The sequence below is a fragment of the Bombina bombina genome, chromosome 2 (genome assembly GCF_027579735.1).
Source record: "Bombina bombina isolate aBomBom1 chromosome 2, aBomBom1.pri, whole genome shotgun sequence".
Classification (NCBI taxonomy): Eukaryota; Metazoa; Chordata; class Amphibia; order Anura; family Bombinatoridae; genus Bombina; species Bombina bombina.
In genome coordinates, this window is record NC_069500.1 from 494,069,418 (window position 1) to 494,213,596 (window position 144,179).

The window sequence follows — 144,179 nt, forward strand, 5'->3', positions numbered from 1 at the left end:
AACTGATAATGATCTGGATGAATCGGAATATGCAGATATGCATCCTGTAAATCTATTGTGGACATATAATTCCCTTGCTGAACAAAAGGCAAGATAGTCCTTACAGTTACCATCTTGAACGTTGGTATCCTTACATAACGATTCAATATTTTTAGATCCAGAACTGGTCTGAAGGAATTCTCCTTCTTTGGTACAATGAAGAGATTTGAATAAAACACCATCCCCTGTTCCGGAACTGGAACTGGCATAATTACTCCAGCCAACTCTAGATCTGAAACACAATTCAGAAATGCTTGAGCTTTTACTGGGACACGGGAAAGAAAAAATCTCTTTGCAGGAGGTCTCATCTTGAAACCAATTCTGTACCCTTCTGAAACAATGTTCTGAATCCAAAGATTGTGAACAGAATTGATCCAAATTTCTTTGAAAAAACGTAACCTGCCCCCTACCAGCTGAGCTGGAATGAGGGCCGCACCTTCATGTGGACTTAGAAGCTGGCTTTGCTTTTCTAGAAGGCTTGGATTTATTCCAGACTGGAGATGGTTTCCAAACTGAAACTGCTCCTGAGGATGAAGGATCAGGCTTTTGTTCTTTGTTGAAACGAAAGGAACGAAAACGATTATTAGCCCTGTTTTTACCTTTAGATTTTTTATCCTGTGGTAAAAAAGTTCCTTTCCCACCAGTAACAGTTGAGATAATAGAATCCAACTGAGAACCAAATAATTTGTTACCCTGGAAAGAAATGGAAAGTAGAGTTGATTTAGAAGCCATATCAGCATTCCAAGTCTTAAGCCATAAAGCTCTTCTAGCTAAAATAGCTAGAGACATAAACCTGACATCAACTCTGATAATATCAAAAATGGCATCACAAATAAAATTATTAGCATGCTGAAGAAGAATAATAATATCATGAGAATCATGATTTGTTACTTGTTGCGCTAAAGTTTCCAACCAAAAAGTTGAAGCTGCAGCAACATCAGCCAATGATATAGCAGGTCTAAGAAGATTACCTGAACACAGATAAGCTTTTCTTAGAAAGGATTCAATTTTCCTATCTAAAGGATCTTTAAACGAAGTACCATCTGACGTAGGAATAGTAGTACGTTTAGCAAGGGTAGAAATAGCCCCATCAACTTTAGGGATTTTGTCCCAAAATTCTAACCTGTCAGACGGTACAGGATATAATTGCTTAAAACGTTTAGAAGGAGTAAATTAATTACCCAATTTATCCCATTCTTTGGAAATTACTGCAGAAATAGCATTAGGAACAGGAAAAACTTCTGGAATAACCACAGGAGATTTAAATACCTTATCTAAACGTTTAGAATTAGTATCAAGAGGACCAGAATCCTCTATTTCTAAAGCAATTAGTACTTCTTTAAGTAAAGAACGAATAAATTCCATTTTAAATAAATATGAAGATTTATCAGCATCAATCTCTGAGACAGAATCCTCTGAACCAGAAAAATCATCAGAATCAGAATGATGATGTTCATTTAAAAATTCATCTGTAGGGAGAGAAGTTTTAAAATATTTTTTACGTTTACTAGAAGGAGAAATAACAGACATAGCCTTCTTGATGGATTCAGAAACAAAATCTCTTATGTTATCGGGAACATTCTGCACCTTAGATGTTGAAGGAACTGCAACAGACAATGGTACTTTACTAAAGGAAATATCTGCATTAACAAGTTTGTCATGACAATTAATACAAACAACAGCCGGAGGAATAGCTACCAAAAGTTTACAGCAGATACACTTAGCTTTGGTAGATCCAGCACTAGACAGCGATTTTCCTGTAGTATCTTCTGACTCAGATGCAACGTGAGACATCTTGCAATATGTAAGAGAAAAAACAACATGTAAAGCAAAATTGATCAAATTCCTTAAATGACAGTTTCAGGAATGGGAAAAAATGCCAAAGAACAAGCTTCTAGCAACCAGAAGCAATGAAAAATGAGACTAAAATAATGTGAAGACAAAAGCGACGCCCATATTTTTTAGCGCCAAATCAGACGCCCACATTATTTGGCGCCTAAATGCTTTTGGCGCCAAAAATGACGCCACATCCGGAACGCCAACATTTTTGGCGCAAAATAACGTCAAAAAATGACGCAACTTCCGGCGACACGTATGACGCCGGAAACGGAAAAGAATTTTTGCGCCAAAAAAGTCGGCGCCAAGAATGACGCAATAAAATGAAGCATTTTCAGCCCCCGCGAGCCTAACAGCCCACAGGGAAAAAAGAGTCAAATTTTTGAAGGTAAGAAAAAATGATTAATTCAAATGCATTATCCCAAATATGAAACTGACTGTCTGAAAAATAAGGAAAGTTGAACATTCTGAGTCAAGGCAAATAAATGTTTGAATACATATATTTAGAACTTTATAAACAAAGTGCCCAACCATAGCTTAGAGTGTCACAGAAAATAAGATTTACTTACCCCAGGACACTCATCTACATGTTTGTAGAAAGCCAAACCAGTACTGAAACGAGAATCAGCAGAGGTAATGGTATATATAAGAGTATATCGTCGATCTGAAAAGGGAGGTAAGAGATGAATCTCTACGACCGATAACAGAGAACCTATGAAATAGACCCCGTAGAAGGAGATCACTGCATTCAAATAGGCAATACTCTCCTCACATCCCTCTGACATTCACTGCACACTGAGAGGAAAACCGGGCTCCAACTTGCTGCGGAGCGCATATCAACATAGAATCTAGCACAAACTTACTTCACCACCTCCATCGGAGGCAAAGTTTGTAAAACTGAATTGTGGGTGTGGTGAGGGGTGTATTTATAGGCATTTTGAGGTTTGGGAAACTTTGCCCCTCCTGGTAGGAATGTATATCCCATACGTCACTAGCTCATGGACTCTTGCTAATTACATGAAAGAAAGGAAATTTATGCTTACCTGATAAATTGATTTCTTCTACGATACAACGAGTCCACGGCCCTCCTTGTCAATTTAAGACAGATTATATTTTTTATTTCAACTTCAGTCACCTCTGCACCTTTTAGCTTTTCCTTTCTCTTCCTAAAACCTTTGGTCGAATGACTGGGGGTGGAGGGAAGGGAGGAGCTATATATACAGCTCTGCTGTGGTGCTCTTTGCCATTTCCTGTTAGCAGGAGGTTAATATCCCACAAGTAAAGATGAAATCCGTGGACTTGTCGTATCGTAAAAGAAATCAATTTATCAGGTAAGCATACATTTCCTTTTTTATCCTGGTTATTAATGGCATATTATTATTATTATTACCATTCCCCCAAAAGCAACATCTGGCGACTCAGATAATCTGCTTCACAGCTGTAAATTCCAGGAATGTGCTTGCTGAAATTAAACACTGATTAGCTTCTGCCCAATTCAGTATATGTGAAAACTTTTGTCGATAGATAACACTGGAAACTAATCTGAAGATTGAGATAGGCTACCGCCAAGAAGAAGACAGACGCAGAATGATAAAAACTCCTTACACAGAATTGGTAAATATCCAGCCTGCAAAACTATCTTCTGGCTACCTGATCCAACAGAATAAATTGAGACAGGTTCTCTGTTTCACTGCCTAAGCCTACAAAGCTGTAGTGGACGTAGATGAAGTTGGGCAAACTGTATCTAAAGTAGCCATTATCTGATTAATTACTTCCATATACTGGGCTACAGAAGCCCGAGATAGGGACTGTAAATTTCGGTAGGTTGAACTTGTGTGCTCCAACAACACAACCTTTATGGAGAGCGAATCAATGAGTACCTCCACAAAGGGAAACACTTGTACAAGTGGTTAAAGAACCCTGACCACCCTTATCTTTCAGCCAAGCCTGCAAAACATTTGAAGATCGTCCAAGAATGGCGCCACGGCTATTCCCTGTGAAGAGAAGACTAACAGCAAAGCGCACAAAACCTTTGTAAGAAACCTGGGAGCTGTAGTAAGGTCAAAGGAGAAAAATGCAAAATGACAATGACGCTTTTTTTGGCCTCATGAGAGGTCTCAAACTAAAACCAATCCTGTACTCCATAGCAATTACTACCCCAACCTGGAGATTCTGGATGGACTGAGCCAGTATCCTCTCCAAAATCCCTCTCTTCCAGGAACTATTCTTTAAAGGGACAGTCTAGTATAAATTAAACTTTCATTATACAGATAGGACTTTTAATTTTAATCAACTTTCCAATTTACTTTTATCATCAAATTTGCTTTTTTCTCTTGGTATTCTTAGTTTTAACTAAACATAGGTAGGGTCATATGCTAATATCTAAGCCTTTGATGGCTGCCTCTTATCACATGCTTTTTAAATCTCTTTTCAACACAAAGACAGAAAGTACACATGGGCCATATAGATAACACTGTTCAGGCACAGGGGGTTATTTAAGATTTAGCACAAAACAATGCTAAATTTAAGACAATAGATATTAAACAGTCACAGTCATGTGATCAGGGGGCTGGAAGAAGGTTCCTAGGTACAAGGTAATCACAGAGGTTAAAAGTATATTAATATAACTGTGTTGGTTATGCAAAACTGGGGAATGGGTAATAAAGGGATTATCTATCTTTTAAAACAATAACAATTCAATGGTAGACTGTCGCTTTAAGGGACAATTTGGGATTAATACCCCTGTAGAAATTTAAATAAAAACACCTATCTTCGCCTACCTCCTAGTGCAGGCAAAGAAATACTGGGAGGGAAAGGGAATTAGGAGGGACACTTAAAGCTCAGCTTTAGTGCGTCTTTGCCTCCTCCTGGTGGCCTGGTGATTCATTCTCCAGTCACCCGTCAGAGTCCCTAGCAGGCAAGGTGCATATAGATCAATTATCAAGGTCAATGGGATCTCCTAACCTCTGTTCTGAAAGGATCACTCCACTTATCTTGCTCAAATGATGGCGCCTCTGAGCGGGACAGCTTTAGGGGCTCACAGTCACTATTCCATGACGAAGATGATTTAGTAGAAGAAGCAGCTGAGCATGAAAGTCCTCTAATAGAAGTGTCAGTTTTGTAATTAGTGTTGAGGGCATCTCCATGTTGAAATACCAGTGAAAGGCAGACCACTGTTGAGGGAGATACTTGCAGTGCTAAAGGACTGCTTTAACTGGAGTTACCCATTTCCATTTCTAAAAAACAGTGCATTTATCAGCAGATTGCACCCATCATATTGGCCACAGCACAGAAGTGTCCCCCCCCCCCCCCCCTCTGTACTATCTTTCTGATAGAACTAAGTATACAACACTATTAAAATGATATAAAACTATATTTAGGTTGCATGTATAAGCTGTATTATGTACAATGTAAATATTTCATAAATGACAATGTGTTTTTACAGTTGGTCCCATTTTACAGATGCGAAGATCCAAATATTCTAAAATCCAAACATTTTCTGGGCCCAATCAGTATGGATAAAAGGGTTTTGTACCTGTATAAAACTTAAGACAGTACACACTGGTTTATTTAATTAAAATATTTTTATTAAAATAAACAGCACACACTGGTGTATTATATAAAAAGTTACACACAAAAAAGCTGTGTTCTGAGGAGTGAATAATGTTTTCTGGTCACAACAGTTACAACTCTCTTCTGTCCCTTACTTCTAAAAAAACGTTACTTTCCGAAAACTAAAGTGCAGAAGTCTGCTTTGCTGACATTTCACAGGTATCAGGTGTATATAACAAACAGTGTTGGAACCTTGTATGAAGTAAATTATTAAGTGGAGTTCTATATTTAATTGTACGTGCAAGCATCCTCTCCAGCTACTAACACTTTAATCATAAAATAAATTTACAATAATTGGTCTTTGAGGAATCAGACTAGATTCACACAGTAAATATCTAGTCATTGCCCAAACCAACTAACTGCAGCAGAAATTCCCAGCATTCAGTGCACCTTTGTATATAATAATGTGAGTATTTGGTATGGTTGTACATGTGTAATTGGTGTAACTGAATGTGATAACCCTGGCTGTGATGTAGTAACATTCCATATTGAACCTCGGTGATGCAGTAACACGACCAATTTAGATACATACAGAAATATGTAACTAGACGACGACATGAAACAAGTACACGTATGCAGAGAGATAAATGTGCGCACACATTGTCATGTAATGTAATTTTAAAAGGCAGATTTCATAAATACAGAATTAAAGTCTGTAGATTGCAAGGTTGTAATAAATTAGGTGCGTCACACACTGCACAAAGCAGGTTATTCTACATTAAGCATCTGCAAATGGCTCAGTAAAGAAGGATTCTGGGAGCAGGCACGGAAGCTTTTAGAAATGAATGCAGGGTCATTTCTGATGTGTACTTTTGAATAATTTATTTAGAAAGTTTTCAGAAGCCAAATGGCAGTGAAATTAAGCTTTTTAGCAGATGACAGGGGTGGGAGCATAGCTAAAAAATTAAAATGAAGATTTCTAGCTAGAACACATGGGTTATTTGTTATGACGTGTTTAAGAGTGGTATACATTGTTATATTTGTCACATATGGGGGATTTTTACAAGGCAGTTAGGCATCAATATCTAATTTAAAAACCTCACTGCATTGTAAAATATAAAATTAAGGACAAAAGCAATAATTGCCTGTTACACTCTGCATTTGATATTATTGTACATCCTACAAACACAGAACTTTTGGACAGGAGTGCGCCACTGAAACAAATATTTACCAAGCACAGCCAATGGTCAGGCCAGTGACTGTTGGGTGTACGTGAGTTTGTGCACGGTTCTGTTAATAATGGCCACAGCAAAGGAAACCACAAGAATTCCACCAGACTCTTCAAGGTGTGTTTCCCTGAACTGCTCTTGATCCGCAAAAACATGAAAATCCTGTAACTATCATTTTGTAAGGGCAATTTAGAATAATTTTTTTATGCAGACGCACTGCTTAAAGATCTATGCTATATGTACAAACACTTCAATGTCTAAGTTTTACATAAACGCTACTGCATTATATTTTGCGTAAAGGGGCACAAACCCTACCATTTCTGCAGGGCATGCACAGAGTAAAAATGAAACATTCTGATTCTTAAATATCAAGAACGGTATTTAAAGAGAAAGTAAAAAATAAACGTATATAATTCAGATGGAGCATGCAATTTTAACAACTTTCAAATTGACTTATTTGTTTAGAAGCAGCAATGCATTGCTAGGATCTAGCAGCTGACTGGTGGCTGAACATAAATGCCTCGTTATTGGCTCATCCAATGTGTTCAGCTAGCTCCCAGTAGTGCGTTGCTGCTACTTCAGCAAAGGATACCAAGAGAATGAAGCAAATGAGATAATAGGGCATATCGTTTTAAACATTTAATTCTGTGTGTGAATCATGATAAACAGAAATGTATTTCTGTTATGCTACATAATTACACTAAGCCTTTTTCCTAGTCGCAAATCCTACATCAAACCCCCACAGTTCACTATAGACAGATTGGGTGCGCTAGAAAAAACATTTAGATCCTGGGTTTCTAAAACTGGCTCACAGAAATAAAAAAAATCCATCTTCACATTAAAGGATTCATTACATGTGACTTAGCAAATCCTGACCGGCCTGAAGGTAGAAACGTCTTAAAATAAAAAAAACGTCCCCCTTTCTTCTGCGTATATATAGCTCTTATTTCCACTCATGCACTACCACTACTGCACAAATGAACATGCGCAATAAATCATCATGCATGCTCCTCCCATAGTACTTGCAGGTAAGTTACGCTAACACATCTGTTTGTTCGGGCAAGCGCTCAGACATTACTTGTAGCAAGCATGTGCCCACCTTAGCATTTTTCCCTTTAAATATTACATTGGCACACAGCACCGTTTGCTAGGTATAATTTATACAGGTTTGAATGTTCAAGCGATACTAAACTCAAAATTTTCTTCGTTCTCTTGCTATCTTTATTTAAAAAGTAGGAATGTAAAACTTAGGAGCCGGCCCATTTTAGGTTCAGCTCCCTGGATAGCGCTCGTTTATTGGTGGCTACATTAAGACACCAATAATCAACCATAACCCAGGACTGAACCAATAATGGGCCGACTCCTAAGCTTTACATGCCTGCTTTTAAAATAAAGATAGCCAGAGAAAAAGAAATGGGTTTAGTATCCCTTTAAGTCTTTTTACAACCTCTCTTCACTAAAGATTCTGTACTATGACTTGGGCCTAGTCATAAGTGAAACATACCCTCTGCAATGTCCTAAAATAAGTTAAAGGGACATAAAACTGCTAAAAAAAATAAATGTTTATAACGTCATTCAATAACAGTTGCTCCAAGCTGGCCAGTAAAACGACATTAATACCTCTGTGCTTTGATTCACAGAAAAAGCAAGTTCTTAAAGTAACGCTTAAGGAAACTGCAGCAACCCAAAAAGGCATTAGAACCCATATTAATGGAAACATCTCAGAACATACAGATAATGATTTAGAACTACAACAGTGAGGCCCTGGTTCTAAATTGTGGTTTATCTTCTTGGAGGTCCAATACTGACTGATATTAGTCCTTTTTTTTGGTACAGGTGCCCGTTGTACTGTATACACTATGTATATACAAAGCACAGTTGTAGACTTAAAGTGATGGTAAACCTTAACGAATCAAATGCCATATATTTAATCTTTCTCATTAAAAAAGTATGTGTGTCCTTTTTGTTTTAATTTTAATAAATCTATGAAAGGGTCAAACGTTATGCCGGCCCACTTGGATGAACTCTTTTTTTATATGACAATTCCAGTGAACATCCAATCAACATGTGTGTCATTTGACAATCTTGAAATCCAGCCCCATTAAAGCCTTTAGAAAATCTATGTGGAGAGTGGATGTAACTGCTCTATACATCACAGTCCAGACAAAAGAGGAAATCAAGGGTGGGGGTGGGTGGAGGAACAGACAATATCAATTAGGATTATATAATATATTTATACATTTTTCATTGCAACATTCTTCTAGTCTGAAATGTATCATCACTGTAAGAAATAGGGCAATGTAGCTATTGCCTCTCTTGGATTCACTTACCAGATAGCCTTTTTGAACAATCATGAACTACCCAAAAGTTCTAAAAGAACTGTATGTAGGTACCTGGGAAGTGAAATTAAATTCCTCATCAAAATTTAACCTGTAATCCACTATAATCTTTAAAAGATAAAAACAAATTCTCTTTTAGGCGGCCTAATAAAGGGATATAAAAAGGTCAAAAATTTAAATGTGCATGGGTGCTTTTAAATAGAAGCATTTTAACAATACACTTTGATCTGTATATATGCCTTTAGCAAAAATTACTGTTTTTTTAGCAGCATACACACATATGCTGTGAGTGCCCCATGCACCAGAATTTAAACACCACAATTTATGAGTCAGCTGTGGCTTGTATGACACAAATGAAAGCGATACTAAAACAAAACAAACATTTCTACATGATTTGGATGGAGAATGCAATTTTATAGTAACTTTCTAATTTAGTCCTGTTATTTTTTCTTCAATCTCTTGGTATCTTTATTTGAAAAAGCAGGAATTAAAACTTAGGAGCCAGCCCATTTTAGGTTCAGCACCTGGGTACTGCTTGCTGATTGGTGGCTAAATGTAGCCACCAACCATGCAAGCGCTATCCAAGGTGCTGAACCAATAATGGGCCTAAGCTTTCATACCTGCTTTTTTAAATAAAGATACCAAAAGAACAAAGAAAAATTAATAGGAGTAAATTAGAAAGTTGCTTAAAATTGCATTCTCTATACAAATCATAAAAGAAAACAATTTGAGTTTAGTATCTCTTAAAATCTTTACTAACGCAATACACACCACTGTCAGTTCTGAGCAGAAATTAGATTTGAATCCTGATCCTCTAGTGACACAGCATATGTAAGTATGCTGCTGAATCAATAATAACTTACTAGATCTAATACAAAGCAATTTCAATTCATAGAGCTCCAGAAAAAAACAAATATATATATTTTTAATATTACAAAGTAGTTACTAGGCATGTGCATTCATGGATTTGCTGTTGAAATGTTCAATATGGCCGTGGACAGCGGCATTAGGCTATTTTCAGATTTATTCATGTGAAAGTGTAACACAAAGATCTGGATTTGCGTACTATGAGAGGCAAAATACTTAAGGTGGAGACAAGCTACAACCTAAGCTACTAAACTCAAATAAAAGGTAGAAATAGAACTAGCTAACAGAAGAAAAGGGTATCTAAAGCTGAAAATGCCCCAAGACTTCTGGGAAGTTTCTTCCAACTCCAAGTATCATGACCAGAAAAAGACAAAATAGTATTAACTTACTAGGTTACTTTTCACTTCCAATATTGCACTACCGTAACACAGCAAGCCACATTTATAGCATTATGTGCCTTTGTATTTAATTTGTCTGATGAATTAATTTCTTTCATTGTGGCAACTGATCTAGTAGAAGTAATCTGCTGCGGTGGAGACTGACCTGCCTCCAAGTAAGCTTTGTGAATCAAAAGTTTTAACAAAGAGGCTAAAGAAACAGCAGAAGCCTTCTGACCCTTCCAATGGGCCAGAAAAAGGAATGAACAAACTGGAAGTCCTTAGTAGCATCAATGTAATATTTCAATGCCCTAACATCCAAAGATCTCTTTGAAGCATTCTTAGAATTAGGACATAAAATAGGAACAGCAATCTCGCTAAATTTGTCTGAGGAAACAACCTCAAGCAAAAAAATCTAAATGATATCCGTAAAGCAGCCTTATCCTGACGAAAAATCAGAGCAGGCGGACAAGTTATGGAGCAGCGGCCTTTAGACCACTGCTTCATAACTGCTGTTTCGGGCAAGGCTGAGGGCTCGCGCGGAAACAGGAACTTGATAATTTGGCCCCATAGACTTGATTATAGGTTTAATACAAACCAGAGCCTGAACAAAACTATGAATATCAGGACGATTAGCAATCTTTCTGTGGAACAAGACTGAAAGAGCTCTTATTTAGACCATCCTGCAAAAGCCTAGGAATTTTGAAAGTATGCTAAGAAAATCATAATCTATACATCAAGAAATAAAGGCCTTCCAGACCTTGTGATAGATCTTCCTATTTACAGGCTTATGAGCCTGAATCAACGTTTCAATCACAAAACCAGAGAAACTCCTAGGTTTAAGGACTTAGGGTTCAATTTTCATGCCATCATCAAGTTCAGAGACTGGAGATCCGGATGGAAAAATGGACCTTGGGACAGAAGGTCTGATTACAGAGGAAGAGGACAAGGAGGGCAATTTCTCTAGCTTCATCTTGGAAATTACTCTGGGAAGAAGAACCAGAGGCGGAAACAGATAAGCAGACTGAAAAAGCCAAGGAACTACTAAATCGTCCACTAAATGTGCCTGAGGATCCATGGATGTGGGAAGTTTGTTGTTCAAACGAGAGGCTATCAGATCTCTGGGAGACCCCAAATAGCCACAATCTGATTGAACACATCCTTGTGAAGAGACCATTCCCCTGGATGTAGAGATAGATGACAGAAAGTCTGCCTCTCAGTTCACCCCTGGAATATGAATTGCAGAGACTAGACAAGAATTGGTTTCTATGCATGAGAGAATCTGAGACACCTCCATCATTGTCAGGGAACTGCGAGTTCACCCTGAAGGTTGACATAAGCTACTGCTGGGACATTGCCTGGAACTAGAGATGAGACTCCCTTTTCAACAGAGACCAGGCTTGAAGGATCCTGAAAACTGCACCGCATTCTAGAAGATTGGGATCCTCAGGAGGCGAGGTTACCAATCAAACTCCCGGTGCCATCAGAGAGCCCAAAATGCTCCCAAACTGAGAGACTTGCAACTGTAGTGATCATAGTCCAGGTAGGAAAAACAAAAGAAGCCCCCTGAATAATAAAATGATGATTCTGCCACCAAGTTAGAGACTGACTAGGGGAGGTTGGGAGATAATGGGCTCCTTATAGTTTATATGTTGATTTAATTATCAGGAATCAACTTTAACTTAAATTAACTTGTGATCATTTAAACTTGGTCTGATGCAAAGTAATAGAGTCACTGAAGTGGCGTGTATATAACTGAATAGTTTCATCACCCTAGACGGTATAGATCACTGCGACACAGGAGTAATTATAGGAGATAGATGTAACTGGATACAATCAGTATTCTAGGCATCAGGACAGGTTAGAATTGTACTACCTCCAGCTAATGGTAACATATCGTTACGCTCTCTTAAAGGCACTTAAAGGGCACTTATTCCATAATAAATTTTATATAACTATAAACTCAAGATTAACATTTTCAAGATATAAAGTAACTAGTACGATCAATACAGTTCTAGTATAAGCCAGAAACTTTTGGATATTGTCAATGTCAATAGTATCAAGCTAATAATGTATATCAAAAGCAGCACTGCACTGGTAAAACTGTAGTTAAGCAAGAAATACCTGTTATTTAAAATTATGCTTTACATAGTCACTTTCTTAACCAATGTGGATGCTAGAATAATACACAACTAAAACTCCAAGTCTAAATTGTAGCTTCCAGAGATACACTATACTTTATACTAAGTAACATGGTACTTTATTGTGAATAATGCAACTTGTATGAACCAGTATACTAAAGTTTGATATTATACACACACAACTACTTAGTAGTATAACACCGTTACTGGTCAGATAATTTATACATACTATAGGGAACCTATTTGTTTGCAATATCTTTGAATATTTATATGCTGCAAATAGATCATAACATTATCCCTAGTTAATTCCTGTCTATGTAAAGTGGGAATTACTTAAACTACTATACCAGTAATATTCAAAGTACAGGGAAAATTTACAACATTCATTAATTATTCTTGGTGAATTTAGTTTTTGAATTTTATGAATTCAAATTTAAAGTGAAATAACATATTGCACAAGTACATGGTATATCACAATATACCATAATCATTGACAATACTGTCAGCCATACTACTAGCACTTTCATCTATACCAGGGCCTGGTCTCCTCCACTTGAATTATGATACCAATATAATATAATGAATCCTAGGATTTGGGATCAATAATTAATATTAGTAATTCTTAGTGGTTGTTCTATTCACATCCAGTCATTTCTGGTCCTTGTTAAACTCCCTATGAAGTTGATAAATTCCTGGGTTTTTAATTGTATTGTCATTTCCATTATTTTAAATAGTCCAATAAAAGTTATCTTTTAATTTATCCCACTCATCCGCTATCCTGTAACTCAGTTGATAATTCCACCATTTGGGAATAAGAGTGCTATCCATGTGTACAGCCCTTAGGAGATTTCAATCCCCTTTCTGTTTCTCGTTATCCACAAGTACACAGCACCATATAGTGATGCTTTCGTTATTCAAGAGGAATCTAGGAGTCAATCTCCTTCCCTCAATTATTAGTACTTATTAGTATCAATAATTATATTCCCTATTTACACTCAGTGGTGCCATTGGGCCCTTTGCTTTTCACTACAGAGACTGACTTGTACCTGGATCCAAAAATATCCTTTGAGATAGCTGAGTATAATCAATGCACCAACGAAGCAGCATACAGAGCTAATGAAGCCGCATGTGAAATTGAGCAAATGGACGTGCATCTGAGGCAGCAATCATGAGACCTAGGACTTCCATACACACAGCCACTGAAAGAAACTAGAGAGACTGAAGTTTCAGCTGACACCAATGTTACCTTATCTGTTCTGTTAGTGAAAGACTCATGGATACTGATTCTATTTGAAAACCCCCCAAAAAGTTACCATTGTCTGAGGTTCCAAAAAAACTTTCGAAAAAATTGATCCTCCAACCATGCTGTTGAAGAAACAAGAGTCGGTTGGTGAGATTCTGCTAAAGGATAAAACGGAGCTTGAATCAAGATGTCACATCATCGATATAGCGAATCCATATCCTACAATTTTCCTGATACAAATGATGAGTATACACACATTTCTTCTCAAATTGACTTACAAATAAGTTGGCATATGAGGGGGCACATTGGAGTGCTTACAAGAATACGTAGAGAACCTGAATAATGCCACTAATAGTTTAAAATTCACTCGAGTATTCTATAGCAAAGGTTAATTTTTTGGACACTACTGTATATAAACAAAATAATAAACTTATTACGGATATTTATAGTAAACCAACAGATTGTAACACTTCATTTTGAAAGTTTTCATCCACAGAGGGTATTTAAAGCTATCCCCAAGAGTCAGTTTTGTAGAACAATACGTAATGTAAAAGACAAGCGACTCCAGGACATAAGTTTGGAACAGATGGCTAACAAATTTTTAGATAGGGGATACCCAAGGGAGATAGTCACACAATGTAAATATGAATCTCTAAATAGTAGTGGGCCATCAAATGAAAAGGATACCAATAAGAATAGGTTGATATTTTGTACAGAATTTAATGAATATAGTGATAGAATCACTTCGGTCCTTAAAAAACACTGGTACCTACTTAGTAAATCTCTCCCTGATGTTGTTGAGTTCCAAAGGCCACCTTTACAATCATTTAAAAGGGTAAAAAATATTAAAGATTTATTAGTACGTGCAGATGTAGGGAGCAATAAACTTAGAGGTATTAATTATCTAACCACCCCAAAGAAAGGCACTTATCCATGTCTGAGTTGTGCTCAATGTAATTCAATGATTAAAGGAAACTGTATTGCCTAGATTATTAATAATAAAAAAGGGAGATTTTTTGTATACCTCCTTAAATGCCCATGTAGGAGTGGCTATAAAGGGGAAACTATTCGCCCGGTCAAAGATAGGATTAGCGCTCACAAATCCAGTATTAGAAATAGAGATATGACACAGCCAGTGTCTGCTCATTTTACCATGGCAGCACATACTGTCAGTCAATTAAGGTTTCGTTTCAGATAATTGATCATATCCCTAAACTGAGGAGAGGGGGTAATAGGGAAACCCTCCTAAAAAAAAAAAAAGATAGAGGTTTGGTGGATACATCAGTTAGGCACCCTTAATCCAATAGGTTTAAACAGAGATTATGATTTACATTTGTTTTTGTAAAATCTATTTATGTATATTTTTATGCTTTTTTCTTTTCAAGTTTAGACTAAAAATTGTATAGTTAGTAATGCATTAGGGAAATTGTTTTTAAACAAATTTTATTATAATCTACATGTGGAGTTCCTATTGTTTAATGTCCACTAGATGGCAGTATGCCGTAGAGAAGATTATATGAATAGGACATTAAGGAGTTAATCTGTTAATCACAGGTGGTATAAATTGAGGTGCTTTACTTGTAATATACAGCATGAATAAGGGCTATGTAGGCCTGAAACGTAGGTGTTGTTTTACTCTCTGATACTTTAATAAAGGATGTTTTCCTAAAAAGAAACAGTGCAGGGAGTATTCTATTACTCTATCTATACTTTTGGGGACTGCAGGACCCTTTTATTCTCCCGTGCACTTCACACAGTTGGATTAGATTTGGCGATACTGTGCTGTACCTATACTCATTTGTGGTTATATATATATATATATATATATATATCTGAACCATAGCTATATGAGTGTCTAGATGTTAATAAAAGATACCAATAGACACTCATTCATAAGCAAACAAGCAGCAGACAGCCAAACCAGTGCTGAAACATATCAGCAGAGGTTATGGAACAGGAGTATATTGTAGATCCATAAGGGAGGCAAGAGACAAGTCCCTGCGACCAATTAGAGGGTTTATAAAAAATTTCCCATGTGATGAAAAAGAATCACAAACCATACCCTATACACATCCCTCTGACAAGCACTGTACTCTGAGGGGAAACCCAGCCTCAATATAGACTGAAAACCCCCTCTTTCTGAAGAATCAAACGTACATCTTCAACTACCTCCAACGGAGACAAAGTAAAGACTTAGGTATATAAGGATTTTTATAGAGCTCTTGAGGTTTGGGAATCTTTTCCTTCTCCTAGTGGTAGAGAAGAGTAATTCCGAAGAGTAATGGATCATGGACTCTCACTATCCGTATACAGAAAACTTAATTTCTAATGTAAAACTTTTTATGTACTACAACTGTACCAAATCAACATCTGTATAAAGGCTTGAATGTAAGCCCTGCCGAAATGATGGGGACACTGTCCCTTTAAGAACCTCAATTGAAGGAGGCTTTTTCTAAAATGCTAGAATTACACATTCTTGAATTCTTAGATAAAAATAAATTACTTTAATTATTCTTAATTAGGGTTTAAAATATTTACTTTAAGTGATCAGCTAATATAATTAAAATGTTCGTGTTCTATCCATGAAACACTGGGTATTTTGCATCTAAAAGAAATGGCCGTCAGTTAATACATCATAAGGATTAAGAAATATATATTTAAATAAAACAAAACAGGTTAAATGCAGTGTGTAAAAATAATTATACTGTCACTATATTATTTATATATATATATATATTAAATATATTTAAATATATATATATTTATTTGAGGGAAAGGTTGAGTTGGGTCAAACTCATTTTACTTAAATAAAAAAGTAGAAAAAATGAACAAATAGAATTAAAAAAAAAACATTTCTAAGTCTTCCTTTATGCTTAACAACTATTTGCTTTTTACCCCCCCCCCCCCCCCCCCAGACTCTGATGAGCCACATATGATGGATATACACTTCACTCCTGCTGTAGGAGGAACTGGTCCCCTTAACTGGGTTAGAGTCTTTAGAACACACGTCCAAGGAGTCAGTGCACCTAAATTTGCTGCAGTGAAAAAGCTTTAAAAAAGTTCAATAAGGTTAAAGACCCCATAATGAGACCACTGGAGAGGAAGCACACTTGTCAATCTTGACAATATCTTATCTAAAGCTTCTGCTTAAATGGCCTAGCACTTTCCTGGTGCCGTTTAATAATTATATTATCTATTATATCCATTATATATATATATATATATATATATATATATATATATATATATATATATATATATATATATATATATATATATATATATATATATATATATATTTATTTATTAATTCTGTGGGTATATTTTTATACGGCAGTGACAAGATCCTGTTGGCACAGCACTGGATTATACCATAAGTGCTGCAATAAGTTAGACCACCTGGGCAGCACACTGGTTGTGGAAGTCTATACCGGATACTGCATCAATAAAATCAGAACCATACAAAGTCAGTAAAAGTGACCATTTCAGGTGGTCTGCAGGTGAGGGAGTGCAAAACTATGGCAGGTGCCAACCAGACTGTGCAGTGTCAGGAGAAGGCAGCGAAGAAAACTATTAATATTCCTTCTTGCGTAGGCGCATCTCATGCCGCCGCAGGTGGTTATACAAGGACTGGACATAGGTGAAAACGCATTTGGAGTCTGGTCGTTTTCCCATGATCATCATGTCCTCTACTTCCACAAGGGGGACACAGTCCACCAGCATCCTGTAAAAAAAAAACAAAAGGTACAGTTTTAGGAACAAATCCCTTCTAGTTATGAGTACAGGACTATAGCAGGTCCTTCAAAATATAAAGGATTCATTTTGGCATATTTTAAATATAATTCACCCTATTTTAATGTGGCCCCTCAATGCTGCAGTGTTTTTTTTTTCTTTTAAAGTAGTTTGTGGACAATACAGTCATATAACTTGAGTCGTCATCTAATAATAAAGTGTCTCTCGCGCTCTTAGGGAATGTAATGAAGTGCTGCGAACATATGATGCTATTTAAATTTTGCCTTAAAGAAAACTAGCACAAGTGAGCAACTTTCATATTTACTTCTATTATGAAATTTGCGTCTGTATCCTTTGTTGAAGGCACATAATTGTACTACTGGGAGCTGGCTGAACAAAGGTGAACCAATGAGAAGAGGCATATATGTGCAGCCACCAATCAGATTACTAGCTCCTTGTAGTGTACTGCTAGTCCTGAGCCTACCTAGGTATTATTTTCAATAAAGGATACCAAGAGTACAAAGCAAATTAGATAAGAGAAATAAATTAGAAAGTCCTATGCTCTATCAATCATGAAACCACGGCTTGAGTAATTACTGTTTGGAATATTACTCCTGGCCAGCAGGAGGAGGCAAAGAGCACCACAGTTAAGTTTTACTCCCTTACCCACAACCCCCAGTCATTCAACCGAAGGAAAATTGAGAAAAAGGAGTAAAAGGAGAAAAAGGAGAAACACAAGGTGTAGATGGGCCTGAGGTTATGGTTAATAGAACAACTGTCTTAAAATAAAGGGTGGGGCCGTGGACTCACCATATCCGGAAAGAAATACATTTATCATGTAACCATAAATTGTGTTTTTCTTTACTAAGATATGGCGAGTCCACAGCTTGAGTACTTACTGTTGGGAACCAATAACCAAACTAGAGGACACGGATAAATAGGGAGGGACAAGACAGGCAGTTCTAAACAGAAGGCACCATCGCTTGAAGAACCGTTCTCCCAAAAGAAGCCTCAGCTGAGGCAAAAGTATCAAATTTATAAAACGTATGTAGAGAAGACCAAGTTGCAGCCTTGCAAATTTGTTCCACAGAAGATTCATTTTTGAAAGCCCAAGAAGAGGAAACAGCTCTTGTGGAATGAGCCGTAATTCTCTCAGGAGGCTGCTGACCAGCAGTCTCATAAGCCAAATGAATTATACTTCGTAACCAAAAAGAAAGTAGTAGCAGTAGCTTTCTGACCTTTTACGTTTCCCAGAAAGAGGGAAGAGGACTGGCGAAAATTCTTAGTCGCCTGTAAGTAGAATTTAAGAGCACATACAACATCCAAATTGTGTAACAAACGAACTTTGGAAGAAAAAGGATTAAGACACAGAGAGGGAACAACAATTTCCTGATTTATATTTCTATTAGAAACAACCTTAGGAAGGAATCCTAACTTAGTACAAAGAACCGCCTTATCAGCATAAAAAATAAGATAACGGGAATCACACTGCAGAGCTGAGAGTTCCGAGACACTTCAAGTAGCAACAAGAAACAAAACCTTCTAAAATAACTTAATGTCTATGGAATTCAACGGCTCAATCGGAGCCAGCTGTAAAACTTTACAAACAAGATTAAGGTTACGAGGAGGAGCAACGGACTTAAAGACAGGCCTGATTTTGACCAAACCCTGACAAAAAGATTGCACATCTGGCACATCCCTCAAAAGTTTATGTAGTAAAACAGATAAAGCAGAAATCTGACCCTTCAGGGTACTGACTGACAATCGCTTCTCCAGGCCTTTGTGAAGAAAAAAAAAACATAATTTATGTAAGAATTTACCTGATAAATTCATTTCTTTCATATTGGCAAGAGTCCATGAGCTAGTGACATATGGGATATACAATCCTACCAGGAGGGGCAAAGTTTCCCAAACCTCATAAATAAACCCCTAAGCACACCCACAATTCAGTTTAACGAATAGCCAAGCAGTGGGGTGATAAAGAAAGGAGTAGAAAGCATCAACAAAGGAAATTTGGAAATAATTGTGCTTTATACAAAAAATCATAACCACCATAAAAAGGGTGGGCCTCATGGACTCTTGCCAATATGAAAGAAATGAATTTATTAAGTAAATTCTTACATAAATTATGTTTTCTTTCATGTAATTGGCAAGAGTCCATGAGCTAGTGACATATGGGATATCAATACCCAAGATGTGGAGTCTTCCACTCAAGAGTCACTAGAGAGCCATATTCCGCTGAGAAAATAATCCACAACCCAAAAATAAGTTTATTTTCACTTTTGAAAGAAAAAAACAAATCAAAAAGCAGAAGAATCAAACTGAAACAGCTGCCTGAAGAACTTTTCTACCAAAAACTGCTTCCGAAGAAGCAAATACATCAAAATGGTAGAATTTAGTAAATGTATGCAAAGAGGACCAAGTGGCCGCTTTGCAAATCTGATCAACTGAAGCTTCATTCTTAAAAGCCCATGAAGTGGAGACTGATCTAGTAGAATGAGCTGTAATTCTCTGAGGCGGGTTTTGACCCGACTCCAAATAATCTTGATGAATCAAAAGTTTCAACCAAGAAGCCAAGGAAATAGCAGAAGCTTTCTGACCTTTCCTAGGACCAGAAAATAAAACAAATAGACTAGAAGTCTTTCTGAAATTTTTAGTAGCTTCCACATATTATTTCAAAGCTCTTACCACATCCAAAGAATGTAAGGATCTCTCCAAAGAATTCTTAGGATTAGGACATAAAGAAGGGACAACAATTTCTCTACTAATGTTGTTAGGATTCACAACCTTAGGTAAAAATTGAAAAGAAGTCCGCAAAACTGCCTTATCCTGATGAAAAATCAGAAAAGGAGACTCACAAGAAAGCGCAGATAGCTCAGAAACTCTTCTAGTAGAAGAGATAGCCAAAAGGAACAACACTTTCTAAGAAAGTAGTTTAATGTCCAAAGAATGCATAGGTTCAAATGGAGGAGCCTGTAAAGCCCTCAGAACCAAATTAAGACTCCAAGGAGCAGAAATTGACTTAATGACAGGCTTAATACGAACTAAAGCCTGTACAAAACAGTGTATATCAGGAAGTATAGCAATCTTTCTGTGAAATAAAACAGAAAGAGCGGAGATTTGTCCTTTCAAGGAACTTGCAGACAAAACCCTTATCCAAACCATCCTGAAGAAACTGCAAAATTCTAGGAATTCTAAAAGAATGCCAGGAGAATTTATGAGAAGAACACCATGAAATGTAAGTCTTCCAAACTCTATAATAAATCTTTCTAGAGACAGATTTACGAGCTTGTAACATAGTATTAATCACTGAATCAGAGAAACCTCTATGACTTAGAACTAAGCGTTCAATTTCCATACCTTCAAATTTAATGATTTGAGATCCTGATGGAAAAACGGACCTTGAGATAGTAGGTCCGGCCGTAACGGATGTGGCCAAGGCGGGCAACTGGACATCCGAACCAGATCCGCATACCAAAACCTGTGTGGCCATGCTGGAGCCACCAGCAACACAAAAGACTGTTCCATGATGATTTTGTAAATCACTCTTGGAAGGAGAACTAGAGGCGGGAAGATGTAAGCAGGTTGAAAACACCAAGGAAGTGTCAGTGCATCCACTGCTTCCGCCTGAACATCCCTGGACCTGGACAGGTATCTGGGAAGTTTCTTGTTTAGATGAGAGGCCATGAGATCTATCTCTGGAAGCCCCCACATCTGAACAATCTGAGAAAACACATCTGGATGGAGAGACCACTCCCCTGGATGTAAAGTCTGGCGGCTGAGATAATCCGCCTCCCAATTGTCTACATCTGGGATATGCACCGCAGAGATTAGACAGGAGCTGGATTCCGCCCAAGCAAGTATCCGAGATACTTCTTTCATAGCTTGGGGACTGTGAGTCCCACCCTGATGATTGACATAAGCCACAGTTGTGATATTGTCTGTCTGAAAACAAATGAATGGTTCTCTCTTTAGTAGAGGCCAGAACTGAAGAGCTCTGAGAATTGCACGGAGTTCTAAAATATTTATTGGTAATCTTGCCTCTTGAGATTTCCAAACCCCTTGTGCTGTCAGAGACCCCCAAACAGCTCCCCAACCTGAAATCACAGTCCAGGTTGGGCGAACAAAAGAAGCCCCTTGAACCAAACGATGGTGATCTATCCACCATGTCAGAGAGTGTCGTACATTGGGATTCAAGGATATTAATTGTGATATCTTTGTATAATCCCTGCACCATTGATTCAGCATACAAAGCTGTAGAGGTCTCATGTGAAAACGAGCAAAGGGGATCGCGTCCGATGCTGCAGTCATGAGACCTAAAACTTCCATGCACATAGCCACTGAAGGGAATGACTGAGACTGAAGGTGCCGACATGCTGCAACCAATTTTAAACGTCTCTTGTCTGTTAGAGAATCTGAATCTATCTGGAAGCCTAAAAAGGTGACCCTTGTCTGAGGAATCAAGAAACTTTTTGGTAAATTGATCCTCCAACCATGTTTCCGAAGAAACAACACTAGTTGATTTGTGTGAGAGTAGTATGTAAAGACTGAGCTAGTATCAAGATATCGTCCAAATAAGGAAACACCGCAATACCCTGTTCTCTGATTACAGATAGTAGGGCACCCAGAACCTTTGAAAAGATTCTTGGAGCTGTTGCTAGGCCAAATGGAAGAGCAACAAATTGGTAATGCTTGTCTAGAAAAGAGAATCTCAGAAACTGATAGTGTTCTGGATGAATCGGAATATGAAGGTATGCATCCTGCAAGTCTATTGTGGACATATAATGTCCTTGTTGAACAAAAGGCAGAATAGTCCTCATAGTCACCATCTTGAAAGTTGGTACTCTTACATAACGATTCAAAATTTTCAGATCCAGAACTGGTCTGAACAAATTTTCTTTCTTTGGTACAATGAATAGGTTTGAATAAAACCCCAAACCTTGTTCCTGAGGAGGAACTGGCATGATTACCCCTGAAGACTCCAGGTCTGAAACACACTTCAGAAAAGCCTGAGCTTTTACTGGATTTACAGGGATGCGTGAGAGAAAAAATCTTCTCACAGGAGGTCTTACTCTGAATCCTATTCGATACCCTTGAGAGACAATGCTCTGAATCCAATGATTTTGCACAGATTTTATCCAAAAATCCTTGAAAAACCTTAATCTGCCCAATACCAGCTGAGCTGGAATGAGGGCCGCACCTTCATGCGGACTTAGGGGCAGACTTTGGTTTCCTAAATGGCTTGGATTTATTCCAATTTGAGGAAGGCTTCCAACTGGAAGCAGATTCCTTGGGAGGAGGATTGAGTTTTTGTTCCTTATTTTGACGAAAAGAACGAAAACAGTTAGAAGCCCTAGATTTACCCTTAGGTTTTTTATCCTGTGGCAAAAAAACTCCTTTTCCTCCAGTGATAGTTGAAATAATAGAATCCAACTGAGAACCAAATAAATTATTACCTTGGAAAGAGATAGTAATCTAGATTTAGATGTCATATCAGCATTCCAAGAATTAAGCCACAAAGCTCTTCTAGCTAATACAGCTAAAGACATGGATCTAACATCAATTTTGAGAATATCAAAAATGGCATCACAAATAAAATGATTAGCATGTTGCAGTAAGCGAACAATGCTAGATATGTCAGAATCCAATTCATGTTGCGCTAAATTTTCCAACCAAAAAGTTGATGCAGCCGCAACATCACCCAAAGAAATAGCAGGTCTGAGAAGATGACCTGAATATAAATAGGGCCTTCCTTAGATAAGATTCAAGCTTCCTATCTAAAGGATCCTTAAAGGAAGTGCTATCTTCCATAGGAATAGTGGTACGTTTAGCAAGAGTAGAAATAGCCCCATCAACTTTGGGGATCTTTTCCCAAAACTCTATAGATTTTGCTGGTAAAGGATACAATCTCTTAAACCTTGAAGAAGGAATAAAGGAAGTACCTGGCTTATTCCATTCCCTAGATTCCATATCAGAAATAGCTTCAGGAATGGGAAAAACACCTGGGGAAACCACAGGAGGTTTAAAAACAGCATTTAAACGTTTATTAGACTGAACGTCAATAGGACTGGTTACCTCAATATCCAAAGTAATTAACACTTCTTTTAATAAAGAACGCATATACTCTATTTTAAATAAATAAGTAGATTTGTCAGCGTCAATATCTGAGGAAGGATCTTCTGTTTCAGATAGATCCTCATCAGAAGAGGATGAATTATTATGTTGTTGGTCATTTGAAATTTCATCAGCTAAATGAGAAGTTTTAAAAGACCTTTTACGTTTATTAGAAGGTGGAAATGCAGACAAAGCCTTCATAATAGATTCAGAAACAAATTCTTTAAAATTTACAGGTATATCATGCACATTAGAAGTTGAAGGAACTGCAACTGGCAATGTACTATTACTGATAGAAACACTATCTGCATGTAAAAGTTTATCATGACAACTATTAAAAATGACATTTGGTGGAATAATTTCTACAATTTTACAACAAATGCAATTAGCTTTTGTCGAACCCATGTCAGGCAGCAATGTTCCAGCAGAAACTTCAGAGACAGGATCAGATTGGGACATCTTGCTCAATGTAAAAGAAAAAAACAACATATAAAGCAAAATTATCTATTTCCTTAAATGACAATTTCAGGAATGGGAAAAAATGCAAAAGCATAGGCCTCTTGATAGAAAGGAAAGCAGGAGGCAAACAACAATGGGGTATTGAAATAATGAAGAAAAAATTGGCGCCAAGTATGACGCACAACGTAACGTAAACTTTTTTGGCGCCAAAAATGACCGGAAATGACACACTTGCGTCACTAATGACGCTGCTGTGTGAAAGGTCTCGACGTCACGTATGACGCCGGAAATTACGAAGTTGCGTCAAAAAACGTAATTTCCCGTGCCAAAAAAGTTCGCGCCAAAAATGACGTAATAAAGTCCAACATTTGACGCACCCGCAGGCCTAATACCTGCAAATGCAAAAAGTAGTCAAATTGAAAAAGACTAAACCCCAGGTAAGAAATAAATTTCTTAAAGTGTTTATATTCCCAAATATGAAACTGACAGTCTGCAGAAGGAAATACATGAACCTGACTCGTGGCAAATATAAGTACAATACATATATTTAGAACTTTATATAATTTGCATAAAGTGCCAAACCATAGCTGAGAGTGTCTTAAGTAAATGAAAACATACTTACCAAAAGACACCCATCCACATATAGCAGATAGCCAAACCAGTACTAAAACAGTTCTTAGTAGAGGTAATGGTAAATTTGAGAGTATATCGCCAATCTGAAAAGGGAGGTAGGAGATGAATCTCTACGACCGATAACAGAGAACCCATGAAAAAGACCCCCGTTAGAGAAATCATCGTATTCAATAGGTGATACTCCCTTCACGTCCCTCTGACATTCGCTGTACTCTGAGAGGAATCGGGCTTCAACAATGCTGAGAAGCGCATATCAACGTAGAAATCTTAGCACAAACCTACTTCACCACCTCCATAGGAGGCAAAGTTTGTAAAACTGAATTGTGGGTATGGTGAGGGGTGTATTTATAGGCATTTTAAGGTTTGGGAAACTTTGCCCCTCCTGGTAGGATTGTATATCCCATATGTCACTAGCTCATGGACTCTTGCCAATTACATGAAAGAAATAATAATCTAGGAATTCTAATTCTACTCCAAGAGTAGCCCTTGGATTCACACGAATAAAGATATTTATGCCATATCTTATGGTAAATCTTCCTAGTAACAGGCTTGCGAGCCTGAATCATGGTCTCAATGATCGAAAAACCACGCTTAGACAGAATTAAGCGTTCAAACTCCAAGCAATCAGCTTCAGAGAAACGAGATTTGGATGAAGGAAGGGACCCTGAATCAGGAGGTCAATCCTCAGCGGTAGTCTCCAAGGTGGGAGAGATGACATCTCCACTAGGTCTGCAAAACGGATCCTGCAAGGCCACACAGAGGCTATTAAAATCACCGACGCCCTCTCCTGTTTGTTTTAAGCAATGACTCGTGGAAGGAGAGCAAACTGAGGAAACAGGTATGCCAACCTGAAAACCCAAGGAACTGCCAGAGCATCTATCAAAACCACCTGCTGATCTCTTGACCTTGAACCATACCTTGGAAGCTTGGCGTTCTGACGAGATGCCATCAGATCAAATTCCGGCACCCCCCATTTGAGGACTAAGCTGGAAATTACCTCCGGATGGCGTTCCCACTCCCCGGGATGAAAAGTCTGTCTGCTCACAAAATCCGCTTCCAAGTTGTCTGCTCCTGGAATGTGGATGGAAAGATAGATAGCAATTGTGGGTCTCTGCCCACTGAAGAATCCAAGTAACCTCTTTAATGGCTAAGGAACTCAGAGTTCCTCCCTTGTGATTGATGTATGCCACAGAGGTTATGTTGTCTGACTGGAACCTGAAATTGGGCTGAGGACAACTGAGGCCACGACAATAGAGCATTGTAAATCGCCATCAACTCCAAGATGTTGATGGGAAGAGCAGACTCTCCTGAGTCCAAAGGCCCTGATCTTTTAACGAGATCCAGTCTGCTCCCCAGCCCAGAAGGCTGGCGTCAGTGGTCATGATCACCCAGGAAGGTCTCAGAAAGCATGTGTCCTGAGACAAATGTTCCTAAGAAATCCACCATGGGGGAGAGTCCCTTGATGACTGATCTAACTCTATTCTCTGAGATAGATCCGCATGGTCACCATTGCATTGTCTGAGCATGCACAACTGGAGAGCTCTCAAATGGAATTGAGCAAAAGGAATGATGTCCATGGAAGCTACCATCAGACCAATTACCTCCACTGAGCCACTGAAGGATGAGCAGTAGCCTGAAGAGAGGAAAGTGAAAATGATTTAGTTTTTTCTGACCTCTGCCAGAAAAATCTTCATCAATAGAGAATCTATTATGGTCCCTAAGAACACTACTCTTGTAGCAGGGGAAAGGGAGCTTTTTTCCAGATTCACATTACATCCGTGGGAACAAAGACAAGACAATATCTCTGCGTGATATTTTGCTTGTTGAAAAGATAGCGCCTGAACCAATATGTCATCCAGGTAGGGGTGCCACAGCAATTCCACGAGAACGGATCACTGCCAAAAGTGCCCCCAGAACCTTTGAAAAAATTCTGGGAGCTGTGGCTAGACCAAATGGAAGGGCCACGAACTGGAAATCCAGAAAGGCAAATCTCACGAATCTGTGATGGTACCTGTGAATAGGAACATGAAAATACGCATCCTGTAGGTTTATGGTTGTCATGAACTGACCCTCTTGTACTAAAGGAAAAATAGTAAACTTTATATATCTCCATCTTGGAGGATGGAACTTTGAGAAACTTGTTTAGACACTTCAAGTCTAGAATGGGACGGAAAGTTCCCTCTTTTTTTGGGAACCACAAATAGTCTGGAGTAGAACCAAAGACCCTGTTCCTGCACTGCAACTATCACTCCCAGGGAGGAAAGATGCTGTATACATTTCAAGAACACCTCTCTTTATCTGGTCTGCAGATAATCTTGAGAGATGGAATCTGCCTTTGGGAGGAAAAGTCTTGAATTCCAATTTGTAACCATGGGATACTATGTCCACAGTTCAGGGATCTGGGACATCTTGTATCCAGGCTTGTGAGAACTGAGAAAGTCTGCCCCCACCTGATCCAATCCTGGATCAGGGGAAAACCCTTCATGCTAAATTTTGGAATCAGCTGCGGGTTTCTTTGATTGTTTCCCCGTGTTCCAAGACTGATTGGGTTTCCAAAAAGACTTGGATTGTTCCTGCTTGGAAGAAGCGAAAGGCTTTCTCTGAAGTTACAAAAGGAACGAAAATTACTCTGACCTCCTTTAGGCCTATTCATATCTTGAGGTAGAAAAGACTCTTTTCCACCCGTAATATATGAGATAATTTCTGCCAAACCGGGTCCAAACAAGGTTTTGCCCTTGTAAGGAATATACAGAAGCTTGACTTTAGAGGAAATGTCCACAGACAAGGATTTCAACCATAATGCCCTGCGGGCTAGGACAGCAAAACTAGAATGTTTTAGCTCCTAGTCAAACAACCTGTTAAATGGCATCTGCAATAAAGGAATTGGCCAACTTAAGAGCTTTAATCCTATCCTGAATTTCATCCAAGGAAGTCTCTACTTGAAGAGAATCAGACAAGGCGTCAAACCAATAAGATGCCACACTAGTCACGGTGGATATACACAACGCAGGTTGCCATTGCAGACCTTGATGAACATAAATCTTTTTCAAATAAGCCTCCAGCTTCTTGTCTATCAGATCCTTAAAAGAGCAGCTATCCTCAATAGGAATAGTGGTTCTCTTAGCCAGAGTGGAAATAGCCCCTTCAACTTTGGGTACAGCATACCAAGGGTCTTTAATGGAGTCCTCGACAGGAAACATTTTCTTAAAAATGGGAGACGGGGAAAAAGACGCCCCTGGTTTCTTTCATTCTCGTGAGATAATCTCCCTAGCATAGTTCGGCACAGGAAAAACCTCTGAAGTGGAAGGTTCATCAAAGAAACTATTAAGTTTACTAGATTTCTTAGGAGCGACAACGATAGGGGTATTGGAGTCATCTAAAGTAACTAAAACCTCTAACAATACATAAAGGTGTTCAAGCTTAAATCTGAAGGATACCACCTCAGTCTCAGGAGGAGGAATTATACTGTCCGAATCTGAGATTTAACCCTCAGAAAGTCCCAATGCATCTTCCTCATCAGACTTATGAGAAAGGGCAACTTGGGAAGCAGAACTGAGGACAGGCCAGTTACTTTCTGAACTTCTAGATTTCCTCTTGCATTTTCCCTGTAATCTGGGAATGGCAGTAACGCCGAAGATACTGCTGAAGATATCTGGGCAACAATTTCTGCTTTTAAATAAACTCTACTAGGAGTTATAGAGGAACCACAGGGCACTGCATGTGATGCCATTGAGGCTTGGGACGCAGCAGGAGAAAGCCGAGGTATTATTTTAACAGCATCATCCTGAGACACATTAGGCTAAAAAATTTACCTTTATTTTACAAGGTTTTCTTGACACATGAAGAACAAAATTGTGAAGGAGCTGCAATTTGTGCATCTAAACAAAATAAGCATGAATTCATGAGAGCAAGCTTTTGCTCCATATCAGACATGTTGTGAAACCGTAAATAAACTTGTACAGATAAGTTTCAAAGATTTTAATATTCAATTAAAATAAGTCAAGGAAAAAATACACTTTAAATTTTATCCCAAATTAGGATCGATCCCCAGCTAAAATAATGTGAGAAAAGTTAAGAAAAAACATTTAATAAACATCAAATAAACTTCTAAAAATCCCTCAGGCTACCCCACACCTCAATTAATGAGATGCCTTACCGCTACCAATTAAGACCGGATCACCCAGAAATGGAGAAAAACAGCTTTTTCCTCAAACGTTATGAAGTAAAGCCGGTCATGTGACCGCAACTGCCAAGCTCAAATTACTGCTGCAACACAGAGGCACCACTTCCTGGTACACGGAGTACCAGAAATATCTGTTTTTCAAATGTTTCATCGTTTTATTTTAATAAACTCCTTAAAATTGAAAATTCAGCCTTACTTTCAGAATAAGGTTGTATTGTTTTATCAAGTAAATATAAGCCTAATAAAAACAATTTTACCCTTTCTTTAAAAAAAAAAAAAAGTTTAAATGTTAGTATCACACATGCTACAGTGACTGCTTCATGCCCCAGTGTAACCCATACAACAGGATTATCTATGTCCCAATAAAAAAGCAGTGTCTTAATTTGTTAAGTGCATGGTCTCCTCAAATGGAAGAAAAAGCACATACCTGCTCCGCTGTCCGGCATATATACAGTTACAAGTTATGAGAAGACAGTTCTTCACAGAGACCTTTGAAAAAGAAAGAACAGAGTAGCCAACTCTGGCTTTCTAAACTAGGGCAGCAATTGTTAGGAACTTGTATAGAGGTATTTACTGCCTTTTTCCTAACTGCTTTAAAGCCACCACTACCCGACTGCAAGGAATGACGTGGTATACGGCTTTACCCCAAAACTTAATTGTAGAAAAAAATCAAAATTTTTCTTCAGACACCTAAACTTCACCTCCTCCATGCACCGAAGGCAAAGTGAATAACTGGGGGTTTTGGGTAAGGGATGGATTCTTAGCAGTTTAACTGTGGTGCTCTTTGCCTCCTCCTGTTGGCCAGGAGTGATATTCCCAACAGTAATTACTCAATCCGTGTACTCACCGTATCTTAGGAAAGAAACGGACATCAAAAGTAACATGTTTTATTAAGCATCTCTAGAAAAAATTCACTAGGAGTGATTTGAGACTTTAAAAATCCTGTTTGGCTATGTAATTCATTTTATAGACAAGTACTGGAGGCTTTTAAGTCAAGGTGCAAATGATAGGGGCGCTCTGGCTCTGCACTAATTAACATGTCCGGCAAAGCTGGCATCATTGGTACTCTGTCCAATCTGCTCTTCACTTAACCTGCTGTATACCAGGACTCAAGACCTGTGACTCATAATTTCCATAATTTGTTTTATATCTAAAAAGTTTCCAGTCTTTCTGCACACCATATTTGTACAAGGTCAGTCTCTGTGCTACGTGAGCCAGCAAAACTCAAACTAAAGTACATTTGCATGTTTCTAGATGCAGTGTCCAATCCCCTGTCATACTAGAAGGTTATTGTGCAATTAAAGAGAGGGTAACACCCTCTTACAGACACTAAACTGCAATCTTATCTGCATGTTCATAAATACCATACAAGTTCTTAACAGTTTTTAATTTGCCCCAGAAACCTTAATTAAAAAAAGAATGGAGGCTTTAATATAAACATTAAAAGGACCTTAGGATTTATTTATTTATAAAATATTTTACCATGAAGGATACATTGAGATTTCTCTCGTTTTCAAGTATGTCCTGGGATTAGTGGGAACAGTTCTCATTCATAAGAGCATGTCATTTCATCACTATCAACCCTGCAAATTTAGAGGTTAAACACATAGTACTGCTCAGAGTGACTAGTGCTGCTTATTGGGTTATAACTAGAACTTTATCGCCCAGAGGGGTTACACACACAGGTAAACAGATTTGCAGGTTGATATTAATAAAGTCACATGCTCTAAATGAAAGAGAACATGTCATTTGTATCACAATAATGACCCTTTAAGCTAGTAAAGGAAAAATATGATCCAAGCATAAGGTCTACATTTGCTAACAGCCACAGTGTCTACAAGTTCATAAAGCAGAAGCCGCAGCATTAGCTAATCACTCCTTATGAGTTTAACAGAGCTCAGTACTTATGTTCCACTGTTGGCAGAAAATCACAGCATACAATTTTAAACAACTGTCCAGATGACTTCTAACATCAATTTGCTTCATTCTCTAAGTATACTTTGTTAAAGGATCAGTTATGCATTTCTGGGAGCTAGCTGAGCAGATTAGGTGAGCCAATGCCAAGAGGCATATATGTGCAGCCACCAATCAGCAGCTGCATTCCAGTGTGAATGGGTGCTCTAGAGCCTACCTAGCTATATTAAAGGATAGCAAGAGAACAATGTAAATTATATAACAGAAGTAAATTGGAAAGATGGTTAAAACTGCATGCTCTTGAGTCATGAAAGTTTCATTTTGACTTTACTGTCCCTTTAAAAGGGACATTCCAGCAAAATTGGAATCCACATGGGTGCATTTCATTTTTTAATAGAAACATTTTATGTAATACATGTATTAGCAAAAGTGCTTCTAATAAAAGCTATAGCTGTTTCAAAAGTGCATTTAAAGGGACAGTCTAGTCCAAACAAACTTTCATAATTCAGATAGGGCATGTCATTTTAAACTATTTTCCAATTTACTTCTATCACCAATTTTGCTTTGTTCCCTTGGTATTCTTCGTTCGAAAGCTAAATCTAGGATGTTCATATGCTAATTTCTAAGCCCTTGAAGGCCGCCTCTTAGCTCAGGAAATTTTGACAGTTTTTCACCACTAGAGGGTGTTTGCACAGTGTTTTCTATATAAAACACACAAACTCACGCATGTGGAGCTGCTAGGAGCCTGCAGTGATTGGCTAAAATGCAAGGAGCCCACACTGATTGGATAAAATGCAAGTCTGTCAAAAGAACTGAAATAAGGGGCAGTTTGCAGAGGCTTAGATACAAGATAATCACAGAGGTAAAAAGTGTTTTAATATAACTGTGTTGGTTATGAAAACTAGGGAATGTGTAATAAGGGGATTATCTATCTTTTAAAATTAAAAATATTCTGGTGTAGACTGTCCCTTTAAGTATGCACCATGCACCAGCATTTTAAAAACATCACTTGTTCAGAGAGTGCTTGTATTATCTACTTATGACTCAATTTGTTAATTGCTGACATGGCGCTTTGAGCTGATGTGGTATTTAAATTGCAGGTGCACTGAGAATATCTAGCTATGCTTCACCCTCAAATTACTTTTTGTAGGGGGGAGAAAAGTTGATTTATTTTTTCCACCTTTTAATATAAGGGTATATTATATTTCAGTTAAACAATTAAAGTATGTACTTAACATAGTCACATCTTGCCACAAGTCTTGACTGTCTACACTTACAAGAACAGACATTGGCACTTGACCAATCCATTTACCATTAACCTAAAACAGTTGATTCTGTCTATCTCTTGCTCATAATTATACACAATGTACAATGGTAAATAAAGCATAGAGCATCTGTACCATATTACATTACAGCTTCAACATCTCATTTATCTCAGTAACCACAGTCTTTACTATGCAAATCCCTGGCTTCTCTAACTAAATAGGTTTCATGCCGCGGTGTCATTTTTTCAGCTATATTTTTTTATACATTAAGGTTACGGGCATTAATATAAATCAGTTTTGTTTCCTCTGATATAAATGGACTTCAAATCCTTACATGTTTGTCACTGAATTGAACTACCCTCTTGGAATGAGTAATTGATTTTTCAGTATACACAATAAATCTCATCATTTGTAGGCACTACCTAATCAGAGAGGAGATGAAATTCTCACCATGAATTCTACGTGTTAGGACTTTTTGGTTTTTACCATCCCCTTTTGTACCAGGCAGCGGTAGAACTCTTGGATGTACGTGTAAACACACTTCCAGTCTGGCTCTCTCATACGGACCATGTCTTCTGCATCAAGCAACTGCGGGCAGTCTGCGTGCTTCCTATGGGTGGATGGACAGGTAGAGAAGAAGGTGGAAAGATAGAGAGGAGCCAGTGAACACAGCCCAGTGTGGGGAGAAAGAAGAAAGAAGACAACCATGAGTGGTTTAAACATTCATGTGCCATAACCATAAACATACCCATGCTGGTGCGTTTAAAGTACATGGATGTGGATAACACAAGTTTAAAGTGTAACAAACAAACTTTCAACAAGAACACAGGGTGTAGTAGTGACTGGGGGGTGGGGGTGACAAGGAAGGAACAGTCTGTGCGTTGTGACAAAGCCAATAACAAAAGGTTGATACAGATTTGTGGTGTAATCTGCAGCACAAACAGATGTGCATAGCTTGGTGTGGGACCATGTGCCGTTTCATCTACACATCAGCAACCACAAACAGACCTTTCAAGACAGAATAGCTGCTGGTGTCCTGGGAAAGGCACATTCATTCTTGCTCAAAGACTACAAGGGCCAACACATAAATTTCCATCTGCCTTGCCGCTTCCCATGGACTGATCTGTGTTAAAAGCGGTTGGTTCTAACTAGGTCTGGTAGAACATATGGAGCTTTAAAATGACCATAGGTAATGAAAGCCCTAAATGCTGTAAAAGATCAAACTGCTTCATATATTGTAACACATTTAACTCATTTGCTATTACATTGTAGGTGGAGCTTCAGACACAAATTATAGTCATCAATATATTTAAATAAAAAAAAAAAAAACCTTTTAAAAAGTCCATTGACAATCTATAGAGCATTTTTATAAGCAAATTAAATAGATCTTTGCTACCCAAGGATAACAAACCATAATATTTACATAACATTTTTTCACAGCCACACAATAAAAAAGGACATTTTACACACAGACAAGATTAGTTTAACGTTATGTCTCACAATCCCTAGAGACACCAAAAAGTAAACTCAACTGAAAAACTAGCAGATTTAGACAATTTGCAGCATTTTGACAACTTAGGTTACAAATTTTGCTTATTTTGTCTTTCTAGTGAGCATGGGACAAAGCACAATTTTGACACAAAAAGAGTTAAAGTGATGGTAAAGTTTTCAATTTGTACAATCAGATCTGGAATAGAAAAACAAATTATGCTTACTAGATAATTTCCTTTCCTTCTGTATGCGGAGAGTCCACAGCTTCATTCCTTACTTGTGGGAAATACTGAACCTAGCCACCAGGTGGCGGCAAAGACACTCCAGCCAAAAGCTTAAATAATTCCCCCACTTCCCTCATCCCCCAGTCATTCTGCCGAGGGAACAAGGAACAGTAGGATAAATAGGGTATAAATGGTGCCAGAAGAACAAAACAAAAAAAAAAAAAAAACTGAGAATACGGACGGGCGCCGTGGACTCTCCTCATACAGAAGGAAAGGAAATGATCTGGTAAGCAAAATGTTTTCCTTCTTAATATGAGGAGAGTCCACGGCTTAATTCCTTACTTGGGAAACATATACCCAAGCTCTAGGGGACACTGAATGAAATGGGAGGGTAAAAAGAAAGGCAGACCCTATTCTGAAGGCACCACAGCCTGCAAAACCTTTCTCCCAAAAGCTGATTCAAACTTGTAAAATTTTGAAAAGGTATGTAAGGAAGACCAGGTAGCTGCCCTACAAAACTGATCCATAGAGGCCTCATTCTTGTAGGCCCAAGAGGAAGCCACATCTCTAGTTGAGGCTTATGTCCCACTGTCTCATAAGCTAAGCGAATAATGCTCCTCAACCAAAATGACAAGGAAGTGGACAAGGATTTCTGCCCCCTACGCTTCCCAGAATAGACAACAAACAAGGAAGAAGTTTGTCTAAACTCCTTCGTAGCCTGAAGATAGAACTTCAAGGCCCGATCCACATCCAAATTATGAAGTAAACGCTACTTTGAAGGAGGATTAGGACACAGGGAAGGAACCACAATTTCCTGATTGATGTTGCGATCTGAAACAACCTTAGGAAGAAAACCTAACCCAGTACGAAGAACAGCCTTATCAGCATGGAATACTAGGTAAGGGGTCTCATATCGCAAGGCAGCCATCTCAGATACTCTGCGCGCCGAGGCAATAGCCAGTAGAAAAAGAACCTTCCAAGACAGTAATTTAACTCTATGCATAGGCTCAAACAGAGCCTTCTGAAAAAATTTAAGAACAAGATTTAAACTCGTAGGAGCACTAGATCTAAACACAGGCCTGATTCTAGTCAGAGCCCGAACAAGAGACTGGACATCCGGAAGCTCAGCGAGCCTCTTGTGCATTAAAACAGAGAGGGCCGAAATCTGTCCCTTAAGGGAGATAGCAGAAAGACCCTTCTCCAGACCATCCTGGAGAAAGGAAAGAATCCTGGAAACCCTGACCTTATGCCAGGGGAATATCCGCTCTTCACGCCAGAATAAGAAGGTCCTCCACACCTTATGATAGATGCAACAAGTAATCGGCTTACAAGCTTGAATGAGAGTATCAATAACTCTTTCAGAGAAACCTCTTGTCTAGGACTAAGCGTTCAATCTCCACGCAGTCAGCTTCAGATAATCTAGATTTTGATGAACAAAGGGACCTTGCTCCAGCAGATCCCTGCAACAAGGTAACCTCCATGGAGGAGATACATCCCCACTAGGTCCGCGAACCACATCCTCCGCGGCCACAATGAAGCTATTAGAATGACTGATGCTTGCTCCTGCTTGATGCGGGACACTACACAAGGGAGAAGTGGTAACGGGGGAAAAATGTAGATTACACTGAACTTCCAAGTCACTGCTAATGCATCTATTAGCTCCGCCTGAGGAACCCTGGACCGCCACCCATATCTGGGTAGCTTGGAATTGAGTTGGGATGCCATGAGATCTATCTCCGGCGTCCCCCATCTGTTGCAAATTTCCACAAACACCTCGGGATGGAGAGACCATTTCTCCGGGTGAAAGGATTGTCTGCTGAAGAAATCCGCTTCCCAGTTGTCCACACCCGGAAGGTGGATCGCTGACAGTGAGTAGTTATGGGCCTCCGCCCATTCCAGAACCCGAAATACTTCCCTCATTGCTAGGGAGCTCCTCAATTCCCCCCCCCCCTGATGGTTGATGTAAGCCACTGAGGATATGTTGTCTGATTGGAATCTGATAAAATGGTACAAACCCCGAAGAAGCCAAGCCTTCAGAAGTTCCAAAATGTTGATCGGTAGGAGAGATTTCTCCCAGGATGGTCTCAAGAAGGATGTACCTTGGGACAGGTGATCTGGACAGAGCCACCAAGAGAGTAATTCTCTCGACCAGTTGTCCAGAGAAATCTGTTGATAGATCTGAATGATCACCGTTCCACTGTTTCAGCATGCACAGCTGAAGAGGTCTGATATGGAATCTGGCAAAAAGAATAATGTCCATGCTGGCACCATGAGACCAAACACCTCCATACACCGAGCCACAGAGGACCTTAAAGGGACAGTAAACACCAGATTTTTGTTGTTTAAAAAGGTAGATAATACCTTTATTACCCATTCCCCAGTTTTGCATAACCAACAGTTATATTAATATACTTTTTACCTCTGTGATTACCTTGTATCTAAGCCTCTGCAAACTGCCCCCTTATTTCAGTTCTTTTGACAGACTTGCATTTTTAGCCAATCAGCGTTGACTCCTAGGAGCTTCACATGCCGGAACTCAATGTTATCTATGTGAAACACATGAATGCCCTCTAGTGCTGAAAAACTGTCAAAATACTTTCAGATTAGAGGCGGCATTCAAGGTCTAAGAAATTAGCATATGAACCTCCTAGATTTAGCTTTCAAATAAGAATACCAAGAAAACCAAGCAAAATTGGTAATAAAAGAAAATTGGAAAGTTGTTTAAAATTACATGCCCTATTTAAATCATGAAAGTTTTTTTTTTACTTGACTGTCCCTTTAAGGAGGTCTGGAGGGCGAGACAAGCGGAAGTTAGCTTGTAACGTGTCTGGTCTGTAAGGAATATCCTCATGGATATGGAGTCTATTATAGTACCCAGGAACTCCACTCTGGTACTGGGAAGAGGAGAACTATTTTCTAAGTTTATCTTCTATCCATGAGATCGAAGAAGAAATAGAAGAGCTTTCAAATGGTCTTCTGCCAGACGACAGGATGGTGCGTGAACCAGAATATTATCCAAGTATGGCGCTACTGCTATCCCTCTGATTATGGACACTGCAAGCAGAGCCCCTAGAACCTTCGTAAAAAACTGTTGGAGCAGTAGCTAGACCAAAACGGAAGTGCAATAAACTGGAAGTGCTGGTCCAGGAACGCAAACCTTAGGAACCTGAAGTGTTCCTTGTGTATTGGAACGTGAAGGTAAGCATTCTTCAGATCTATTGTTATCATAAACTGTCCTTCCTGAACTAAGGGAAGGATGGACCTTATTGTCTCCATCTTGAACGAAGGAACAGCTAGGAATTTGTTTAAGCCCTTCCTTCCCTCCTTCTTTGGGACCACAAAAAGGTTTGAGTAGTATCCCAGACCTCTTTCTGCAAGAAGTACCGTTACAATGACTCCCAGGGAGGAGAGATCCCTCACGCACCCCAGAAAGGCTTCTTGTCTTTCTGGCCTTAAAGACAGGTTTGACAAGAGGAATCTGCCCCTGGGTGGATGAGACTTGACACCTATTCTGTATCCCTGAGCGATGACCTCCAGGACCCACGGGTCTTGCACTTCACCAAACCAAGCATCTGAAAAGAGCGATAGTCTGCCCCCTACTAGATCCATAGCTGGATCGGGGGCCGGCCCTTCATGCCGACTTCTTGTTTTGCATGGACATTCCAGGACTGAGTCAGCTTCCAAGTATTCTTGGATTGTTCTCGCTTTGCAGAGGACTGCTGACGAAAGGAATGAAAATTAGGACCTTAGCATTCAGACGAATAATCTGCGTATTTGCATCACAAATAAAAGAAATAGCCACCCTTAAGGCCTTAATTCTTTCCTGGATTAAGTTGAGGGGACCCTCCACCTCGATCAACTGAGATAAGGAGTTGCACCAGTAGGTAGCAGCTCCAGCAACAGCCGCTGCCGGTTGAAACAAATATCCTGTATGTTGAAACATCTTTCTTAACAGAGTTTCTATCTTCTTATCCATAAGCTCTTTAAAAGACGAACTATCCTCAAGCAGGATACTAGTACGCTTAGCAAGTGTGGAGATAGTGCCATCCACCTTGGGGATGGAACCCCACAACTCCAATTGAGAGTCCGGAATCGGGAATAATTTTTTTAAAGGAAGGGGAAAATGAAGAACCAATTCTTTCCCATTCATTCTTAATAATGTTCACCATCTTTACGGGAACCGGGAAAGTCTGTGGTACAACCCTGTCCTTGTAGACCCTAATTTAGGAATCAAAGTGTCTTCAGGCAATTTAGGCTCTGGGACCTCTAAAGTAGCCAAAACTTCCTTCAGCAGAAAGCGCAAATGTTTAATCCTAAATCTAAAGTCTGGTTCCTCCGCAGCTGGAGGCTTAGAGGCAGCAGATTCCGACCCAGAAAGAGAATCCTCTGAAGTATCAGAGACGTCTTCATCAGCAAATAATCTTGTATGAGATAAATCCGATAAGCTACTAGGTGACCCCTGGGAAGGATAGCAACATTTGACCTTGTGCTTGCGCTTACAGTGTGACCAAACCGGTCATGTGGTGCGCAATGCAGGACCGCCCCTGCTATAGGAAAAAGCCCTTTCAGCCTGCACAGCTTACAAAAACTAAAGTAAAACCTGTACGTTCCAAAATCTGCCTGAGCCTCATCTCACACATGTCGCAGCATAATCATAATAAAATAAAATTATGTGATTAATCCCCCCTGTTCAATAATCCCCCTCCGGAGATATTAACCCTTGATCCCATACAGATAAAAGGAGTCACACTGTGACCCTGTCTTCTTGCATTATCATATGTGTATAAAAAAAATTAAACTATCTTACCGGAATCTATGCTGTGGAACAGAAACACAGCCTCTCAAGTTTGACAGTCTGGTAGCATCACTCCTGACATGGACTTGAGTGATAGAACTCATCAACACTGATTGCTTAGGAGCTGTTAATACGAGTCTGGATGGGTTTGCAGAAAGACTCTCCCTGCATCTCCAGACCACAACATTCGTCAATGTTCTCACTGAGAAGCTGACAAGACTACTTAAAACTCCAGTCCCATTTGGAAGGGCAGATACCCCTCATAAGGAACAACTCTGTATATTCTGAAAGTTCTCTGCACACCTCCTGTGACGAAAGGCAAAGAATAACTGGGATATGAGGGAAGGGGAGGGGGGGGAGTATTTGAGCCTTTGGCTGGGGTGTCTTTGCCTACTCCTGGTGGCCAAGTTCAGTATTCCCAACAGTAAGGAATGTTGCCGTGGGCTCTCCTCAAATTAAGGAAATATTAATTTTTCACTGTTCTCCAAGTAGTGGTCTCACTATGTAAATAGAGATAAGGTAAGGATGATTTTGAGTAAAAACATAATTTATGCTTACCTGATAAATTTATTTCTCTTGTAGTGTATCCAGTCCACGGATCATCCATTACTTATGGAATATATTCTCCTTCCCAACAGGAAGTTGCAAGAGTCCACTCACAGCAAAGCTGCTATATAGCTCCTCCCCTAACTGCCATATTCAGTCATTCGACCGAAAACATGCAGAGAAAGGAAAAACCATAGGGTGCAGTGGTGACTGTAGTTCAAATGAAAAAATTACCTGCCTTAAAGTGACAGGGCGGGCCGTGGACTGGATACACTACAAGAGAAATAAATTTATCAGGTAAGCATAAATTATGTTTTCTCTTGTTAAGTGTATCCAGTCCACGGTTCATCCATTACTTATGGAATACCAATACCAAAGCTAAAGTACACAGATGATGGGAGGGACAAGGCAGGTACTTAAACGGAAGTTACCACTGCCTGTAAAAAAAACCCTTTCTCCCAAAAATAGCCTCCGAAGAAGCAAGGTATCAAATTTGTTAAATTTGAAAAAGTATGAAGCGCAGACCAAGAATCCGTCTTGTAAATCTGTTCAACAGAAGCCACATTTAAAAAAGGCTCAAGTGAAAACCACAGCTCTAGTAGAATGAGCTGCAATCCCTTCAGGAGGCTGCTGTCCAGCAGTCTCATAAGCTAAATGAATTATGCTTTTTAACCAAAAAGACAGAGAGGCTGCTGAAGTCTTTTGACCTCTCCTCTGTCCAGAATAGACAACAAACAAAAATCTGTCCCTTTTAAGGAATTAGCTGACAACCCTTTTCTCAAAAACATCTTGGAGAAAAGATAATATCCTGGGAATCCAGGCTTTACTCCATGAGTAACCCTTGGATTCATAACAATCAGATATTTACACCATATCTATGTTCAATTTTCCTAGAGACAGGCTTTCATGTCTGTATTAAGGTATCAATGACTGACTCGGAGAAGCCATGCTTTGATAACATCAAGCGTTCAGTCTCCAGGCAGTCCATCTCAGATTGATTCTATTTATATGGTTGAAAGGACCCTGAGGTAGAGGGACCTGTCTCAGAAGCAGAGACCGTGATGGAAAGGATGACATGTCCACCAGATCTGCATACCAGGTCCTGCGTGGCTACGCAGGCGCTGTCAAAAACACCAAAGACCTCTCCTGCTTGGTCTTGACCTCCGAAGGAAATCCCACTCCCCCGGAAGAAAAGTCTGACGACTTAGAAAATCCACCTCCCAGTTCTCAACACCTGGGATATGGATAGCTGATAGACAAGAGTGAGTCTCTGTCCAGTGAATTATTGTAAGACTTCTAACATCACTAGGGAACTTCTGTTCCCCCTTGATGGCTGATGTAAGCCACAGTCGTGTATATTGTCCGACTGAGTATGATGTACCTCAGAGTTGCTAACTGAGGCCAAGTCTGAAGAGCATGGAATATCACTCCCAGAATATTTATTAGAAGGAGGGTCTCCTCCTAAATCCACTATCCCTGAGTCTTCAGGGAGTTCCAGACTGCATCCCAACCTAAAAAGGCTGGCATCCATTGTAATAATTGTCCCATCTGACCTGCGGAAGGTCATACCCTTGGACAGATGGACCCGACATAGTCACCAGAGAAGAGAATCTCTGGTCTCTTGGTCCAGGTTCAACAGGGGGACAAATCTGTATAATCCCCGTTCCTCTGACTGAGCATGCATAGTTGCAGCGGTCTGAAATGTAGACGTGCAAATGGTACTATGTCCTTGCCGCTACCTATTAAGCCGATTTCATTCATGTACTGAGCCACCGAAGGGCGCGGATGGGATGAAAAACACGGCAGAAATTTAGAAACTTTGACAACCTGGACTCCGTCAGGTAAATTTTCATTTCTACAGAATCTATCAGAGTCCCTAGGAGGGAAACCCTTGAGATTGGGGATAGAGAACTCTTTCCTTGTTCACTTTCCACCCATGTGATCTCAGAAATGCCAGTACTACGTCCGTATGAGACTTGGCAATTTGGATGTTTGACGCCTGTATCAGGATGTCGTCTAACAAAGGGGCCACTTCTATGCCCCGCAGCCTAAGGACCGCCAAAGCGACCCCAGAACCTCCATAAAGATTCTTGGGGCTGTAGATATCCCAAAGGAAAGAGCTACAAACTGGTAATGCCTGTCTAGAAAGGCAAACCTGAAAAACGAAGGTGATCTTTATGCATCACAATGTGAGGATAAGCATCCTTCAAATCCATTGTAGTCCTCTATTGACTCTCCTGGATCATAGCTAAGATGGTACGAATAGTTTCCATCTTAAATGACGGAATTCTGAGGAATTTGTTTAAGATCTTTAGATCCAAAATAGGTCTGAAGGTTCCCTCACCTTGGGAACCACAAACAGATTTGAGTAAAAACTCTGTCCCTGTTCCTCTCTTGGAACTGGATGGATCTCGTACACAATGTAAGAATGCCTCCTTCTTTATCTGGTTTGCAGATAATTGTGAAGGGCGAAATCTCCCCTTTTTTTGGGGGGGAATCTTTGAAATCCAGAAGATATCTCTGGTATATAAATCCCAATGCCTAGGGATCCAGGGCATCTCTTGCCCACGCCCGGGCGAAGAATGAAAGTCTGCCCCCTATAGGATCCGTTACCGGATAGGGGTCCGTTCCTTCATGCTGCCTTAGAGGCAGGAGCAGGCTCCTTGGCCTGCTTATCTTTGTTCCAGGTCCAATTGTCTCCAGACCGCCTTGGACTGAGCAAAAATTCCCTCTTGTTTTGCCTTAGAGGAAGTGGATGCCACACCTGCCCTGAAGTTTTAAAAGGCACGAAAATTAGACCTTTTTTGGCCCTTGATTCCTATCCTGAGGAAGGGCATGACCGTTTCCTCCAGTGATATAAGCAATAATCTCCTTCACACCAGGCCTGAATAGGGTCTGCCCCTTGAAGGGAAGTTAAGTAGCTTATTTATTAAAGTCACGACAGCTGACCATGATATAAGCCATAGCGCTCTGCGCGCCAGTATAGTAAAAACAGAATTCTAAGCCGTTAGTCTAGTCAAATGAACAAAGGCATCAGAAAACAAAGGAATTGGCTAGCATAAGCTTGTCAAATATATTCATCCAATGGAGTCGCTAACTGTAAAGCCTCATCAAGAGACTCAACCCAGAACGCCGCAGCAGCAGTGACAGAAGCAATGTATGCAAGGGGCTGAAGGATAAAACCCTGTTGAATAAACATTTTTTATCCATTGGATCTAAAAAGCACAACTGTCCTCGCCAGAGGTAGTGGTACGCTTAGCTAGAGTAGAAACTCTTCTCTCCACCTTAGGAACTGTCTGCCAGAAGTCCCGTGTGGTGGTAACTATTAGAAAACATTCTTCTAAAAAATAGGAGGGGAAGAGAACGGCACACCTGGTCTATCCCATTCCTTATTAAAAAAAATTTTTTTTTTAGTAAACCTCTTTAGGTATTGGAAAAACATCAGTACACATCGGCACTGCATATTATTTATCCAGTCTACACAATTTCTCTGGCCCTGCGATTGTACACATTCATTCAGAGCAGCCAAAGCCTCCCTGAGCAACAAGTGGAGGTTCTCAAGCATAAATTTTAAATGTAGAAATATCAGAATCAGGTTAAATCATCTTCCCTGAGTCAAAAAAATCACCCACAGACTAAGCATATTGTGAGGTAGTATCATACATGGTTCTTAAAGCGTCTGTATGCTCTGTATCTACCCCCAGAGCTATCTGCTTTCCTTTAATTTCAGGTAGTCTGACTAATACTGCTGCCAGAGTATTATTCACCACCTTTGCCATGTCTTGTAAAATAAACGCTATGGACACCCTTGATGTACTTGGCACCATTTGAGCGTGAGTCCCTGAAGCGGGAGTCGAAGGGTCTGACACGTGGGGAGAGTTAATCGGCATAACTTTCCCCTCGACAGAATCCCCTGGTAAAATAAACGCTATGGGTGCCCTTGATGTACTTGGCGCCATTTGAGCGTGAGTCCCTAAAGCGTGAGTCAAAAGGTCTGACACGTGGGGAGAGTTAGTCGGCATAACTACCCCCACGACAGAATCCTCTGGTGATAATGTTTTTAAAGACAAAAAATGATCTTTATTGTTTAACATGAAATCAGTACATCTGGTACACATTTTAAGATGGGGTTCCACCACGGCTTTAAAACATAATGAACACAGAGCTTCCTCTATGTCAGATATGTTAGAACAGACTAATAATGAGACTAATAAGCTTGGGAAACACTTTAAATCAAGTTAACAAGCAAATATATAAAACGTTACTGTGCCTTTAAGAGAAACAAATTTTGTCAAAATTTCAAAAACAGTGAAAAAAGGCAGTAAAACAAACAAAATTTTTACAGTACATGTAATAAGGTAACAGAGCATTGCACCCACTTGCAAATGGATGATTAACCCCTTAATGCAAAAAACAGATAAAAAAAACGACAGACGTTTTTTTAAAAACAGACACAACAAAACTGCCACAGCAGAGCTGTGGATTACCTTCCCTATAAACGATTTTGGAAGTCTTTTAAGCCCTGTAGAAATGTCCTGTAGTATTCATGGGACTGCTGAGGGAATCTGGATAATTCATTTTGTAATTTTAACTGCGCAAAAAAGCGCTAAATTAGGTCCCTCCCACTCATATTACAACAGTGGGAAGCTTCAGTTAACTGTTTCTATGCAAAATTTAAGCCAGCCATGTGGAAAAAACTTAGGCCCCAAAAAGTTTTATCACCAAACATATGTTAAAAACGATTAAACATGCCAGCAAACGTTTTAAAACACACTTTTACAAGAGTATGTATCTCTATTAATAAGCCTGATACCAGTTACTTTTCCTGCATTTAAGGCTATACCAACATTACAGTGTTATCACCAATGTACGTTAAAAAATGATTAAACATGCCAGCAAACGTTTTAAAACACATTTTTATAAGAGTATGTATCTCTATTAATAAGCCTGATACCAGTCGCTATCGCTGCATTTAAGGCTTTACTTACATTACTTCGGTATCAGCAGTATTTTCTTAGTCAATTCCATTCCTAGAAAAATATTTTACTGCACATACCTTATCTGCAGGAAAACCTGCACGCCATTCCCCCTCTGAAGTACCTCACTCCTCAGAATGTGTGAGAACAGCAAATGGATCTCAGTTACGTCTGCTAAGATCATAGAAAAACGCAGGCAGATTCTTCTTCCAAATACTGCCTGAGAAAAAACATAATTTATGTAAGAACTTACCTGATAAATTCATTTCTTTCATATTAACAAGAGTCCATGAGCTAGTGACGTATGGGATATACATTCCTACCAGGAGGGGCAAAGTTTCCCAAACCTTAAAATGCCTATAAATACACCCCTCACCACACCCACAAATCAGTTTAACGAATAGCCAAGAAGTGGGGTGATAAGAAAAAGTGCGAAGCATATAAAATAAGGAATTGGAATAATTGTGCTTTATACAAAAAAATCATAACCACCACAAAAAAGGGTGGGCCTCATGGACTCTTGTTAATATGAAAGAAATGAATTTATCAGGTAAGTTCTTACATAAATTATGTTTTCTTTCATGTAATTAACAAGAGTCCATGAGCTAGTGACGTATGGGATAATGACTACCCAAGATGTGGATCTTTCCACACAAGAGTCACTAGAGAGGGAGGGATAAAATAAAGACAGCCAATTCCTGCTGAAAATAATCCACACCCAAAATAAAGTTTAACAAAAAACATAAGCAGAAGATTCAAACTGAAACCGCTGCCTGAAGAACTTTTCTACCAAAAACTGCTTCAGAAGAAGAAAATACATCAAAATGGTAGAATTTAGTAAAAGTATGCAAAGAAGACCAAGTTGCTGCTTTGCAGATCTGGTCAACCGAAGCTTCATTCCTAAACGCCCAGGAAGTAGATACTGACCTAGTAGAATGAGCTGTAATTCTTTGAGGCGGAGTTTTACCCGACTCAACATAGGCAAGATGAATTAAAGATTTCAACCAAGATGCCAAAGAAATGGCAGAAGCTTTCTGGCCTTTCCTAGAACCGGAAAAGATAACAAATAGACTAGAAGTCTTACGGAAAGATTTCGTAGCTTCAACATAATATTTCAAAGCTCTAACAACATCCAAAGAATGCAATGATTTCTCCTTAGAATTCTTAGGATTAGGACATAATGAAGGAACCACAATTTCTCTACTAATGTTGTTGGAATTCACAACTTTAGGTAAAAATTCAAAAGAAGTTCGCAACACCGCCTTATCCTGATGAAAAATCAGAAAAGGAGACTCACATGAAAGAGCAGATAATTCAGAAACTCTTCTAGCAGAAGAGATAGCCAAAAGGAACAAAACTTTCCAAGAAAGTAATTTAATGTCCAATGAATGCATAGGTTCAAACGGAGGAGCTTGAAGAGCTCCCAGAACCAAATTCAAACTCCAAGGAGGAGAAATTGACTTAATGACAGGTTTTATACGAACCAAAGCTTGTACAAAACAATGAATATCAGGAAGAATAGCAATCTTTCTGTGAAAAAGAACAGAAAGAGCAGAGATTTGTCCTTTCAAAGAACTTGCGGACAAACCCTTATCCAAACCATCCTGAAGAAATTGTAAAATTCTCGGTATTCTAAAAGAATGCCAAGAAAAATGATGAGAAAGACACCAAGAAATATAAGTCTTCCAGACTCTATAATATATCTCTCGAGATACAGATTTACGAGCCTGTAACATAGTATTAATCACGGAATCAGAGAAACCTCTATGACCAAGAATCAAGCGTTCAATCTCCATACCTTTAAATTTAAGGATTTCAGATCCGGATGGAAAAAAGGACCTTGTGACAGAAGGTCTGGTCTTAACGGAAGAGTCCATGGCTGGCAAGATGCCATCCGGACAAGATCCGCATACCAAAACCTGTGAGGCCATGCCGGAGCTATTAGCAGAACAAACGAGCATTCCCTCAGAATCTTGGAGATTACTCTTGGAAGAAGAACTAGAGGCGGAAAGATATAGGCAGGATGATACTTCCAAGGAAGTGATAATGCATCCACTGCCTCCGCCTGAGGATCCCGGGATCTGGACAGATACCTGGGAAGTTTCTTGTTTAGATGAGAGGCCATCAGATCTATCTCTGGGAGCCCCCACAATTGAACAATCTGAAGAAATACCTCTGGGTGAAGAGACCATTCGCCCGGATGCAACGTTTGGCGACTGAGATAATCCGCTTCCCAATTGTCTACACCTGGGATATGAACCGCAGAGATTAGACAGGAGCTGGATTCCGCCCAAACCAAAATTCGAGATACTTCTTTCATAGCCAGAGGACTGTGAGTCCCTCCTTGATGATTGATGTATGCCACAGTTGTGACATTGTCTGTCTGAAAACAAATGAACGATTCTCTCTTCAGAAGAGGCCAAAACTGAAGAGCTCTGAAAATTGCACGGAGTTCCAAAATATTGATCGGTAATCTCACCTCCTGAGATTCCCAAACTCCTTGTGCCGTCAGAGATCCCCACACAGCTCCCCAACCTGTGAGACTTGCATCTGTTGAAATTACAGTCCAGGTCGGAAGAACAAAAGAAGCCCCCTGAATTAAACGATGGTGATCTGTCCACCACGTTAGAGATATCTTCGTGTAATCCCTGCACCATTGGTTCAGCATACAGAGCTGAAGAGGTCGCATGTGAAAACGAGCAAAGGGGATCGCGTCCGATGCAGCAGTCATAAGACCTAGAATTTCCATGCATAAGGCTACCGAAGGGAATGATTGTGACTGAAGGTTTCGACAAGCTGTAATCAATTTTAGACGTCTCTTGTCTGTTAAAGACAGAGTCATGGACACTGAATCTATCTGGAAACCCAGAAAGGTTACCCTTGTTTGAGGAATCAAAGAACTTTTTAGTAAATTGATCCTCCAACCATGATCTTGAAGAAACAACACAAGTCGATTCGTATGAGACTCTGCTAAATGTAAAGACGGAGCAAGTACCAAGATATCGTCCAAATAAGGAAATACCACAATACCCTGTTCTCTGATTACAGACAGAAGGGCACCGAGAATCTTTGTGAAAATTCTTGGAGCTGTAGCAAGGCCAAACGGTAGAGCCACAAATTGGTAATGCTTGTCTAGAAAAGAGAATCTCAGGAACTGATAATGATCTGGATGAATCGGAATATGCAGATATGCATCCTGTAAATCTATTGTGGACATATAATTCCCTTGCTGAACAAAAGGCAATATAGTCCTTACAGTTACCATCTTGAACGTTGGTATCCTTACATAGCGATTCAATAATTTTAGATCCAGAACTGGTCTGAAGGAATTCTCCTTCTTTGGTACAATGAAGAGATTTGAATAAAACCCCATCCCCTGTTCCGGAACTGGAACTGGCATAATTACTCCAGCCAACTCTAGATCTGAAACACAATTCAGAAATGCTTGAGCTTTCACTGGATTTACTGGGACATGGGAAAGAAAAAATCTCTTTGCAGGAGGTCTCATCTTGAAACCAATTCTGTACCCTTCTGAAACAATGTTCTGAATCCAAAGATTGCGAACAGAATTGATCCAAATTTCTTTGAAAAAACGTAACCTGCCCCCTACCAGCGGAACTGGAATGAGGGCCGTACCTTCATGTGAACTTAGAAGCAGGCTTTGCCTTTCTAGCAGGCTTGGATTTATTCCAGACTGGAGATGGTTTCCAAACTGAAACTGCTCCTGAGGACGAAGGATCAGGCTTTTGTTCTTTGTTGAAACGAAAGGATCGAAAACGATTGTTAGCCCTGTTTTTACCTTTAGACTTTTTATCCTGTGGTAAAAAAGTTCCTTTCCCACCAGTAACAGTTGAAATAATAGAATCCAACTGAGAACCAAATAATTTGTTTCCCTGGAAAGAAATGGAAAGTAGAGTTGATTTAGAAGCCATATCAGCATTCCAAGTCTTAAGCCATAAAGCTCTTCTGGCTAAGATAGCCAGAGACATAAATCTAACATCAACTCTAATAATATCAAAAATGGCATCACAGATGAAATTATTAGCATGCTGGAGAAGAATAATAATATCATGAGAATCACGATTTGTTACTTGTTGCGCTAGAGTTTCCAACCAAAAAGTTGAAGCTGCAGCAACATCAGCCAATGATATAGCAGGTCTAAGAAGATTACCTGAACATAGATAAGCTTTTCTTAGAAAAGATTCAATTTTTCTATCTAAAGGATCCTTAAACGAGGTACCATCTGATGTAGGAATGGTAGTACGTTTAGCAAGGGTAGAAATAGCCCCATCAACTTTAGGGATTTTGTCCCAAAATTCTAACCTGTCAGGCGGAACAGGATATAATTGCTTAAAACGTTTAGAAGGAGTAAATGAATTACCCAATCTATCCCATTCCTTAGCAATTACTGCAGAAATAGCATTAGGAACAGGAAAGACTTCTGGAATAACCGCAGGAGCTTTAAAAACCTTATCTAAACGTATAGAATTAGTATCAAGAGGACTAGAATCCTCTATTTCTAAAGCAATTAGTACTTCTTTAAGTAAAGAGCGAATAAATTCCATCTTAAATAAATATGAAGATTTATCAGCATCAATCTCTGAGACAGAATCCTCTGAACCAGAAGAGTCCAAAGAATCAGAATGATGGTGTTCATTTAAAAATTCATCTGTAGAAAGAGAAGATTTAAAAGACTTTTTACGTTTACTAGAAGGAGAAATAACAGACAAAGCCTTCTTTATGGATTCAGAAACAAAATCTCTTATGTTATCAGGAACATTCTGCACCTTAGATGTTGAGGGAACTGCAACAGGCAATGGTACATCACTAAAGGAAATATTATCTGCATTAACAAGTTTGTCATGACATTTAATACAAACAACAGCTGGAGGAATAGCTACCAAAAGTTTACAGCAGATACACTTAGCTTTGGTAGATCCAGCAGGCAGAGGTTTTCCTGTAGTATCTTCTGGCTCAGATGCAACGTGAGACATCTTGCAATATGTAAGAGAAAAAACAACATATAAAGCAAAATAGATCAAATTCCTTATAAGACAGTTTCAGGAATGGGAAAAAAATGCCAAACATCAAGCTTCTAGCAACCAGAAGCAAATGAAAAATGAGACTGAAATAATGTGGAGACAAAAGCGACGCCCATATTTTTTGGCGCCAAAAAAGACGCCCACATTATTTGGCGCCTAAATGCTTTTTTGCGCCAAAAATGACGCAACATCCGGAACGCCGACATTTTTGGCGCAAAATAACGTCAAAAAATGACGCAACTTCCGGCGACACGTATGACGCCGGAAACGGAAATGAATTTTTGCGCCAAAAAAGTCCGCGCCAAAAATGACGCAATAAAATGAAGCATTTTCAGCCCCCGCGAGCCTAACAGCCCACAGGGAAAAAGTCAAATTTTTGAGGTAAGAAAAAATATGATAATTAAAGCATAATCCCAAATATGAAACTGACTGTCTGGAAATAAGGAAAGTTGAACATTCTGAGTCAAGGCAAATAAATGTTTGAATACATATATTTAGAACTTTATAAATAAAGTGCCCAACCATAGCTTAGAGTGTCACAGAAAATAAGACTTACTTACCCCAGGACACTCATCTACATGTTTGTAGAAAGCCAAACCAGTACTGAAACGAGAATCAGTAGAGGAAATGGTAAATATAAGAGTATATCGTCGATCTGAAAAGGGAGGTAAGAGATGAATCTCTACGACCGATAACAGAGAACCTTATGAAATAGACCCCGTAGAAGGAGATCACTGCATTCAATAGGCAATACTCTCCTCACATCCCTCTGACATTCACTGCACGCTGAGAGGAAAACCGGGCTCCAACTTGCTGCGGAGCGCATATCAACGTAGAATCTAGCACAAACTTACTTCACCACCTCCCTTGGAGGCAAAGTTTGTAAAACTGATTTGTGGGTGTGGTGAGGGGTGTATTTATAGGCATTTTAAGGTTTGGGAAACTTTGCCCCTCCTGGTAGGAATGTATATCCCATACGTCACTAGCTCATGGACTCTTGTTAATTACATGAAAGAAACAGCACACTCCGGTGCCATTTAAAAATAACAAACTTTTGATTGAAGAATAAACTAAGTATAAATCACCACAGACTCTCACGACCTCCTATCTATGTTGAGGCTTGCAAGAGAATGACTGAATATGGCAGTTAGGGGAGGAGCTATATAGCAGCTTTGCTGTGAGTGGACTCTTGCAACTTCCTGTTGGGAAGGAGAATATATTCCATAAGTAATGGATGATCTGTGGACTGGATACACTTAACAAGAGAAAGGAGTGTTAAGATAAGATCTGCTCTTCCTGCTAGCTCAGCCCATTTGATTAGATTGTGGTTTTACTTAGACACAGCTATTTTATATACTGAAAGGAGCAATTTCTCATACATGTTTAAACTCTGCAGCTGGTATAACAAGTCAAACACCTTAAGTGGAAAACCATTTTAAACATAGTAACTTTAGAGAAAAAGAGAAAAGTACAGTGTCCCTTTATTTGCTTTAAATAAAATATGTCTGCTGACATATATTTTTGGTAATATAGGTAATGCCTGATGTATATATAAGCAATAAAATAATGTAAAATATTCTAGCGCTCCAATATTGAAAAGGCTAAAACTCATGTGCATGTCTGTAGAATGATGTTTAGATAAAAAGTGAGATTAGCATTACCATTTTGATAGGTATATTATGTGCTACAAATTACTTTGCAAAAGCTTTGCAAAAAGATTGAGAGCTTTATCAACATATTGAAGGAGGGTAGGAATTTGCTTAAAACTACATAATGAGAGAAATGCTATACGTACTCTGCAGCAGAAAAGGCCAAGTCAAAATTTTTCCTGCGGTTCTGTGGAACAAGTTGGCTGTAATCAAACGCTTCTGGGAAGAAGTTATGAACCAAGGCGCAGAACGCCATCCCATCGCTCCAGCTGGAGGAGAAGTTCTGAATATTCACATGCTGCAGGGTAAAGAGAAATCATGCACTAAATACACAGAATGCTCATAGTCTTTCATGAGAACATGAACATTATAATCCGTTTCTACTATAGTTTTCCCCTTGTTGAATTCAGCACATAGAGAGAGTATATTTTATACTTTAATACTTACAACTTACTTCTATTACCAAATTTGTTTCATAATCTTGGTATCCTTTGTTGAAGGGACAGCAATGCCCTACTGGGAGCTAGCTGGTTAAATTGGGTAAGCTAATGTGACATATGTGCAGCCGACAATCAGCAGCTATCTCCCATTATTACACTGTCACTCCTGAGCCTACCTAGGTATGCTTTTAAACAAAGGATTCCAGGAGTACAAAGCAAATAAGATAACAGAAGTAAATTGGAAAGTTGTTTAAAACTGCATGTTCTTTTTAAAATAATTTGTTTTATTTTACTGTCTCTAAAGGGGCAAAGTGCTTTTACCTAAAAAGAATTCTAGCAAGAATATGAAAAGGCAGCAATTACACGTGTTAAAATGAAAATGTTGCATACTGTATCCTATTAAGTACACTGATGATCTTACCAGGGAAATTCTACACAGTACTCTCTGGATAAAACATGAACCACTCTATATTGCAGGCTCAAGAGCCTTCTACCCTTAAAAGGGACACTGTACCCAAAAATTTTCTTTCGTGATTCAGATTGAGCATGAAATTTTAAGCAAATTTCTAATTTACTCCTATTATCAATTTTTCTTTATTCTCTTGCTATCATTATTTGAAAAAGAAGGCATCTAAGCTTTTGTTTGGTTTCAGTACTCTGGACAGCACTTTTTATTGGTGGATGAATTTATCCACCAATCAGCAAGGCAAACCCAGGTTGTTCACCAAAAATGGGCCGTCATCTAAACTTACATTCTTGCATTTCAAATAAAGATACCAAGAGAATGAAGAAAATTTGATAATAGGAGTAAATTAGAAAATTGCTTAAAATTTCATGCTCAATCTGAATCAATTTTTTTTTGGGTACAGTGTCCCTTTAATGACAGTTTTAATTGGTCTTGATTAGTGTACTCTGCAACTTTATACCGAATGTCATAGTGCTGTGTAAATATGTTGGCACAAATTATGATGAAAATAAATTCTTATTAAAAAGGATAAGAAAAGTTGCATATGCTCAGAAGGAGTAGATTATATTAAGAATTTTAAATTCTTCACTGCTGTTATCAAGTTTACGTTCTAACATCCCATTTTTTTATTTTAAACAAAGTGTACCTAGGTAGCCTCACAAGCAGCAATTCAGTACTGGAAGCTTGCTGCCGATTGGTAAATGCACGTATCTCATCATTGGTTCACCCAATGTGTTTAACTAGATGATAGTGCATTGCTGCATATTCAAAGGATACAAAGCATTAAGCTAATTGGATTTTATTATCAAAAAAAGTTTAAAAACATTGACATAGCCGTCAATTCAAAAAGCTGAAAGAGAGTGCAGCACATACAGCTTACGCGTTTCGGGAAACTCCTGTAGTCATGGCCTACTACATGCAGGCTCTAATTAGTTTAAAAAGCAATGAAAGCCTCTCTATTGGTTCTCGAGCAGCACTACTCAGCAAGAAACACCTGTGTAAAAAAACTTAACCCTATGTAATCAGTGCATTCAGGTGGTTATATCCAATTCTGAACACCTATTACCCTGTATATTGTACACATGCTTTTTGTACTATATAAACATGGAGGAAACAATTTCTTTCTTGTATAGTGGGGATGGACACTGTGTATATAACAACTCATTCACATTCTAAGGGAATAGTTAGTATGACATGTATAAATAGTAAACAGAGAGACAGGGAAAATGTTCCATAAAGGACAATATTATAGTTACTTGTCAGTACAGTGTAAAGTGTGCTATATTAGAGGGATACACAGCTTCCCAATTGTAAAAAAAGTGAGCTGACAAAGATCCAAATAATCAAACATTGAACATCCTCTGTATTTAGATAGTAGTGATTGTGATCAAAAGCTTGACTCATGACATATCTATAGTAACCCTATAGACAAAATGTATTTGGGTATATCTGATGTTACTGCTAGGAAAATACACCAATAATCATAATCATTGAGTCATTCCCAAAAGTTAATTATATTGTACCTCAAATTGAGGCCTTCAGGATATCTTGTTCTTAGTTTAAAAATCCAGAAACTCTCTCTCTTGGCTAGGAGTTTGTCAATATCACCCCCTCTGTTAGGCACTTTAACTTCTTCAAAGGCACACCATTTCAAGGTGTTGAGATTGTCATTATGTTTCTCATGGAAGTGGCGTACCAGAGGGGTGGTTGACTTATCCCTACCAAGAGTAGAGAGATGCTCCCGTATCCTGGGCTTGACGCCCCTAGAGGTGAGGCCAATGTACTGTACCCTACATGTGTCACATGAGCATGTAAATCACCTGGGTGGACATACAATTCATGAGTTTTTATTGGAAAACTGTCTCCTGTAGCATAGGAGCTAAACTCTTTGGTCCTGTCCAGATATTCACATGGTCTACACTTCCTGTGACCACATCCGTACATGCCTCTGCTGGCTAACCATGAGCCACTATTCGATTTTTGCTCTCTCAATTGTGTTGGGGATAACATAGATCCCAAAGTCGGACATTTTCTGGAGCTACATCTTACTCCTTGTTTTACTAGATCTGTTAGCTTATTGTCTGCGGCAAAAATAGGAAAGTGTTTCTTTATGATTTTGACTATTTGTGGGAACGGCACACTATAACCGGTTACAAAGTTTACACCTTCAAAACTGTGCTTTTTCATTTTACAACCGTTTAGTAGGGATCCTCTCTGTTTCACTTCAATTTGTTTTTTGCTGTAGTGATAACTTTTCTGGGGTAACCTCTATCTCTAAATCTGACCTCAAGGTCTCTTGCTTGTAAGTTATAATCACCTTGTTCTGAACAATTTCTTTTCAGTCGGGTGAATTCTCCTTTAGCTACTGCTGCAGCTGTGTGTCTGGGGTGATAGCTCTTTCCATGTAGGAGGGAATTTCCTGCAATGGGCTTCCTGTAAATTTTCATTGTTATTCTACCATCAGTCAATCCAATCAGGGACAAATCCAAATAGTTTATAGTTGGAAAATTATGTTCAAAAGTGAACCTAAGTCCAACCTGATTGTTAAGAAAATCTACAAAAGACTGAATGTTCTCCATCTGGCCGTTCCATATAAATAAGAGATCGTCAATGTACCTCCGATACAAGACAATCTCTCTTCTGAAGGGGGTTCTATCTCCAAAGATATGGAAAAAATCCCACCAACCTAAAAATAGGTTGGCGTAGGATGGGGCAAATTTTGCTCCCATCGCAGTTCCACATCTCTGGAGATCGAAAAATCCCTGAAATTGAAATTTTTTTTATGAGTAAGTAAAAACTTAGCTACCCTTAAAATACATTTTTGAAAGTCTGGAGTATAGTCTGTGAAAAATTGTAAGAAAAACATAATTTATGTAAGAACTTACCTGATAAATTCATTTATTTCATGTTGGCAAGAGTCCATGAGCTAGTGACGTATGGGATATACAATCCTACCAGGAGGGGAAAAGTTTCCCAAACCTCAAAATGCCTATAAATACACCCCTCACCACACCCACAATTCAGTTTAAAGAATAGCCAAGTAGTGAGGTGAGAAAGGAGTAAAAAGCATCAACAAAGGAATTTGGAAATAATTGTGCTTTATACAAAAAATCATAACCACAATAAAAAGGGTGGGCCTCATGGACTCTTGCCAATATGAAAGAAATGAATTTATCAGGTAAATTCTTACATAAATTATGTTTTCTTTCATGTAATTGGCAAGAGTCCATGAGCTAGTGACGTATAGGATAGTAATACCCAAGATGTGGAACTTCCACAGAAGAGTCACTAGAGAGGGAGGGATAAAATAATAACAGCCATTTTCCGCTGAAAAAAATTAATTCACAACCCAAATTATAAGTTTATTTTCATAATGAAAAGAAAAAACTTAAACATAAGCAGAGGAATCAAACTGAAACAGCTGCCTGAAAAAAATTTCTACCAAAAACTGCTTCCGAAGAAGCAAATACATCAAAACGGTAGAATTTAGTAAATGTATGCAAAGAAGACCAAGTTGCTGCTTTGCAAATCTGATCAACTGAAGCTTCATTCTTAAAAAGCCCACGAAGTGGAGACTGATCTAGTAGAATGAGCTGAAATTCTCTGAGGCGGGGCATGACCAGACTCCAAATAAGCCTGATTAATCAAAAGCTTTAACCAAGTTGCCAAGGAAATGGCAGAAGCCTTCTGAACTTTCCTAGAACCAGATAAGTTAAATAGACTAGAAGTCTTCCTGAAATCTTTAGTAGCTTCCACATAATATTTCAAAGCTCTTAGAACATACAAAGAATGTAAGGATCTCTCCAAAGAACTCTTAGGATTAGGACACAAAGGAGGAACAACAATTTCTCTATTAATGTTGTTAGAATTCACAACCTTAGGTAGAAATTTAAATGAAGTCCGCAAAACTGTCTTATCCTGATGGAAAATCAGAAAAGGAGATTCACAAGAAAGAGCAGATAATTCGGAAACTCTTCTAGCAGAAGAGATGGCCAAAAGGAACAACACTTTCCAAGAAAGTAGTTTAATGTCCAAAGAATGCATAGGCTCAAACGGAGGAGCCTGTAAAGCCTTCAAAACCAAATTAAGACTCCAAGGAGGAGAGATTGATTTAATGACAGACTTGATACGGACCAAAGTCTGTACAAAACAGTGAATATCAGGAAGTTTAGCAATCTTTCTGTGAAATAAAACAGAAAGAGCAGAGATTTGTCCCTTCAAGGAACTTGCAGACAAACCCTTATGCAAACCATCCTGAAGAAACTGTAAAATTCTAGGAATTCTAAAAGAATGCCAGGAGAATCTATGAGAAGAACACCATGAAATATAAGTCTTCCAAACTCGATAATAAATCTTCCTAGAAACAGATTTATGAGCCTGTAACATAGTATTATTAACTGAGTCAGAGAAACCTCTATGACTAAGCACTAGGCGTTTAATTTCCATACCTTCAAATTTAATGATTTGAGATCCTGATGGAAAAACGGACCTTGAGACAGAAGGTCTGGCCTTAATGGAAGTGGCCAAGGTTGGCAACTGGACACCCGAACAACATCCGCATGCCAAAACCTGTGAGGCCATGCTGGAGCTACCAGCAACACAAATGATTGCTCCATGATGATCATGGAAATCACTCTTTGAAGAAGAACCAGAGGCGGGAAGATATAAGCAGGTTGGTAACACCAAGGAACTGCTAACGCATCCACCACTTCCGCCTGAGGATCCCTGGACCGGTACAAGTTCCTGGGTAGTTTCTTGTTTAGATGACAAACCATCAGATCTATTTCTGGAAGACCCCACATCTGAACGATCTGTGAAAACACATTTGGATGGAGCGACCACTCCCCCGGATGTAAAGTCTGACGGCTGAGATAATCCGCTTACCAATTGTCTATACCTGGGATATGAACCGCAGAAATTACACAGGAGCTGGATTCCGCCCCAAGCAAGTATCCAAGATACTTCTTTCATAGCTTGGGGACTGTGAGTCCCACCCTGATGATTGACAACCTGAAAGACTTGCATCTGTTGTGATCACAGTCCAGGTTGGACAAACAAAAGAGGCCCCTTGAACTATACGATGGTGATCTAACCACCAAGTCAGAGAGAGTCAAACATTGGGATTTAAGGATATTAATTGTGATATCTTTTTATAATCCCTGCACCATTGGTTCAGCATACAAAGCTGGAGAGGTCTCTCATTAAACGAGGAAAGGGGATCGCGTCCGATGCTGCAGTCATGAGACCAAAAACTTCCATGCGCATAGCTACTGAAGGGAATGATTGAGACTGAAGGTTCTGACAAGCTGAAACCAATTTTATTTGTCTCTTGTCTGTTAGAGACAGAGTCATGGACACTGAATCTATCTAGAAACCTAAAAAGGTGACCCTTGTCTGAGGAATTAAGGAACTTTTTGGTAAATTGATCCTCCAACCAGGTCTTTGAAGAAACAACACTAGTTGATTTGTGTGAGATTCTGCAGAATGTAAAGACTGAGCTAGTACCAAGATATCGTCCAAATAAGGAAACACCGCAAAAACATAATTTATGTAAGAACTTACCTGATAAATTCATTTCTTTCATATTAACAAGAGTCCATGAGCTAGTGACGTATGGGATATACATTCCTACCAGGAGGGGCAAAGTTTCCCAAACCTTAAAATGCCTATAAATACACCCCTCACCACACCCACAAATCAGTTTAACGAATAGCCAAGAAGTGGGGTGATAAGAAAAAAAGTGCGAAGCATATAAAATAAGGAATTGGAATAATTGTGCTTTATACAAAAAAATCATAACCACCACAAAAAAGGGTGGGCCTCATGGACTCTTGTTAATATGAAAGAAATGAATTTATCAGGTAAGTTCTTACATAAATTATGTTTTCTTTCATGTAATTAACAAGAGTCCATGAGCTAGTGACGTATGGGATAATGACTACCCAAGATGTGGATCTTTCCACACAAGAGTCACTAGAGAGGGAGGGATAAAATAAAGACAGCCAATTCCTGCTGAAAATAATCCACACCCAAAATAAAGTTTAACGAAAAACATAAGCAGAAGATTCAAACTGAAACCGCTGCCTGAAGTACTTTTCTACCAAAAACTGCTTCAGAAGAAGAAAATACATCAAAATGGTAGAATTTAGTAAAAGTATGCAAAGAGGACCAAGTTGCTGCTTTGCAGATCTGGTCAACCGAAGCTTCATTCCTAAACGCCCAGGAAGTAGATACTGACCTAGTAGAATGAGCTGTAATTCTCTGAGGCGGAATTTTACCCGACTCAACATAGGCAAGATGAATTAAAGATTTCAACCAAGATGCCAAAGAAATGGCAGAAGCTTTCTGGCCTTTCCTAGAACCGGAAAAGATAACAAATAGACTAGAAGTCTTACGGAAAGATTTCGTAGCTTCAACATAATATTTCAAAGCTCTAACAACATCCAAAGAATGCAACGATTTCTCCTTAGAATTCTTAGGATTAGGACATAATGAAGGAACCACAATTTCTCTACTAATGTTGTTGGAATTCACAACTTTAGGTAAAAATTCAAAAGAAGTTCGCAACACCGCCTTATCCTGATGAAAAATCAGAAAAGGAGACTCACAAGAAAGAGCAGATAATTCAGAAACTCTTCTAGCAGAAGAGATGGCCAAAAGGAACAAAACTTTCCAAGAAAGTAATTTAATGTCCAATGAATGCATAGGTTCAAACGGAGGAGCTTGAAGAGCTCCCAGAACCAAATTCAAACTCCAAGGAGGAGAAATAGACTTAATGACAGGTTTTATACGAACCAAAGCTTGTACAAAACAATGAATATCAGGAAGAATAGCAATCTTTCTGTGAAAAAGAACAGAAAGGGCGGAGATTTGTCCTTTCAAAGAACTTGCGGACAAACCCTTATCTAAACCATCCTGAAGAAACTGTAAAATTCTCGGTATTCTAAAAGAATGCCAAGAAAAATGATGAGAAAGACACCAAGAAATATAAGTCTTCCAGACTCTATAATATATCTCTCGAGATACAGATTTACGAGCCTGTAACATAGTATTAATCACGGAGTCAGAGAAACCTCTTTGACCAAGAATCAAGCGTTCAATCTCCATACCTTTAAATTTAAGGATTTCAGATCCGGATGGAAAAAAGGACCTTGCGACAGAAGGTCTGGTCTTAACGGAAGAGTCCATGGTTGGCAAGATGCCATCCGGACAAGATCCGCATACCGGAGCTATTAGCAGAACAAACGAGCATTCCCTCAGAATCTTGGAGATTACTCTTGGAAGAAGAACTAGAGGCGGAAAGATATAGGCAGGATGATACTTCCAAGGAAGTGATAATGCATCCACTGCCTCCGCCTGAGGATCCCGGGATCTGGACAGATACCTGGGAAGTTTCTTGTTTAGATGAGAGGCCATCAGATCTATCTCTGGGAGCCCCCACATTTGAACAATCTGAAGAAATACCTCTGGGTGAAGAGACCATTCGCCCGGATGCAACGTTTGGCGACTGAGATAATCCGCTTCCCAATTGTCTACACCTGGGATATGAACCGCAGAGATTAGACAGGAGCTGGATTCCGCCCAAACCAAAATTCGAGATACTTCTTTCATAGCCAGAGGACTGTGAGTCCCTCCTTGATGATTGATGTATGCCACAGTTGTGACATTGTCTGTCTGAAAACAAATGAACGATTCTCTCTTCAGAAGAGGCCAAAACTGAAGAGCTCTGAAAATTGCACGGAGTTCCAAGATATTGATCGGTAATCTCACCTCCTGAGATTCCCAAACTCCTTGTGCCGTCAGAGATCCCCACACAGCTCCCCAACCTGTGAGACTTGCATCTGTTGAAATTACAGTCCAGGTCGGAAGAACAAAAGAAGCCCCCTGAATTAAACGAAGGTGATCTGTCCACCACGTTAGAGAGTGTCGAACAATCGGTTTTAAAGATATTAATTGATATATCTTCGTGTAATCCCTGCACCATTGGTTCAGCATACAGAGCTGAAGAGGTCGCATGTGAAAACGAGCAAAGGGGATCGCGTCCGATGCAGCAGTCATAAGACCTAGAATTTCCATGCATAAGGCTACCGAAGGGAATGATTGAGACTGAAGGTTTCGACAAGCTGTAATCAATTTTAGACGTCTCTTGTCTGTCAAAGACAGAGTCATGGACACTGAATCTATCTGGAAACCCAGAAAGGTTACTCTTGTTTGAGGAATCAAAGAACTTTTTGGTAAATTGATCCTCCAACCATGATCTTGAAGAAACAACACAAGTCGATTCGTATGAGACTCTGCTAAATGTAAAGACTGAGCAAGTACCAAGATATCGTCCAAATAAGGAAATACCACAATACCCTGTTCTCTGATTACAGACAGAAGGGCACCGAGAATCTTTGTGAAAATTCTTGGAGCTGTAGCAAGGACAAACGGTAGAGCCACAAATTGGTAATGCTTGTCTAGAAAAGAGAATCTCAGGAACTGATAATGATCTGGATGAATCGGAATATACAGATATGCATCCTGTAAATCTATTGTGGACATATAATTCCCTTGCTGAACAAAAGGCAATATAGTCCTTACAGTTACCATCTTGAACGTTGGTATCCTTACATAACGATTCAATAATTTTAGATCCAGAACTGGTCTGAAGGAATTCTCCTTCTTTGGTACAATGAAGAGATTTGAATAAAACCCTATCCCCTGTTCCGGAACTGGAACTGGCATAATTACTCCAGCCAACTCTAGATCTGAAACACAATTCAGAAATGCTTGAGCTTTCACTGGATTTACTGGGACACGGGAAAGAAAAAATCTCTTTGCAGGAGGTCTCATCTTGAAACCAATTCTGTACCCTTCTGAAACAATGTTCTGAATCCAAAGATTGTGAACAGAATTGATCCAAATTTCTTTGAAAAAACGTAACCTGCCCCCTACCAGCTGAACTGGAATGAGGGCCGTACCTTCATGTGAACTTAGAAGCAGGCTTTGCCTTTCTAGCAGGCTTGGATTTATTCCAGACTGGAGATGGTTTCCAAACTAAAACTGCTCCTGAGGACGAAGGATCAGGCTTTTGTTCTTTGTTGAAACGAAAGGAACGAAAACGATTGTTAGCCCTGTTTTTACCTTTAGATTTTTTATCCTGTGGTAAAAAAGTTCCTTTCCCACCAGTAACAGTTGAAATAATAGAATCCAACTGAGAACCAAATAATTTGTTTCCCTGGAAAGAAATGGAAAGTAGAGTTGATTTAGAAGCCATATCAGCATTCCAGGTCTTAAGCCATAAAGCTCTTCTGGCTAAGATAGCCAGAGACATAAACCTAACATCAACTCTAATAATATCAAAAATGGCATCACAGATAAAATTATTAGCATGCTGGAGAAGAATAATAATATCATGAGAATCACGATTTGTTACTTGTTGCGCTAGAGTTTCCAACCAAAAAGTTGAAGCTGCAGCAACATCAGCCAATGATATAGCAGGTCTAAGAAGATTACCTGAACATAGATAAGCTTTTCTTAGAAAAGATTCAATTTTTCTATCTAAAGGATCCTTAAACGAGGTACCATCTGACGTAGGAATGGTAGTACGTTTAGCAAGGGTAGAAATAGCCCCATCAACTTTAGGGATTTTGTCCCAAAATTCTAACCTGTCAGGCGGAACAGGATATAATTGCTTAAAACGTTTAGAAGGAGTAAATGAATTACCCAATTTATCCCATTCCTTGGAAATTACTGCAGAAATAGCATTAGGAACAGGAAAGACTTCTGGAATAACCGCAGGAGCTTTAAAAACCTTATCCAAACGTATAGAATTAGTATCAAGAGGACTAGAATCCTCTATTTCTAAAGCAATTAGTACTTCTTTAAGTAAAGAGCGAATAAATTCCATCTTAAATAAATATGAAGATTTATCAGCATCAATCTCTGAGATAGAATCCTCTGAACCAGAAGAGTCCAAAGAATCAGAATGATGGTGTTCATTTAAAAATTCATCTGTAGAGAGAGAAGATTTAAAAGACTTTTTACGTTTACTAGAAGGAGAAATAACAGACAAAGCCTTCTTTATGGATTCAGAAACAAAATCTCTTATGTTATCAGGAACATTCTGCACCTTAGATGTTGAGGGAACTGCAACAGGCAATGGTACATCACTAAAGGAAATATTATCTGCTTTAACAAGTTTGTCATGACAATTAATACAAACAACAGCTGGAGGAATAGCTACCAAAAGTTTACAGCAGATACACTTAGCTTTGGTAGATCCAGCAGGCAGTGGTTTTCCTGTAGTATCTTCTGGCTCAGATGCAACGTGAGACATCTTGCAATATGTAAAAGAAAAAACAACATATAAAGCAAAATAGATCAAATTCCTTATAAGACAGTTTCAGGAATGGGAAAAAATGCCAAATATCAAGCTTCTAGCAACCAGAAGCAAATGAAAAATGAGACTGAAATAATGTGGAGACAAAAGCGACGCCCATATTTTTTAGCGCCAAATAAGACGCCCACATTATTTGGCGCCTAAATGCTTTTGGCGCCAAAAATGACGCCACATCCGGAACGCCGACATTTTTGGCGCAAAATAACGTCAAAAAAATGACGCAACTTCCGGCGACACGTATGACGCCGGAAACGGAAAAGAATTTTTGCGCCAAAAAAGTCCGCGCCAAGAATGACGCAATAAAATGAAGCATTTTCAGCCCCCGCGAGCCTAACAGCCCACAGGGAAAAAAGTCAAATTTTTGAGGTAAGAAAAATATGATAATTCAATGCATAATCCCAAATATGAAACTGACTGTCTGAAAATAAGGAAAGTTGAACATTCTGAGTCAAGGCAAATAAATGTTTGAATACATATATTTAGAACTTTATAAATAAAGTGCCCAACCATAGCTTAGAGTGTCACAGAAAATAAGACTTACTTACCCCAGGACACTCATCTACATGTTTGTAGAAAGCCAAACCAGTACTGAAACGAGAATCAGTAGAGGTAATGGTAAATATAAGAGTATATCGTCGATCTGAAAAGGGAGGTAAGAGATGAATCTCTACGACCGATAACAGAGAACCTTATGAAATAGACCCCGTAGAAGGAGATCACTGCATTCAATAGGCAATACTCTCTTCACATCCCTCTGACATTCACTGCACGCTGAGAGGAAAACCGGGCTCCAACTTGCTGCGGAGCGCATATCAACGTAGAATCTAGCACAAACTTACTTCACCACCTCCCTTGGAGGCAAAGTTTGTAAAACTGATTTGTGGGTGTGGTGAGGGGTGTATTTATAGGCATTTTAAGGTTTGGGAAACTTTGCCCCTCCTGGTAGGAATGTATATCCCATACGTCACTAGCTCATGGACTCTTGTTAATTACATGAAAGAAACCCCGTTCTCTGATTACAGAGAGTAGGGCACAGAGAACCTTTGAAAAGATTCTTGGAACTGTCGCTAGGCCAAATGGAAGAGCGAAAAATTGGTAATGCTTGTCTAGAAAAGAGAATCTCAGAAACTGATAATGATCTAGATGAATTGGAATATGAAGATATGCATCCTGTAAGTCTATTGTGGACATATAATGCTCTTGCTGAACAAAAGGCAGAATAGTCCTTATAGTCACCATTTTGAAAGTTGGCACTCTTACATAACGATTCAAAATTTTCAGATCCAGAACTGGCCTGAATGAATTTTTTTTCTTTGGGACAATGAATAGAATTGAATAAAACCCCAGACCCTGTTCTTGAAACGGAACTGGTATGATTACCCCTGAAAACTCCAGGTCTGAAACACACTTCAGAAAAGCTTTAGCCTTTACTGGATTTGCTGGGATGCGTGAGAGAAAAAAATCTTCTCACAGGAGGTCTTACTCTGAATCCTATTCGGTACCCTTGAGAGACAATACTCTGAATCCATTGATTTTGAACAGAATCTGCCCAAATGTTTTGGAAGAATCTTAATCTGCCCCCTACCAGCTGAGCTGGAATGAGGACCGCATCTTCATGCAGACTTGGGGGCTGGCTTTGGTTTCTTAAACGGTCTGGTTTTATACCAACTTTCCAATTGGAACCAGATTCTTTGGGGGAAGGATTAGGTTTCTGTTCCTTATTTAGTCAAAAGGAACGAAAACGGTTAGAAGCTTTAGATTTACCCTTCGGTCTTTTATTCTGAGGCAAAAAAAACAGAATTTATGTTTACCTAATAAATTACTTTCTCCAACGGTGTGTCCGGTCCACGGCGTCATCCTTACTTGTGGGGATATTCTCTTCCCCAACAGGAAATGGCAAAGAGCCCAGCAAAGCTGGTCACATGATCCCTCCTAGGCTCCGCCTACCCCAGTCATTCGACCGACGTTAAGGAGGAATATTTGCATAGGAGAAACCATATGGTACCGTGGTGACTGTAGTTAAAGAAAATAAATTATCAGACCTGATTTAAAAAAACCAGGGCGGGCCGTGGACCGGACACACCGTTGGAGAAAGTAATTTATCAGGTAAACATAAATTCTGTTTTCTCCAACATAGGTGTGTCCGGTCCACGGCGTCATCCTTACTTGTGGGAACCAATACCAAAGCTTTAGGACACGGATGAAGGGAGGGAGCAAATCAGGTCACCTAAATGGAAGGCACCACGGCTTGCAAAACCTTTCTCCCAAAAATAGCCTCAGAAGAAGCAAAAGTATCAAACTTGTAAAATTTGGTAAAAGTGTGCAGTGAAGACCAAGTCGCTGCCCTACATATCTGATCAACAGAAGCCTCGTTCTTGAAGGCCCATGTGGAAGCCACAGCCCTAGTGGAATGAGCTGTGATTCTTTCGGGAGGCTGCCGTCCGGCAGTCTCGTAAGCCAATCTGATGATGCTTTTAATCCAAAAAGAGAGAGAGGTAGAAGTTGCTTTTTGACCTCTCCTTTTACCGGAATAAACAACAAACAAGGAAGATGTTTGTCTAAAATCCTTTGTAGCATCTAAATAGAATTTTAGAGCGCGAACAACATCCAAATTGTGCAACAAACGTTCCTTCTTTGAAACTGGTTTCGGACACAGAGAAGGTACGATAATCTCCTGGTTAATGTTTTTGTTAGAAACAACTTTTGGAAGAAAACCAGGTTTAGTACGTAAAACCACCTTATCTGCATGGAACACCAGATAAGGAGGAGAACACTGCAGAGCAGATAATTCTGAAACTCTTCAAGCAGAAGAAATTGCAACTAAAAACAAAACTTTCCAAGATAATAACTTAATATCAACGGAATGCAAGGGTTCAAACGGAACCCCCTGAAGAACTGAAAGAACTAAATTGAGACTCCAAGGAGGAGTCAAAGGTTTGTAAACAGGCTTAATTCTAACCAGAGCCTGAACAAAGGCTTGAACATCTGGCACAGCGGCCAGCTTTTTGTGAAGTAACACAGACAAGGCAGAAATCTGTCCCTTCAGGGAACTTGCAGATAATCCTTTTTCCAATCCTTCTTGAAGGAAGGATAGAATCCTAGGAATCTTAACCTTGTCCCAAGGGAATCCTTTAGATTCACACCAACAGATATATTTTTTCCAAATTTTGTGGTAAATCTTTCTAGTTACAGGCTTTCTGGCCTGAACAAGAGTATCGATAACAGAAACTGAGAACCCTCGCTTCGATAAGATCAAGCGTTCAATCTCCAAGCAGTCAGCTGGAGTGAAACCAGATTCGGATGTTCGAACGGACCCTGAACAAGAAGGTCTCGTCTCAAAGGTAGCTTCCAAGGTGGAGCCGATGACATATTCACCAGATCTGCATACCAAGTCCTGCGTGGCCACGCAGGAGCTATCAAGATCACCGACGCCCTCTCCTGATTGATCCTGGCTACCAGCCTGGGGATGAGAGGAAACGGCGGGAACACATAAGCTAGTTTGAAGGTCCAAGGTGCTACTAGTGCATCCACTAGAGCCGCCTTGGGATCCCTGGATCTGGACCCGTAGCAAGGAACTTTGAAGTTCTGACGAGAGGCCATCAGATCCATGTCTGGAATGCCCCACAGCTGAGTGACTTGGGCAAAGATTTCCGGATGGAGTTCCCACTCCCCCGGATGCAATGTCTGACGACTCAGAAAATCCGCTTCCCAATTTTCCACTCCTGGGATGTGGATAGCAGACAGGTGGCAGGAGTGAGACTCCGCCCATAGAATGATTTTGGTCACTTCTTCCATCGCCAGGGAACTCCTTGTTCCCCCCTGATGGTTGATGTACGCAACAGTTGTCATGTTGTCTGATTGAAACCGTATGAACTTGGCCCTCGCTAGCTGAGGCCAAGCCTTGAGAGCATTGAATATCGCTCTCAGTTCCAGAATATTTATCGGTAGAAGAGATTCTTCCCGAGACCAAAGACCCTGAGCTTTCAGGGATCCCCAGACCGCGCCCCAGCCCATCAGACTGGCGTCGGTCGTGACAATGACCCACTCTGGTCTGCGGAATGTCATCCCTCGTGACAGGTTGTCCAGGGACAGCCACCAACGGAGTGAGTCTCTGGTCCTCTGATTTACTTGTATCTTCGGAGACAAGTCTGTATAGTCCCCATTCCACTGACTGAGCATGCACAGTTGTAATGGTCTTAGATGAATGCGTGCAAAAGGAACTATGTCCATTGCCGCTACCATCAACCCGATCACTTCCATGCACTGAGCTATGGAAGGAAGAGGAACGGAATGAAGTATCCGACAAGAGTCTAGAAGTTTTGTTTTTCTGGCCTCTGTCAGAAAAATCCTCATTTCTAAGGAGTCTATTATTGTTCCCAAGAAGGGAACCCTTGTTGACGGAGATAGAGAACTCTTTTCCACGTTCACTTTCCATCCGTGAGATCTGAGAAAGGCCAGGACAATGTCCGTGTGAGCCTTTGCTTGAGGAAGGGACGACGCTTGAATCAGAATGTCGTCCAAGTAAGGTACTACAGCAATGCCCCTTGGTCTTAGCACAGCTAGAAGGGACCCTAGTACCTTTGTGAAAATCCTTGGAGCAGTGGCTAATCCGAAAGGAAGCGCCACGAACTGGTAATGTTTGTCCAGGAATGCGAACCTCAGGAACCGATGATGTTCCTTGTGGATAGGAATATGTAGATACGCATCCTTTAAATCCACCGTGGTCATGAATTGACCTTCCTGGATGGAAGGAAGAATAGTTCGAATGGTTTCCATCTTGAACGATGGAACCTTGAGAAACTTGTTTAAGATCTTGAGATCTAAGATTGGTCTGAACGTTCCCTCTTTTTTGGGAACTATAAACAGATTGGAGTAGAACCCCATCCCTTGTTCTCTTAATGGAACAGGATGAATCACTCCCATTTTTAACAGGTCTTCTACACAATGTAAGAATGCCTGTCTTTTTATGTGGTCTGAAGACAACTGAGACCTGTGGAACCTCCCCCTTGGGGGAAGTCCCTTGAATTCCAGAAGATAACCTTGGGAGACTATTTCTAGCGCCCAAGGATCCAGAACATCTCTTGCCCAAGCCTGAGCGAAGATAGAGAGTCTGCCCCCCACCAGATCTGGTCCCGGATCGGGGGCCAACAATTCATGCTGTCTTGGTAGCAGTGGCAGGTTTCTTGGCCTGCTTTCCCTTGTTCCAGCCTTGCATTGGTCTCCAAGCTGGCTTGGCTTGAGAAGTATTACCCTCTTGCTTAGAGGACGTAGCACTTTGGGCTGGTCCGTTTCTACGAAAGGGACGAAAATTAGGTTTATTTTTTGCCTTGAAAGGCCGATCCTGAGGAAGGGCGTGGCCCTTACCCCCAGTGATATCAGAGATAATCTCTTTCAAGTCAGGGCCAAACAGCGTTTTCCCCTTGAAAGGAATGTTAAGTAGCTTGTTCTTGGAAGACGCATCAGCCGACCAAGATTTCAACCAAAGCGCTCAGCGCGCCACAATAGCAAACCCAGAATTCTTAGCCGCTAACCTAGCCAATTGCAAAGTGGCGTCTAGGGTGAAAGAATTAGCCAATTTGAGAGCATTGATTCTGTCCATAATCTCCTCATAAGGAGGAGAATCACTATCGACCGCCTTTATCAGCTCATCGAACCAGAAACATGCGGCTGTAGCGACAGGGACAATGCATGAAATTGGTTGTAGAAGGTAACCCTGCTGAACAAACCTCTTTTTAAGCAAACCTTCTAATTTTTTATCCATAGGATCTTTGAAAGCACAACTATCCTCTATGGGTATAGTGGTGCGTTTGTTTAAAGTGGAAACCGCTCCCTCGACCTTGGGGACTGTCTGCCATAAGTCCTTTCTGGGGTCGACCATAGGAAACAATTTTTTAAATATGGGGGGAGGGACGAAAGGAATACCGGGCCTTTCCCATTCTTTATCAACAATGTCCGCCACCCGCTTGGGTATAGGAAAAGCTTCTGGGAGCCCCGGCACCTCTAGGAACTTGTCCATTTTACATAGTTTCTCTGGAATGACCAACTTGTCACAATCATCCAGAGTGGATAATACCTCCTTAAGCAGAATGCGGAGATGATCCAACTTAAATTTAAATGCAATCACATCAGGTTCAGCTTGTTGAGAAATGTTCCCTGAATCAGTAATTTCTCCCTCAGACAAAACCTCCCTGGCCCCATCAGACTGAGTTAGGGGCCCTTCAGAAATATTAATATCAGCGTCGTCATGCTCTTCAGTATCTAAAACAGAGCAGTCGCGCTTACGCTGATAAGTGTTCATTTTGGCTAAAATGTTTTTGACAGAATTATCCATTACAGCCGTTAATTGTTGCATAGTAAGGAGTATTGGCGCGCTAGATGTACTAGGGGCCTCCTGAGTGGGCAAGACTCGTGTAGACGAAGGAGGGAATGATGCAGTACCATGCTTACTCCCCTCACTTGAGGAATCATCTTGGGCATCATTGTCATTGTCACATAAATCACATTTATTTAAATGAATAGGAATTCTGGCTTCCCCACATTCAGAACACAGTCTATCTGGTAGTTCAGACATGTTAAACAGGCATAAACTTGATAACAAAGTACAAAAAACGTTTTAAAATAAAACCGTTACTGTCACTTTAAATTTTAAACTGAACACACTTTATTACTGCAAATGCGAAAAAACATGAAGGAATTGTTCAAAATTCACCAAATTTTCACCACAGTGTCTTAAAGCCTTAAAAGTATTGCACACCAAATTTGGAAGCTTTAACCCTTAAAATAACGGAACCGGAGCCGTTTTGAACTTTAACCCCTTTACAGTCCCTGGTATCTGCTTTGCTGAGACCCAACCAAGCCCCAAGGGGAATACGATACCAAATGACGCCTTCAGAAAGTCTTTTCTAAGTATCAGAGCTCCTCTCACATGCGACTGCATGCCATGCCTCTCAAAAACAAGTGCGCAACACCGGCGCGAAAATGAGGCTCTGCCTATGCTTTGGGAAAGCCCCTAAAGAATAAGGTGTCTAAAACAGTGCCTGCCGATATTATTATATCAAAATACCCAGATAAAATGATTCCTCAAGGCTAAATATGTGTTAATAATCAATCGATTTAGCCCAAAAAAAGTCTACAGTCTTAATAAGCCCTTTTAGAAGCCCTTATTTACGATCGTAATAAACATGGCTTACCGGATCCCATAGGGAAAATGACAGCTTCCAGCATTACATCGTCTTGTTAGAATGTGTCATACCTCAAGCAGCAAGAGACTGCTCACTGTTCCCCCAACTGAAGTTAATTGCTCTCAACAGTCCTGTGTGGAACAGCCATGGATTTTAGTGACGGTTGCTAAAATCATTTTCCTCATACAAACAGAAATCTTCATCTCTTTTCTGTTTCTGAGTAAATAGTACATACCAGCACTATTTCAAAATAACAAACTCTTGATTGAATAATAAAAACTACAGTTAAACACTAAAAAACTCTAAGCCATCTCTGTGGAGATGTTGCCTGTACAACGGCAAAGAGAATGACTGGGGTAGGCGGAGCCTAGGAGGGATCATGTGACCAGCTTTGCTGGGCTCTTTGCCATTTCCTGTTGGGGAAGAGAATATCCCCACAAGTAAGGATGACGCCGTGGACCGGACACACCTATGTTGGAGAAAACAGAATTTATGCTTACCTGATAAATTACTTTCTCCAACGGTGTGTCCGGTCCACGGCATCATCCTTACTTGTGGGAATATCTCTTCCCCAACAGGAAATGACAAAGAGTCCCAGCAAAGCTGGCCATATAGTCCCTCCTAGGCTCCGCCCACCCCAGTCATTCGACCGACGGACAGGAGGAAAAAATAGGAGAAACCATATGGTACCGTGGTGACTGTAGTTAGAGAAAATAATTCATCAGACCTGATTAAAAAAAAACCAGGGCGGGCCGTAGACCGGACACACCGTTGGAGAAAGTAATTTATCAGGTAAGCATAAATTCTGTTTTCTCCAACATTGGTGTGTCCGGTCCACGGCGTCATCCTTACTTGTGGGAACCAATACCAAAGCTTTAGGACACGGATGAAGGGAGGGAGCAAATCAGGTTACCTAAACGGAAGGCATCACGGCTTGCAAAACCTTTCTCCCAAAAATAGCCTCCGAAGAAGCAAAAGTATCAAATTTGTAAAATTTGGCAAAAGTGTGCAGTGAAGACCAAGTCGCTGCCTTACATATCTGATCAACAGAAGCCTCGTTCTTGAAGGCCCATGTGGAAGCCACAGCCCTAGTGGAGTGAGCTGTGATTCTTTCAGGAGGCTGCCGTCCGGCAGTCTCGTAAGCCAATCGGATGATGCTTTTAAGCCAAAAGGAAAGAGAGGTAGAAGTCGCTTTTTGACCTCTCCTTTTACCAGAATAGACGACAAACAGAGAAGATGTTTGTCTGAAATCTTTTGTAGCTTCTAAAACATAATTTATGTAAGAACTTACCTGATAAATTCATTTCTTTCATATTAGCAAGAGTCCATGAGCTAGTGACGTATGGGATATACATTCCTACCAGGAGGGGCAAAGTTTCCCAAACCTCAAAATGCCTATAAATACACCCCTCACCACACCCACAATTCAGTTTAACGAATAGCCAAGAAGTGGGGTGATAAAAAAAAGTGCGAAAGCATAAAAAGTAAGGAATTGGAATAATTGTGCTTTATACAAAATCATAACCACCACAAAAAAAGGGCGGGCCTCATGGACTCTTGCTAATATGAAAGAAATGAATTTATCAGGTAAGTTCTTACATAAATTATGTTTTCTTTCATGTAATTAGCAAGAGTCCATGAGCTAGTGACGTATGGGATAATGACTACCCAAGATGTGGATCTTTCCACACAAGAGTCACTAGAGAGGGAGGGATAAAATAAAGACAGCCAATTCCTGCTGAAAATAATCCACACCCAAAATAAAGTTTAACGAAAAACATAAGCAGAAGATTCAAACTGAAACCGCTGCCTGAATTACTTTTCTGCCAAAAACTGCTTCAGAAGAAGAAAAGACATCAAAATGGTAGAATTTAGTAAAAGTATGCAAAGAGGACCAAGTTGCTGCTTTGCAGATCTGGTCAACCGAAGCTTCATTCCTAAACGCCCAGGAAGTAGAAACTGACCTAGTAGAATGAGCTGTAATTCTCTGAGGCGGAGTTTTACCCGACTCAACATAGGCAAGATGAATTAAAGATTTCAACCAAGATGCCAAAGAAATGGCAGAAGCTTTCTGGCCTTTTCTAGAACCGGAAAAGATAACAAATAGACTAGAAGTCTTACGAAAAGATTTCGTAGCTTCAACATAATATTTCAAAGCTCTAACAACATCCAAAGAATGCAACGATTTCTCCTTAGAATTCTTAGGATTAGGACATAATGTAGGAACCACAATTTCTCTACTAATGTTGTTGAAATTCACCACTTTAGGTAAAAATTCAAAAGAAGTTCGCAACACCGCCTTATCCTGATGAAAAATCAAAAAAGGAGACTCACAAGAAAGAGCAGATAATTCAGAAACTATTCTGGCAGAAGAGATGGCCAAAAGAAACAAAACTTTCCAAGAAAGTAATTTAATGTCCAATGAATGCATAGGTTCAAACGGAGGAGCTTGAAGAGCTCCCAGAACCAAATTCAAACTCCAAGGAGGAGAAATTGACTTAATGACAGGTTTTATACGAACCAAAGCTTGTACAAAACAATGAATATCAGGAAGAATAGCAATCTTTCTGTGAAAAAGAACAGAAAGAGCAGAGATTTGTCCTTTCAAAGAACTTGCGGACAAACCCTTATCTAAACCATCCTGAAGGAACTGTAAAATTCTCGGTATTCTAAAAGAATGCCAGGAAAAATGATGAGAAAGACACCAAGAAATATAAGTCTTCCAGACTCTATAATATATCTCTCGAGATACAGATTTACGAGCCTGTAACATAGTATTAATCACAGAGTCAGAAAAACCTATTTGACCAAGAATCAAGCGTTCAATCTCCATACCTTTAAATTTAAGGATTTCAGATCCTGATGGAAAAAAGGACCTTGTGACAGAAGGTCTGGTCTTAACGGAAGAGTCCACGGTTGGCAAGAGGCCATCCGGACAAGATCCGCATTCCAAAACCTGTGAGGCCATGCCAGAGCTACCAGCAGAACAAACTAGCATTCCTTCAGAATCTTGGAGATTACTCTTGGAAGAAGAACTAGAGGCGGAAAGATATAGGCAGGATGATACTTCCAAGGAAGTGATAATGCATCCACTGCCTCCGCCTGAGGATCCCGGGATCTGGACAGATACCTGGGAAGTTTCTTGTTTAGATGGGACGCCATCAGATCTATTTCTGGAAGTTCCCACATTTGAACAATCTGAAGAAATACCTCTGGGTGAAGAGACCATTCGCCCGGATGCAACGTTTGGCGACTGAGATAATCCGCTTCCCAATTGTCTACACCTGGGATATGAACCGCAGAGATTAGACAGGAGCTGGATTCCGCCCAAACCAAAATTCGAGATACTTCTTTCATAGCCAGAGGACTGTGAGTCCCTCCTTGATGATTGATGTATGCCACAGTTGTGACATTGTCTGTCTGAAAACAAATGAACGATTCTCTCTTCAGAAGAGGCCAAAACTGAAGAGCTCTGAAAATTGCACGGAGTTCCAAAATATTGATCGGTAATCTCACCTCCTGAGATTCCCAAACTCCTTGTGCCGTCAGAGATCCCCACACAGCTCCCCAACCTGTGAGACTTGCATCTGTTGAAATTACAGTCCAGGTCGGAAGCACAAAAGAAGCCCCCTGAATTAAATGATGGTGATCTGTCCACCATGTTAGAGAGTGTCGAACAATCGGTTTTAAAGATATTAATTGAGATATCTTCGTGTAATCCTTGCACCATTGCTTCAGCATACAGAGCTGAAGAGGTCGCATGTGAAAACGAGCAAAGGGGATCGCGTCCGATGCAGCGGTCATAAGACCTAGAATTTCCATGCATAAGGCTACCGAAGGGAATGATTGTGACTGAAGGTTTCGACAAGCTGTAATCAACTTTAGACGTCTCTTGTCTGTTAAAGACAGAGTCATGGACACTGAATCCATATGGAAACCCAGAAAGGTTACCCTTGTCTGAGGAATCAAAGAACTTTTTGGTAAATTGATCCTCCAACCATGATCTTGAAGAAACAACACAAGTCGATTCGTATGAGATTCTGCTAAATGTAAAGACTGAGCAAGTACCAAGATATCGTCCAAATAAGGAAATACCACAATACCCTGTTCTCTGATTACAGACAGCAGGGCACCGAGAACCTTTGTAAAAATTCTTGGAGCTGTAGCTAGGCCAAACGGCAGAGCCACAAACTGGTAATGCTTGTCCAGAAACGAGAATCTCAGGAACTGATAATGATCTGGATGAATCGGAATATGCAGATATGCATCCTGTAAATCTATTGTGGACATATAATTCCCTTGCTGAACAAAAGGTAAGATAGTCCTTACAGTTACCATCTTGAACGTTGGTATCCTTACATAACGATTCAATATTTTTAGATCCAGAACTGGTCTGAAAGAATTCTCCTTCTTTGGTACAATGAAGAGATTTGAATAAAACCCCATCCCCTGTTCCGGAACTGGAACTGGCATAATTACTCCAGTCAACTCTAGATCTGAAACACATTTCAGAAATGCTTGAGCTTTTACTGGATTTACTGGGACACGGGAAAGAAAAAATCTCTTTGCAGGAGGTCTCAACTTGAAACCAATTCTGTACCCTTCTGAAACAATGCTCTGAATCCAAAGATTGTGAACAGAATTGATCCAAATTTCCTTGAAAAAACGTAACCTGCCCCCTACCAGCTGAGCTGGAATGAGGGCCGCACCTTCATGTGGACTTAGAAGCAGGCTTTGCCTTTCTAGCTGGCTTGGATTTATTCCAGACTGGAGATGGTCTCCAAACTGAAACTGCTCCTGAGGATGAAGGATCAGGCTTTTGTTCTTTGTTGAAACGAAAGGAACGAAAACGATTATTAGCCCTGTTTTTACCTTTAGATTTTTTATCCTGTGGTAAAAAAGTTCCTTTCCCACCAGTAACAGTTGAAATAATGGAATCCAACTGAGAACCAAATAATTTGTTACCCTGGAAAGAAATGGAAAGTAAAGTTGATTTAGAAGCCATATCAGCATTCCAAGTTTTAAGCCATAAAGCTCTTCTAGCTAAAATAGCTAGAGACATAAACCTGACATCAACTCTGATAATATCAAAAATGGCATCACAGATAAAATTATTAGCATGCTGAAGAAGAATAATAATATCATGAGAATCATGATGTGTTACTTGTTGCGCTAAAGTTTCCAACCAAAAAGTTGAAGCTGCAGCAACATCAGCCAAAGATATAGCAGGTCTAAGAAGATTACCTGAACACAGATAAGCTTTTCTTAGAAAGGACTCAATTTTCCTATCTAGAGGATCCTTAAACGAAGTACCATCTGACGTAGGAATAGTAGTACGTTTAGCAAGGGTAGAAATAGCCCCATCAACTTTAGGGATCTTGTCTCAAAATTCTAATCTGTCAGACGGCACAGGATATAATTGCTTAAAACGTTTAGAAGGAGTAAATGAATTACCCAATTTATCCCATTCTTTGGAAATTACTGCAGAAATAGCATTAGGAACAGGAAAAACTTCTGGAATAACCACAGGAGCTTTAAATACCTTATCTAAATGTTTAGAATTAGTATCAAGAGGACCAGAATCCTCTATTTCTAAAGCAATTAGTACTTCTTTAAGTAAAGAACGAATAAATTCCATTTTAAATAAATATGAAGATTTATCAGCATCAACCTCTGAGACAGAATCCTCTGAACCAGAGGAATCATCAGAATCAGAATGATGATGTTCAGTTAAAAATTCATCTGTAGGGAGAGAAGTTTTAAAAGATTTTTTACGTTTACTAGAAGGAGAAATAACAGACATAGCCTTCTTTATGGATTCAGAAACAAAATCTCTTATATTATCAGGAACATTCTGCACCTTAGATGTTGAAGGAACTGCAACAGGCAATGGTACTTTACTAAAGGAAATATTATCTGCTTTAACAAGTTTGTCATGACAATCAATACAAACAACAGCTGGAGGAATAGCTACCAAAAGTTTACAGCAGATACACTTAGCTTTGGTAGATTCAGCACTTGACAGCGATTTTCCTGTAGTATCTTCTGACTCAGATGCAACGTGAGACATCTTGCAATATGTAAGAGAAAAAACAACATATATATATAAAGCAAAATTGATCAAATTCCTTAAATGACAGTTTCAGGAATGGGAATAAATGCCAAAGAACAAGCTTCTAGCAACCAGAAGCAATAAAAAATGAAACTTAAATAATGTGGAGACAAAAAGTGACGCCCATATTTTTTCGCGCCAAATAAGACGCCCACATTATTTGGCGCCTAAATGCTTTTTGGCGCCAAAAATGACGCCACATCCGGAACGCCGACATTTTTGGCGCAAAATAACGTCAAAAAATGACGCAACTTCCGGCGACACGTATGACGCCGGAAACGGAAATAGAATTTTTGCGCCAAAAAAGTCAGCGCCAAGAATGACGCAATAAAATGAAGCATTTTCAGCCCCCGCGAGCCTAACAGCCCACAGGGAAAAAGTCAAATTTTAAGGTAAGAAAAATGTTAAATTAAAATGCATTATCCCAAATATGAAACTGACTGTCTGAAAATAAGGAAAGTTGAACATTCTGAGTCAAGGCAAATAAATGTTTGAATACATATATTTAGAACTTTATAAACAAAGTGCCTAACCATAGCTAGGAGTGTCACAGAAAATAAGACTTACTTACCCCAGGACACTCATCTACATATAGCAGATAGCCAAACCAGTACTGAAACGAGAATCAGCAGAGGTAATGGTATATATAAGAGTATATCGTCGATCTGAAAAGGGAGGTAAGAGATGAATCTCTACGACCGATAACAGAGAACCTATGAAATAGACCCCTTAGAAGGAGATCACTGCATTCAAATAGGCAATACTCTCCTCACATCCCTCTGACATTCACTGCACGCTGAGAGGAAAACCGGGCTCCAACTTGCTGCGGAGCGCATATCAACGTAGAATCTAGCACAAACTTACTTCACCACCTCCATCGGAGGCAAAGTTTGTAAAACTGAATTGTGGGTGTGGTGAGGGGTGTATTTATAGGCATTTTGAGGTTTGGGAAACTTTGCCCCTCCTGGTAGGAATGTATATCCCATACGTCACTAGCTCATGGACTCTTGCTAATTACATGAAAGAAATAGAATTTTAGAGCACGGACCACGTCCAAATTGTGTAACAAACGTTCCTTCTTTGAAAACTGGATTCGGACACAAAGAAGGTACAACTATCTCCTGGTTAATATTTTTGTTAGAAACAACCTTTGGAAGAAAACCAGGCTTAGTACGTAAAACCACCTTATCTGCATGGAACACCAGATAGGGCGGAAAACACTGCAGAGCAGATAACTCTGAAACTCTTCTAGCAGAAGAAATAGCAACCAAAAACAAAACTTTCCAAGATAACAACTTAATATCTATGGAAAGTAGAGGTTCAAACGGAACTCCTTGAAGAACTGAAAGAACTAGATTTAAACTCCAGGGAGGAGTCAAAGGTCTGTAAACAGATTTGACCCTAACCAGAGCCTGAACAAATGCTTGAACATCTGGCACAGCTGCCAGTCGTTTGTGTAGTAAGACAGATAAAGCAGAAATCTGTCCCTTTAGAGAACTCGCAGATAATCCTTTATCCAAACCTTCTTGCAGAAAGGAAAGAATCTTAGGAATTTTTATCTTATTCCATGGGAATCCCTTGGATTCACACCAGCAGATATATCTTTTCCATATTTTATGGTAAATCTTTCTAGTTACCGGTTTTCTGGCCTGAACCAGAGTATCTATCACAGAATCTGAAAACCCACGCTTTGATAGAATCAAGCGTTCAATCTCCAAGCCGTCAGCTGGAGGGAGACCAGATTTGGATGTTCGAATGGACCCTGAACAAGAAGGTCCTGTCTCAAAGGTAGCTTCCATGGTGGAACCGATGACATATTCACCAGGTCTGCATACCAAGTCCTGCGTGGCCACGCAGGAGCTATCAAGATCACCGAGGCCCTCTCCTGTTTGATCCTGGCTACCAGCCTGGGAATGAGAGGAAACGGTGGAAACACATAAGCTAGGTTGAAGGTCCAAGGTGCTACTAGTGCATCCACTAGAGTCGCCTTGGGATCCCTGGATCTGGACCCGTAGCAAGGAACCTTGAAGTTCTGACGAGACGCCATCAGATCCATGTCTGGAATGCCCCATAATTGAGTCAACTGGGCAAAGATCTCCGGGTGGAGTTCCCACTCCCCCGGATGGAATGTCTGACGACTCAGATAATCCGCTTCCCAGTTTTCCACACCTGGGATGTGGATCGCAGATAGATGGCAGGAGTGATCCTCCGCCCATTGTATTATTTTGGTCACTTCTTTCATCGCCAGGGAACTCCTTGTTCCCCCCTGATGATTGATATACGCAACAGTCGTTATGTTGTCTGATTGGAATCTTATGAATCTGGCCTTTGCAAGCTGAGTCCAAGCCCTGAGAGCATTGAATATCGCTCTTAGTTCCAGAATATTTATCGGGAGAAGAGACTCTTCCCGAGACCATAGTCCCTGAGCTTTCAGGGATTCCCAGACAGCGCCCCAGCCCACTAGACTGGCGTCGGTCGTGACAATGACCCACTCTGGTCTGTGGAAGCTCATTCCCTGGGATAGGTGGCCCAGGGTTAGCCACCAACGGAGTGAATCTCTGGTCTTCTGATCTACTTGAATCACTGGAGACAAGTCTGTATAGTCCCCATTCCACTGTTTCAGCATGCACAGTTGTAATGGTCTTAGATGAATTCGCGCAAAAGGAACTATGTCCATTGCTGCAACCATCAACCCTACTACTTCCATGCACTGAGCTATGGAAGGACGTGGAACAGAATGAAGAACTTGACAAGCGCTTAGAAGTTTTGACTTTCTGACATCTGTCAGAAAAATCCTCATTTCTAAGGAATCTATTATTGTTCCCAAGAAGGGAACTCTTGTTGACGGAGACAGAGAACTTTTTTCTATGTTCACCTTCCATCCGTGAGATCTGAGAAAGGCCAGAACGATGTCTGTATGAGCCTTTGCTTTTGAAAGGGACGACGCTTGTATTAGAATGTCGTCCAAGTATGGTACTACTGCAATGCCCCTCGGTCTTAGAACCGCTAGAAGGGACCCGAGTACCTTTGTGAAAATCCTTGGAGCAGTTGCTAATCCAAATGGGAGGGCCACAAACTGGTAATGTTTGTCCAGAAAGGCGAACCTTAGTGACTGATGTTCTTTGTGGATAGGAATATGTAGGTACGCATCCTTTAGATCCACGGTAGTCATAAATTGACCTTCCTGGATAGTGGGTAGAATCGTTCGAATGGTTTCCATTTTGAACGATGGTACCCTGAGAAATTTGTTTAGGATCTTTAAGTCCAGAATTGGTCTGAAGGTTCCCTCTTTTTTGGGAACTACGAACAGATTTGAGTAAAATCCCATTCCTTGTTCCGTCATCGGAACTGGGTGTATCACTCCCATCTTTAACAGGTCTTCTACACAATGTAAGAACGCCTGTCTCTTTATTTGGTTTGAGGATAAGAGAGACATGTGGAACCTTCCCCTTGGGGGTAGTTCCTTGAATTCCAGAAGATAACCCTGAGAAACTATTTCTAGCGTCCAGGGATCCTGAACATCTCTTGCCCAAGCCTGAGCAAAGAGAGAGAGTCTGCCCCCCACTAGATCCGGTCCCGGATCGGGGGCTACTCCTTCATGCTGTTTTGTTAGCGGTAGCAGGCTTCTTGGTCTGCTTACCCTTGTTCCAGCCTTGTTCTTGCATCGGTTTCCAGGCTGGTTTGGACTGTGAGGCATTACCCTCTTGCTGAGAGGATGCAGAATTAGAGGCCGGTCCGTTCCTGAAATTACAAAAGGAACGAAAATTAGACTTATTCTTGGCCTTGAAAGGCCTATCTTGTGGGAGGGCGTGGCCCTTTCCCCCAGTGATGTCTGAGATAATCTCTTTCAATTCTGGTCCAAAGAGAGTTTTACCCTTGAAGGGAATATTAAGCAATTTTGTCTTGGATGATACATCCGCTGACCAAGACTTTAGCCAAAGCGCTCTGCGCGCCACAATTGCAAACCCTGAATTTTTCGCCGCTAATCTAGCTAATTGCAAAGCGGCATCTAAAATAAAAGAGTTAGCCAACTTAAGTGCGTGAACTCTGTCCATAACCTCCTCATATGGAGTCTCTCTACTGAGCGACTTTTCTAGTTCCTCGAACCAGAACCACGCTGCTGTAGTGACAGGAACAAGGCACGAAATGGGTTGTAGAAGGTAACCTTGCTGTACAAAAATCTTTTTAAGCAAACCCTCCAATTTTTTATCCATAGGATCTTTGAAAGCACAACTATCCTCGATAGGAATAGTAGTGCGCTTGTTTAGAGTAGAAACTGCCCCCTCGACCTTAGGGACTGTCTGCCATAAGTCCTTTCTGGGGTCGACCATAGGAAATAATTTCTTAAATATAGGAGGGGGAACAAAAGGTATGCCGGGCTTCTCCCACTCCTTATTCACTATGTCCGCCACCCGCTTGGGTATAGGAAAAGCGTCGGGGTGCACCGGAACCTCTAGGAACTTGTCCATCTTGCATAATTTTTCTGGAATGACCAAGTTGTCACAATCATCCAGAGTAGATAACACCTCCTTAAGCAGTGCGCGGAGATGTTCTAAATTAAATTTAAATGTCACAACATCAGGTTCAGCCTGTTGAGAAGTTTTTCCTGAATCTGAAATTTCCCCATCTGACAAAACCTCCCTCATGGCCCCTTCAGATTGGTGTGAGGGTATGACAGAACAATTATCATCAGCGCCCTCCTGCTCTTCAGTGTTTAAAACAGAGCAATCGCGCTTTCTCTGATATGCAGGCATTTTGGATAAAATATTTGCTATGGAGTTATCCATTACAGCCGTCAATTGTTGCATGGTAATAAGCATTGGCACGCTAGAAGTACTAGGGGCCTCCTGCGTGGGCAAAACTGGTATAGACACAGAAGGAGATGATGTAGAACCATGTCTACTCCCTTCATCTGATGAATCATCTTGGGCAACTTCATTATCTGTGACAGTATTGTCCTTACATTGTTTGGACGCTATGGCACAATTATCACACAATTTTGAAGGGGGAGACACATTGACTTTCATACATATAGAACATAGCTTATCTGAAGGCACAGACATGTTAAACAGGCTTAAACTTGTCAATAAAGCACAAAAAACGTTTTAAAACAAAACCGTTACTGTCTCTTTAAATTTTAAACAGAGCACACTGTATTACTGAATATGTGAAAAAATATGAAGGAGTTGTTCCCTTTGCTGTGACTTTACCAAGCCCAGAGGGGAATACGATACCAAATGACGCCTTCTAGGAACTTTTCCAACTACTTTCAGGTCCTCACACATGCATCTGCATGTCTTGCTCTGAAAAACAACTGCGCAGTAATGGCGCGAAAATGAGGCTCAGCCTACAACTGGGAAGGCCCTTCCTGACTGGAAAAGGTGTCTAACATAGTGCCTGACGTTAAAAAACGTTCCCCAAGTTTATAAGTGTGATTATCAGCATAAACATGTATAAAATGTCCAAATAAAGCAATCGATTTAGCCCACAAAAGTGTCCACCAGTTTTATAGCCCATATTAAGCCCTTTATTCTGTTTGAGACTAAGAAAATGGCTTACAGGTCCCCATGAGGGGAAATGACAGCCTTCCAGCATTACACAGTCTTGTTAGAAATATGGCTAGTCATACCTTAAGCAGAAAAGTCTGCTAACTGTTTCCCCCAACTGAAGTTACTTCATCTCAACAGTCCTATGTGGAAACAGCAATCGATTTTAGTTACTGTCTGCTAAAATCATCTTCCTCTCACAAACAGAAATCTTCATCTTTTTCTGTTTCAGAGTAAATAGTACATACCAGCACTATTTTAAAATAAACTCTTGATAGTAGAATAAAAAAAAACTACAACTAAACACCACATACTCTTAACCATCTCCGTGGAGAGGTTGCCTGTGCAACGGCAAAGAGAATGACTGGGGTGGGCGGAGCCTAGGAGGGACTATATGGCCAGCTTTGCTGGGACTCTTTGCCATTTCCTGTTGGGGAAGAGATATTCCCACAAGTAAGGATGACGCCGTGGACCGGACACACCAATGTTGGAGAAACTTCCTTCCCCCCAGTGACAGTTGAAAAAAATCGAATCCAACTGAGAACCAAATAACTTATTACCTTGGAAAGAAAGATAGTAATCTGGACTTAGAAGTCATGTCAGCATTCCAATATTTGAGCGACAAAGCTCTTCTAGCTAAAATAGCTAAAGACATAGATTTAACATCAATTTTGACAATATGAAAAATGGCATCACAGATAAAATGATTAGCATGTTGAAGCAAGCGAACAATGCTAGACAAATCAGGATCCATTTCCTGTTGCGCTTGAATTTCCAACCAAAAAGTTGATGCAGCTGCAATATCAGCCATAGAAATGGCAGTCCTGAGAAGATAGCCAGAATATAAATAAGCTTTCCTTAGATAAGATTCAAGTTTCCTATCTAAAGGGTCTTTAAAATAAGTACTATCTTCCATAGGAACAGTAGTACATTTAGCAAGTGTAGAAATAGCCCCATCAACTTTGGGGATCTTTTCCCAAAACTCAAATGTAACTGCTAGCAAAGGATACAATTTTTTAAACCTTGAAGAAGGAATAAAAGTAGTACCAGGCCTATTCCATTCCTTAGAAATCATATCAGAAATAGAATCAGGAACTGGAAAAACCTTTGGAGTAACCAGAGGAGGTTTATAAACAGAATTTAAACGTTTACTATCAATAGGACTAGTTTCCTCAATATCCAATGTAATCAACACCTCTTAAAGAACGAATATACTCCATTTTAAATAAATAAGTAGATTTGTCAGTGTCAATATCTGAGGAAGGATCTTCTGAATCAGATAGATCTTCATCAGAGGAGGATAATTCAGTATGTTGTCGGTCCTTTGAAATTTCATCAACTTTATGAGAAGTTTTAAAAGACCTTTTAAGTTTATTAAAAGGCGGGATGGCAGACAAAGCATTCTGAATCGCATCAGCAATAAAATCTTTTATATTCACAGGTATATCATGTACATTAGATGTTGAAGGAACAACAGGCATTGTACTATTACTGATGGACACATTCTCTGCATGTAAAAGCTTATCATGACAACTATTACATACCACAGCTGGAGATATAATCTCCACAAATTTACAACAAATGCACTTAGCTTTGGTAGAACTGTTATCAGGCAGCAGGGTTCCAAAAGTGATTTCTGAGACAGGATCAGATTGAGACATCTCGCAAATGTAAGAGAAAAAACAACATAAAAAGCAAAATTATCAATTTCCTTATATGGCAGTTTCAGGAATGGGAAAAAAATGCAAACAGCATAGCCCTCTGACATAAAAAATAGGAATATAGGAATGGGGTTTTTAAATAATCAAAATATTTGGTGCCAAGTATGACGCACAATGCAACTGAAAATCTTTTGGCGCTAACATCCGGAAATGAAACACTTGCGTCATAGAAGACGCAACCTTGTGCAAAGAACTCGGCGTCAAGTAAGACGCTGGAAATTACGAATTTGCGTCATCGGACGTACCTTTGTGCCAAAAAAACTCTTGCGCCAAGACTGATGCAATCAACTTTGGCATTTTCGGGAGCCTAATTTTGCCCGCAAAATTAAATGAAAAAAGCATTGAATTTGAAAAAAAGATTAAACCCCAGGTAAGAAAAATATTTCCTAAATATGTTTTTTACCAAATATGAAACGGATAGTCTGCAAAAGGAAATATAAATAAACCTGACTCATGGCAAAAGGAAATTTATGCTTACCTGATAAATTGATTTCTTCTATGATACGACAAGTCCACGGATTTCATCCTTACTTGTGGGATATTATCCTCCTGCTAACAGGAAGTGGCAAAGAGCACCACAGCAGAGCTGTATATATAGCTCCTCCCTTCCCTCCACCCCCAGTAATTCAACAGAAGGTTATAGGAAGAAAAAGGAAAAGCTAAAAGGTGCCGAGGTGACTGAAGTTGTAAATAAAAAAAAATATAATCCGTCTTAAATTGACAGGGAGGGCCGTGGACTCGTAAAATTTCCTTTTCTTCTACAAGATACGACGAGTCCACAGATTTCATCCTTACCTGTGGGATACAATACCAAAGAAACAGGACACTAATGAAAGGGAGGGACAAGCCAGAGACCTAAACGGAAGGCACCACTGCTTGAAGAACTTTTCTCACAAAAACAGCCTCAGAAGAAGCAAAAGTATGAAATTTGGAAAATTTGGAAAAAGTATGAAGAGACGACCAAGTCACAGCCTTACAAATCTGTTCAACAGATGCATCGTTTTTAAAGGCCCATGTGGAAGCCACAACCCTAGTAGAATAAGCCGTAATTCTTTCGGGAGGCTGCTGTCCAGCAGTCTCGTATGCCAGGCGGATGATACTTCTCAGCCAAAAAGAAAGGGAGGTAGCCGTAGCTTTCTGACCCTTACGCCTTCCAGAATAAACAATGAATAATGATGATGATGATTGACGGAAATCCTTAGTTGCCTGTAAGTAAAACTTTAAGGCACAGACCACGTCCAGATTATGCAACATACGCTCCTTCTTAGAAGAAGGATTAGGACACAAGGAAGGAACAATTTCCTGATTAATATTCTTATTCGATACAACCTTAGGAAGAAATCCAGGTTTGGTACGTAAAACCACCTTATCAGAATGAAAAATGAGATAAGGCGAATCACACTAACGCTGAAAGCTCAGAAACTCTTCGAGCAGAAGAAATAGCAACCAAAAACAAAACTTTCCAAGATAACAATTTAATATCTATGGAATGCATAGGTTCAAACGGAACCCCTTGAAGCGCACAAAGAACTAAATTTAAACTCCAGGGAGGAGTAATTGGTCTAAATACAGGCTTAATTCTAGACAGAGCCTGACAAAAAGACTGAACATCTGGCACATCTGCCAAACGTTTGTGAAACAAAATTGACAAAGCAGAAATTTGTCCCTTTAAGGAACTTGCTGAAAACCCTTTCTCCAATCCTTCTTGGAGAAAGGACAGAATCCTGGGAATCCTAACTTTACTCCATGAGTAACCCTTGGATTCACACCAATAAAGATATTTACGCCATATCTTATGATAGATTTTTCTAGTGACAGGCTTTCTAGCCTGTATCAAAGAATTGATGTCTGAATCAGAGAAACCTAGCTTCGATAAAATCAAGCTTTAAAACTCCACGCAGTCAGCTGCAGAGAAATTAGATTTGGATGTTGGAAAGGCCCTTGAATGAGAAGGTCCTGTCTCAAAGGAAGTTTCCACGGTGGCAGAGAGGACATGTCCACTAGATCCGCATACCAAGTCCTGCGTGGCCAAGCAGGCACTATCAGGATTATTGAAGCTCTCTCCTGTTTGATTCGAGCAATCACGCGTGGAAGGAGAGGAAACGGTGGAAACACATAAGCTAGGCTGAACGACCAAGGCATCGATCAGTTTGGCCCGAGGATCCCTCGAACTGGATCCGTATCTTGGAAGCTTGGCATTCCGTCGAGATGCCATCAGAACCAATTCCGGTCTGCCCCATCGTAGAATCAGTGAGGCAAACACCTCCAGATGGAGTTCCCACTCCCCCGGATGAAAGGTCTGTCGACTTAGAAAATCCGCTTCCCAGTTCTCTACTCCTGGGATATAGATTGTTGACAGATAACAAGAGTGGGCATCCGCCCATCGGATTATCTTGGATACTTCTATCATCGCTAAGGGACTCCTTGCTCCCCCTTGATGATTGATATAAGCCACAGTCGTGATGTTGTCCGACTGGAATCTGATGAATTTGGCCGAAGCCAACGGAGGCCACGCCTGAAGCGCATTGAATATTGCCCTCAGTACCAGAATATTGATTGGAAGTAGAGACTCCACCTGAGTCCAAACACCCTGAGCTTTCAGGGAATTCCAGACTGCACCCCAGCCCAGAAGGCTGGCGTCCGTTGTCACTATCACCCACAAGGGTCTGCAGAAACAAGTCCCCTGGGACAGATGATCCGGCGACAACCACCAAAGAAGAGAGTCTCTGGTCTCTTGATCCAGATTTATCTGAGGAGATAAATTCGCATAGTCCCGATTCCACTGTTCGAGCATGCACAGCTGCAGTGGTCTGAGATGAAAGCGAGCAAACGGAATGATGTCCATTGCTGCTACCATTAATCCAATTATCTCCATACACTGAGCCACTGATGGCCGAGGAATGGACTGAAGTGCTCGGCAGGTATTTAGAATCTTTGATTTTCTGACCTCCGTCAGAAATATTTTCATGTCTACCGAGTCTATCAGTGTTCCCAAGAAAGGAACCCTTGTCTGTGGAACTAGTGAACTCTTTTCTACGTTCACCTTCCAACCGTGAGTTCTCAGGAAAGACAACACTGTGTCCATGTGAGATTTTGTCAGTTGATACGTTGACGCCTGGATCAGAATATCGTCCAGATAAGGCGCCACTGCTATGCCTCGTGGTCTGAGAACCGCCAGAAGAGACCATAGAACCTTTGTGAAGATTCTGGGTGCTGTGGCCAACCCGAAAGGAAGAGCCACAAACTGATAATGTTTGTCCAGGAAGGCAAACCTTAGAAACTGATGATCCTTGTGGATAGGAATATGAATGTATGCATCCTTCAAGTCCAAGGTAGTCATATATTGACCCTCCTGGATCATTGGTAAGATTGTCCAAATAGTCTCCATTTTGAACGATGGGACTCTGAGAAACTTGCTTAGACACTTCGTTAATTTGTCTTGAAAATTAACACAATCCTAAACAGTATTTATAGCCATATATAATAAGTCAGCACAAAAATACCCTCTGCACCTCCTGTGGCGCCTACCTGCCCCCAGGGTACTTCGAGAAGACTCGACAACAATCTGGAGAGGAAAGAACTCTGTTTAAGCTCCACCGGAGCTAATGCCTGCTGCTTCCTAGCCAGAATACAGAGCACGTCTGAGCGTGCGAAAATAAGCCCTGCCCATCAGGACCGATGACCGAGTAGGCCCAAACAACCGCATGGAGGAGCGGTTACCAAACTAGCCATGTGGAATGATTACCCCTTAATAAAATGCAACGGTCATAATGTGAAACAACCACCGTAAACATAAATATCCCCAGTGTCGTTATAATGAAACTTGCAGCACATTATAAACCTTGCCCAAAATGTCAACAGAATAAAAATAAAAAATGAACAGGTTTGAGTTACACCCCCCTTGAAAATAGGTCTACTGCTTACCCCTTCCCTAAAAGGGAATACATTTTCAGCCGTTTTTCTGACATACCAAGTCTCTTCAGAATAAAAGGCTGCACATACCTCAAATGCTGCAGACAGCATGAAACGGTCTCCACACTGAAGATGTCTCCTGTATTACCTTCCAACATGGATCTTAGTTACAGCTGCTAAGATCAACAACCTCAGGGCAGAATTCTTCTTCCAAATCCCCCTGAGGGAAACAGTACTCACCGGTACCATTTAAAATAAAAAACTTCTTGATTGAAGAAACTAATACTAACACCTAACTTTACCTCTTCCTAGTATAACACAGGCAAAGAGAATGACTGGGGGTGGAGGGGAAGGGAGGAGCTATATATATACAGCTCTGCTGTGGTGCTCTTTGCCACTTCCTGTTAGCAGGAGGATAATATCCCACAAGTAAGGATGAAATCTGTGGACTCGTCGTATCTTGTAGAAGAAATATAAGTACAATACATATATTTAGAACTTTATATTAATGCATAAAGTGCCAAACCATAGCTGAGAGTGTCTTAAAGGGACAGTATACACTCATTTTAATATAACTGCATGTAATAGACACTACTATAAAGAATAAGATGCACAGATACTGATATACAAATCCAGTATAAAACTGTTTAAAAACTTACTTAGAAGTTCTCAGTTTAGCTCTGTTGAAAAGGTAGCTGGAAAGCCCACTGCAAGTGGGAAATAAGACACTCCCCCCTCCCCTTTCTTTTGCATATGAAAAGACCCTTTACACAAACAGGAGCAAGCTGGAGAAGGTAGCTGACGGTATCCTCATAAAACTTTAGTGCTTGGTTAGGAGTCTGAATATCAGGGCAATGTTATTTTTAAAAAAAAGCAAAACAATACATTTTTAAAAAAAAACAAAAAAAACAACAACTTTATGGGCTATATAAATAGATCATCTACAAAACATTTATGCAAAGAAAAAAATGAGTGTATAATGTCCCTTTAAGTAATGAAAACATACTTACCGAAAGACACCCATCCACATATAGCAGATAGCCAAACCAGTACTGAAGCGGTTATCAGTAGAGGTAATGGAATATGAGAGTATATCGTCGATCTGAATAAGGGAGGTAGGAGATTAATCTCTAGCGCCTTGAGACCCTCACGGGTGATTAGGTTGCGCTCTATAAAGTACCCAACAGATAGATACGACCGATAACAGAGAACCTATGAAATAGATCTCCCGTGAGGAAAACCATTGCATTCAATAGGTGATACTCCCTTCACATCCCTCTGACATTCACTGTACTCAGAGGAACCAGGCTTCAAAATGCTGAGAAGCGCATATCAACGTAGAAATCTTAGCACAAACTTACTTCACCACCTCCATAGGAGGCAAAGTTTGAAAAACTGAATTGTGGGTGCGGTGAGGGGTGTATTTATAGGCATTTTGAGGTTTGGGAATCTTTCCCCCTCCTGGTAGGATTGTATATCCCATACGTCACTAGCTCATGGACTCTTGCCAATTACATGAAAGAAAAGCCCAATGCCTTGATTCCCTCCTCATGGGGTATGCAAGAGTATAGGGATACTGCATCCACAGTAACCCAACTATAAGATTCCTGCCAAGTTTGTGTCCCTAGTATGTTGAGGATATGTTTAGTATCCCTAACATACGATTCTAATGAGATCACCATTGGTTGCAAGATAGAGTCAAGCAATTGGGATAGGTGTTCTGGTAAGGATCCTATTCAACTGACTATTGGGCGACCTTGAACATTTAGCAAGGGCTTATGAGTTTTTGGAAGATGATAGAAAAAGAGGAATTCTAGGGAATTCAACATTGATGAATTTGGCAGTATTTTCATCAATGAACCCATCCTCTAAATCATCACCCAAAATATGTCAAAGTTCCTTCCTAAAAGTACTGGTAGGATCCCCTGTCAACACCAAATAGTTCTCAGAATTAGATAGTTGTCTAAGGGCTTCTGCTATATAATCTGCTTTATCAAGCACTACAATTTTGCTGCCCTTATCAGAATTCTTAATTACTATATTGGTGTTGTCTTGGAGGGTTTCAGCGCTATTCTTTGTTTCCTAGTCAAATTTTGTTGCGTGGGAGCTAATTTTAGATCCACCAAATCTCTCTCTATCCTATTGAAAAGTTTTGATGATGTCACCCCTACTATGTATTGGATAGAACTTGTAGGTTTGAATGAGCTATGTCCCTGCTCCCCTTCTGTGTCTACTGATGGCTCTTGTAAGGCACGAACATCACATGATTCTTTAAAATTCAATCAGTCCGTCTCCACCAAAACAGATTCCAAAGAAATACTCATATCTGCTGGATCAGGACTTTTTATATCACTGAAATGTTTCTTTAAAGTGATATTCCTGATCAAGCGATTTACATCAATTGTTTGAAAAACATTGAAATCTGCAGTAGGTGAAAGGGACAGACCATATTCCAGAACTTTATATTGTTCATGTGTCAATATTGTATGAGATAGATTTATAACATTCCCTATTTGTACTTGCTGTGTGTCCTCAACCCCCAAAGTTGGTACCTCTCTTGCCCTTGTGTCGTGGGTATATTGCAACCATCCTACACTCTTGACTCTCACTGTATTCTATCTAAATCATGACAGGAAAATTGTGGGTTTCATGTAATTTTAAAGATTAAACTGGAAGAAATACTTTTTGCAAACATTAATGGATACTCACCTCATATCCACGGGTTTTTGCTTTGCACCAGTCTAATAACATCTGTTTGATGCTGTTAGCATTTGGCACACCAAAAGCAGAGGACGTGGGTGTAGCAACCTTGGCAAAGGCTGGGCTGCCAGTGCTATGAAAAGAAAGAAAAAAAAACATAGATGCAACTTTTTCCCATCTCTGTGGTCTGATACATTCAGCTCATTTTCTGCCAAAACGCAAATACAGATATGAGTGTTGAACTTTTACTCTAACAAACCCAGCACCTAAATGAGTCAATGTTTGCAATTGAATAAATAACGGAAAAATGCATATATCTAGTCTGAGGCTCTAAACTTAAATCCAACTAGCAATATTGGTAAACGTTTTTGCTTTACTATCATAAACCATCCCTTCCTCAAAGCCTCTAAACGTTCTTAAAGGGATATTAAAAACTAAATAAATGCTAGCTAGAATGATGCAGTCAAAGAAAAGATTAGTCTGAGAATAACATGTAGATGTATTTTTTAAAGTTTCATTAGCTGTTTAAATATTGATAAAATAAGTGTCAAGTTTTAATGTCTATAAAACAATGGCTGTGTGGAATATAACAGTGTTCATTTCTAACAGGAACGAAAAAGCTCACAATTTCAGAATGGAATTGCAGGAAAGGGACAAAATAATTAAAGTATATTGTAGAGAGAGAGAGAGAGAGAGAGAGAGGGAGAGAGAGAGAGAGAGAGAGAGAGAGAGAGAGAGAGAGAGAGAGAGAAGAGAAGAGAAAAGAGAAGAGAAAAGAGAGAAGAGAAAAGAGAGAAGAGAAAAGAGAGAAGAGAAAAGAGAGAAGAGAAAAGAGAGAAGAGAAAAGAGAGAAGAGAAAAGAGAGAAGAGAAGAGAAAAGAGAGAAGAGAAAAGAGAGAAGAGAAGAGAAAAGAGAGAAGAGAAGAGAGAAGAGAAGATGAGAAAAGAGAGAAGAGAAAAGAGAGAAGAGAAGAGAAAAGAGAGAAGAGAGAGAAGAGAGAGAAGAGAGAGAGAGAGAGAGAGAGAGAGAGAGAGAGAGAGAGAGAGAGAGAGAGCTCTATAAGCCTGGGTGCAGAAATGTAAACAATATTACCTCTAAATAATGCACTCACAGGGCTTTCTCAACAAATAAGCAAGGTTTATTTTAACATTTTCGGAGATTAACTCTCCATCAGAATGACAATTGTGTTTACACATCACACTTAAATAGTACTATAAATCAAACAAACTACAAAACTCTAGGTTAGAGTGGCGCCAAAAACAACTGTACTGGAACGCATAATGCGTTAATGCACTGCACTAATGGTAGTTCCACCCCTGCTTGAGCAGAAGTGTAAACTGTAGACAGGAGCCATTTTTAATGAAAGTATATACAACTTATGCTGGGGACCAACATAAATAAAACCATGCTTTACTTAAAACATGAGACAAAAAAACTAAAATTAAAAAGTACCACTTGTATGTAGCTCTGGCCTGCATTACTCCAAATAGGTACAGACCACACTGACCAAGACACTAAGATTCTGTACAGTTTGTACTTCAAGAAGATACAACATAGAAAGCTTTAATCCACCTCACCTCCCACTCTCCTTCTCCAGCTTCTCTATCATTGCCTTACGAGCTTGTGTAGCAGGTGTTTTTGGCAGACTTTGTGCTTTCATAAGTTCCTTTTTTCGCTCTGCCTGAAGCCGCTCCATTGCTGTAACACTGTTTGACTTAGATAGTCCTTCATCCTCACGATCAAAAATACTACAAGAAAAGGAAATTTATGCTTACCTGATAAATTTATTTCTTTTACGATATGACAAGTCCACGGATTTAATCCTTACTTATGGGATATCACCTCCTGGTCAACAGGAGGAGGCAAAGAGCTCCACAGCAGAGCTTTATATATAGCTCCTCCCTTCCCTCCCACTACAGTCATTCGACCGAAATTAGGAAGAGAAAGGAAAAGCCAAGGAGCAGATGTGACTGAAGTTTAACAAAAATAAAGACCTGTCTTAGAAATGACAGGGTGGGCCGTGGACTCGTCATATCGTAAAAGAAATACATTTATCAGGTAAGCATAAATTTACTTTTCTTTTACAAAGATAGGACGAGTCCACGGATTTCATCCTTACTTATGGGATACAATACCAAAGCAATAGGACACGGATGAAAGGGAGGGACAAGACAGGAACCCAAATGGAAGGCACCACTACTTGAAGAACCTTTCTCCCAAAAACAGCCTCGGACGAGGCAAAAGTATCAAATTTGGAAAATTTGGAAAAAGAGTGAAGAGACGACCAAATTACAGCCTTGCAAATCTGTTCAACAGAAGCATAATTTTTAAAATCCCATGAAGAAACCACAGCCCTAGTAGAATGAACCGTAATTCTGCCAGGAGACGTCTGTCCAGCAGTCTCATATGCAAAACGGATGATACTCTTCAGCCAAAAAGAAAGAGGGAGCCGTAGCTTTCTGGCCCCTACGTCTTCCAGAAAAACCAACAAATAATGAAGATGATTGACAAGATTCTTTAGTTGCCTGCAAGTAAAACTTCAGGACACGGACCACGTCCAAGTTATGTAACAGACACTCCTTCTTAGAAGGATTAGGACACAATGAAGGAACAATAATTTCCTGATGAATATTTTTGTTGGAAACAACCTTAGGAAGAAACCCAGGTTTGGGACGTAACACTACCTTATCGGAATGAAAAATAAGGTAAAGAGTATCACATTGTAATGCTGAAAGCTCAGAAACTCTGCAAGCAGAAGAAATAGCAACCAAAAATAAAAATTTCCAAGATAACAACTTAATATCTATGGAATGCATAGGTTCAAACGGAACCCCTTGAAGAACCTTAAGAACTAGATTCAAACTCCAAGGAGGAGCAATTGGTCTAAACACCGGCCTGATTCTAGTCAGAGCCTGACAAAAAGATTGAACATCCGGAATATCTGCCAGACGTTTGTGTAGCAAAATAGATAAAGCAGAAATCTGTCCCTTTAAGGAACTTACTGATAACCCTTTCTCCAATCCCTCTTGGAGAAACGACAAAATCCAAGGAATCCTAATCTTACTCCATGAGTAGTCCTTGGATTCGCACCAATAAAGATATTTACGCCATATCTTATGGTAAATTTTTCTAGTAACAGGCGTGCGTGCCTGAATCAAGGTATCAATGACCGAATCAGAGAACCCTCGCTTAGATAAAATCAAGCGTTCAATCTCCACGCAGTCAGCTGCAGAGAAATTAGATTAGAATGATGGAAGGGTCCCTGAATGAGAAGGTCCTGCCTCAATGGAAGCTTCCACGGTGGCAGAGATGACATGTCCACCAGATCGGCATACCAAGTCCTGCAAGGCCATGCAGGAGCGATGAGGATCACTGACGCCATCTCCTGTTTGACTCGAGCAATCACCCGGGGAAGGAGAGCAAACGGAGGGAACACATAAGCTAGGTTGAGCGACCAAGGCACTGCCAAGGCATCTATCAGTTCGGCCTGAGGATCCCTTGACCTGGATCCGTATCTTGGAAGCTTGGCATTCTGATGAGATGCCATAAGATCCAGCTCCGGCCTGCCCCATCTGAGAATCAGGTTGGCAAAGACCTCTGAACGTCTGTCTGCTCAAAAAGTCAGCTTCCCAGTTGTCCACTCCTGGGATGTAGATTGCTGACAGATAACAAGAGTGAGCTTCCGCTCACTGAATTAACTTGGATACTTCTGTCATCGCTAAGGAACTCCTTGTTCCTCCCTGATGATTGATGTAAGTCACAGTCGTGATGTTGTCCAACTGAAATCGGATGAATTTGGCCGAAGCCAACTGAAGCCAAGCCTGAAACGCATAGAATATTGCTCTCAACTCCAGAATACTGATGGAAAGTAGAGACTCCGACCGAGTCCACACACCCTGAGCCTTCAGGGAATTCCAGACTGCACCCCATCCTAGTAGGCTGGCGTCAGTTGTCACCATCACCCATGAGGGTCTGTGGAAGCACGCCCCTTGGGACAGATGATCCGGCGACAACCACCAAAGAAGAGAGTCCCTCGTCTCCTGATCCAGATCTATTTGAGGAGACACAGTTGTATAATCGCCATTCCCTTGTCTGAGCATGCTCAGTTGTAGCGGTCTGAGATGAAAACGAGCACACGGAACGATGTCCATTGCAGCCACCATCAATCCAATTGCCACCATGCACTGAGCCACTGATGGCCGAGGATTGGACTGAAGGGATCGGCATGTATTCAGAACCCTTAACTTTCTGACTTCCGTCAAAAAGATTTTCATGGAGAGAGAGTCTATTAGAGTTCCCAGGAAAAGAACCCTGTCTGTGGAATTAGTGAACTCTTTTCTAGATTCACCTTCCACCTGTGAGTCCTTAGAAAGGACAGAACAATGTCGGTATGAGACCTTGACAGCTGATAAGATGATGCCGGAATCAGAATATCATCCAGCTAAGGCATGAGAACCGCCAGCAGAGACCCCAGAACCTTTGTGAAAATTCCGGGTGTTATGGCCAGACCGAAAGGAAGGGCCACGAACTGAAAATGCTTGTCCAGAAAAGCAAACTTCAGGAACTTGTGATTATCTCTGTGGATAGGAATATGAAGATATGCATCCTTTAAATCCACGGTAGACATATAATGACCCTCCTGGATCAATGGAAAATTGTCCGAATAGTCTCCATCTTGAAGGATGGAAGTCTGAGAAACTTGTTTAGACTTTTAAGACCTAAAATGGGTCGGAACGTTCCCTCTTTTTTGGGAACAACAAAGATTTGAGTAAAAAACCCTGCCCCAGGTCCAACCACATACGTATGTATGTATTGGGTACTTGAAAAGCGTGGCTAATCACCCGTAAGGGTCTCAATGCGCTGCTCATTTTAGCAACCTCGGAAGGATGAAAGGCTGAGTGGACCTCACCAGGGATCGAACCTGCAACCCTTGGGTTGCTACAGAAAATAGGCCATCTCGTATTGGAACGGGACAAATTACTCCCATGGAGGAGAAGTCTCTTACACAACGTAAGAACGCCTCACTTTTATCTGGTCTACAGACAATCGTGAAAGAAGAAGCCTTCCTCTGAGGAAGGAATTTTTGAACTCCAACTGATACCCTTGAGACACGATTTCTAGTGTCCAGGGATCCTGAACTTCTCTTATCCAGCCTGGACAAAGAGAAAGTCTGCCCCCTACTAGATCCGATCCAGGATCAGGAGCCGCCCCTTCATGCTGTCTTGGTAGCAGCAGCAGGCTTCTTGGGTGGTTAACTCTTGTTCCAAGACTGGTTGGGTTTCCATGTAGACTTGGCTTGTGAATAATTCCCTTCCTGTTTAGTGGAAGAGGAAGAGGGGACTCCCTTGAAATTTCGAAATGAACGAAAATTACTCTGTCGTCCCCCTTGCCTAGATGTTTTATCTTGAGGGAGGAGGAGACCCTACCTCCCTTAATGTCAGAATGATTTCTTTCAAGTCAGGCCCGAATAGGGTCTTTGCCTTGAAAGGCATAGCCAAAAGTTGTCCTTTCTGAATATTAAAGAAACTACCCCCTTAGGAAGTATCAATCATACTAGAAAATAGACTGAGCCCTCCACCCGTGAATAAAACACAGAATGCATGAGGGACAAGAAATAAATAAAAAAAAGGACACACCAGCTTGCAGTTCCCCAAACAAGACCACAAGTATACCATATGGGCCCCAATATGTTGAGGACACTGTAGAAATTAGTAAAATGACCATTGACAACATACTCCCCAACAACAATATCTGTAGGATAATAAGGTCTTAGAAAAGGGTTGAAACACCTAAACATTTGAATAAATCTCTTATTGCTGATGTGTAAAAAAACAATCCAATTAAAGTGTTAACATTGTTGTGAATACACATCGCTAAAGGCATGAATCAGGTGTTGTGCCATAATTCCATATAAAACATAAAAGGAACCGCAGAGAGCTGCATGCGGCCCTAAAAATCTGAGGCCCACAGAAGTGAGAAAAAAAATGTGGCATGGATTAACCGGAGTCAATGGACCCCAAAAAACAAAATCTGTAGAGGGGGATCAATTTGACACTCAAACAGCAGTACTGTCTCTTTAAATATTAAAGTACTGTATATATAACATTCTCAGACACAAGGTATGAGCGAAATCAATAAGGCTGAAATTATTAGGAGAACCATAACATAGGTTAGCCTTCATAAAGCAATAAAACTATTGCTACTGTTCCTTTAAATGACAAAAAACACATAATTCTATGTGCGTGCAGTCTCAGAAGTTGTTAGCTGTCCCTTCATTAATATATGTGCACAGATTAGAGCAACTACCTGCCTGGTCTACTGGACCTCAGCTAATATACTGAGGTGCTAAGCAACCAAAGTTTGCTAGGGAAAACTAAATCCGTATTATAAAATTATCATCAGAACAGTAAAATACATTCCTGAAACACTTTCCTCCTATTGTAGTGGAGAAAAGTATAACAGACAGACTTGTATTAACAACGTGTGTGAACACTTGCAGCCCAAACTCTCCCTCCAGCACAATTACATTCTGAATCTAAAGCATGTAAGTGTGGACCGGAACAGAGGGAGAGCGCCACTACAGAACTCCGCCCTTCGTGGGCGTACCTGCACTTCATTCACCGGCACCCTAAATGAAAGTGCCCAGAAAGGGGGTAAGAGCCCATCCAACGGCGGGAAGATAACTCCGCCCATCGTTGGCGTATCCGCACGTCATCCCTCGGCACTCCGACTGAATGTGCCTAGTAAGGGGGAAAGAGCCCATCCAATAGCGGGAAGACGCCGCCGCCGCCCATCATGGGCGTACCCGCACTTCGTCCCCCCGGCACTCCGAATGAATGTGCCGTGAATGGGGGAAAGTATACTACTCCGCCCATCATGGGCGTCACTTAACACGAACTCCCGGTCGCCATTATTGACAACGGGAGAAAATAAACAAAACATAAGCCGAGTATCCGCACAGTAGTTCTTAAAGGGACAGTCTAGTCCAAAAAAAACATTCATGATTCAGATAGGGCATGTAATTTTAAACAATTTTCCAATTTACTTTTATCACCAATTTTTCTTTGTTCTCTTGGTATTCTTAGTTGAAAGCTTAACTTAGGAGGTTCATATGCTAATTTCTTAGACCTTGAAGGACGCCTCTTAAGAATTTATTTTAACAGGTTTTTCACCACTAGAGGGTGTTCGTTCATGTTTTTCATATAGATAACACTGTGCTCGTGTACGTGAAGTTACAGTTACCTGGGAGCCATCACTGATTGGCTAAACTGCAAGTCTGTCAAAAGAATAAATAAAGGGGCAGTCTGCAGAGGCTTAGATACAAGATAATCACAGAGGTAAAAAATATATAAATATAACTGTTGGTTATGCAAAACTAGGGAATGGGTAAACAAGGGATTATCTATCTTTTAAAACAAAAACAATTCTGGTGTAGACTGTCCCTTTAACACCAGTGCAATAAAAAACCCACAGCAGTTTTTATAATCATTGGGCCACGTTTCAAAATATATAACAGCCATACTGAACTTGACTGTAATGGTAGCTTTGCGAGGAGCCCCTACATGCATGGCCCATAACAATCTCGCGCACAACACATCATTCCAGTTAAATGAAATGTTTTAAGCCCTAAGTGTGATCAGCATATATAAACACTCTGTGTGGCGCCAGAGAAAAAGCTCTCACAGACAGAGCTCCTGAGTCCCTTAGAAGTGCAGAATAACCCCACTGTTCCGTAGAGAAATAAAGTCTGCACTTACCTTGTATGTTGCCCTGCAACATGACAGCCACAACAGGGTTCAGAGGTCCATTGGGTCCCTCCTGTAGCCCTGCAAGAAGATGAAGCCTGAGTTAATTGCAGCTTAGGCCATCACCGAAAGGGTAGCAACACAGTATGGGAGGCGCAGTGAGAATTATGTCCCACAAGTTCCCATTGCTTTAAAGCCACCAAATGCTTCTCTTTTGATACTGAAGAGATTGATCTGGTCTAGGCTACACCCCAGCTCAAAGTAGCATTCAGTGGCACCACTTTAAAAATAATAAACACTTGATTGAAGAGTCTAAAACTAACACCTCACTTTACCTCTTCCTATCACTAACACAGGCAAAGAGAATGACTGGAGTTGGAGGGAAGTGAGGAGCTATATATACAGCTCTGCTGTGGAGCTCTTTGCCTCCTCCTGCTGACCAGGAGGCGATATCCCATAAGTAAGGATGAAATCCATGGACTCGTCAAATCTTGTAAAAGAAAAATGTAAACACCTGTTAAAATTTTCTTATGCTAAATATCAGGAGAATATAAATGGCTGATTTACAGACATGTGCTGTATGATTTAGGCAACTTCAGCTCTGCCTGTCCAGCCACACAATCCTTATATATCTGCTTGTGTTCTTACAATAGATTACAGCAATATTCTGAATGGTGAGAATGGTCTAAATAATTTTAAATTGGAGACTTACCTGCCAACTTTTTTAGATGTTGCACTCGAGGTTGCACTAAAGGAAGATTTTGTCTGAACAAAAGTTCCAGCAGCTGTAAAGAACAAACCAAGTCTTCTTTACAAATATTATAAGCATTCAGAAAGAGTAATCATATTTGTGTTCAACTTAACCTGTCCTTTAAGTCCAGCTCTAAAAATCTTTTCTTTTTTTGTGGGAAATGCTAATATATTTGGAATGAAAAAACAGAATTTATGTTTACCTGATAAATTTCTTTCTCCAACGGTGTGTCCGGTCCACGGCGTCATCCTTACTTGTGGGATATTCTCTTCCCCAACAGGAAATGGCAAAGAGCCCAGCAAAGCTGGTCACATGATCCCTCCTAGGCTCCGCCTACCCCAGTCATTCGACCGACGTTAAGGAGGAATAATAGCATAGGAGAAACCATATGGTACCGTGGTGACTGTAGTTAAAGAAAATAAATTATCAGACCTGATTAAAAAACCAGGGCGGGCCGTGGACCGGACACACCGTTGGAGAAAGAAATTTATCAGGTAAACATAAATTCTGTTTTCTCCAACATAGGTGTGTCCGGTCCACGGCGTCATCCTTACTTGTGGGAACCAATACCAAAGCTTTAGGACACGGATGAAGGGAGGGAGCAAATCAGGTCACCTAAATGGAAGGCACCACGGCTTGCAAAACCTTTCTCCCAAAAATAGCCTCAGAAGAAGCAAAAGTATCAAACTTGTAAAATTTGGTAAAAGTGTGCAGTGAAGACCAAGTCGCTGCCCTACATATCTGATCAACAGAAGCCTCGTTCTTGAAGGCCCATGTGGAAGCCACAGCCCTAGTGGAATGAGCTGTGATTCTTTCGGGAGGCTGCCGTCCGGCAGTCTCGTAAGCCAATCTGATGATGCTTTTAATCCAAAAAGAGAGAGAGGTAGAAGTTGCTTTTTGACCTCTCCTTTTACCTGAATAAACAACAAACAAGGAAGATGTTTGTCTAAAATCCTTTGTAGCATCTAAATAGAATTTTAGAGCGCGAACAACATCCAAATTGTGCAACAAGCGTTCCTTCTTTGAAACTGGTTTCGGACACAGAGAAGGTACGATAATCTCCTGGTTAATGTTTTTGTTAGAAACAACTTTTGGAAGAAAACCAGGTTTAGTACGTAAAACCACCTTATCTGCATGGAACACCAGATAAGGAGGAGAACACTGCAGAGCAGATAATTCTGAAACTCTTCTAGCAGAAGAAATTGCAACTAAAAACAAAACTTTCCAAGATAATAACTTAATATCAACGGAATGTAAGGGTTCAAACGGAACCCCCTGAAGAACTGAAAGAACTAAATTGAGACTCCAAGGAGGAGTCAAAGGTTTGTAAACAGGCTTGATTCTAACCAGAGCCTGAACAAAGGCTTGAACATCTGGCACAGCTGCCAGTTTTTTGTGAAGTAACACCGACAAGGCAGAAATCTGTCCCTTCAGGGAACTTGCCGATAATCCTTTTTCCAATCCTTCTTGAAGGAAGGATAGAATCCTAGGAATCTTAACCTTGTCCCAAGGGAATCCTTTAGATTCACACCAACAGATATATTTTTTCCAAATTTTGTGGTAAATCTTTCTAGTTACAGGCTTTCTGGCCTGAACAAGAGTATCGATAACAGAATCTGAGAAACCTCGCTTCGATAAAATCAAGCGTTCAATCTCCAAGCAGTCAGCTGGAGTGAAACCAGATTCGGATGTTCGAACGGACCCTGAACAAGAAGGTCTCGTCTCAAAGGTAGCTTCCAAGGTGGAGCCGATGACATATTCACCAGATCTGCATACCAAGTCCTGCGTGGCCACGCAGGAGCTATCAAGATCACCGACGCCCTCTCTTGATTGATCCTGGCTACCAGCCTGGGGATGAGAGGAAACGGCGGGAACACATAAGCTAGTTTGAAGGTCCAAGGTGCTACTAGTGCATCCACTAGAGCCGCCTTGGGATCCCTGGATCTGGACCCGTAGCAAGGAACTTTGAAGTTCTGACGAGAGGCCATCAGATCCATGTCTGGAATGCCCCATAGTTGAGTGACTTGGGCAAAGATTTCCGGATGGAGTTCCCACTCCCCCGGATGCAATGTCTGACGACTCAGAAAATCCGCTTCCCAATTTTCCACTCCCGGGATGTGGATAGCAGACAGGTGGCAGGAGTGAGACTCCGCCCATAGAATAATCTTGGTCACTTCTTCCATCGCTAGGGAACTCCTTGTTCCCCCCTGATGGTTGATGTACGCAACAGTCGTCATGTTGTCTGATTGAAACCGTATGAACTTGGTCCTCGCTAGCTGAGGCCAAGCCTTGAGAGCATTGAATATCGCTCTCAGTTCCAGAATATTTATCGGTAGAAGAGATTCTTCCCGAGACCAAAGACCCTGAGCTTTCAGGGATCCCCAGACCGCGCCCCAGCCCATCAGACTGGCGTCGGTCGTGACAATGACCCACTCTGGTCTGCGGAATGTCATCCCTCGTGACAGGTTGTCCAGGGACAGCCACCAACGGAGTGAGTCTCTGGTCCTCTGGTTTACTTGTATCCTTGGAGACAAGTCTGTATAGTCCCCATTCCACTGACTGAGCATGCACAGTTGTAATGGTCTTAGATGAATGCGCGCAAAAGGAACTATGTCCATTGCCGCTACCATCAACCCGATCACTTCCATGCACTGAGCTACGGAAGGAAGAGGAACGGAATGAAGAATTCGACAAGAGTCCAGAAGTTTTGTCTTTCTGGCCTCTGTTAGAAAAATCCTCATTTCTGAGGAGTCTATAATTGTTCCCAAGAAGGGAACCCTTGTTGACGGGGATAGAGAACTCTTTTCCACGTTCACTTTCCAGCCGTGAGATCTGAGAAAGGCCAGGACGATGTCCGTGTGAGCCTTTGCTCGAGGGAGGGACGACGCTTGAATCAGAATGTCGTCCAGGTAAGGTACTACTGCAATGCCCCTTGGTCTTAGCACCGCTAGAAGGGACCCTAGTACCTTTGTGAAAATCCTTGGAGCAGTGGCTAATCCGAAAGGAAGCGCCACGAACTGGTAATGTTTGTCCAGGAATGCAAACCTTAGGAACCGATGATGTTCCTTGTGGATAGGAATATGTAGATACGCATCCTTTAAATCCACCGTGGTCATGAATTGACCTTCCTGGATGGAAGGAAGGATAGTTCGAATGGTTTCCATCTTGAACGATGGGACCTTGAGAAATTTGTTTAAGATCTTGAGATCTAGGATTGGTCTGAACGTTCCCTCTTTTTTGGGAACTATGAACAGATTGGAGTAGAACCCCATCCCTTGTTCTCTCAATGGAACAGGATGAATCACTCCCATTTTTAACAGGTCTTCTACACAATGTAAGAACGCCTGTCTTTTTATGTGGTCTGAAGACAACTGAGACCTGTGGAACCTCCCCCTTGGGGGAAGTCCCTTGAATTCCAGAAGATAACCCTGGGAGACTATTTCTAGCGCCCAAGGATCCAGAACATCTCTTGCCCAAGCCTGAGCGAAGAGAGAGAGTCTGCCCCCCACCAGATCCGGTCCCGGATCGGGGGCCAATATTTAATGCTGTCTTGGTAGCAGTGGCAGGTTTCTTGGCCTGCTTTCCCTTGTTCCAGCCTTGCATTGGTCTCCAAGCTGGCTTGGCCTGAGAAGTATTACCCTCTTGCTTAGAGGACGTAGCACCTTGGGCTGGTCCGTTTTTACGAAAGGGACGAAAATTAGGTCTATTTTTTGCCTTGAAAGGCCGATCCTGAGGAAGGGCATGGCCCTTACCCCCAGTGATATCAGAGATAATCTCTTTCAAGTCAGGACCAAACAGCGTTTTCCCCTTGAAAGGAATGTTTAGTAGCTTGTTCTTGGAAGACGCATCAGCCGACCAAGATTTCAACCAAAGCGCTCTGCGCGCCACAATAGCAAACCCAGAATTCTTAGCCGCTAACTTAGCCAATTGCAAAGAGGCGTCTAGAGTGAAAGAATTAGCCAATTTGAGAGCATTGACTCTGTCCATAATCTCCTCATAAGGAGGCGAGTCACTATCGAGCACCTTAATCAGTTCATCAAACCAGAAATATGCGGCTGTAGTGACAGGGACAATGCATGAAATGGGTTGTAGAAGGTAACCCTGCTGAACAAACATCTTTTTAAGCAAACCTTCTAATTTTTTATCCATAGGATCTTTGAAAGCACAACTATCCTCTATGGGAATAGTGGTGCGTTTGTTTAAAGTAGAAACCGCTCCCTCGACCTTGGGGACTGACTGCCATAAGTCCTTTCTGGGGTCGACCATAGGAAACAATTTTTTAAATATGGGGGGAGGGACGAAAGGAATACCGGGCCTTTCCCATTCTTTATTAACAATGTCCGCCACCCGCTTGGGTATAGGAAAAGCTTCTGGGAGCCCCGGCACCTCTAGGAACTTGTCCATTTTACATAGTTTCTCTGGGATGACCAAATTTTCACAATCATCCAGAGTGGATAATACCTCCTTAAGCAAAATGCGGAGATGTTCCAATTTAAATTTAAATGTAATCACATCAGATTCAGCCTGCTGAGAAATGTTCCCTAAATCAGTAATTTCTCCCTCAGACAAAACCTCCCTGGCCCCCTCAGATTGGGTTAGGGGCCCTTCAGAGATATTAATATCAGCGTCGTCATGCTCTTCAGTAACTAAAACAGAGCATCCACGCTTACGCTGACAAGGGTTCATTTTGGCTAAAATGTTTTTGACAGAATTATCCATTACAGCCGTTAATTGTTGCATAGTAAGGAGTATTGGCGCGCTAGATGTACTAGGGGCCTCCTGAGTGGGCAAGACTCGTGTAGACGAAGGAGGGAATGATGCAGTACCATGCTTACTCCCCTCACTTGAGGAATCATCTTGGGCATCATTGTCATTATCACATAAATCACATTTATTTAAATGAATAGGAATTCTGGCTTCCCCACATTCAGAACACAGTCTATCTGGTAGTTCAGACATGTTAAACAGGCATAAACTTGATAAGAAAGTACAAAAAACGTTTTGAAATAAAACCGTTACTGTCACTTTAAATTTTAAACTGAACACACTTTATTACTGCAATTGCGAAAAAACATGAAGGAATTGTTCAAAATTCACCAAACTTTCACCACAGTGTCTTAAAGCCTTGAAAATATTGCACACCAATTTTGGAAGCTTTAACCCTTAAAATAACGGAACCGGAGCCGTTTTAAGCTTTAACCCCTTTACAGTCCCTGGTATCTGCTTTGCTGAGACCCAACCAAACCCAAAGGGGAATACGATACCAAATGACGCCTTCAGAAGTCCTTTATAAGTATCAGAGCTCCTCTCACATGCGACTGCATGCCATGCCTCTCAAAAACAAGTGCGCAACACCGGCGCGAAAATGAGACTCTGCCTATGCTTTGGGAAAGCCCCTAAAGAATAAGGTGTCTAAAACAGTGCCTGCCGATATTATTATATCAAAATACCCAGAATAAATGATTCCTCAAGGCTAAATAAGTGTTAATATCAATCGATTTAGCCCAAAAAAGGTCTACAGTCTAAATAAGCCCTTGTGAAGCCCTTATTTACAATCGTAATAAACATGGCTTACCGGATCCCATAGGGAAAATGACAGCTTCCAGCATTACATCGTCTTGTTAGAATGTGTCATACCTCAAGCAGCAAAGGACTGCAAACTGTTCCCCCAACTGAAGTTAATTGCTCTCAACAGTCCTGTGTGGAACAGCCATGGATTTTAGTTACGGTTGCTAAAATCATTTTCCTCATACAAACAGAATTCTTCATCTCTTTTCTGTTTCTGAGTAAATAGTACGTACCAGCACTATTTGAAAATAACAAACTCTTGATTGAATAATGAAAAACTACAGTTAAACACTAAAAAACTCTAAGCCATCTCCGTGGAGATGTTGCCTGTACAACGGCAAAGAGAATGACTGGGGTAGGCGGAGCCTAGGAGGGATCATGTGACCAGCTTTGCTGGGCTCTTTGCCATTTCCTGTTGGGGAAGAGAATATCCCACAAGTAAGGATGACGCCGTGGACCGGACACACCTATGTTGGAGAAAGCCAATGCAGTTTAGTCTGCCAATTGCTCAGTGATTTCCTGAATTCAAATACTGTATAATCGGTTTAATATTTGAAAGAAAGTAACGCAAAAAAAACAAACAACAACTTATGCTTACCTGACAAATTCATTTCTTTCATGATGGTGAGAATATACCTGACCAGTAGGAGGCAGCAAGAGACACCTTGAATAATGACCCACTGCTCTATGTTGTAAGCGGGGACCTTAAGGATGTTAATCTTTAGAGACGTAGTTTGCTCTTAGTGCTATGCACGCAAACCCGCTCTCATAGATGAAATAGAGTAAAAAGTTCAACATACAACCCGGGTTGACTGATACGTTGCAATGGTCGTTCTTTGAGTTAAAAGCAATATCAGAAGCTGGTCCTTGATATTAGAATATGGTGCTGGTTTCAATGCGTTTCACTCCTTACAAAGCTCTGTAAGGAGTGAAACCCGTTGAAACCAGCACCATATTCTAATATCAAGGACCAGCTTCTGATATTGCTTTTAACTCAAAAAACGACCATTGCAACGTATCAGTCAACCCGGGTTGTATGTTGAACTTTTTACTCTATTTCATCTATGAGAGCGGGTTTGCGTGCATAGCACTAAGAGCAAACTCCAGCTCTAAAGATTAACATCCTTAAGGTCCCCGCTTACAACATAGAGCGGTGGGTCATTATTCAAGACATCTCACAAACGGATCTGGTTGGCCAGGCTAAGACGAGCCCCTAAGCTGGAAGCGGTGACGTCAGACGCCGGAATCTCGAGGAATAGACGCTGAGGCTAACAGATAGAAGCTCTCCACAGAGAACATTTCCTTTGGAACCGTAACAAGGTACAAATAATATTAAAGGGACACTGAACCCAAATTTTTTTCTATCGTGATTCAGATAGAGCATGCAATTTTAAGCAACTTTCTAATTTACTCCTATTATCAAATTCTTTTCATTCTCTTGGTATCTTTATTTGAAATGCAAGAATGTAAGTTTAGATGCCGGCCCATTTTTGGTGAATACACTGTGTTGTTCTTGCTGATTGGTGGGTAAATTCACCTACCAATAAACAAGTGCTTTCCATGGTTCTGAACCAAAAAAATAGCTTAGATGCCTTCTTTTTCAAATAAAGAAGCAAGAGAATGAAGAAAAATTGATAATAGGAGTAAATTAGAAAGTTGTTTAAAATTGCATGCTCTATCTGAATCACGAAAGAAAAAATTTGGGTTCAGTGTCCCTTTAAGCTTCACAAGACAGACTTGTGTAAAGAACTTTGTGGAATTTACTATATACAATATTTTGAATTGAAAAATATCTTCTGTGTACGCCATGCACCAACTAAAAAGTGATGACCACGTTTAAAGTATCAAGTCACCCCTAAAGAAGTTATCTCTGTTACATTTGCTTGGTCAATGGACTTTTTAGATCTTGCATATTTTTTACTCAAATAAGTTTTAATTTGCGCCACTCTATCAATTTTGTACAGTGATAAATTGCTCAGATATAAGGGAGACGTCCCTATCTTTTTAGTACATATTTTATTTCTGTTTTGTATATTAAATTTTGTAAACACATTTTTACCTGGTCATTTATATCCTACAAATGATTGTTATTGCTTATTTGAGGTATCTTAAGCTTTTAGCGCCCTTATTTAACCGCCATTTGTCTATCAATACTGTCTGAACAGAACGAAGGATCTGTTCTCTGAATAAGGTGTTTGATATCTCATTACCTAGCGCACTATTAGATCACATCCCTATTAGCAAGAGACACACCAACACAACAGAGCTTTAAATCCCTTGCAATTCTCCTATGATGCTCAGTCATAAATATAGCCAAGTAGGTAAGTGTGTGTGTGTGTGAGGTGGGGGGACGACGACAAACCATTAAGGCAGGACACTGCTATTCAGGCACTACAACTCACAGAACTTTCCTTCTAAAAGGAAGAAGCATACACATCAAAGTAATAAAACTATGAATAAAAGACCAAGTAGCTGCCTTACAAATCTGATCAATAGAAGCCTCATTCCAAACAGCCCAAGAAGTAGCAACTGCTCTAGTAAATTAAGCAGTAATGCGCTCGGGGAGGTTATACCCACAGAGTATACCTAACAAATTAAGGCTTTAGGCCAAGTAGTTAAGTTAAAGTAACAGCCTAGCTTTCTTTTTTTTTTTTTTTTTTTTTTTTTTTATTTATTTATTTTTTTCCCTTTATTTTTTTGCATGTATAAAACAGAAATATGAAAATTATAGTTGTAATAAGGATGAGATGATAGCCTTGTATGGCGAATTTTCTGTTTTGTTTTCATGATGTCTGGAATGCCCTGTCATATCTGTATGTTTTGTTTTATTTGCAATAAAATTAAAAAAAAAAAAAAAATCACAGAAACCCTTCTGGAAGAAGAAATAGCCAGGAAAAAAAAATTCCAGAACAAGAGCTAATCCATACATATGCTCTTAAGAAGGAAACCCCTCAAAAATCAGATAAATATTCCAAGGAAGAGAAACTGTTCAGTCTCTGGACAAATAACTGGTTTCATTCTGATCAAAGGTCTGAAAATCTGAAGTGTTAGTAATTCTCTCATAGAAACATACAGAAAGCCAAAATTTGACCCTTCAGAGAACTGGCTGACAAACCTTTCTCCAAACACTCCTGCAGGAACTCAAGGGATCCTAAATAATCCTAGTGGTAACCTTTGTCAGCACACCAAGCATATATAAAAAAGTCTGTCAAAAACACAGAACTAAGCATTCAATCACAATGCTACCAAATTCAGAGTTTTGAGATCCTGATAAAAGAAAAGACTTTGAGAAAGAAGATCTCTTCTTAGAAGAAGCCTCCAAGGCAGGCCCAAGGACATTTGTACCAGATCCGCAAATAAAATCCTGTTAAGCCACATCAGAGAAATAAAAGTTGCTGAGGCTTTTTCAAGCTTGATTCTGGCTACTACTCTGGAGAGCAACACAAAATGGAGAAAAGATAAAACTCAGGTTGAACGACCAGGAAAACACTAGAGCATTGACCAGACTTGTATGAGAATTTCTGAGAGCTGGCACAATACAGGGGCATATTGTGATTCAAGAAAGAGACCATGATAGCTCTCTATAGACACCAACTTCCTATGATCTGGCTGAAAACTTCCAGATTCAGAGAAGATTTCCCTGTGTGAAGAGACAGGCAACTGAGAAAACCTACCTCCCAACTGTTCACACGAAGAATATGGGCGGCAGAAATCTTGAAATGATAATGTTCTGCCCACATGATGATGCGGGGCACTTACCTCATTGCTAAGTAACTACAAGTTCCTTCCTGATTGAAGTAAGCCACTTCTGTGACATTGACGAAAATCAAAGAAAATATTCCTGTCTGAGGTCAGGCCAACTCTGGAGAGCCCTGAAGATTGCATGGAGTCCCAGAATATTTATGCGTAACCTACTTCTGAGACCACACACACTGCACTCTCCAAGAAAATCTTCTTCTTCTAAAGCCAATCTTCCTGTAATAAAGCATGAACATGTTCAAGGTTTGAAATTAAAGAACACATCCTCTGCCACAGCAGCAGGGTCCTGAGACTCAGAGTTACTATTCTCAGAATAAGTGTCCTCAGAGTCAAAGACCACTATCAATGGGTAACTTAAAGGGCCGCCCCTAAAGGAAGTGAACTAAACGCCATGAAGGACCACTTTCAAATCTGTGCATAAGTCTATGCTTAACAGCTGGAGACATAACACTTCTTTCATAGCAAAGTGAATATACTCCTTAAATTTTGGAGATTTAAATGAACCCACCTGGAAGCAACCTTGTTAAGACAAAAACCTATACACACTGTTTAAAGATGGCGCAGCAAAACCCTGTTTGGAGTTAGAAATAGACAGCACATAAAGGTACATAACTGAGCAGAGGGGCACCAGATAATTCTTATATGCAAACACAAACTGGAAAGGGATAAAGAATTAATGGGTCTCTATTCTAAAAGATCAGCTGACGGACTAGACGCCTGAGCTGCACTAGTTTGCTGCATAGTAATAGTAAGGAAGTAGCTTAAAGGGACACTGAACTCTCCACGAATCAGCAAAAACCCAGGTTGTTCAACAAAAATGGGCCGGCATCTAAACTTAAATTATTGCTTTTCAAATAAAGATACCAAGAGCATGAAGAAAATTTGATAATGAGTAAATTAAGAAAGTTGCTTAAAAAATTGCATGCTCTATCTGAATCAGGAAAGAAAAAAAAATTGGGTTCAGTGTCCCTTTAACTATAAACCTAAGCACATAAGCAGTAATCAGCAAACAGTAAATTAACCCCGAAGGGAAGAAATAACAATGACAATGTTAAACTGGTTAACACATGAAAGGGAAAACAGTAACAATAAAGTACTGTCAAACACTGAAATAACAGTAAAATACACCAAAGGCGAACAAAAAGGTTAAATAAAATTTATACCCCAATTTGAAACAAAGCACTAATTATCAGAGTACCTCATCACTTCTATCGGACCTGACGGTTTCTCCCCACACTCATATTACAGCAGCCCAGGATCAGATTATAAAAGGCATGCTAAAATAGTTAACCCTTAGCGTGCCAGAACTACTGGTGAGCACTTAACCCAAGAAACCCAAAGGAAACCTGAAGAGTTTAGCACAATAAGCCACCTGTGCTAAATTTACATAGCCAGATTAAATAAATTCATAATTTTTAAAAGTGACTAAAAGTACTACAAACTGTTAATATAAGGTGTGTGGTGTACAAATATATGTCTCCATACTATGTGGGCTATAAGGCTGCAGTACCTTCCCCCACTGGGCTTACCTCGGCTGCAACAACTTGCTTCCAGTTGACAAGCCCATCCTAGGCAGTGCAAGCATAATGCAAACAATCAACTAACAGCATCTACAACCAAGGAGATTGGTGGATTAATCCACATTTCACCTGGGGCAGGCTGTAGATCTCACAAAGAGCTGCTCACTGTAGTCCTTGGTACTGGGGATGAATCCACATTTCACCTTGAAAGCCTGTGACATTTCCCCACTACCTGGCTGATAACTCCTTGTCTACCCATCTGACAGACAGGGTACAGTGAGGAGGAACTGGGCCTCAGGTTGGTTAGAGGAGCTGTCTCAAAGACTAGAAGATTAGCACTTCACTTTCACCTGGTTCCTCTTCAAGGACGCAAATTAAAATGACTGAATTATAGGAAATGGAATGGAATTCAATCTCTGCTGTGCTGGGGTAACTTGCCTCCTCCACCCAGTAGTCAGGAGGGGAATTCTCACACGGAATAACTTGAGGAATCACCATCTGATGAAGGAAATAAAGAACTTGACCTGTTTTGCACACACCTGAAATTTTCATTTTTTTCCTTTCTTAAAAACTTGTACACAGATGCATACAATGTTTAACAAACTTCTCTTCACTACTAATCTTTTTTCTCCTGATATTCCCCATGAACTCTTGGCATGCAAACTCATGAGCCCACCTATACTGTGCATAAAGGTTATATATCGCACCTCTATCCCTTTAACAGTCTTTGCAATTGTTTGTTTTTAAACATACTATGACCACGTATTGTAAGCACTATGCAATGGTCAAAACTATCTTCATAGCTCTCTGGAACATGCTGGCATTTTTGAGTGCGAGTTCTGAGGTTAGGCGACACATTAGAATTCAGTCTTATGTTACTCACTTTCTGATCTATTCATGTAGCTTGCTTCCATTGTAGTTGTCCTGGAAGTTTTGCTGCCATCATCTGTATAAGACACAAATTAAAATAAAATTAGCAGTTTGGATGCCCGAGCCTACCTATGTTTTTCAACAAAGGATATAAAAAGACCAAAGCAAATGTGATAATAGAAGTAAATTGGAAAGTTGTTAAAAACTGCATGCTCTATCTGAATCATAAAAGTTAAATTTCAACTTTACTGTCCCTTTAATAAGCAGTGCACATCCAGGTTCTAAAATAAGACCACAAGGTCTATTATAGCAGCAGATACAAATTTTTATGAGATAATCACCGACTAATTAACACCTCTAAAACTGAAACCCTGCTTAATTCCCAAGCTGGCTTCCTGCAGCCTTACGCCTATCATTTTATCCAAAGGTCTTTCATTCAATCATTTTTATAATGGACTTACAAGCACAGTGTTTAGCTTTATTAAATGGACATTAAAGTATTTTTTGTATTTATGTATTGGACATATGTTAACTGCCTTGCAACAGATATACATACAAAATAAAGGTTTTTAAACCCTTAAAAAAATTGTCATTTTGTTAGAAAAATAGGACTTATTTTGCAGTCTCAGGACACATCTCGTGAAAAGCCTCAAATGTTTATCCTTCTTCCTTTTTGGTCGCCTATTAGGAATAGATATAAACAAGCTGCTGCACAAGTCAGCCAATCACTGTGCAAAATGTAGGAGTGCCAGGGTTTTGCATCACACGGAAAGCTGTTTCATTACTCATAAATTGAGATTTTTATATAAAATGTTTAGTTGTTGACTGTCCCTTTAAGAGGAGTGGGAAAACCACAATTGTCAGAGTTAAATTACAGGACATGCAGGCAAAATAAATAATTAAAGCTTATTGCAAAGTTGTGTTTTTTTTAATTATGCATATTAAACATTTTATGGAGAATACAATTTTGAGTTAAATATTTCTTTATATTAGGGGACACATTGGGGCCCTGGCATTTAAGCTGGAGAACTTTGCTCTAGAGCTTACACACTGAGAAAAGGGTTTTCTTACTTGACTGTACAAGCCTTTGAGTTTTGGTAATGGAGCTGAAGGCAGAGCCACGGTTGGAAGTCTCGTTCTGCCGTACGCTGGTCTCTGTTGTTCGTGCCAACCTGGTCTCCCTCTCTTTGTTCTTAATTTCCTGTATGCGATTTTCTCGCTCCTTCTCCCGTTGCTCTGTGGAAAGTAGAAACAGATTTGCTAAGAGAATAATATATATTATATACAAAAACACCATGATACAACAGGAAAGGGAACAGGTGCATGTAACTGCACTATACCAAAAGGACGGGAAATAATGCATTAAACACAATTGATTTTTCTATATCAGAATCAAGCTTGTACCCAGTCTATAGACAAGCAGAAGACAGCTATGATAGCATAGATAAGTGAGATTCTCCCGTTAGTCATAAAAGGATTAATCAAATCCAGTACAAACATAAGTGGAATTTATATTGAATAATGACAGTGCACGGTCATACCCAAAACACTTCATTTGCTAAGGAAACATTTGGTTTGATAACAATCTTCCTCAGGAAGGTTAAAGGGACAGTAAAGTCAAAATTAAACATTTGTGATTCAGAGCGAGCATGTAGTTTAGCAACTTTAGCATATTTGCTTTGCTCTCTTTGTATTCTCTGTTGAACTTAAGGAGCAGAGACACTCTGCTGGAAGCTAGCTGCTGATTGGTGGCTGCACATATAAGCCTCTTGTCATTGGCTTATCAGATGCATTCAGTTAGCTCCAAGTAGTGCATTGCTGCTCCTTAACCTTACTCTTCAGCAAAGGATTCCAAGAAACAAATTTTTCAATTGGAAATGTAATAAATTGAATGCACATTTAATTGCACATTTAACTTGAAATGTTACTGTCGCTTTAAGTTTGATGGTAATTTGTGTAGATGTAGGCGATTGTTGTAGATGGATAAAGTATAAACACCTCTTTTCCTTTGCCGCAACTCTCTCATCGCTGTTCTGATCAGTCTCCTCTCCTCAAAGTCTGTAGTCTTGTCCAACTGCAGAGTAAAAAAAGTCATATAAAGTGGTTCTAGATCACTGGTAGGAATATTTGTAGCCAGAAGTCCTTATCTGAAACCTCCTGAAAAGAACACATTTCTGAACTCACAGTTTAATCTCACAATTAGATGTCTTTGACCACCCCCTCACTCTGTTTTGGATGAAAATCTTGTCCAAGCCCATCGGCCTTACCATCTTGTCCAGAACGTCCTCATCCTCTATGGCGCTCAGTTCCCCAGCCGTTAACTTGCTCTTGTCTGGCTCTGTTTTCTCTACAGGACACGGCAGAAACACCTCAACTTGCTGAGATTGTTGCTGTGGAATCTCAGCTTCAACCTGTGGAAGATACGTTCTACTGAGTTTGTACACGGACCGTTGTTACTCAAACTAATCAGCAATGCCTTCTTATAGCTGCAGTCATGAACAGGAAGTGCAGATTCTTCCGTTTACTGGAGTTGCAGATATTGATTCAACCATTTTAAGTACAACTTGTATATGTGTAGTGCTTAGTTATGGGTAATGTCGCTAATATTCCCCTGAAGCAGATAATCTAAAGAAATGACAGGAAATTTGCATGTAGACAAGAACTGGTATACTTTGCTTTTGTGCATTAGTATCTGTTTAATGTTTAGTCCATTATCCATTTGCTACTAGAATGTGACGTCCTATGCTACGTCAGTAATGGCACTTTAAATTAAGTATAATGAAACTGCCTTGCATTGAACATTCACTATTTTGTCGATCTAGTAATTTAAAATGTCAAAATAGCAGTGCTTTTTCACTGGACTCCAGAGAGGCAGGAGGGCATACTGTTAAATTCAGAACCTTGACCCTGATGGACAGTGATTGCTACATATTTATATATGCTCCTAATTGACACAGAAGAGAGATATGTATAGCCAAGAGGCCTTTAAATGGGTATGTCCCTGGACTGCAAATTAGAGCAAATTCTTCTTTAAAAAAAAAAAGCTTGGTGTTAAAAATATTTATTTTGTATGCAAATATTTTGCAATGCACTTTCATTTGGGATGCAGCTATAATTGTGTAAATGTCCCATCAAAGGGGGTAAATAATATCCCTTAAAAGCAAAAGCATTAGCAGCAAGAAAAAGATTTTGTAACCTTTGCTTTTTTTAATGTAATCCAGGACAATACAAAGCCATTACAGGCAAAACACATTAGCTTTCCAACTCGGCTCTACCAAGACCAAAGCAGCAATTCTGCCCCAGCAAGCAGAGGATAATGGCATTAGTAAGAAGTCACTTTATTTATTTTTACAAAACTGCAGCTCACAAAAAGTAAATGCGTTACCCGTTTACACTGCAAATACTGGAAGCCAAATAAACCCCAAAATTGTATTCATGAATGCAGCTTTCAATTTACTTCTAGTATCAGATTTCCTTTGTACTCTTAATAGTCTTTGTTGAAAACCAGTTCAGAAGTGTGCTCATATCTACAGCACATTTAGAAGAATTGCAAGAGCACTAGGTGGCAACACTTTTACCTGCCACCTACCTAAGTATCTATTCAACAAAGAATTCAATAAGAACAAAGAAAAAATGATAACAGACTTAAATTGGAAATGAATATAGGACCCAGTCATCAACATGGATTACCAGATAAGGCAACAGTGGGGGTGAGGATCCCTTCCTGTGTCTGTCATGTGTACCATCATAAAAAGACAACTCCATAGAGGAATAAGGAAATACAAGGAGTTGCATCCTGTCCCCCTCAGCACTGTTGGGAGGGGGTGGGTGTTTGGATACTGGAATAGTAAAACTGAAACCTGCATGGGTGCATTTAGATAGACAAAAATCCTATCAGCAAAAAATGCTTCTAGTTAAAGTTACTGTTTCAGCGGCATATGCACATATGCTACAGGTGACTAAAGTATCACTGCAGAGAGCTGGCAGTGCTTTAGATGGAGTCAGTGAAGCCACTGCTGATGCACGGGGCACTGAGCATATGTGCATATGCAGTAATGACTTTTTTGCTAAATGGAAGTATAGTGCAAACTTTTTTCTATTTAAAATGTAAATGCATTATGTACAATGAATTTTTAACCTATTGTCCCAATGACACCCTAGTACCTAGCAAAGGTTCAATTTTGACCTAACGAATGCCACTTATATAGGTGCACAAAACTCTAAATGATGAATCCACAAGTATTAAGAAATATGAAGAAAAAATAAATCTAACTTTTTCATATCAAGCAGCACCAGTGTAGGTGCTCATTTAAATCTACAGACAAAAATGAGGTGAAAACTACATAAGAAAAAGCATTTTAAAAAGTGTCATTTAAACGTGTTAGAATATTTAGCTAGAAACAGCATAACAAAGCTATTTAAATGGATTTAGGAACCAATAGGAAGTGCACGTTTTGCACAGCTCATCCCTAAGAACAGACCACTCTCGCAGCTCTATTAGTGCCAAAAGCTTAGTTTGTAGGATAGTCATATGCTTAGCCCAGGCTTTCTTGAAGTCTCCCACAGTGTTTGACAACTCAAATGGATATTTATTCCATAAATCAACCACCCTTTTCTGTAAAGAATCACCTTAAAAAATAAGTCCTAAACATGCCACCCTGCAACATGAGATCATAACCTCAGTGTTGTAGTAAGAAAAGCTTACACCCTTGCATGAATTATCTAGAAATGTGTCATTCTCAGCTCTTTGTGCTGTATGATAGTATTTTGTCATATCCTGTCACTTTATATTACTTTTCCTTAAATGGACATGAAACAAAAATGTTTTATTTCAGGATGCAGATGGAGCATACCATACTTTCCAATGCAGATGCAGATGGAGCATACCATACTTTCCAATGCAGATGCAGATGGAGCATACCATACTTTGCAATGTACTTATATTTGTTTGATTCTCTTTGTATCCTTTGTTGAAGGTAAAGCGATGCACTAGTGGGTACTAGCTGAAAACAGAGTGAACCAATAATCAGAGGAATATATGTGCAGCTACCAATTAGCAGCTAGCTTTGGTAGGCTAGGTATGCTTTTCAAAAGATCTCAAAAGAAGTAAATTGGATTTATTTATTTTTTTAAATTGCATGGTCTCATGACAGCAAAAATGTTGATTTTGATAGAACATATATTTTGAAACAACTTTCCAATTTACTTCAATTATCTAAATTTGCTTTATTCTCTTGGTATCCTGTGTTGAAGGAGCAGAAATGCATTACTGGGAGCTTGCTGAACTCACTGGGTAAGCAAGAGACATATGTGCAGACACCAATTAAGAGCTCCTGAGCCTACCTAGGTATGCTTTTCAAGAAAGGACACAAAGAACAAAACAAATTTGATAACAGAAGTAAACTGGAATGTTGCTTAAAATTGCATGCTCTATCTGAACCATGAAAGAAAAGAAAAAAAAAAGATGGGTTTCATGTCCCTTTAAGTTATGAGCACAGTATGGAATAGTGCTGGACTCAGGAGTTGGGTTCCCTTTGGGCACTTACAAGACTGTTACTCCTTGACAGGTGTATGGAGGAGGATCTCCTTGTACTTGCAAACCTTGGGGGATGAGGTACTGAGCTGCCTTCCTGAGCATCTAAGAACAAAGTCAGCTCCTCCACTTGTCGGGACAGCCTCTCCTGTTCCATCTGCAGGTGCAGGTTCTCTTCTTTGAGATCATTGACAGCAGCACTTAGCGGCTCCACCAACAAGGCCATCTCCCGCAACTGCTGTGTCACCTTCTTCTGGAAGAGTTGAAGCTCATGCCTGGCTTCCAACATCACCTCTGATTGCTGGTTGTCCAGCTCCTGAAAGCCAGCACTGGGCATTTTCAGATCAGTGCAGTATGGTGGTCTCGTGCAGAGCACAAATGAAAGACTCAGCAGTGCAAATGTGAGACAGGAAAGTGAAGGGCGTTGCTTGGATAAGAGATGTCCTGGCAAATCAAAACAGTTGGCCTGTCCAAGGGCACAAGCTCTGCCCCCCACTGCTGATCCCCTTCTAATCCCTTAGCAGGAGAATGTTTACAGATTGAAGCTATATATATTTCTTCTATAACATCCCAGCACGGACACAAAGGGGAAGAGAGATGGGGACAGCAGGTGTCAGGAAACAGCCTATTCCTGGAAATGAACCAGTAGACACTGAATTCCATCAGGGCCAAATAGATTGTATGCTAATACACGCTTACAGATCTAGTTAGCAAAACATTTTAAATTAGGTTTACTTTTGAATCTCTTCTTTAAGAATGTGTGTTACATCAGTAATACTGATATATGGTTTTTGCTTATTTCTATCTAAATCCAGTGTCAAAACACAATTTAAAAAATTAAGGGTTATCACCAATAAATTTCCCATTACCAGTTAACTTTAACAAAACATATTACTGAAAGGCAGTAATACCTGTACTTAAAGGGATACTAACCCCAATTTTTCATGTTTCAGATAGAGCATGCATTTTTAATCATCTTTCTAATTTACTCACAGCAACAATTTTTCTTTGTTCGCTCTAGCTATCTTTATTTAAAAAGCAGGAATTTAAAGCTTAGGAGCCAGCCCATTTTAGGTTCAGAACCCTGGATAGCACTTTCTTATAGGTGGCTACATTTAGCAAACCAATAAGCAAGCATAACCCAGGTTATCAACCAAAAATGGACCAGCTCTTAAAGGGACACTGAACCCAAAATTTTTCTTTTATAATTCAGAAAGAGCATGCAATTTTAAGCAACTTTCTAATTTACTCCTATTATCAATTTTCTTCGTTCTCTTGCTATCTTTATTTGAAAAAGGCATCTAAGCTTTTTTTTGGGTTTAGTACTCTGGACAGCACTTTTTTATTGGTAGATGAATTTATCCACCAATCAGCAAGGACAACCCAGGTTGTTCACCAAAAATGGGCCGCATCTAAACTTACATTCTTGCATTTCAAATAAAGATTCCAAGAGAATGAAGAAAATTTTATAATAGGAGTAAATTAGAAAGTTGCTTAAAAATTCATGCTCAATCTGAATCATGAAAGAAAAATTTTGGTTACAGTGTCCCTTTAAGCTTTACATTATAGCTTTTTAAATAAAGATACTAAGAGAATGAAGAAAAATTAATAAGAGTAAATATGAAAGTTGATTAAAATTGCATGCTCTGAATTATTAAAGAAAAAAATTGAGTTTAGTGTCCCTTTAAAGGGACATGGCAACTATACATTAACTTTAATACATTACTTCCCAATACAGCAGAAATAATAAAAAGTTATGCTTACCTGATAATTTCATTTCCATCGAGGGGAGGAGAGTCCACGGTTTCATTCATTACTGTTGGGAATTATGAACCTGGCCTCCAGGAGGAGGAAAAGACACCCCAGCCAAAGGCTTAAATACCTCCCCCCACTCCCCTCATCCCCCAGCTATTCTGCCAAGGGAACAAGGAACAGTAGGAGAAATATCAGGGTATAAATGGTGCAAGATGATAAACTAAATTTAGGTCCGCCCATCGGACCACAGCTTCATTCATTACTGTTGGGAACATATACCCAAGCTCTAGAGGACATTGAATGAAACCGGGAGGGAAAATGCGGACCCTAATCTGAGGGCACAACAGCCTGCAAAACCTCTCCCCCCAAAACAGCTTCCGCAGAAGCAAAAACGTCAAATTTGTAAAATTTTGTGAAAAAAGTGTGTAAGGAGGACAAGGTAGCCACCTTACAAATTTGCTCCATAGAGGCCTCATTCTTGAAGGCCCAAGATGAAGCCACAGCTCTAGTTGAATGAGCCATGATACTCTGAGGAGGCTTATGTCCTGCTGTCTCATAGGCCAAGCAAATCAAGCTCCTCAACCAAAAGAACAAAGAAGAGGCTGCCTGCCCCTTGCGCTTCCCTGAATACACCACAAAAAGATGTAGACTGTCTGAAATCCTTTGAAGCCTGAAGATAGAACTTCAGGGCACGAACCACATCCAGATTATGAAGTAACCTCTCCTTAGAAGAAGGGTTAGGACACAAGAAAGGAACCACTATTCCCTGACTGATGTTACGGTTGGACATCACATTGGGAAGAAACCCCAAACCAGTGCGAAGCACAGCCTTATCCGCATGAAAAACCAGATAAGGAGGCTCACATTGCAAGGCAGCCAGTTCAGATAATCCGCGTGCCGATGCAATGGCCAATAGGAAGATAACCTTCCAGGACAGAATCTTAATGTCAATGGAATGCATAGGCTCAAACAGAACCTTCTGCAATACCTTAAGAACCAAGTTTAAGCTCCATGGGGAAGCAGACTGTCTAAAAACAGGCCTGATTCTAGACAGAGCCTGACCAAAAGATTGAATGTCCTATGCAACAAGACTGATAATGCCGAAATCTGTCCCTTTAAGGAACTGGCGGCAAGATCCTTCTCCAAACCATCCTGGAGAAAGGACAGAATCCTGGATACCTTCACCTTATGCCAAGGATATCCATGCTTCTCACACCAGGACAAGTCCTCCACACCTTATGGTAGATGCGACGAGTGACTGGCTTTCTTGCCTGAATTAGAGTATCAATCACACTCTCAGAAAAGCTTCTCTTGGCCAAGACTAGGCGTTTCAATCTCCACGCAGTCAGCCTCAGAGAATCGAGATTTTGATGATGAAAAGGGCCCTGTTTCAGCAGATCCCTGCGACAGGGTAACCTCCACCGTGGAGAGGATGACATCCCCACCAGATCCGCAAACCACGTTCTCTGTGGCCATGATGGAGCAATCAGAATGGCCGAAGCTCGCTCCTGTTTGATGCGTGCCACTACACAAGGTAGAAGTGGTAACAGTGGAAAAATGTAAGCTAGGCTGAACCCCCAAGGCACCGCTAAGACATCCCTGGATCCCTGGACCTTGACCCGTATCTGGATAGCTTGCAATTGAGTCTGGACGCCATGAGAACTATCTCCGGTGTTCCCCACCTTAGACAAATCTCCGCAAACACTTCGGGGTGAAGAGAACATTCCCCTAGATGGAAGGATTGTCTGCTGAGAAAGTCTGCTTCCCAGTTGTCCACACCTGGAATGTGAATCGCTGAGAGCAAGCAGTTGTGGGACTCCGTCCACTCCAATTGATGGTTGATGTAAGCCACCGAGGTTATGTTGTCAGTCTGGAATCTGATGAAGCTGAGCCACCCCAGAGGTGGCCATGCCTTCAGAGCATTGTAGATTGCTCGGAGTTCCAGAATATTTATTGGAAGGAGAGACTCCTCCCAGGACCATTTTCCTTGTGTCATCCTGGCACCCCAAACAGCATCTCATCCTGCCAGACTCGCGTCCGTGGTCACAATCTCCCAGAACGGTCTCAAGAAGGATGTCCCCATGGACAGTTGCTCCGGACGGATCCACCAAGAGAGGGAGATCAGAGTATCCATGGAAATCTGCTATGATAGATCTGAATGATCGCCGTTCCACTGTCTCAACATGCACAATTGAAGAGGTCTGAGATGGAACCTGGCAAATGGAATGATGTCTATGCTGGAAACCATGAGTCCGATCACCTCCATACACTGAGCCACAGAGGGGCTTGAGGAGGACTGAAGGGCAAGACAAGAGGACGCAATCTTCCTGCGTCAATGGTCTGTAAGAAATATTTTCATGGACATAGAGTCTATTATCGTGCCCAGGAACTGCACCCTGTTGCTGGGAACCAGGGAACTCTTTCCTGAGTTGATCTTCCAACCGTGAGATTGGAGCAAAAGAAGAAGAGCCCTTGAATGATACTCTGCAAGACTGAGCGACGGCACCTGGACTAGGATGTCGTCCAGATAGGGCGCCACAGCAATGCCTCTGGATCTGGCCACTGCAAGTAGTGCCCCCAGAAACCTTTGTGAAGACTCTCGGGGCAGTCGCCAGACCAAAGGGAAGGGCCACAAACTGGAAGTGATGGACCAGAAACACAAATCTTAGGAACTTGAAGTGGTCCCTGTGAATTGGCACATGAAGATAAGCGTCCTTCAAGTCTATAGTTGTCATGAACTGTCCTTCTTAAACTAGGGGCAGAATAGATCTGATTGTTTCCATTTTGAATAATGGAACACTCAGAAACTCACTTTAGGTCCAGAATCTGGCGGAACAGGCCCTCCTTCTTTGGAACCACAAAAAGATTTGAATAGTACCCTAGACCCCTTTCTCCTTGGGCTACTGGTACGATAACACCTAGAGAGGAGAGATCCCTCACACATTCTAGAAAGGCTTCTTTCTTTTCCGGTCTTGAAGACAGGTTTGACAGGAGGAATCTGCCCCTGTGCGGATGGGATCTGAACCCTATCCTGTAACCCTGGGCGACAACTTCCAGAACCTAAGGGTCCTGAATCTCCTGCAAGCATGCTTTTGAGAAGAGATAATCTGCCCCTCCTACTTGGTCCAGATAACGGTCGTGGGCTGCCTCTTCATGCCGATTTGGTCTTGGATGGCTTCTTGCTCTGCTTAGACTTGTTCCAAGAATGAGTCGGTTCCAAGTTCCCTTGGACTGGTCCACTTTTGCGGCGGGCTGCTGGCACTGGGACTTATCTGCAAAAAAGGTATGAAAAGTAGATCCTTTAGGCTTAGCCTTCTTATCCTGTGGTAGGAAAGCTCCCTTGCCTCCTGTAACCGTGGATATTATCGAACCCTGGACCGAAGAGAATCTTTCCTTGAAAAGACAGGGAAAACAGCCTCGACTTAGAGGTCATGTCCGCAGACCAAAACTTTAGCCACAGAGCCCTGTGAGCTAAAACAGAAAAAACTGACACCTTAGCGTTCAGGCGAATAATTTGCATATTGGCATCACAGATGAAAGAATTGGCTTCAGCACCTTAATCTTATCCTGTATCTCGACGATGGAAGTCTCCCCCTTGACCATTTCACACAGAAATTCACACCAATATGGTCACAGCTCTGGCAACCGTGGCTACGGCCATTGCCAGCTGAAAAACAAACCCTGTGTGTTGAAACATCTTTCTGAACATGTTTTCCAACTTTTTTTCCATGGGCTCTTTAAACGACAAACTATCCTCAAGGGAAATAGTTGTTCTCTATGCAAGCATGGAGATAGCACCATCCACCTTAGGGACAGTACCCCACAGCTCAACCTAATCGCTCCCATTCATTTTTAATAATATTAGCCATCTTAACAGAAACCGGGAAGGCCTGAGGCACCACCCTGTCTTCATATAGCTCATTAAGCTTAGAAATCGCAGGTTCTTCCGGAGGTTTCTGCTCCAGAACCTCCAGAGTAGCAAGCACTTGCTTCAGTAAAAAGCGTAAATTCTCCATCCTAAACCTAAAGTCAGGATCCTCCGCAGCTGGAGGTTTAGAGGACACGGACTCCGACCCAGAAGGGGTCTCCTCCGAAGAGTCGGAGTGGGCCTTGTCATCGTATAATGCCTCTGATATTTACACAGGCGTAGAAAACCGCCATGGTACGCCCTACGCTTACCAGAACGTGGTAAGGCAAGGATCACTTTCAATATCGCCATTTGCAGTAAATCCGCAAAATCTGACGGCCAACGAATCTCTCCCGCAGGAGTAATGGTTGGACCCTGGGGCGCTGCATGTGCAATTAGAGATAGATGCAGGGAACACACCTCACTGGGCGGGCAACCCTCAGAGGTGGACGTCTCAGTAGTACTCGACATCCGTTTACTTTTAGATGTCGTAACTTTATTAAGGCATGTGGAACATAGTTGAGCAGGCTGATCAAACAGAACCTCCTCACAATAGGAGAACCCTCTAACGTGTCAGAGTCCTCCATAGCTTGCGCTGTTATTACAGACTAGATAACTTAAGAAATAGGCACCTTTATAACCTCCAATGGCCGGGGCACTCACAACCTCCTATGACCCGGACTACAGAAACCCTTCTGTCTCCTGCGCCGCTGATCAACAGAGGAAGGGAGATAGTCACACCTGGTCACATGGAATGCCTGGCAGGACCGCCCCTGCTTAAGGAGAAAACGTGCCAAAAAATGGCTGTGCAATACTCCCATAAGTCACCTGAGAGTTCCCCACATTGCCAGAGCCTAATCTTGCACATAACGCAGCAATGACACAAACAATATCATGTAAACCCCCCCCCCCCCGTTCAATAATCCCCTTTCCAGGAATATTAAGCCTTGATTCATTAAATATAAAAGGCGTCACACTGTTATCCTGTCTTCCGTGTTATCACTATGTAATAAAAAAATGAAACTATCTTACCAGAATCTACGCAGTGGAACAGGAACACGGCCCTTCAAGTGTGACAGGTTAGTAGCTTCGCTCCTAACACGGACTTGAGTGAAAAACATAATTTATGTAAGAATTTACCTGATAAATTCATTTCTTTCATATTGGCAAGAGTCTGTGAGCTAGTGACGTATGGGATATACATTCCTACCAGGAGGGGCAAAGTTTCCCAAACCTCAAAATGCCTATAAAAACACCCCCCACCACACCCACAATTCAGTTTAACGAATAGCCAAGAAGTGGGGTGATAAGAAAGGAGCGAAAGCATCAACAAGGAATTGGAATAATTGTGCTTTATACAAAAAAATCATAACCAGATGAGAAGCCATCAGATCTAGCGCTGCGAAATCTGTTGGCGCTCTACAAATAACCGATAATAATAATAAATAATAATAACCACTATAAAAAGGGTGGGCCTCATGGACTCTTACCAATATGAAAGAAATGAATTTATCAGGTAAATTCTTACATAAATTATGTTTTCTTTCATGTAATTGGCAAGAGTCCATGAGATAGTGATCAGATCTATTTCTCGAAGACCTTGAGATAGAAGGTCTGGCCTTAACTGAAGTGGCCAAGGTTGGCAACTGGACATCCGAACAAGATCCGCATACCAAAACCTGTGTGGGCATGCTGGAGCCAACAGCAGTACAAATGAACGCTCCATTATGATTTTGGAAATCACTCTTGGAAGAAGAACTAGAGGCGGAAAGACATAAGCAGGTTGATAATTCCAATTAAGTGACAACGCATCCACTGCTTCCGCCTGAGGATCCCTGGACCTGGACAGATACCTGGGAAGTTTCCTGTTTAGATGAGAAGCCATTAGATCTATTTCTGGAAGCCCCCACATCTGAACAATCTGAAAAAACACATCTGGGTGAAGAGACCATTCTCCCGGATGTAAAGTCTAGCAACTGAGATAATCCGCTTCCCAATTGTCTATACCTGGGATATGGACCGCAGAGATTAGACAGGAGCTGGATTCCGCCCATGCAAGTATCCGAAATACTTCTTTCATAGCTTGAGGACTGCGAGTCCCACCTTGATGATTGACATACGCCACGGTTGTGACATTGTCTGTCTGAAAACAAATAAACGGTTCTCTCTTCAGAAGAGGCCAAAACTGAAGAGCTCTGAGAATTGCACGGAGTTCCAAAATATTGATTGGTAATCTCGCCTCTTGAGATTTCCAAACCCCCTGCACTGTCCGAGATCCCCAGACAGCTCCCCAACCTGAAAGACTTGCATCTGTTGTAATCACAGTCCAGGTTGGACGAACAAAAGAGGCCCCTTGAATTAAATGATGGTGATCTAACCACCAAGTCAGAGATAGTCGAAAATTGGGATTTAAGGATATTAATTGTGATATCTTTGTATAATCCCTGCACCATTGGCTCAGCATACAAAGCTGAAGAGGTCTCATGTGAAAATGAGCAAAGGGGATCGCGTCCGATGCTGCAATCATGAGACCTAAAACCTTCATGCACATAGCTACTGAAGGGAATGACTGAGACTGAAGATTCCGAGAAGCTGAAACCAATTTCAGATGTATTTTGTCTGTTAGAGACAAAGTCATGGATACTGAATCTATTTGGAATCCTAAAAAGGTTACCCTTGTCTGAGGAATCAAGGAACTTTTTGGGAAATTGATCCTCCAACCATGTCTTTGAAGAAACAACACTAGTTGATTCGTGTGAGATTCTGCAGAATGTAAAGACTGAGCAAGTACCAAGACATCGTCCAAATAAGGAAACACCGCAATAACCCGCTCTCTGATTACAGAGCGTAGGGCACCGAGAACCTTTGAAAAGATCCTTGGAGCTGTTGCTAGGCCAAAAGGAAGAGAAACAAATTGGTAATGCTCGTCTAGAAAAGAGAATCTCAGAAATAGTGATCTGGATGAATCAGAATATGAAGATAGGCATCCTGTAAGTCTATTATGGACATATAATGCCCTTGCTGAACAAAAGGCAGAATAGTCCTTATAGTCACCATCTTGAATGTTGGTATTCTTACATAATTCAAAATTTTTACATCCAGAACTGGTCTGAAAGAATTCTCTTTCTTTGGAACAATGAACATATTTGAATAAAACCCCAGACCCCGTTCCGGAAAGGGAACTGGCACAATTACCCCAGATAACTCCAGGTCTGAAACACTGGAATGCGTGAGAGAAAGAAACTTCTCACAGGCGGTCTTACCTTGAAACCTATTCTGTACCCTTGAGAAACAATGTTCTGAATTCAATGATTTTGGATTGAATTGATCCAAACCTCTTTGTAAAATCTTAGTCTGCCCCCTACCAGCTGCGCTGGAATGAGGGCTGCACCTTCATGCGGACTTGGGAGCTGATTTTGATTTTTAAATGGCTTGGATTTATTCCAGACTGGAGAAGGCTTCCAATTGGAAACCATTCCTTTAGGGGAAGGGTCAGGTTTCTGTTCCTTATTCTGACGAAAGGAACGAAAACGGTTGGCAGCCCTAAATTTACCCTTAGATTTTTTATCCTGAGGCAAAAAGGCTCCCTTCCCCCCAGTGACAGTTGAAATAATAGAATCCAACTGAGAACCAAATAATTTATTACCTTGGAAATAGATAGCAACGTTGACTTAGAAGTCATATCAGCATTCCAAGATTTAAGCCATAAAGCTCTTCTAGCTAAAATAGCTAAAGACATATACCTGACATAAATTCTAATGATATAAAAAATGGCATCACAAATGAAATTATTAGCATGTTGAATTAGCTTAACAATGCTATACACATTATGATCTGGTACTTGTTGCGCTAAAGTTTCCAACCAAAAAGCTGAAGCCGCAGCAACATCAGCCAAAGAAATAGCAGGCTTAAGAAGATGACCTGAACATAAATAAGCCTTCCTTAGATGAGATTCAAGCTTCCTATCTAAAGGATCTTTAAAAGAAGTACTATCTGCCGTAGGAATAGTAGTACGCTTTGCAAGAGTAGAAATGGCCCCTTCAACTTTGGGGATCTTTTCCCAAAACTCCAATCTATCAGTGGGCAAAAGGTACAGTTTCTTAAACCTTGAAGAAGGAGTAAATGAAGTACCCAGACTATTCCATTCCCTAGAAATTACATCTGAAATAGCATCAGGAACTGGAAAAAACTATGGAATAACTACATGAGGTTTAAAAAAACAAATTTAAACGTTTACTTGTTTTAATATCAAGAGGACTAGTCTCCTCCATATTTAATGCAATCAACACCTCTTAATAATGAACGAATATACTCCATTTTAAATAAATATGAAGATTTGTCAGTGTCAATATCCGAGGCAGAATCTTCTGAACCAGATAGATCCTCATCAGAGATAGATAAATCAGAATGCTGTTGGTCATTTAAAAATTCATCGAATTTATGAGAAGTTTTAAAAGACCTTTTACGTTTATTAGAAGGTGGTATAACAGACAGAGCCTTCTGAATAGAATTAGAAACAAATTCTCTCACATTAACAGGAATATCCTGAACATTAGATGTTGAAGGAACAACAACAGGTAATGGATTACTACTTTATTACTAATGGAAACAGTTACCACAAGTTTACAACAAATGCACTTAGCTTTGGTAGAACCGACATCAGGCAACAGAATTCCAGAAGCAGATTCTGAGACAGGGTCAAATTGAGACATCTTGCAATATGTAATACTTTAATTTGGGTGTGGATTATTTTCAGCAGGAATTGGCTGTCTTTATTTTATCCCTCCCTCTCTAGTGACTCTTGTGTGGAAAGATCCACATCTTGGGTAATCATTATCCCATACGTCACTAGCTCATGGACTCTTGCTAATTACATGAAAGAAAACATAATTTATGTAAGAACTTACCTGATAAATTCATTTCTTTCATATTAGCAAGAGTCCATGAGCTAGTGACGTATGGGATATACATTCCTACCAGGAGGGGCAAAGTTTCCCAAACCTCAAAATGCCTATAAATACACCCCTCACCACACCCACAATTCAGTTTAACGAATAGCCAAGAAGTGGGGTGATAAAAAAGTGCAAAAGCATATAAAATAAGGAATTGGAATAATTGTGCTTTATACAAAAATCATGACAACCACCAAAAAAAGGGCGGGCCTCATGGACTCTTGCTAATATGAAAGAAATGAATTTATCAGGTAAGTTCTTACATAAATTATGTTTTCTTTCATGTAATTAGCAAGAGTCCATGAGCTAGTGACGTATGGGATAATGATTACCCAAGATGTGGATCTTTCCACACAAGAGTCACTAGAGAGGGAGGGATAAAATAAAGACAGCCAATTCCTGCTGAAAATAATCCACACCCAAAATAAAGTTTAATGAAAAACATAAGCAGAAGATTCAAACTGAAACCGCTGCCTGAAGTACTTTTCTACCAAAAACTGCTTCAGAAGAAGAAAATACATCAAAATGGTAGAATTTAGTAAAAGTATGCAAAGAAGACCAAGTTGCTGCTTTGCAAATCTGATCAATCGAAGCTTCATTCCTAAACGCCCAGGAAGTAGAAACTGACCTAGTAGAATGAGCTGTAATCCTTTGAGGCGGAGTTTTACCCGACTCAACATAGGCAAGATGAATTAAAGATTTCAACCAAGATGCCAAAGAAATGGCAGAAGCTTTCTGGCCTTTTCTAGAACCGGAAAAGATAACAAATAGACTAGAAGTCTTACGGAAAGACTTAGTAGCTTCAACATAATATTTCAAAGCTCTAACAACATCCAAAGAATGCAACGATTTCTCCTTAGAATTCTTAGGATTAGGACATAATGAAGGAACCACAATTTCTCTACTAATGTTGTTGGAATTCACAACTTTAGGTAAAAAATCAAAAGAAGTTCACAACACCGCCTTATCCTGATGAAAAATCAGAAAAGGAGACTCACAAGAAAGAGCAGATAATTCAGAAACTCTTCTGGCAGAAGAGATTGCCAAAAGGAACAAAACTTTCCAAGAAAGTAATTTAATGTCCAATGAATGCATAGGTTCAAACGGAGGAGCTTGAAGAGCCCCTAGAACCAAATTCAAACTCCAAGAAGGAGAAATTGACTTAATGACAGGTTTTATACGAACCAAAGCTTGTACAAAACAATGAATATCAGGAAGATTAGCAATCTTTCTGTGAAAAAGAACAGAAAGAGCAGAGATTTGACCTTTCAAGGAACTTGCGGACAAACCCTTATCTAAACCATCCTGAAGAAACTGTAAAATTCTCGGTATTCTAAAAGAATGCCAAGAAAAATGATGAGAAAGACACCAAGAAATATAAGTCTTCCAGACTCTATAATATATCTCTCTAGATACAGATTTACGCGCCTGTAACATAGTATTAATCACAGAGTCAGAGAAACCTCTTTGACCAAGAATCAAGCGTTCAATCTCCATACCTTTAAATTTAAGGATTTCAGATCCTGATGGAAAAAAGGACCTTGCGACAGAAGGTCTGGTCTTAACGGAAGAGTCCACAGTTGGCAAGAGGCCATCCGGACCAGATCCACATACCAAAACCTGTGAGGCCATGCCGGAGCTACCAGCAGAACAAACGAGCATTCCTTCAGAATCTTGGAGATTACTCTTGGAAGAAGAACTAGAGGCGGAAAGATATAGGCAGGATGATACTTCCAAGGAAGTGATAATGCATCCACTGCCTCCGCCTGAGGATCCAGGGATCTGGACAGATACCTGGGAAGTTTCTTGTTTAGATGAGACGCCATCAGATCTATTTCTGGAAGTTCCCACATTTGAACAATCTGAAGAAATTACCTCTGGGTGAAGAGACCATTCGCCCGGATGCAACGTTTGGCGACTGAGATAATCCGCTTCCCAATTGTCTATACCTGGGATATGAACCGCAGAGATTAGACAGGAGCTGGATTCCGCCCAAACCAGAATTCGAGATACTTCTTTCATAGCCAGAGGACTGTGAGTCCCTCCTTGATGATTGATGTATGCCACAGTTGTGACATTGTCTGTCTGAAAACAAATGAACGATTCTCTCTTCAGAAGAGGCCAAGACTGAAGAGCTCTGAAAATTGCACGGAGTTCCAAAATATTGATCGGTAATCTCACCTCCTGAGATTCCCAAACTCCTTGTGCCGTCAGAGATCCCCACACAGCTCCCCAACCCGTGAGACTTGCATTTGTTGAAATTACAGTCCAGGTCGGAAGTACAAAAGAAGCCCCCTGAATTAAACGATGGTGATCTGTCCACCACGTTAGAGAGTGTCGTACAATCGGTTTTAAAGATATTATTTGAGATATCTTTGTGTAATCCTTGCACCATTGATTCAACATACAGAGCTGTAGAGGTCGCATGTGAAAACGAGCAAAGGGGATCGCGTCCGATGCAGCAGTCATAAGACCTAGAATTTCCATGCATAAGGCTACCGAAGGGAATGATTGTGACTGAAGGTTTCGACAAGCTGAAATCAATTTTAGACGTCTCTTGTCTGTTAAAGACAGAGTCATGGACACAATCTATCTGGAAACCCAGAAAGGTCACCCTTGTCTGAGGAATCAATGAACTTTTTGGTAAATTGATCCTCCAACCATGATCTTGAAGAAACAACACAAGTCGATTCGTATGAGATTCTGCTAAATGTAAAGACTGAGCAAGTACCAAGATATCGTCCAAATAAGGAAATACCACAATACCCTGTTCTCTGATTACAGACAGAAGGGCACCGAGAACCTTTGTAAAAATTCTTGGAGCGGTAGCTAGGCCAAACGGCAGAGCCACAAACTGGTAATGCTTGTCCAGAAAAGAGAATCTCAGGAACTGATAATGATCTGGATGAATCGGAATATGCAGATATGCATCCTGTAAATCTATCGTGGACATATAATGCCCTTGCTGAACAAAAGGCAAGATAGTCCTTACAGTTACCATTTTGAACGTAGGTATCCTTACATAACGATTCAATATTTTTAGATCCAGAACTGGTCTGAAGGAATTCTCCTTCTTTGGTACAATGAAGAGATTTGAATAAAACCCCATCCCCTGTTCCGGAACTGGAACTGGCATAATTACTCCAGCCAACTCTAGATCTGAAACACAATTCAGAAATGCTTGAGCTTTCACTGGATTTACTGGGACACGGGAAAGAAAAAATCTCTTTGCAGGAGGTCTCATCTTGAAACCAATTCTGTACCCTTCTGAAACAATATTCTGAATCCAAAGATTGTGAACAGAATTGAACCAAATTTCTTTGAAAAAACGTAACCTGCCCCCTACCAGCTGAGCTGGAATGAGGGCCGCACCTTCATGTGGACTTAGAAGCAGGCTTTGCCTTTCTAGCAGGCTTGGATTTATTCCAGACTGGAGATGGTTTCCAAACTGAAACTGCTCCTGAGGATGAAGGATTAGGCTTTTGTTCTTTGTTGAAACGAAAGGAACGAAAACGATTATTAGCCCTGTTTTTACCCTTAGATTTTTTATCCTGTGGTAAAAAAGTTCCTTTCCCACCAGTAACAGTTGAGATAATAGAATCCAACTGAGAACCAAATAATTTGTTACCCTGGAAAGAAATGGAAAGTAGAGTTGATTTAGAAGCCATATCAGCATTCCAAGTCTTAAGCCATAAAGCTCTTCTAGCTAAAATAGCTAGACACATAAACCTGACATCAACTCTAATAATATCAAAAATGGCATCACAGATAAAATTATTAGCATGCTGAAGAAGAATAATAATATTATGAGAATCATGATCTGATACTTGTTGCGCTAAAGTTTCCAACCAAAAAGTTGAAGCTGCAGCAACATCAGCCAATGATATAGCAGGTCTAAGAAGATTACCTGAACACAGATAAGCTTTTCTTAGAAAGGATTCAATTATCCTATCTAAAGGATCCTTAAATGAAGTACCATCTGACGTAGGAATAGTAGTACGTTTAGCAAGGGTAGAAATAGCCCCATCAACTCTAGGGATTTTGTCCCAAAATTCTAATCTGTCAGACGGCACAGGATATAATCGCTTAAAACGTTTAGAAGGAGTAAATGAATTACCCAATTTATCCCATTCTTTGGAAATTACTTCAGAAATAGCATTAGGAACAGGAAAAACTTCTGGAATAACCACAGGAGATTTAAATACCTTATCTAAACGTTTAGAATTAGTATCAAGAGGACCAGAATCCTCTATTTCTAAAGCAATTAGTACTTCTTTAAGTAAAGAACGAATAAATTCCATTTTAAATAAATATGAAGATTTATCAGCATCAATCTCTGAGACAGAATCCTCTGAACCAGAAGAATCATCAGAATCAGAATGATGATGTTCATTTAAAAATTCATCTGTAGGGAGAGAAGTTTTAAAAGATTTTTTATGTTTACTAGAAGGAGAAATAACAGACATAGCCTTCTTGATGGATTCAGAAACAAAATCTCTTATGTTATCAGGAACATTCTGCACCTTAGATGTTGAAGGAACTACAACAGGCAATGGTACTTTACTAAAGGAAATATTATCTGCATTAACAAGTTTGTCATGACAATTAATACAAACAGCCGGAGGAATAGCTACCAAAAGTTTACAGCAGATACACTTAGCTTTGGTAGGTCCAGCACTAGACAGCGATTTTCCTGAAGTATCTTCTGACTCAGATGCAACGTGAGACATCTTGCAATATGTAAGAGAAAAAACAACATATAAAGCAAAATTGATCAAATTCCTTAAATGACAGTTTCAGGAATGGGAAAAAATGCCAAAGAACAAGCTTCTAGCAACCAGAAGCAATGAAAAATGAGACTTAAATAATGTGGAGACAAAAAGCGACGCCCATATTTTTGGCGCCAAAAATGATGCCACTTCCGGAACGCCGACATTTTTGGCGCAAAATAACGTCAAAAAATGACGCAACTTCCGGTGACACGTATGACGCCGGAAACGGAAAAGATTTTTTGCGCCAAAAAAGTCCTCGCCAAGAATGACGCAATAAAATGAAGCATTTTCAGCCCCCGCGAGCCTAACAGCCCACAGGGAAAAAAAAAAGAGTCAAATTTTTGAAGGTAAGAAAAAATGATTAATTCAAATGCATTATCCCAAATATGAAACTGACTGTCTGAAAATAAGGAATGTTGAACATTCTGAGTCAAGGCAAATAAATGTTTGAATACATATATTTAGAACTTTATAAACAAAGTGCCCAACCATAGCTTAGAGTGTCACAGAAAATAAGATTTACTTACCCCAGGACACTCATCTACATGTTTGTAGAAAGCCAAACCAGTACTGAAACGAGAATCAGTAGAGGTAATGGTATATAAATAAGAGTATATCGTCGATCTGAAAAGGGAGGTAAGAGATGAATCTCTACGACCGATAACAGAGAACCTACGAAATAGACCCCGTAGAAGGAGATCACTGCATTCAAATAGGCAATACTCTCCTCACATCCCTCTGACATTCACTGCACGCTGAGAGGAAAACCGGGCTCCAACTTGCTGCGGAGCGCATATCAACGTAGAATCTAGCACAAACTTACTTCACCACCTCCATAGGAGGCAAAGTTTGTAAAACTGAATTGTGGGTGTGGTGAGGGGTGTATTTATAGGCATTTTGAGGTTTGGGAAACTTTGCCCCTCCTGGTAGGAATGTATATCCCATACGTCACTAGCTCATGGACTCTTGCTAATTACATGAAAGAAAACAACATATAAAGCAAAATGATCAATTTCCTTATATGACAGTTTCAGGAATGGGAAAAAATGCAAACAGAATAAGCCTCTGGAAACCAGAAGCAAAATGAAATAAGGACTTAAATAATGTAAAAAATATGGCGCCAAGTATGACGCCCACAAGTGACAAAATATTTTTTGGTGCCAAGAACGTCTGCAACAAACACGAGCGTCATGAATGACGCAACTACGTGAAAACTCTTGGCGCCAACTAAGACGCCGGAAATGATGTCATTACGTCAACAAACGTAATTCTCGCGCCAAAAAAGTCTCACGCCAAAAATGACGCAATAAATTATTTTTGCGCTCCCGCGAGCCTAACAGCCCGCAATTTAGAAAAGAAAGTCAATTTGAAACATTTTCAGGTAAGAAATAATTTTCTTTTTTTTTGTTTTTCATATGCATTTCCCAAAATGAAACTGACAGTCTGTAAGAAGGAAATATACTGATTAACCTGAATCATGGCAAATATAAGTATAAAACATATATTTAGAACTTTACATATAAAGTGCCAAACCATAGCTGAGAGTGTCATAAATAAAAGAAAACATACTTACCATACTTGGCTATCTACATAAAAACATAAAAAAAACATACTTGGCTATCTACATAAAGTAGATAGCCAAACCAGTACTGAAACGAGAATCAGTAGAGGTAATGGTATATAAGAGTATATCGTCGATCTGAAAAGGGAAGTAGGAGATGAATCTCTACGACCGATAACAAAGAACCTATGAAATAGATCCTCGTTAGGATGACCATTGTATTCAATAGGTGATACTCCCTTCACATCCCTCTGTCATTCACTGCACTCTGAGAGGAACCGGGCTTCAGCATGCTGAGAAGCGCATATCAACGTAGAAATTTAGCACAAACTTACTTCACCACCTCCATGGGAGGCGAAGTTTGTAAAAACTGAATGGTGGGGGGTGTATTTATAGGCATTTTGAGGTTTGGTAAACTTTTCCCCTCCTGGTAGGAATGTATATCCCATACGTCACTAGCTCATGGGCTCTTGCCAATTACATGAAAGAAAAAGGCAGCGAAACTCGTCAACGCTGATTGCTTATGGAGCTGTTAATATGAGTCGGATGGTTTCACAGAAAGACTCTCCCTGCATCTCTGGACTAACATTCGCCCAGGCTCTCACTGAGAGGCTGACAGGACTACTTAAAACTCCAGTCCCAATGCGAAGAGTACTACCCTCCATAAGAGAGACTACTCCGATCTTCGGCACTTCTCTGCCGTCGTCCTGTGATGAAAGGTAAAGAATGACTGGGGGATGAGGGGAGTGGGGAAGGTATTTAAGCCTTTGGTTGGGGTACCTCCTCCTGGTGGCCAGGTTCCTAATTCCCAACATTAATGAATGAAGCCGTGGACTCTCCTCCCCTTTAGATGGAAAAATTCCATATGTTCTTTTTAAAGTGTAGGTAAAGCTTTTTAGAAAAGGATGTTTTAATTACATTTTGCTTGCACCTAACCCAACCCATTAACCTTGTAATTTATTTCTTTATTTTAAAACAAGGGAAGCTGAAGACAGTCATAAGTTTTATCACCCAAGTCACTTCAAGCAAGTTTGTACTTCCAGGTCTGGCTGCTCATTGTCAAGGGGATTAGGAAACGGCTCAGACGTCACCTCACCCACAGAGTTTGATCCAACTGCAGTAAGCTCCTCGCCTCTGTTCTTAGACCAGCGATGGGCAGTAACTAATTCACAGGGCCATACTGTACGTATAAGCACTATTATCAGCCCATGGAGAGAAAAAACATAATTTATGTAAGAACTTACCTGATAAATTCATTTCTTTCATATTAGCAAGAGTCCATGAGCTAGTGACGTATGGGATATACATTCCTACCAGGAGGGGCAAAGTTTCCCAAACCTTAAAATGCCTATAAATACACCCCTCACCACACCCACAATTCAGTTTAACGAATAGCCAAGAAGTGGGGTGATAAGAAAAAAGTGCGAAAGCATATAAAATAAGGAATTGGAATAATTGTGCTTTATACAAAAAAATCATAACCACCACAAAAAAGGGCGGGCCTCATGGACTCTTGCTAATATGAAAGAAATGAATTTATCAGGTAAGTTCTTACATAAATTATGTTTTCTTTCATGTAATTAGCAAGAGTCCATGAGATAGTGACGTATGGGATAATGACTACCCAAGATGTGGATCTTTCCACACAAGAGTCACTAGAGAGGGAGGGATAAAATAAAGACAGCCAATTCCTGCTGAAAATAATCCACACCCAAAATAAAGTTTAATGAAAAACATAAGCAGAAGATTCAAACTGAAACCGCTGCCTGAAGTACTTTTCTACCAAAAACTGCTTCAGAAGAAGAAAATACAACAAAATGGTAGAATTTGGTAAAAGTATGCAAAGAGGACCAAGTTGCCGCTTTGCAAATCTGATCAACCGAAGCTTCATTCCTAAACGCCCAGGAAGTAGAAACTGACCTAGTAGAATGAGCTGTAATCCTATGAGGCGGAGTCTTACCCGACTCAACATAAGCAAGATGAATTAAAGATTTCAACCAAGATGCCAAAGAAATGGCAGAAGTTTTCTGGCCTTTCTAAAACCGGAAAAGATAACAAATAAACTAGAAGTCTTTCGGAAAGACTTAGTAGCTTCAACATAATATTTCAAAGCTCTAATAACATCCAAAGAATGCAACGATTTCTCCTTAGAATTCTTAGGATTAGGACATAATGAAGGAACCACAATGTCTCTACTAATGTTGTTGGAATTCACAACTTAGGTAAAAATTCAAAAGAAGTTCGCAACACCGCCTTATCCTGATGAAAAATCAGAAAAGGAGACTCACAAGAAAGAGCAGATAATTCAGAAACTCTTCTGGAAGAAGAGATGGCCAAAAGGAACAAAACTTTCCAAGAAAGTAATTTAATAACCAATGAATGCATAGGTTCAAATGGAGGAGCTTGAAGAGCCCCCAGAACCAAATTCAAACTCCAAGGAGGAGAAATTGACTTAATGACAGGCTTTATACGAACCAAAGCTTGTACAAAACAATGAATATCAGGAAGAATAGCAATCTTTCTGTGAAAAAGAACAGAAAGAGCAGAGATTTGACCTTTCAAGGAACTTGCGGACAAACCCTTATCTAAACCATCCTGAAGAAACTGTAATATTCTCGGTATTCTAAAAGAATGCCAAGAAAAATGATGAGAAAGACACCAAGAAATATAAGTCTTCCAGACTCTATAATATATCTCTCTGGATACAGATTTACGAGCCTGTAACATAGTATTAATCACAGAGTCAGAGAAACCTCTGACCAAGAATCAAGCGTTCAATCTCCATACCTTTAAATTTAAGGATTTCAGATCCTGATGGAAAAAAGGACCTTGAGACAAAAGGTCTGGTCTTAACGGAAGAGTCCACGGTTGGCAAGAGGCCATCCGGACAAGATCCGCATACCAAAACCTGTGAGGCCATGCCGGAGCTACCAGCAGAACAAACGAGCATTCCTTCAGAATCTTGGAGATTACTCTTGGAAGAAGAACTAGAGGCGGAAAGATATAGGCAGGATGATACTTCCAAGGAAGTGATAATGCATCCACTGCCTCCGCCTGAGGATCCCGGGATCTGGACAGATACCTGGGAAGTTTCTTGTTTAGATGAGAAGCCATCAGATCTATTTCTGGAAGTTCCCACATTTGAACAATCTGAAGAAATACCTCTGGGTGAAGAGACCATTCGCCCGGATGCAACGTTTGGCGACTGAGATAATCCGCTTTCCAATTGTCCATACCTGGGATATGAACCGCAGAGATTAGACAGGAGCTGGATTCCGCCCAAACCAAAATTCGAGATACTTCTTTCATAGCCAGAGGACTGTGAGTCCCTCCTTGATGATTGATGTATGCCACAGTTGTGACATTGTCTATCTGAAAACAAATGAACAACTCTCTCTTCAGAAGAGGCCAAGACTGAAGATCTCTGAAAATTGCACGGAGTTCCAAAATATTGATCGGAAATCTCAACTCCTGAGATTCCCAAACCCTTTGTGCCGTCAGATACCCCCACACAGCTCCCCAACCTGTAAGACTTGCATCTGTTGAGATTATAGTCCAGGTCGGAAGAACAAAGAAGCCCCCTGAACTAAACGATGGTGATCTGTCCACCATGTCAGAGAGTGTCGTAAAATCGGTTTAAAGATATTAATTGAGATATCTTTGAGTAATCCCTGCACCATTGGTTCAGCATACAGAGCTGAAGAGGTCGCATGTGAAAACGAGCAAAGGAGATCGCATCTGATGCGGCAGTCCTAAGACCCAACATTTCCATGCATAAGGCTACCAAAGGGAATGATTGTGACTGAAGGTTTTGACAAGCTGATATCAATGTTAAACTTCTCTTGTCTGACAAGGTCAGAGTCATAGACACTGAATTTATCTAGAAACCTAAAAAGGTTACCCTTGTCTGAGGAATCAATGAACTGATTGGTAAATTGATCCTCCAACCATGAACTTGAAGAAACAACACAAGTCGATTCGTATGAGATTCTTCGAAAATGAGAAGACCGAGCAAGTACCAAGATATCGTCCAAATAAGGAAATACCAAAACCCTATTCTCTGATTACAGAAAGAAGGGCACCGAGAACCTTTGAAAAAAATTCTTGGAACTGAGGCTAGGCCAAACGGTAGAGCCACAAAACTGGTAATGCTTGTCTAAAAAGAGAATCTCAGACACTAAAAGTGATCTGGATGAATCGGAATATGCAGATACACATCCTGTAAATCTATTGTAGACATATAATGCCCTTGCTAAACAAAAGGCAGGATAGTCCTACAGTAACCATCTTGAATGTTGGTATCCTAACATAACGATTCAATAATGATAGATCCGGAACTGGTCTGAAGGAATTGACCTTCTTTGGTACAATGAAGAGATAAAATAAAACCCCAGCCCCTGTTCCAGAACTGGAACTGGCATAAATACTCCAGCCAACTCTAGATCTGAAACGCATTTCAGAAATGCTGAGCCTTTGCTGTGTTAACTGGGACACGGGAAAGAAAAGAATCTCTTAGCAGGAGGCCTTAACTTGAAGCCAATTCTGTACCTTTCTGAAACAATGTTTCTGAAACCAGAGATTAAGAACGGAATTGATCCAAATTTCTTTGAAGAAAACGTAATCTGCCCCATACCAGCTGAGCTGGAATAAGGGCCGCACCTTCATAGGTACTTAGGAGCTGGCTATAGGTTTCTATAAGGCTTGGATATATTCCAAACTGGAAATAGTTTCCAAACTGATACCGCTCCTGAGGATGAAGGATCAGGCTTTTGTTCCTTGTTGTGAGGAAAGGAACGAAAATGATTATTTACCCTGGAAAGAAAGGGAAAGCAAAGTTGACTTAGAAGACATGTCAGCATTCCAAGTTTAATCCATAAAGCTTTTCTAGCTAAAATAGCTAGAGACATATACCTGACATCAACTCTAATGATATCAAAAGATGGTATCACCAATAAAATTATTAGCATGTTATAGAATAATAATAATGCTATAAAATTATGATCTGTTACTTGTTGCGCTAAAGCTTCTAACCAAAAAGTTGAAGCTGCAGCAACATCCGCTAAAAATATAGCAGGTCTAAGAAGATTACCTGAACATAAGTAAGCTTTTCTTAGAAAGGATTCAATTTTCCTATCTAAAGGATCCTTAAATGAAGTACTATCTGCCATAGGAATAGTAGTACATTAGCAGGAGTAGAGACAGCCCCATAACCTTAGGGATTTTTGTCCCAAAAAACTCTAATCTGTCAGATGGCACAGGATATAATTTGCTTAAACGTCTAGAAGGAGTAAATAAATTACCCAAATTATTCCATTCCCTGGAAATTACTTCAGAAATAGCATCAGGGAGATAAAACACTTCTGGAATAACTACAGGAGATTTAAAAACCTTATTTAAACGTTTACATTTAGTATCAAGAGGACCAGAATCCTCTATTTCTAATGCAAATAACACTTCTTTAAGTAAAGAACGAATAAATTCCATCTTGAACAAATACAAAGATTTATCAGCATCAACCTCTGAGACAGAAACCTCTGAACCAGAAGAACCATTATCAGTATCAGAATGATGATGTTCATTTAAAAATTCATCTGAAAAAAGAGAAGTTTTAAAAGACTTTTATGTATACTAGAAGGAGAAATAACAGACATAGCCTTCTTAATGGATTCAAAAAAATAAAATCTCTTATGTTATCAGGAACACTCTGAAAATTAGATGTTGACGGAACAGCAACAGGTAATGTAACAGTACTAAAGGAAATTTTATCTGCATTAATAAGTGACATGCAATACAAATAACAGCTGGAGAAACAGATACCAAAAGTTTATAGCAGATACACTTAGCTTGGTAGCTCCAGCACTGTGCAGTGATTTTCCTGAAGTATCTTCTGACTCAGTTGCAACGTGGAACATCTTGCAATATGTAAAAAGAAAAAAACAACATATAAAGCAAAATTGATCAAATTCCTTAAATGACAGTTTCAGGAATGGGAAAAAAATGCCAGTGAACAAGCTTCTAGCAACCAGAAGCAATAAATAATAAGACTTAAATAATGTGGAGACAAAAATGACGCCCATATTTTTTAGCGCCAAAAAAGACGCCCACATTATTTGGCGCCTAAATGCTTTTGGCGCCAAAAAAGACGCCACATCCGGAACGCCGACATTTTTGACGCAAAAAAACGTCAAAAAATGACGCAACTTCCGGCGACACGTATGACGCCGGAAACAGAAAAAAATTTTTGCGCCAAAAAAGTCCGCTCCAAGAATGACGCAATAAAATGAAGCATTTTCTGCCCCCGCGAGCCTAACAGCCCACAGGGAAAAAGTCAAATTTTTTAAGGTAAGAAAAAATGATTGAAACAAATGCATTTATCCCAAATATGAAACTGACTGTCTGAAAAATAAGGAATGTTGAACATTCTGAGTCAAGGCAAATAAATGTTTGAATACATATATTTAGAACTTTATAAATAAAGTGCCCAACCATAGCTTAGAGTGTCACAGAAAATAAGATTTACTTACCCCAGGACACTCATCTACATGTTTGTAGAAAGCCAAACCAGTACTGAAACGAGAATCAGCAGAGGTAATGGTATATATAAGAGTATATCGTCGATCTGAAAAGGGAGGTAAGAGATGAATCTCTACGACCGATAACAGAGAACCTATGAAATAGACCCCGTAGAAGGAGATCACTGCATTCAAATAGGCAATACTCTCCTCACATCCCTCTGACATTCACTGCACGCTGAGAGGAAAACCGGGCTCCAACTTGCTGCGGAGCGCATATCAACGTAGAATCTAGCACAAACTTACTTCACCACCTCCATCGGAGGCAAAGTTTGTAAAAACTGAATTGTGGGTGTGGTGAGGGGTGTATTTATAGGCATTTTAAGGTTTGGGAAACTTTGCCCCTCCTGGTAGGAATGTATATCCCATACGTCACTAGCTCATGGACTCTTGCTAATTACATGAAAGAAAAATATATATAATGTGTGAGAAAAAACATAATTTATGCTTACCTGATAAATTCCTTTCTTCTGTTGTGTGATCAGTCCACGGGTCATCATTACTTCTGGGATATTATCTGCTCCCCTACAGGAAGTGCAAGAGGATTCACCCAGCAGAGTTGCTATATAGCTCCTCCCCTCTACGTCACCTCCAGTCATTCGACCAAAGACCAACGAGAAAGGAGAAGCCAAGGGTGTAGTGGTGACTGAATTATAATTTAAAAAATATGTACCTGCCTTAAAAAACAGGGCGGGCCGTGGACTGATCACACAACAGAAGAAAGGAATTTATCAGGTAAGCATAAATTATGTTTTCTTCTGTTATGTGTGATCAGTCCACGGGTCATCATTACTTCTGGGATACCAATACCAAAGCAAAAGTACACGGATGACGGGAGGGATAGGCAGGCTCATTATACAGAAGGAACCACTGCCTGAAGAACCTTTCTCCCAAAAATAGCCTCCGAAGAAGCAAAAGTGTCAAATTTGTAAAATTTGGAAAAAGTATGAAGCGAAGACCAAGTTGTTCAACAGAGGCCTCATTCTTAAAGGCCCAAGTGGAAGCCACAGCTCTAGTGGAATGAGCTGTAATTCTTTCAGGAGGCTGCTGTCCAGCAGTCTCATAGGCTAAACGTATTATGCTACGAAGCCAAAAAGAGAGAGAGGTAGCAGAAGCTTTTTGACCTCTCCTCTGTCCAGAATAAACGACAAACAGGGAAGAAGTTTGGCGAAAATCTTTAGTTGCCTGCAAGTAGAACTTGAGGGCACGAACTACATCCAGATTGTGTAGAAGACGTTCCTTCTTTGAAGAAGGATTTGGACACAAGGATGGAACAACAATCTCTTGATTGATATTCCTGTTAGAGACAACCTTAGGTAAGAACCCAGGTTTAGTACGCAGAACTACCTTGTCTGAGTGAAAGATCAGATAAGGAGAATCACAATGTAGGGCTGATAACTCAGAGACTCTTCGAGCCGAGGAAATAGCCATTAAAAATAGAACTTTCCAAGATAACAATCTTATATCAATGGAATGAAGGGGTTCAAACGGAACACCCTGTAAAACGTTAAGAACTAAGTTTAAACTCCATGGCGGAGCAACCGTTTTAAACACAGGCTTGATCCTAGCTAAAGCCTGACAAAAGGCCTGGATGTCTGAATTTTCTGACAGACGCCTGTGTAACAAGATGGACAGAGCTGAGATCTGTCCCTTTAATGAGCTAGCCGATAAACCCTTTTCTAAACCTTCTTGTAGAAAAGACAATATCCTAGGAATCCTAACCTTACTCCAGGAGTAATCTTTGGATTCACACTAGTATAGGTATTTACGCCATATTTTATGGTAAATCTTTCTGGTAACAGGCTTCCTAGCCTGTATCAGGGTATCAATAACCGACTCAGAAAAACCACGTTTTGATAAAATCAAGCGTTCAATTTCCAAGCAGTCAGCTTCAGAGAAGTTAGACTTTGATGTTTGAATGGACCCTGAATCAGAAGGTCCTGTCTTAGAGGTAGAGACCACGGCGGACAGGATGACATGTCCACTAGATCTGCATACCAAGTCCTGCGCGGCCATGCAGGCGCTATTAGAATCACTGATGCTCTCTCTTGTTTGATTCTGGCAATCAATCGAGGAAGCAACGGGAAGGGTGGAAACACGTAAGCCATCCTGAAGTCCCAAGGTGCTGTCAGAGCATCTATCAGGACTGCTCCTGGATCCCTGGATCTGGACCCGTAACGAGGAAGCTTGGCGTTCTGTCGAGACGCCATGAGATCTATCTCTGGTTTGCCCCAACGTCGACTCTGTGAGACTCTGCCCAGCGAATTATCTTTGATACTTCTATCATTGCTAGGGAGCTTCTTGTCCCTCCTTGATGGTTGATGTAAGCTACAGTCGTGATGTTGTCCGACTGAAACCTGATGAACCCCCGAGTCTTTAACTGGGGCCAAGCTAGAAGGGCATTGAGAACTGCTCTCAATTCCAGAATGTTTATTGGCAGGAGACTTTCCTCCTGACTCCATTGTCCCTGAGCCTTCAGAGAATTCCAGACAGCGCCCCAACCTAGAAGGCTGGCGTCTGTTGTTACAATTGTCCAGTCCGGCCTGCTGAACGGCATCCCCCTGGACAGATGTGGTCGAGAAAGCCACCATAGAAGAGAGTTTCTGGTCTCTTGATCCAGATTCAGAGTGGGGGACAAATCTGAGTAATCCCCATTCCACTGACTCAGCATGCACAATTGCAGCGGTCTGAGATGTAGGCGTGCAAAGGGTACTATGTCCATTGCTGCTACCATTAAGCCGATCACCTCCATGCATTGAGCTACTGACGGGAGTTGAATGGAATGAAGGACACGGCATGTATTTAGAAGCTTTGTTAATCTGTCTTCTGTCAGATAAATCTTCATTTCTACAGAATCTATAAGAGTCCCCAAGAATGGAACTCTTGTGAGAGGCAAGAGAGAACTCTTCTTTTCGTTCACTTTCCATCCATGCGACCTTAGAAATGCCAGAACTAACTCTGTATGAGACTTGGCAGTTTGAAAGCTTGAAGCTTGTATCAGAATGTCGTCTAGGTACGGAGCTACCGAAATTCCTCGCGGTCTCAGAACCGCTAGAAGGGCACCCAGAACCTTTGTGAAGATTCTTGGAGCCGTAGCCAATCCGAATGGAAGGGCTACAAACTGGTAATGCCTGTCTAAGAAGGCAAACCTTAGATACCGGTAATGATCTTTGTGAATCGGTATGTGAAGGTAAGCATCCTTTAAATCCACTGTGGTCATGTACTGACCCTTTTGGATCATGGGTAAGATTGTCCGAATAGTTTCCATTTTGAACGATGGAACTCTTAGGAATTTGTTTAGGATCTTTAAATCCAAGATTGGCCTGAAAGTTCCCTCTTTTTTGGGAACCACAAACAGGTTTGAGTAAAACCCTTGTCCTTGTTCCGACCGCGGAACCGGATGGATCACTCCCATTAATAATAGATCTTGTACACAGCGTAGAAACGCGTCTTTCTTTATTTGGTTTGTTGACAACCTTGACAGATGAAATCTCCCTCTTGGGGGAGATAATTTGAAGTCTAGAAGATATCCCTGAGATATGATCTCTAGCGCCCAGGGATCCTGGACATCTCTTGCCCAAGCCTGGGCGAAGAGAGAGAGTCTGCCCCCCACTAGATCCGGTCCCGGATCGGGGGCCCTCGGTTCATGCTGTCTTAGGGGCAGCAGCAGGTTTTCTGGCCTGCTTGCCCTTATTCCAGGACTGGTTAGGTTTCCAGCCTTGTCTGTAACGAGCAACAGCTCCTTCCTGTTTTGGTGCAGTGGAAGTTGATGCTGCACCTGCTTTGAAATTCCGAAAGGGACGAAAATTAGACTGTCTAGCCTTAGCTTTGGCTTTGTCTTGAGGTAGAGCGTGGCCCTTACCTCCTGTAATGTCAGCGATAATTTCTTTCAAACCGGGCCCAAATAAAGTTTGCCCCTTGAAAGGTATATTAAGTAATTTGGACTTAGAAGTTACATCAGCCGACCAGGATTTTAGCCACAGCGCCCTACGTGCCTGAATGGCGAATCCTGAATTCTTAGCCGTAAGTTTGGTTAAATGTACTACGGCCTCCGAAATGAATGAATTAGCTAGTTTAAGGACTCTAAGCCTGTCCGTAATGTCGTCCAGCGTAGCGGAACTAAGGTTCTCTTCCAGAGACTCAATCCAAAATGCTGCCGCAGCCGTAATCGGCGCGATGCATGCAAGGGGTTGCAATATAAAACCTTGTTGAACAAACATTTTCTTAAGGTAACCCTCTAATTTTTTATCCATAGGATCTGAAAAAGCACAGCTATCCTCCACCGGGATAGTGGTGCGCTTAGCTAAAGTAGAAACTGCTCCCTCCACCTTAGGGACCGTTTGCCATAAGTCCCGTGTGGTGGCGTCTATTGGAAACATCTTTCTAAATATTGGAGGGGGTGAGAACGGCACACCGGGTCTATCCCACTCCTTAGTAACAATTTCAGTTAATCTCTTAGGTATAGGAAAAACGTCAGTACTCGCCGGGTACCGCAAAGTATTTATCCAACCTACACATTTTCTCTGGTATTGCAACAGTATTACAATCGTTAAGAGCCGCTAAGACCTCCCCTAGTAATACACGGAGGTTTTCCAATTTAAATTTAAAATTTGAAATATCTGAATCCAATCTGCTTGGATCAGAACCGTCACCTACAGAATGAAGCTCTCCGTCCTCATGCTCTGCAAGCTGTGACGCAGTATCAGACATGGCCCTAGAATTATCAGCGCACTCTGTTCTCACCCCAGAGTGATCACGCTTGCCTCTTAGTTCTGGTAACTTAGCCAAAACTTCAGTCATAACAGTAGCCATATCTTGTAATGTTATCTGTAATGGCTGCCCAGATGTACTAGGCGCCATAATATCACGCACCTCCCGGGCGGGAGACGCAGGTACTGACACGTGAGGCGAGTTAGACGGCATAACTCTCCCCTCGCTGTTTGGTGAAATTTGTTCAATTTGTACAGATTGGCTTTTATTTAAAGTAGCATCAATACAGTTAGTACATAAATTTCTATTGGGCTCCACCTTGGCATTGGAACAAATGACACAGGTATCTTCCTCTGAATCAGACATGTTTAACACACTAGCAATAAACATGCAACTTGGTTACAATCTTATTTAACAAAAACGTACTGTGCCTCAAAGAAGCACTAAACGATTAAATGACAGTTGAAATAATGAACTGAAAAAACAGTTATAGCATCACTCTTTAAAAACAACACAACTTGTTAGCAAAGGTTTGTTCCCATTAGTAAAGTAACACTAATTAAATTTTAAACATAAAAATCACAGAGCAACGTTTTAAAACACAGTCACTACATAAGTCTCACAGCTCTGCTGAGAGAATCTACCTCCCTTCAAAGAAGTTTGAAGACCCCTGAGTTCTGTTAGAGATGAACCGGATCATGCAGAAAAAACAAGAGTAACTGACTGGAAATTTTTGATGCGTAGCAAAGAGCGCCAAAAACGGCCTCCTCCCCCTCACACACAGCAGTGAGAGAGAAACGAAACTGTCATAATCAAAACAAGCAAACTGCCAAGTGGAAAAAATAATGCCCAAATATTTATTCACTCAGTACCTCAGAAATGCAAACGATTCTACATTCCAGCAAAAACGTTTAACATGAATTAAATACCTATTAAAAGGTTTAATGTACTTTTACAGAGTAATTCCGGTGAAATACCATCCCCAGAATACTGAAGTGTAGAGTATACATACATGTCATTATAACGGTATGGCAGGATTTTCTCATCAATTCCATTCAGAAAATAAAAACTGCTACATACCTCAATGCAGATTCA

General features: G+C 40.3%; 1 protein-coding gene across 1 annotated transcript; it reads right to left on the reverse strand.

Annotated features, from left to right (window-relative positions):
* Window positions 1-16,941: 16,941 nt before the first annotated feature.
* On the reverse strand, window positions 16,942-115,249 carry SMTN (smoothelin). The gene is made up of 11 exons (XM_053702216.1): window positions 114,869-115,249; window positions 111,590-111,733; window positions 111,321-111,396; window positions 110,394-110,558; window positions 109,336-109,398; window positions 97,567-97,639; window positions 90,687-90,857; window positions 89,118-89,241; window positions 50,793-50,944; window positions 32,374-32,533; window positions 16,942-17,347 (listed from the first exon to the last, which is right to left on the reverse strand). The coding sequence occupies exons 1-10, from the start codon at window positions 115,190-115,192 to the stop codon at window positions 32,389-32,391; spliced, it is 1,437 nt and encodes a 478-aa protein (XP_053558191.1). The 5' UTR covers window positions 115,193-115,249; the 3' UTR covers window positions 16,942-17,347; window positions 32,374-32,388.
* Window positions 115,250-144,179: the final 28,930 nt, after the last annotated feature.

Coding starts and splice junctions, on each gene's coding strand:
- SMTN (XM_053702216.1), bottom strand. CDS start 115,192: ATGCCCAGTGCTGGCTTTCAGGAGCTGGACAACCAGCAATCAGAGGTG. Junction 109,399..110,393: donor TCAAAGGCTTGTACAGTCAA/GTAAGAAAACCC, acceptor TGTCTTATACAG/ATGATGGCAGCAAAACTTCC. Junction 89,242..90,686: donor CTGGAGAAGGAGAGTGGGAG/GTGAGGTGGATT, acceptor TTCTTTTCATAG/CACTGGCAGCCCAGCCTTTG.